The sequence below is a fragment of the Canis aureus genome, chromosome 29 (genome assembly GCF_053574225.1).
Source record: "Canis aureus isolate CA01 chromosome 29, VMU_Caureus_v.1.0, whole genome shotgun sequence".
NCBI lineage: Eukaryota > Metazoa > Chordata > Mammalia > Carnivora > Canidae > Canis > Canis aureus.
The window spans coordinates 28478550-28602012 of NC_135639.1; the positions used below are offsets into that span (position 1 = coordinate 28478550).

Here is a 123463-nt window from a genome sequence, read left to right on the forward strand (position 1 = left end):
TTCGGGCTCCCGGCGCATGGAGCCTGCTTCTCCCTCTGTCTGTGTCTCTGCCTCTCTGTCTCTCTGTGTGACTATCATGAATAAATAAATAAAATCTTAAAAAAAAAAAAAGAATTCCTTATTCCTCATTAAACCAGTTTCAAGCATCTGCAAATAGATAGGAAGAGAGAAAAGCCTGTAGGGAACACCATTTTAATATATAAGAAGAGCCCCGAAGATAAACATGATGGGTCTTTTCTTAGAACTCTGAAGTTTCCTTACAAGTTCTTTCTCTTCTGGGAAAAACAACCTGGGGATTGGCTTTATTCTTGTCCACTGGGATCTAGGCTTCAACGGAACCAAATGGCCTCTGATTTCTTATAGGAACTGGCCTTGCCCTAGCACTAGACACATGCCCTCTCTCCAGAATCCTCCCAACTGTTCCTCCAAGAGAGCACACCTCCCCAGCCCTTCCTTCCTCCATCCAAGCTGAGTCCTCTCCTTTCTATCCTACTGTATCCCAGCACCATTTTGATGAAAGATTAATAACATTTCCAAGTGAATGTTTCTTCCTTCTCTGACATCTTAGAATGCAAATCTGTGACTTTTATCATAAAGACATTAAAACATATCTTTGATGTGGGAAACAAAGGCAGAAGAGATGTTATTAAATTTCCTTACTACCTACAGCCCATGGACAAGTCCTTGAAACAGGTAGAGTGACATTCGTCTAGGGACTTAACTACCTTGATGTTAATACTTTGCTAAGGGCAAAAGGCAATCTTAGCCTGCCCCCCCCCCCCCATCCTGTAAATCTACTTTAACATACAAAAATTCCTTTGGAAACGTCCTCTATCTTTACCCCCCAAGATATGTATTGGCAATCATATGACCCACCTATATTCATCTGAAAGATATCAAGAGTGTCATGACTGAGTTTTTACTAAACAGTAATAAATGACTTTTTCCTAACAATAGCTAGCCCCCTCAGGATCCTGGAAACCTTGTTTTCAAAATATCTGGGAGGCTTCCACTCTCCCTGACCCCCTCTCAGCTTGAAAGTTTATAATGGGCCACTCCTCGTGACCCCAGTGCAAGCAGCTTTCGGCCCATGGATCCTGTAGTGTTTTAATAAAACCACCTTTTTGCACCAAAGACCTCTCAAGAATTCTTTCTTGGCTATCAGCTCAGGACCTCATCAACATTCAAAAACTACATCATCTTTAACAATAGAAATAGGAATATATTATTTTATCTGCACTTTTGTTTTTTTAGTGCTGGCCCCCTGGTTATTCAAAGACTGACAGATGACTCGCACCACGAGCGAGGCCAGCTTAGTTTCATTTCAGCAGTTTACTACTCTCATCAGCTTGCCATCACTAGCAACAGCTTGTGGCTGAGACATGATACATTCCAGAGGGAAGCCAGGGGGAGTTGGCTTTGATTTGGGGCCAAGCCATGCCAAACTGTTAGTGATGTCGCCCATCATAACAGTGACAGACACTTTAGATGCAGTATGTCCTGACAGGTCGAGTTTACATTTAGACATGAGAAATTAAAAAAAAACAACACACTAGGGGCGCCTGGGTGGCTCAGCCAGTTAAGTGTTTGACTCTATTTGGCTCAGCTTATGATCTCAGGGTAGTAAAGGCTAAGCCCTGTATCTGGCTCCTTGCTGGGCATGGACCCTGCTTAAGATTCTTTCTCCATAAAAAAAAAAAAAAAGATTCTTTCTCCCTCTCCCACTGCCCCTCCTCCCAAGCAAAACAAAACAAAACGACACAACTAAACAGTTTTGATCAATGAGATTAACCAAATAATCAGCAATTGAGCTATTCTGTTTTGACTTGTTGAGGATTATCCAGGAAAAAAGCCAGCCAAGCCTTTTCTTTTTATTTATTTATTTTTAAGATTTTATTTATTTGAGAGTGAGCCAGTGGACATGAGAAGGGGGAGGGGCAGAGGGAGAAGCAGGCTGCCCACTCAGCAGGGAGCCAAAGGGGGTGGGGGAAGGGGGTGGGGGGGAATAGGCGGTGGGTGGGTGAGGAGGGCCCTTGATCCCAGGACCCTGGATTCTCAACCTGAGCTGAAGGCAGATACATAACCGACTGAGCCACCCAGGCACCCCAGTCAAGCTTTTCCATTTTACTATACAAACAAAGAAGTTTCACACGCATTTGCCTCCATTGATCCTTTTCATTCCAGTCTCTTAAAATTTAGGATATTTTATAACGTATCAATATATTGACTGAAAATGAAATTTAAATTCTTTGCTAAGACCCACCAGGACAAGGATGATCTTCACCCCTGTCTGCTTTCCAGTTTCATGTCATAATACTTGCTCTCTGGCTGACACTGGCTTCTGTTCTGATTCTGAAACTTACCAAGTTGTTTTCTACTTCAAGGACTTTGCACCTTCTGTTTCTCCTACCAAAAGTCACTTCCTCAGCTCTTAAATATCTGATTCTTTCTCATCCTTGAGATCCCAAGCAAACATTACAACCCCAGGGACTTACCTGACCACTACTATATTCAGAGAAGCTTCCCACCGCTTACCTAGGACCTTATCAGACCAGATCCTCATCTAAACCACAGAACACAGAAATTATTTTCCCAATTCTCTCAAAAGCTGTATATAACTTACAGCACTCCATGCTGCACAGGAGAGAAGTTAATTCATTACAATTCAGTGACACTAGGGCACTAGGGACTAATTCTCTATGATTTAATCTATCACATCATCTGGTTTATTTCCTTCACAACACTCACCACACCCTGTCATTATTTGGTTTATCATTTATTTATGTATTGTCAATCTAGAAGGTGAGCTCCATGAGGGCAGGAGGCTTGTTGTCTGTCTTATTCAGGCTGAATCCCAAATATACAGTAAGTGCAATGTCTGTTGCGTCACAAATAAACAGTAAATCTTTGTCGATGACTGAAAAAATATTATTTTGCCCTTAATGATTTAGAATCTTTGCCATGCCCTGGAGCAGTGGTTCTTAAACTTCAGTGTACTCAGTAAGGAAGCTTCCTCCAAAGATTCAGATTTAGTCATCAGATCGTTTGGAAATTGACGTTTCAGGTAGAAGAAAAAAAGTTCAGGGCACCTGGGTCACTCCGTTAACTGTCTGCCTTTGGCTTAGGTGATGATTTCAGGGTCCTGGGATAGAGCCCTGTCCCCTGCCCCCCTGCCCCTTTGGGCTCCCTACTCAGCAGGAAGTCTGCTTCTCATCTCTTTGGCCCTCCCCACCAACCCCTCCCTCCCTGTTTCTGTTCTCTCTCTCTCTCAAATAAATAAAATCTTAAAAAAAAAAAAGTTCAGGGGCGCCTGGGGTGGCTCAGTTGGTTAAGCTTCTGTGTTGTAATCTCAGGGTCCTGGGATCGGGCCCCATGTCAGGCTTCCTGCTCCACCGGGAGCCTGCTTCTCCCTCTCCTTCCGGCTCGTGTTCTCTATCTCTGTTGTTATCTCTGTATCTCTCAAATAAATAAATAAATAAATAAATAAATAAATAAATAAAATATTAAAAAAAAAGTTCAGGTTGGGTTGGGTATATGTTCAGACATTCAAAATTGTCTTCTTTTTAAAATGAAATGCTTTGGGCATTTGGTGCAGCTGGTTGGGCTTCTGACCCTTGGTTTTTGCTCAGGTGGTGATCTAGGGTCCTGGGATCCAGCCCCCAGGCGGGCTTCAGGCTCCAGTTGGAGTCTATGTCAGACTCTCTCTCCCTTTCCCTCTGTCCATGCACTCTCTCTCTCTCTGTCTGGAATAATTAAATAAACCTAAAGAAAAGAAAAAGAAAGAAAAGAAAAGAAAAGAAAAGAAAAGAAAAGAAAAGAAAAGAAAAGAAAAGAAAAGAAAAGAAAAGAAAGAAAAGAAAAATGCTTGAGAGGCACCTGGGTAGCTTAGTCAGTTGAGGGACCAACTCTTGGATTCTGCTTGGGTCATGATCTTGGTGGTGAAATCAAGAGAAAGTCTGGTGAAATCTCGGTGGTGGTGAAATCTCAGAGTCTGCTCAAGGTTTTCTCTCCCCTTCCCTCCCCTGCTGCCTGTCCCCCTGCAGGCTCTCTCTCACTCTCAAATACATACATACATACATGCATGCATACATAAAATCTTTAAAATGAAATGCTCAATTTTTATTTAATTCTGAGTCCATATGATATGGTTGACTCTTTGTCCAGGCAACATTAGAAAGTACATCCGGAAAACACAAAATTGTGCTTAGCTGAATAGTAACAGTATCCTCAAAAATAAGGGCAATAAATTTGCAATGTTACTTATTCTTAGGAAGAAAAGTCACTGTTTTACAGACGAATGAAGCATTTGTTAACAATTTTGTCAAAGCCAGATCATTGATATTTTACTGGAGAGTCTGGTGCATGCAATGTTTGAAAAAGCAAAGGAGAATAGTATGGCCGTTCCTCAAAAAAAAAAAAAAAAAAAAGGAAACCTAGCATTACCACGTGGTGGAGCAGTCCTATTTGTGGGTATACACTCAAAAGAACCGAAGTCAAGGCTTCAAACAGGTATTTGTAATCCATGTTCATGGCAGCATGGGTCACACAAGAGTCAAAAGTGGAGGCAAACGTTGGATGGAACGAGAGCACCGACACACGAATGGGTAAACACAAGGCTGTATCATGCGAGGGAATAGTATTCTGACCTGCACACGGGGGCCTGGAAGACACGCTGAGTGAACACGCTAGTCCCCAAAGGACAAATACTGTGTGATTCCGCTAAGAGCAGGTATCCGGACCGTGGAATTCACGGAGACTGAGGTTGCCAGGGGCTGGGCGGGGAGAAACGAGGAGTTAGTGTTTGAGGACTAGGGTTGCAGTTTGGGAAGGTGACAAAGCAGTGGCACGGGTCGAGCGCTGGCTGCGCCGCAGTGTGAATGTTCTGAACGCCGCGGAATCACGCACTTAGCAGAGGTTAGAATGGCCCAGTTCACGTATATTTTACAAGGAAAGGAGAGAGGAGAAGGCGTGAGGAATTCTGACATGCGGCTTTCTCCGGGCATCCACTGCAAGAGGCGGCAAGTTCCCGCGACAGGCCAGCACGGGGCCTCCGTGGCCCCTAAGACACCGAGGGCAGCCTGCGGGGGCTCTGCACCGAGCCCGGGCCCTCTGCTGTGCTCGCGGCGGGCACGGCCTCGGGGCGCTGCTGAGACGCGTCCCCCGGAGAGCGCGGGGCCGACAGAGCGAAGCCAACACCGCGGGACGGCGGGCGCGCCTGGGCCGACAGCAGCGCGAGGGGCGCGGCGCAGGCCGGCGAGCCCGGGCCTCCTCCCCCACGACAGTCGCCCTTCTCCAGGCTGGAGGGCGGCGCGGGGCTGGCGCAGGGCCCAGCGCCCCGCGCGCGCCGCGGCCTCAGTTTCCCGGGCGGACGCGCTGGGAGCGCCAACCCTCCGGGCGGGCGGGCGGGGGCGCGCAGGGGGCCGGCAGGGGGCCGGCAGGGGGCGCGAGCGCGCGGCGGGCGCCGGGAGGTGGGCGCTCGGGGACCGGGGCGGCCCGGGGCCGCGCGGCCGCGAGAGGCGGAAGCCCGGGCGGGAGGCGGGAGGCGGGAGGCGGGGCGGCCGCGCTGAGTCACCCCGGGTCGGCCCGCCCGCCGCTTCCAGGGGCGGAGGGGACAGCGGCCCGGGACGGGCGGCCGCAGCTGCCCGCCGCGCCGAGGGACCGCGGGGCGGCGGAGGGCAGGTCAGGGGCCGCGCGGGGCGGGGCGGGGAGCTCGGGGCGCGGACGCGGGGCGGCGGGCGGAGGGGCCTGCGCCCCGGGGGCCGCGCCGCTCGGCGGGGCCTGCGCCCGCCCTTCCCCGCGGCGGCCGCTTCCCCGGCGGAGAGCCCGGGGCCGGGGGGACCGGGGGGACCGGGGCGCCGGCCCTCCGCGGAGCCCGGGTCGGGTCGGTCCGCGAGGCCCCCGCGTGGCACCGGCTGGGCGGTGGGCGGTGGGCGGCCGGCAGTCGGGGGATGCGGACGTGGGCTTTTCAACGGAGTCAAGCCCGGGGCTCCTTCCACTGTGCCGCCCTGGCCCGCGGGCGGAGAGGCGGAATCCGAGAGCTGGCACAGAGTTCAGCACTAGCCCAGCCCCCAGTTACAGTGAAGTCGTGCGGCTGGCCCCGAGGCCATCCACTTGGTCTGGGAGTGCGTGATTCTGCGGCCGGGAGGCAGGGAGGCAGGGAGGCTGGGAGGGCAGGGACGGAGGACTTCCGAAGCGGGGGTTAAGACCTCTTTGGCTAGAGATGCGAGTTTGGGTTTGCTGGAGTTTTGCTGTTACCCACGGACACCTGCATTCCGGCCGCGGGGACTGATGTCCACCAGGCATCAGTTTCTCGAAGCACTTCACCTGGAAGGAGGTGACGGTGCTGTCAGTTGTATAAAGGAATCTTGGGGATACACAGCGGTCAGGTCTCTGCAGAGGAGGCGCTGTGGGGAATGCTTGGGGTGTCGAGGTAATGTTTAAATGCAAAAAAACCCCAAAACCCTACTTTAAATGCAGCCTCATTATCCTGTATTGCCTGTCTCATTTATGCAATAATGCCGGGCTCTCCCAAATGGGTAACCTACCTATATTACAGTAACATGCACACCTTGTGTTGAGACACCTTCTTTTCCTAATTAGTGATGCTGTGATATGTGGCGAACAGTGGAAGGCTCAATATTTAGGGTTTGAGCATCGTTTAGCTCGGATTGTTTGCACAGCTGAGTTCCAGGAGTGGAGAGGAGGGTTGATTAATCCCTGGTTGTATGTGGCGACTGCGGTACCTGGCGGCACACAGGTGTGCTTTCTCAGTGCTGCACTTATTTTCCTCACAACAGGAATAGATTCCAGGTGATGTACAAGTTAGTTTATCCCTCAGCACCTATTCTCTAAATTATTGAATTAAAGGATCTCTACCCCCTTTTAAGCTCCTGATTTTACACGTTCATTTGAAACATGTCACTCACTGTGACAACGAAAAGTTTTAATAAAACGAGTCACATTATCAGCGTTGGCCTAACATAAGTGAAAAGCAATTTTCCTTTTTCTTTTTTCTTTTTTTTACTTTTTTTGAAAAGCAGTTTTTCAAATTACTTCAGGGTTAAATGCACTTAAATTCAGAGATTGGCATGGAGCGCTTTGTGAGAATAGCTAAAACCTGACCTGGGAATGGGTTGTGTGGGGTGCACAGATAACTTTGGCAATAAGCTGAGAACATTCTGCCTCAGGAAATGTGATAAGATGTCTTTTATATAGTGCTCATATTGTGTGTATATTCGGCTGAGATATAATAATAATCTTTATAGACAATCTGTTCAAATATGTATAAGTTATTTATTTTGTCTTGCAGCCCCAAAGCAGAGCCTTTCCCACTTCTTGTTTTCTTTTTCTTCTGCCTCTTTCTGAATGGCCCTCTTTCCTGCAGAGACCCTTTTCCGTTCCTCTTTCATCTACATTGCAATTCAGAGCCTCCTGCAAGCACTGACTGAGCTTACACTACTTTCTCTCCCCTTAGAGAATATGACTAGTCATAATGCTTTAGTCGTTGTTTAAGATCTAAAAACTAAGGGTGACTGTTCATTTTTGGAACATATGCAAGACTTCATGAGGCTCTGGTTCTGAAAAAGGGTTAAGTGGACTGCGCTTAGATTTTTATCGTGTGCATCCTTGGAGTCTCAATATAGGAAGGCTCCAGAGCCAGCAAACTCACTTATCTCTGCCTCAGAAGGAAATCCTTTCTGCAGGATGCATAGGGAATCTTCAAATGTGTTCTTGTTCTCAACCCTCCCACTTTACAGGGTGGGGCTAAAATAAGTGAAAAGCTGTTTTTTCAAATTTCATATACTTCAGTGATTTTTTAAGTTACAGATACTTTTTATATTGGGATTTTTTTTAAATGGTAAAAGCAACTGCAGTAGAATGCAAATGGAGACTTGCATACCTATTGCCCGGTATAAGGCCTGAATCATTTTCTAGGTTGTTTCTGAAGCCACGGTATTACATACAGCATAGCAATGTTACAGGATTATCTGCTTTGAAATTCTCAACCATGCTTGGTTTTTAGCTAAAGCATCCTGAAAATTCATTCAGGGTGGCATGAAAAGTTTAATTATTATGAAATTAATGTTAATTTGAAATAGTTTCTTATGCTCAACTTAGGAAAACATCTGGATAAACTAATTTGCAAGATTAGATAACAGAGTCTTGTGGGTCAGGTGTTAATTATGAGATATAAGGGACGCCTGGCTGGCTTGGTCCGTAGAGCATGCAATTCTTGATCTGAGGGATATGAGTTCAAGCCCCACGTTGGGTGTAGAGCTTACTTAAGAGAAATTATGAGATATCAGCCTCTCGCAGAAACCTAAAGTAATAGCCATAACATCAGATCACAGAACAGCTCTGTAATGAAAGAGCCTGTAGACAAACCAAAAGTGTTAGCTTTTGGTTGGGTGCTTTATCCTTGATGCTATGAAAGTCAGCCAGAGGAGATAAAATAAACATAGAGTAGCTAAAATATATTATTTTATTTTTAGATTTTAGAGTTTACCTGAGAACCCAATCACCAAGACCTGGAGCAGCACAGCAGAGCAAATATTTGGGCATTGTGCTAGGGGTCTGAAGTCTGCGCTTCTGATTTGTTCATTCACCACATAATCATGAAGCACCTGTGTCTACCAGGCACCATTCTGGGTGCTAGGGATACAGCTGTGAGCACAACAGACAAAGCCCTGACCGTGTGCAGTAGGATTGTAGTGGGGTGGAGGCAGATGTAAAAATGTGAATGGATCAACTGTCACATGATCAGAATGCTATGGAGAACTTTAAAGAGGTATAAGTTGGAAGGGGTAAGTATGCGTGCAGGGGTTGGGGGATTTACTTTGCACGGATTGGTGAGAGAAGGTCTCTGCCAAGGTCACTTTTGATCTAGGACTGGAACGATTTGAAACGGCAAAGGTGGGGGGGGGGGGGATAGAGGGATGAGCAAGTTCCAGGCCCTGATGCTAGCATGTTTGGCATGTGTGAGGGCTTACAAGGTCATAGCAGCCAGGCAGCTCCAAAGCGGGTGCGGGAAAAGTGGGCAGCAGATGAGAGGCGGTGGGAGTGGGAAGGGGCACATCACTGGAGGCCATTGTAAGGATTTGGCCTTTACTCTGAGTGAGGGGGAGAAGTCATTAGAGGGTTTTGAACAGAATTGCTCATGAGGACTTAAGTTTGACAGGATCACTCTGGCTGCTGGGTGAGAACAGAGAGGAACAGGGCAGAAAGTTGGGAAGACCTTCCCTGTGACCCTAAACTGTAACTCTTTTGGGGGCCTTAGTTTTCTTAACTGTAGAGTGACCAGGTCCCTTCTAGCTGTAGAATTTTTTTTTTTCCTTTAGGGATTTTATTTATTCATGAGAGACACAGAGAGGCAGAGACACGGGCAGGGGGAGAAGCAGGCTCCCTGTGGGGAGCTGGATGCGGACCCCAGGATCAGGACCTGAGCCAAAGGCAGATGCTCACCCTCTGAGTCACCAGGTGCCCCTAGCTCTAGAATTTTAAGATTCTAAGGAGTGTGGAATATTTCTACGGGGAGACCAGGGGATTGCATATGAAGAGGTTCCAAAAGTGAAGAGCTTCAGATGACCTTGAAAACTTGACTCCAACTCGCCTCTAGCTGAATCACTCCAAATCAAGAGGTAATCAGGTCTTTTCAGTTAGGTTGTCAGGTCATGGGAACAAAAACATTGTTTCGTGAATATTCTCTGCTGATCCCTTTAGTACTCTGCTGATCCCTGAATTTTCTCTTCCTGCTTGAAAAAGGATGAAGAGCTGTTACTCATCAACAGAGCTGGCAACCAAAGTAGCTTTTGTTGTTAGGAAAGTTGGAAACTTTGGGGAAGGAAGCAATTCTAATTTTGTATTTATCATGGATCATTTGAATTCTTTTTTAATGTGGAAGGAATCTGAAAGATTTGTTTTTAATTCCCTTATCCTCTGTGCGTTCACCTTATGTCCCATAGGTACTCGCTGTAATGCATGTAATGTGTTTCTTTTTGTGGGTATAGGGACTTGTTTTATATGTATTTTTAATTTAAAATACCATATTTCATTTTGCTTCTTTTTTCTCTAAATACTGTTTTGAAGATCCATCCGTTTCCCTGTATACATCTAATTCTTTGTTTTTGACTGAATCATTATACTCCATACTATGTGCTCAAACCACAGTTTATTGTGTTTTTTTATTTTTTTTTATTTATTTTTTTAATTTATGATAGTCACACAGAGAGAGAGAGAGAGAGAGGCGGAGACACAGGCAGAGGGAGAAGCAGGCTCCATGCACCGGGAGCCCGATGTGGGATTCGATCCCGGGTCTCCAGGATCGCGCCCTGGGCCAAAGGCAGGCGCCAAACCGCTGCGCCACCCAGGGATCCCTATTGTGTTTTTTTAAATTTTTTTTCTTCAAACCACAGTTTTATGTATCTGCTGTCCTTGTGATAGATATTCACATTGTCCCTACACCCTAACATAAATATTGCTGTAGTAAGTAATTTCATACCTGTCCACTTATAAAGCTGCACAGTATTTACTCAGAAGAGAATTTCTGGGTTATAGGCTGGCATATAATGAATTGATTAAATACCACCAGATTCCTCTCCACAATGGTTGCCCCAGTCTCTCTTCCCCCAGAAGTGTTGGAGGGTTCCCATACCCTCACGTCCTACCAATGCTCAGCTTTATCTAGATCTACATCTTTTTTTTTTTAATATTTTTTGTTTATTTATTCATGAGACACCCAGAGAGAGGTAGACCTAGGCAGAGGGAGAAGCAGGCTCTCTGTGGGGAGCCTGATGCAGGACTCAGTCCTAGGACCCCCGGATCATGACCTGAGCCAAAAGCAGATGCTCAACCACTAAGCCACGCAGGTGTCCCTCTACATCTTTTCTAATGTCATAAGTGCAAAGTGATTTCTTTTCATTTTGTTTCTTTGCTTATTAATGATTTCAGACATCTCCTGCATACAGCTCCTTCTGTAAATTGCTTATGCATATCTTTGCCTATTTTCTATTGAAGTTGCTATCTGCATTGTTCACATTTAGACTCTGCAGATGTCTTCTCTCTAGTCATCTGTTATTTTGTCTTTGTTGTCCTTAAAAAAAAAAAAAGATTTATTTATTTGAGAGAGAAAGAAAGTGTGTGTGTGGGCACCCGTGCAGGAGAGAGGCAGAGAGAATCTCCAGCACACTCCCTGCTGAGCACAGAGCGCAACCTGGGGTCGATCTCAGACCTCTGAGATCATGACCTCTGAGTGGAAATCAAGTCAGTCCCTTAACTGACTGAGCCACCCAGGTGCCCTTCTTTGTTGTCCTTTGATCAAGAAACATTCTTAATTTGATGTAATCAAATAAATTCTTTGACATGTTTTAATACTTGTGGAGTTTTAAGAAGCTCCTTTCAATCCCTGGGTCATAGCTATGTTTTTGATTTATCTAGAACCCACATTGTATGTAGTGTTAGGGATCCAATCTTATTATTCTTCATTTAATGAGGCTAATTTTCCAATAATATCTCCAAAAACATCCATGGTTTCCTCCATTGAATTGTGGTACCCTCTCTCTCATGGTTTCCATGGATATACTGATCTGTCTCTGAGCCTGTGTTCTGTTCCATTAGTCTGTCAGTCACTGCTCCATGTTTTCTTGCAATGGTTTTGTAATATGTTCTCTTTTTTTTTTTTTTTTTTTTAATTTTTATTTATTTACTTATGATAGTCACAGAGAGAGAGAGAGGCAGAGACACAGGCAGAGGGAGAAGCAGGCTCCATGCACCGGGAGCCTGACGTGGGATTCGATCCCGGGTCTCCAGGATCGCGCCCTGGGCCAAAGGCAGGCGCCAAACTGCTGCGCCACCCAGGGATCCCCTGTAATATGTTCTCTTGACTGGCACAGCAAGTGCCTCATCTCTGTTCTTCATTTTTAAGTTTCATTAGCTATTCCTGGACCATTATTTTTCCATATAAAGTTTGGAATTAAGTTTCTAAATTCCTCGAAAATTATTATTTTTAAAGAATTTTTATTTGGATTACAGTGAACTTATAAACTATTTGGGAGAGGCTTGACATCTTTTTGATATTAACTCATTTCCTCCAAGAGCATGTAATATGTCTCTCCATTTATTTCAGCCCTTTTTAAGAGAATTTTTGTTTTATTTGGAAATAATTTATTTATTTTTTATTTTTTGGAAATAATTTAAAACTAGCGAAAGAGTTCTAAGGTTAGTACAAAGAGCTCCTGTATATCTCTCATCTAGATTCACCAAATGTTAGCATTTTGCCATATTTGCCTTATTACTCCCTGTCTGCATTTCTCTGCATGTTTTTTTTTTTTCTGATGCATTTGAGTTAGTTGCAAATATCATGCCCTTTTGTTCCAAGTACTTCATCAGCTCATTTTTAAGTCTTTTATTAGAACTTTAAAGTTTTCTCCATAAAGGTTTAGGAATATATTTAAACTAATTTCTGAATATTTCATAGTTTTGTTGCTATTATGGATCATGTCTGTATTTTTTAGTTGACCATTGTTTAAGAAAAATAGTGTTGATTATTGTATGCTGATCTTGTATCTAACAGCCCTTCTTCCCCATTTGATTCAAATCATTGATTTCTGTTTTTTTTCCCCCTATAGTTAATCACATTCTTTGAAAATATTGATAGTTTTGTTGCTTCTTTCCCATCCTTATATTTCTTACTCTTTTATCTTTCCTCATATCGTTGGCCAGAACTTCCAGGTCTATGTCAACGCAGTTGCTATGCTAGTAGGCTTCTTTGTCTTGCTTTCAGTCTTAAAGAGAATGAGTCTAATGTTTTCCCATTTCATACACTGTTTGTTTTAGGTCTTATTTTTTTTTTTTTTTAAGATTTTTACTTATTTATTCATGAGAGACACGCAGAGAAATAGGCAGAAGGAGAAGCAGGCTCCATGCAGGAAGCCCGATGTGGGACTTGATCTTGGGACTCCAGGATCACGCCCTGGGGCGAAGGCAGGTGCTCAGCCATTGAGGCACTCAGGTGTCCCTTGTTTTAGGTTTTAGATGTACCTTTGTTAGGTTAGGGTGTTCTCTTCTATTCCTAGTTTGTTGAGAATTTTCACCATAGATAGTAAGCCTTATCAGATACTTTTTCAGGATTTGTCTCCAAAGAAGCAACATGGCAGCAGGAAGGGTGCATACCCAAATCCTAAGCCTATGCTAAGGTTAAGTTTTAAGCAAAAGATTAGTAAGAGTCTTCAATGCTTTTGGACCTTGCTTATGTAAATTTATAGTAAACGTTTCATGATTCCAGTAGAAGCTGATTTCACCATTAGATCAGCTCTTTTCTCCTGCTGTTAAGAGTCAGAATTTAAATAGCTGGTGTGAAAAATGAATGAGAGCCATATTCAGCATCACAACTGGGGTCGTCAGCATGATTGTAAATATAAGATATGTAAAATTATAGTTTGCTTACTCTGTGGATCAGTCTGTACTTCAGGTATAAATCTTATCCAAGTAGATCTCACAAAATCTTGAGATACTTCAGCAGGTAGCTCTTTAGCAACTATAGCTGCTTTGGTGTTGGGCAACTGATTCTCATTGCCATCTCTTTTGGTATATGATTTTTTAAACTATTTTTTACTAATTATTAAAATTATACATCTTCATTGTAGAAACCTTGCAAAAATATAGAAAGGCAGTTCTTTAATCTTGTATGTTAGCACCAGCCTATAAAAATGTTGATTATTTCTCTTTTTTTATTGGTTGGGGGGAGGGGGACATGCTCGTGGAGGAGGAGAATGCACTTGGGGTATGTATAATTGTATCCCCCTTCCTCTTTCAGGGTTAGGCCATCAACTCTGTTCTTCTTGCTTGATTGATCCTTTGAAAAAAAGCAAAGAGATGAATAACTTATAGGCACAGGGTAAATGAAGGCTGATTACTCAGAAATTGTGAACAGGCTATGTCTGTGGGAGCCACTATGCACAGACAGCCCAGCCTCCCAGAAAATGGGACAGTTGTAACCCAAATGCTACTAGACCAAAGACTAGCTTGGTGCAGGAAAAGGGGAGGAAAAGTCTATCTGAGATCACTTTGGTTCATTTAGTACTTTCCTTTTTTTTTTTTTTTTTTTTCCTTTTTTTTTTTTTTTTTAATTTTATTTATTCATGAGAGAGACAGAGAGAGGCAGAGACACAGGCAGAGGGAGAAGCAGGCTCCATGCAAGGAGCCCGACATGGGACTTGATCCCAGGTCTCCAGGATCACGCCCTGGGCTGAAGGCGGCACTAAACCGCTGAGCCACCGGGATGCCCAGTACTTTCCTTTTTGAGGTCGCTTTCAGAAAAGAAAAATATGGAGAAAATAATTGTTTATTTTCTTTTGACTCTGAAACCTAATACAATTGTCTTGTTTCCCTCTTCACTGGCTAGTGTGGTAAGTGGTGAGGGAGTGGTAATAAATAGCAGGAAATGAGAATTCCTAGGTTAACATTCCTCCCAGCTGGTAGATTGCGCATCTGACTGCCCTCCCCTTCTCATTGCCTATCCTTTCGCCCTGCATTTTTTTTTTTTTTTTTTTTTGTCTTAACACTGTCACTTCTTAAAATGCTGTTGTTTACCTTCCCCATCCCTCAAGGAGAAAGTTCTTCAGTGGCAGGAATCTTTGTTTTGTTCACTGATAAATCCCAAGCGGGTGCCTGGCACATAGTGTGTGCTCAACAAAATGGAAGCCATAAAATGAATCAATTGTAAAGAGTAGCTCTGTGGTACAGAGCAAGAAATCTCAGGGAGGGGTGAAGAAAGAAAGTTCTCTTGGCCTCCTTTAAATGCATGGGTTCAGCCATTTAGTAGAATCCTCATTTCCTCCTTGACCTTGTATGCTTCACTATCAACCCAACCACAGAGCTAATTTCTCCTCAGCTGTGTGAGCAGCTCCTGTGGAGTCTATGGTTCCTGAAAGTGGAGCATGAGTGTCTGTGTTGCTGACAAGCACATGGTGGGGTAGGGCCCCCGAGAGAATAATCACTGCTGACATTCTAGCCATGGGTTCTGGGCCCAGCACACACTCTGCATTGTTTTCATGAGGTGATTCTCTTAGGATAAATGATCTGCCCCATCAGCAGAAAAAGTTGCAGTGGATGTGTCGGGTTGTGCTGAACTCCCCAGCCTCACGTCCCGTGTCCTCCCACTTTCTAGTCTATTCTTTCGTCCCATCCCCAGTAATGTAGAAACCTTTTGGTGTTTCTGTCATTTCTGGATCCAGTTCAGGATTGTCATGATGAACAGTCATGGTGCGTATGCCTGGTTACTTTATTATAATGCAAGGCCTCAAATCATATTAATAGCACAATATAGGGTGATTAAAAAAAAAAAAAAGTTGCCGTAAATACACCAAAATGCTGCCCTGGAGGCCAATGCCACAGACCCAGTTTCTCTTGTACAGACTATTTTCTGACTCCTTATCCTGAAATACTGGCTTCATTTATGACTACTGTTCAACACTCCTGACATACTACTACTCCCAACAAACCTTAGACTCTGCTGCCTGGCTCTCTAGTGTGTTCCAAATCTACCTATACATATTAATTTGCTTTTATATTCCCACATTCTGCTCTCCTCAGACATTCGTCAGATGTTCTTTCCTACAATAGTAATGATAGCAGTAACTATATTGTTAGCCATAATTGTGACTATTTCATCTTTCATTTTTTATAAAGATTTTATTTATGAGAGAGGCAGAGACATAGGCAGAGGGAAAAGCAGGCTCCCTAAGGGGAGCCCGATGTGGGACTCGATCCCAGGATCGTGACCTGAGCCAAAGGCAGACACTCAACCACTGAGCCACCCAGGCGTCCCTCATATTTCACTTTACTGAGTTTCACTAACGGTCTAAATTCAAGTAAAAGGAAAGGAATATAAAATAACAGCAACAATACTAGTGTAGAATGGCAGCTGATATTTTAGCTAGTCACCATACTAATGCATTCTCATTTAACCTTCAGAATATGATTTTATAAGGAAGGTGCCAGTGTAATCCTCATCTTACATATGGAGAAATTAAGGTACAAATTGGTTGAGAGGGGTGTCTGGCTGGTCAGTTGGTAAAGTGCACAACTCTTAATCTCAGGGTCATGAGTTCAAGCCCCATATTGGGTGTGGAGTCCACTTTAAAAAGTGGGTGAGAAACTTGCCTGGAAATTATACTGCTGTTAAGTGGTAGAACTAGAGTTCAGACCCATATCAGTCTGTTTCCAAAGCCCATGCTCTTAACCAGCATGATGTACAGAGTAGGCCTCAGATAAGCAGGTAACTGATGACAAGGAGTGACAGAGTCACAGGGTCATTGAGGATTGGCCTTTCCTCAGGTATGCCACATTACTCACGGGTGCTCTGCATTGTGGAGAGCATGGGAGGATTTTGCCTGGTGCTGAAACCATTTGGTGGGGGGGCTCTTCTACAGATCCTGCATTGACTGCTGCATATGGACAGAGACAGTAACACCTCAGAAAAGGATGGGCTCTGGAACTATCCATCCACATAGCATGCTTTGACTTTTCAACCTTTCTCCTAATGAAGTACTTAAAATTTGCAAAAATGAATAAACATCTGTGTATCCAACACTCAAGTTATGTAAAACTGAGCTGGTTTCTGTATTCCACCTTCCTTTGTGTTTTTGTAGACCCTCTGGTTCTAATGACTTAAAAAGAATTCCTTTTTTACTTACCTATGACACAATACTGTTATTGTCACCTAAAAAAAGTAGTAATTCCTAAATAAAGAAGCTAGTCAAAAATTCCCCAGTTGTCTCGATTTTTTAAACAATTGATTTGTTTGGATCAGGACCCAAGAAATAGGCACACACTGCATTAAATTGTTTAAGTGGTCTTTAAATGATAAGTCCTCCTTTTTCATTTTCATGTTACAATTTATCTTCTTGAAGAAATTTATCTTCTAGTTTCCCACATTTGGGATTTTTTTTTTAAGGATTTGTTTATTTGAGAGAAAGAGTCTTTATTTTTTTAAAGATTTTATTTATTCATGAGAGACAGAGAGGCAGAGGGAGAAGGGGAAGCAGGCTCCCCTCGCCTGATGTGGGACTTGATCCAAGGTCTCTGGGATCCTGACCTGAGTGGAAGGCAGACGCTTAGCCACTTAGCCACTGAGGTGCCCAGAAAGAGAGACTCTTAAGCAGACTCCATGCTAAGCATAGAGCCCTACATGGGCCTTGATGTCAGGACTCTGAGATCCTGACCTGAGCCAAAACTAAGTCAGATGCATAATTGACTCCACCACCCAGGTGCCCTACATTCTGGATTTGTAAAATGGGTTTTGACTTAACTTCACTGACCTGTTGTGAGTTAAGTTGCCCTTCTAATCCATCAGTCACTATAGGAGGTTCCAAGTTCTTCAGCTTCCATAAATAGAAAGGATTGGCCTGTACAAGGTACACTGGCCTGTACCTTGCCTGGTCTGGCCGAGACGTAATTTCTGAGGAGTCTTCCAAAGCATCCCAGGTGACACTATCAACAGACTATCTGTATTTCAAAACATTTTGCCCCAGAAAGAATTCTATAACTTCTAATCGGCAAGGCATTTCTGTCCCCTGGAGTTAGTGGGGGGAGCAGAGAAGGGAGTGAGTAGTCTGGTTTTCTTCTTTTAGACAGTGTTTGTTGCTTTAAGGATTTCTGGGGCTCGGTGCCAGAACCTCCTTGGGATATTATTGTCTTACAGTTTAGATCTGCTTATCAGGAAACAGAATCCCTGAAGGGTCAGGTAAGAGGAGAATGAGTTTACATTAAAACCAGACCTTTGTTCGTGGCTGTTGGGGTCTGGTATTCTCGAGCAGCTAACTGGACTGTGGAGCATAATGCTCATATATATGTTTTTCAAACCATAGTTTTCATTACTCGTTCTTTTTGCCGCTGCTGTCTAGATGTTATTCAGTAATTATGATAGCTGGGACCTCTGTCGATGTGAGGAAGTCCAGTTTTGTCTTATTTTTCTTATAGTCTTGTTGCCTGGACCTGCTAGTCAGCTGGGATCGTTCTGCAGGGTAGTGAGTCAATATTAAAGTGAAGAATGAAAATTAAATGAAAATAGTGAAAATCATTGAAGTATGAAGTGATATGTGGATTTATGTATCCAGTGACTTGGAGAATATAAGAATACAGTATCTCAATATGAATATTTTCATCTATTTTTAAAGCCAAATGGTTAATCAAGGCTAAAAAATCTTAGCATAGAATGAGAAAGATGTGAATTTATTTGAAATATTTTAAATAATTTTATTATAAAACTACTTATTTTAAGTAAGAGGTTTGCTTTCAGGCATTGATAACAATAAAGGAATGAAATTTCTGTGTTGGCTTTTACCAGTATGTTCAGACTTGATTCTTATAATCTGTAGTTATGAGTCAGGCTTGGTCTGTGTTCTTTGCTGGTAACTCTGAACACTAACAAAGTAAAATATATTTATTCCCAAAGTGTTAGTGATTTGATAATGCCCTGATTGTTGTTTTTTTGAAGGGATCAATTAGCAATAAAAATAAGCACTTCACATTCACATCTGATTGTAGATAGCAACAACACCCACATGAGCTGATGTGTTTGAAAAGCAGGCTGTAGATTATTAGATCGTAACAATGCGTATTATAAATCTGTAGTGCCTTGCAGAGTGCTGCCAGCATTTTAGTGAGGCTTGAGTGCAGGGTGTAGGTGAAGAGTGTCTGGAAATGAGGCTGAACTTGAGAGAGCAGGGACCTGGTCACCATGAGCTTTGTACAATGTGCAGAGGGGTTTTAGATACTTCTGCGTGTGCTGGATGGGAACCCCTTGTGGAACTTGAAGCAGCAGAGAATGATGGGATTCGTATTTAAAAAGATAATCCTAGTTGCAGTGTGGAAAACAGAAGGCAAGGAGCCTGGTGGATAACCACATAGGAAGATGTTGCAGTAGTCCCAAAGGAAAAGTGCCAAGGGTCTAAAGTAGGGCAACAGTGATCTCAAATTTGTACATTCCAAGCCCGAAAAAACAATTTTTAGAAAGTTGATGCATTTGAAGGATTTAACAGTGTCAATGATTTCTCTAGAAGTTCAGGGTTTGTTTTTTTTTTTTTTTTTCCAAAAAGTAAATAAATTAATTTTATATCCCTCTTCTATCCCTGGAAGGCATTTGGCAAAGGTTTTCTTGGACTCATAAGCAGGGATCTTGTTTGTGAACTGCTGCCAAATACTCGTGGGTCTGTTGTGAATACACAGCTCCAGCTCATTTAGAGCTTAGAGTAGAGAGGGTGTCAATTGCTTTGTCCTTGTGACCAGTAACCACAGAATCACATTGCTCCCCCTTCCTCTCAAGAAGACTGTAGCAATTTTGGGCAGTGAACCCCACCCAGAAGTTGCTGCCTTATCTGTATTTTTTATGTTACAATTGGTTTGGGTGATAATGATAGTTCTCCTCCTCCATCACCATCATCATCATTCTCATAGCTGACATTTATGAAATCTAGGAGTGCTAGATTTCCTATTTGCTAGGAAGTGTATTAAACGTTTTATCTTCATGATCAAACTTAATCCTCCTAACACCCTGTAAATTACTATTACTATCTTCAGTTTTATAGATGAGGGAACTAAGGCTGAGAGGTATAAGTAACTTGTCCCATGTCATGTAGCTTGACAGGTGGTAGAGCCAGAAATGGAACCTAGTTCTTTTTTTTTTTTTTAAGATTTTATTTATTTTTTCATTCATGAGAGAGACACAGAGAGAGGGAGAGACACAGAGGGAAAAGCTCCCAAGGGGAGCCTGATGAGAGACTCGATCCCAGGACCCCGGGATCACACCCTGAGTCAAAGGCACTAAGCCACCCAGGTGCCCCTAATTTCTCTTTTGAAAATTGCTCTTTATTGTAGGTCTGCTCAGTAATGTCTATGTAGCCAAACACTGTTTACTTACTTTTCATCTGCAGCCCATAACAGGTATAAAACACAAGTATAGAACATTTTTAAAACATGTAGCACTGGGGCAGTGCCTGGGTGGCATGGTCCATTGAGTGTTTGGCTCTTGGTTTCAGTTCATGGCGAGATCGCAGAGTCATGAGCTCGAGCCCCATGGAGGGTTCCTCACTTAGCACGGAGTCTGCTTAAGACTCTCCTTCTCTTGTTGCCCCTCCCCACTCAAATAAATAAATCAGTCTTAGAAAAAAAAATGAAGCACAGGACAAACCATGGGGAAGGTGGTGCATGGCTAGAATAGGGAAGCTATTTAAATTTCTAGTTTTTTTTCAAGGTAGACTATTCATGTATGCCTTCACTGTTTTGCCTCAGTAGAGCAATTACTGAAATAGGAAAGACACACAATTTAAAAATTAGATCTTTTTCTCTATAGTATGGGTCACACTTTTGCTTCTCATATTTTACTTCTTTGTATCTTAGTAATTTTTATCGTGTACTAAATATTGTGGATGAAATGTACAAAGCCTAGATTATGTTGTTTTCCTTTAATGGGTGTTGGATTTTGGTTTGAGAAGCAGTTAAATTCATCTACTTAAAGTGTACAATTCAATGTATGTTAATATATTCCCACAGTTGTTCGACTTTCCCCACTATCAATTTTAGATATATGATGGCCCAGATAATGGATTTAGCACACAAGGAATTTAAAGCAGCTGATGCAAATGTATTCAGATATTTAAAAGAAGAGATGGACATAATGAATAGATGGGGAACATTAGCAGAGAAATGGAACTATTAAAAAGAGCCAAATGGAAATTCTAGGACGAAAACTACATTAGATTAGATGAATTGTGTCGTATGTGAATTATAACTTAATAAACCTGTTTTTAGAAATGATATGAACAGAACCAATCAGAATGATTTTTCTTAGAATACCTTTGTCTTCATCTGAAAAAAAATTACACTCCCCCACCCTTCTTCCCCCCTTTTATTTGGGGGTATTCAATCACTGTAGCTGATTTTGATTCTAAGGATCTGCTTGCCTACTCAAACATTTCAGATGCTTTCAAGTGCCTAAAAAATCAAAGCCCAACCCTCCCTAACCTGGAAGTGAGGCCTATGAGACTCCATATAGCTCTGTGGAAAAGAATAGCATGGTCATTGGGAATATCACTATATATTTTGATATATAACTTAAAGCAATTCAATGTATTCATTCATTCTGCACATATTTATGGAGGGCCTGCTATATACCAGGCAGTGCTCTAGGTGCTTGATATATGTCAGTAAAACAGACAGAATTTTTCTTTGTACTATAGAATGTGTAAGAGATAAGGCCTAATCCTATAGGCCTTCATAGAAGTACTATTTGAGTTGGATCTTAAAAGGTAATAGGAATTTATCCAGATGATAAGAGTTATGTGTGTTTGATGGAAGAGTGAGGTGCCCAGCTGGTCCAGTCAAAACATAGAGCATCTATATTGTATCCTTTTTTAAAAATTTTAGTTTTGACTGTGCAGCAGTCAATGGTTTAAAATGTCATTGGTTTACCCCAACAACCATTTACTTTCATCTTCTTGAGTCTGAAGTCTGGCTGTAGTTTGGCTGATATGGGCTGGGCTAGGTAGGTCTCAATAGGCTTTCATTTGAGTTCAAGTCTCTTTCCCTTTGTCTTCCTTCTGGGGCCCTGACTGAAGGGGCAGCAGCTTCCCAGGGCATGGTCTTCTCATGGTGGGTTATTAGAGCATAAGGGGACAGTTCAAATAATAAAATATGGCTTAAAACTTCTCCTTTCCTTTCCACTGACACTCCATTTGTCAAAGCAAGTCACACGGCCAAGTCCAACAAATGTAACAGGGAACTATATGCTCCGCCGACAGTGGGAGGCACTGCACATAGCAAAGGGTAAGGATCCACAATTCTATTATAAAGAAGGTGATAAATTTTGAATAGCAATTTGATCTACAAGAGTATATATTATAAACATAAGAAATAACTGAACAAGGCATGAACATAGAGGTGAATAGACATGGGTATAAAAATGACTGAAAGTTGTAAAGGTATATCAAAGATGTTAGAGGATTGGAACAGATTGTAGATTATAGTGCTCCACGGATTCACTGATTCTTGTTTTGGTTCTGTGTTGGTGGTATCAGTTTTACTTCACAGTACTGTGATGTAAAGACATTAAATATTTCTTTTTTTTATCTTGGTCATATTTTGTCTATTTTAAGTTCCCTCCTGCCTGGCTGTTGGAAAATTTAATTTTAGGCATCATTGGAGCCCTTCTTTCCCTGTACCCAGCAGTATCAGATTCCTGGATCCACATGGTAGAAAACTAGAGAAGGAGCTGTGCCTTTAGGCTATAGTGGTTGCCTCCCAATATGATGGGAAAACCTACTATTCACATATACAACATTCAGAGAGTTTAAAATTCAGAGTTAGAAAAAGATATTCTAATCTATGAACTGGAGAAGTTTAATACAAAACATTTGCAAATACAAAATGCCATGAAATCCTTCTCTCTTTGATGGAAAAACCAGTGTCAGACTTATATTCTCATGTAAACAACTATAAAACTGGGAACAACATGAGGCAGCTGTTTTCAGGCATTAAACAATAGGCAGCACAGGTCTGTGAGCCTTGAAAGGAAACACCATGTAACCATATATGCACCCTGGCTTTTGCCTGGGGACATTTTCCCAACTATAGCCTTGGGAACTGGACCTCAAGTGAGAATAGTGGTCTCACTGAATAGAGGAGGAAGAGATCAGAGTTTGGGGCTACTAAGAAGGCTGATTCATAGGACAGCATACAGGAGGAGAGGAAGCACCATATGGGTATAGGGGACAGGAATCTGCACGGGGATTTCCCTCAGTTTCTTGTCCAAGGGCCAGGCTGGGCATGCATAGGACAAGACTCTGTGAGCCCTGACACAGAGTGGTTGCTGTGGGGCTGAGAGGTGACCAAAGACTCCTGAGGGGGTTCAGTGCTCAGAAATGTTGGAGTTCTAGTCCAGCCAGACTGAGAGACCTTGATGAGCACTGAAGGCATTTGGGACCCCAGATGGGACAACTTTAGGAGTGGGAACAACATTCTAGAGTAAAGGATGCATCTTAAGACTAGGGACAAAACCAAAATGGACCCACCCAATGTGGCATAAAACCAAACCCAACAGAATCAAAAGGATCTTACAGTAGTTTAACTGCTTCTCAAACCAAAATCCAACACCCATTAAAGGAAAACAACATAATCTAGGCTTTGTACATTTCATCCACGATATTTAGTACATGATAAAAAATACTAAGATACAAAGAAGTAAAATATGAGAAGCAAAAGTGTGACCCATACTATAGAGAAAAAGATATATGATGGCCCAGATAATGGATTTAGCACACAAGGAATTTAAAGCAGCTGATGCAAATGTATTCAGATATTTAAAAGAAGGGATGGACATAATGAATAGATGGGGAACATTAGCAGAGAAATGGAACTATTTAAAAGAGCCAAATGGAAATTCTAGGACTGAAAACTACAAAGCTAAACTAAAGATTAACTGGTTGGACTTATGGGGTGCCAGGGTAGCTCAGCGGTTGATTGTCTGCCTTTGGCTCAGAGTGTGATCCTGGGGTCCTGGGCTCGAGTTCCACATTGGGCTCCCCTCAAGGAGTCTGCTTCTCCCTCTGCCTATGTCTCTGCCTCTCTCTGTGTCTCTCATGAATAAATAAAATCTTAAAAAAAAAACTGGATGGACTTATGAGAACAGGAGAGACATACAAAAGAAAGAAGCCAATGAGCTGGAAGGCAGATAAATTGAAGTTACTCAAACTGAAAAATCAAGAGCAAAAAGATTGAGGACAGGGGATAACGAAGCTATAGTGACTATGAGACATTATCAAGTAGTTTAACATATGTCTAATTGGAGTCCCATAAAAATAGGAGGAAAGACAAGAAATAATATTTGAAGAAGTAATCAAAATCTCCCCAAATTTAGTGACAAACATCCAACCTGCAATCCAAAAAACTCATTGAAACTCCTACAGTAAATATGCAGAGAACTATATTTGAGCCCATTGTACTCACCTGCTGAAAACCAAATTTTCAGTAGCCAGAGAAAAAAGATATGTAGAGAAAGAAATGAGAGTGAAAAATGAGAGAGAAATAAAAATATTTTCAGATAGGGGTGCCTGGATGGTGCAGTCAGTTGGTCATCTGACTCTTGGTTTTGGCTCAGGTCATGATTTCAGGATCATTAGATTAGCCCCGAGTCAGGCTCCCCACTTAGCTTCAAGTCTACTTGGGGTTCTCTCCCTCTGCCCCTCCCCCCACTCATGTGCAAAATAAAGAAATCTTTAAAAAATATTTTTAGATAAAAGCTGAGAGGAATTTTTTGCCAACAGACTTAGTACTGTAAGAAATGCTGAAGAATGTTCTTTAGGCTGAAGGGAAATGATAACAGAGGAAACTCAGATCTGTAGAAAGGAATAAAGAGCATTAGAAATGGTAATTATTTAGGCAAATGTGAAAGACTTTTCTTTCTTAATTTATTTAAAGAACAACTGTTTATAACAAAAATGGCATTGTATTATGGGGTGTATAGTATATTTTATCAGTTATTTATTGCTGTATAACAGATTATCTCCAAAGTTAATGGCTTAAACCAATAAATATTATCTTACAGTTTGTGTTGGTTGGGAATTAAAAGTAGGTTAACTGAGTAGTTCTGGCTCAGAGTCTGTCATGAGTTGCCATCAGAATGTTGTCTGGGGCTGCATTCATCTGAAGTATTGACTAGGTTCTATGATCTCCTAAGAGCTTACTCACATGACTGTTGACAGGAGGCCTCATTTTCACCATGTGGGGCTCTCCGTAAGGCTGCCTGAGTGTCCTCACAACCTAGTCTTGGATATCACACTATCACTACCACCACATTCTGTAGTTTATTATTATTTTTTTAAAGATTTTATTTATTCATGAGAGACACAGAGAGAGAGAGAGAGAGAGGCAGAGATACAGGCAGAGGGAGAAGCAGGCTCCATGCAGGGAGCCCGACGTGGGACTTGATTCAGGGTCTCCAGGATCACACCCTGGGCTGAAGGCGGCACTAAACCACTGAGCCACTGGGGCTGCCCCACATTCTGTAGTTTAGAAATGAGTCACTAGTAAAGCCCTCAATCAAGAGGAGGGGAATTAGGCTCCTCTCTTTGAAGGGAGCTGTATCTAAAAAGTTGTAGGCATACTTTAAGGCTACCACAAATACATAGAGGAAGTATATATGGCAAAAGTAACAGAAAGGACAGCATGGGATGGTAAATGAAACTAGACTGTCATATAGTTAATACATTGTATGTAAAGTGGTATAATATGAATTCTAAGTAAATGCATATTGTAATACCTAGAATAACCATTGAGAAATCCAGAGGTATAGCTAAGAAGCCAGTAGAGGAAGTGAAATGGAATACTAAAAACTATTTGACTAGCTTGAAATAAGGCAAGAAAGAAGGAACAAATGGGACAGGTAGGAAACAAATGCCTTATCAATAACATTAAATGTAAATGGTCTAAATATTTTAATTTAAAAGTATAAATGATCAGATTTAACAATTAGCTGTTTAAAGGAGAGGCATTTTATTTTTATTTTTTAAAGGATTTTATTTATTTATTCATGAGAGACAGAGAGAGAGAGAGGCAGAGACATAGGCAGAGGGAGAAGTATGCTCCGTGCAGGAAGCCTGATGTGAGACTTGATCCTGGGACTCCGGGATCATGCCCTGAGCCAAAGGCAGATGCTCAACCACTGAGCCACCCAGGCATCTCTAAAAGAGAGGCATTTTAGAAATAAGTCAGAGAAAGACAAATACTGTGTGAACTCATTTATATGTGGAATCTACAAAAAAGCCAGACTCATAGAAACAGAGTAGAATGGGCTAAGGGGTAGTACTAATGGATGGGTCAAACAGAACAAAGAGAACAAACTTCCAGTTATAAAATGAATAAGTTCTGGGGATATAATATACTATACAGCATGGTGACTATAGTTAACACTGTATTATATACTTGAAAATTGCTAAAAGGGTAGATTTTAAGTTTTCACTGCAAAAAAAGATTCTAATGTGATGGATAATCTTAACTAATCTTATTATGGTAACCATTTTGCTATATATACATGTATCAAAGCATCACATTGTGTACCTTAAACTTACATAATGTCATATGTCAATTATATCTTCATTAAGGTGAAGGAAAAAAAGAGATGTACTTTAAATATAAAGGCATAGATATGGTGAAAGTAAATAGCAAAAGATAAACCATGTAAACACTAAGGGAAAAGCTGGCATTGCTAAATTAATGTCAGAGAAAGTAGGCTTCAAGGTAAGGAGGGACATATTGTTATGATAAAAGTTAGTTCATCAAGATGATTGAAAAATTCTGTATATGCTAATAACAGCTTCAAAATACATGAAGCAAAACTAACAGAATTAAAGAGAAAAACAAGTTCCATTAAGAGTTGGGGGTTTAATACCCCTTTCTCAGTATTAACAGATCAAATAGAAAAAGTCAACAGGCTATGATCTGAATGCCAGCATCAACCACCTTAACGTAACTGACATTTTATAGAACGCTATTCTAAACAACTGCAGGAATGCACGTAACACTCAGAGAGACTGTGGAGCCATAAAACACCTCAATGAGTTTAAAATCATACAAAGTACGTTTTCTTTTCTTTTTTTTTTTTAAAAAGATTTTATTTATTTATTCATGAGACTCACAGAGAGAGGCAGAGACAGGCAGAGGGAGAAGCAGGCTCCACGCAGGGAGCTGGATATGGGACTTGATCCCTGGTCCCCAGGATCAGGCCCTGGGCTGAAGGCGGTGCTAAACCGCTGAGCCACCCGGGCTGCCCCAAAGTACATTTTCTGACCACAGAATTAAACTGGAAGTTAATAACAGAAAGATCTCCGGAAATATGAGTTATTTGGAAAGTAAACAGTGCACTTCCAAACATAGTTAAAAGAAGAAGTCATATGGGAAATTAAAAAATATTTTTGGTTGAATGGAAGTGAAAGCATCATATCAGAATCTATGAGAAGTAGCTAAAGCACTGTTTAGAGGGAAATTCAGAGCTTTAGATGCTTATATTAAAAAAGAGGAAGAATTTAAAATCTGTTGTCTAAGTTTTCACAGGAATGAGAAAAAGATGAACAAATTAAACCTAAGGTTGAAGCAGGGAAGTAACAAAGATAATAGAAAAAGAAATCAGTGTAATAGAAAACAAACAATAGAGACATTTAACAATGCCAAAAATTGATTCTTTGAAAAGATCCACAAAATTGATAACTTCCTAGAAAGACTACAAAAATGAGAGAAAACAAAAATTTCCAATATCATTACAGATTATACAGATATTAAAAGGTTAGTAAAGGAGGGATCCCTGGGTGGCGCAGCAGTTTAGCGCCTGCCTTTGGCCCAGGGCGTGATCCTGGAGACCCGGGATCGAATCCCACATCGGGCTCCCGGTGCATGGAGCCTGCTTCTCCCTCTGCCTGTGTCTCTGCCTCTCTCTCTCTCTCTCTGTGACTATCATAAATAAATAAAAATTAAAAAAAAAAAAGGTTAGTAAAGGAATATTATGAACAACTGTGTGCCAGCAAATTTGATAAGCTTGGATTACATGGACACATTTCTTGAAAAACACAATTTACTAAAACTGAGACAAGAAATGGAAAATTTGAATAACCCTATATCTTGAAAAAGTATTGACTATTTGACTAAAAACCTTTTCTTGAAATTCTGTAGGACCAGGTTATTTTACTGATGAATTCTATCAAATATTTAAGGTTAAAACAAAACCAGTCTAACATAGACTTTTTCCGAAAATAGAGGAGAAAGGAACACTTCGAGTTCTTCATGTGGCTAGCCTATCTCATATTCATAAATCTAACAAGGATATTTAAAGAAAAGAAGATTATAGTGGCAGCCGGTTAAGCATCTGCCTTTAGCTCAGGTCATGATCCCAGGGTTCTGGGATTGAGTCCTGCATTGGGCTTGACAGGGAGCCTGCTTCTTCCTCTCCCCTGCTTGTACTCTTGCTTGCTCGCTCTTTCTCTCTCTCTCTCTCAAATAAATCTTAAAAAAAAAAAAAAAATAAGATTGCAGACTAACATCCCTTGGAAAATAAGTGTAAAATCTTGAACAAAATAGTAGCAGGGGCACCTGGGTGGCTCAGTTGGTTAAGTGTCTACCTTTGGCTCAGGTCACGAACCTGGGGTCCTGGGATCAAGCCCCACATTGGGCTCCCTGCTTAGCAGGGAGTCTGCTTCTCTCTCTCCCTCTATCCCTCCCCCTGCTCCTTCTCTCTCTCTCTCTCTCAAATAAATAAAATCTTTAAAACAAACAAACAAACAAACAAACAAACAAACAACTCCCCAAACCCCCAAACAGTAGCAAATTGAAATTTGTACCATATAAAAAGAATAATAGGAGAGGCTGGCTCAGTTGAAGGAGGTGTGACTCTTGAGCTTGGGGTCGTGAGTTTGAGCCCCAGGTTGGGTGTAGAGATTACAAAAAACAAACAAAAACAAAAACAAAAAAACCAAAAAACTTAAACATAAGCAAATAGGGTTTATTCCAGGAATACAAGAGTAATTTAACATTTGAAAATCAATATAATTTGCCACATTAACAAAGGAGAAAAAAAACTTGATTCTCAGATTCAGAAAAAGCATTTGATAAAACTCATTTATTTATTTATTTTTTTTTTAAAAAGCAAACAAAACAGTATGCACAACTGAAGCAAGTCCTGAACTATGCCCTTCATTTCTTTTGGCAGGTATTACAATGATCAGAAATGCTAGCTGCCCAGAGGCCCAGCAAAAGACCCTGCACAATCTCTAGGACATAGTTAATTAATTACCCTGTGATTGTGTGCCTTTTCTATTTTAGCATTCCAGCTTATAGCAATTACCAGACACTATTATTAGCATCTGTAGCAATTTTGTAATCTTGTTATTAAAATGTCATCTTTGTTTTCTATCATGGCAGTCTATAATATAAATCTCCCACCTGTTTTGTTCTCCTTTTATCTTATCTCAGCCATTTTTTATAATATGTCACTCCCAGATTCAGGGTTTCCATATAGGTATATTATTTTCTTTACATATCCTACTTTTGCCCCCTCCTCTCCTGTCAGAGATCTTTTCACGTGAGATGAACCTTTCCATTGTTGAATTTTAGTTTTGACCATCCTGATTTAGAACATTAAATCCTCCTCATTGACACTGTCTAAGGAATCAGGCATTCACTGTGTTTGCACTCTCTTGGCTTTACTCTCCAGTTCATCTTAAGTAGGCAGTACCAGAAGATTCCATATATACATTTTTCTTTCAAGTATAGTGGCTCTAGTATTTATAAATGGCAAGTATTAGTTTTTGTTATTTGTTTGTATAAAGCTTTCAGTCCCTGTTTTCCATTGTGGTGGTGCTCTTTAAAATGAGCTAAAGCACCCACCTTGATAATGGTCTCAGCTATTTTTAACTCTGGTTGGACAGTTTCTTTCCTATTTTTCTTCCTCAGAATCTTTTGTTTTTAGAATTCCTTTTCTGATTCTTCCTCCTAAAAAACCAAGAATATTTTACAAAGTAGGCTGAGAAACTCCTCATGTCGTTTTAAATCTTTTTCTATAGCAAAAAATCTAGCTTGTACTTGAAACAGATAAGGAAAAGAAACAAGATGCCTACCTTGCAGATCTATGTAACAGTTCCTCACAGTTTGGAACACTGGGTTAATACATTTTCTTGGCGTTCCCTGGAAACTGTCCTAAAATGTCCTGTTTCCACACGTTCGTGGTGTTCCTTGGTATCTGCAGCCTCACCCAAAAGTTTCATCTTCATCTGCACTTCTGCAACTGCTATCAGGTGTGTTATCTGGGCATTTATTACATACACAGCAGAGTGGAGCTGTGAATTTTAATGTATTGCTCAGTTGCTTAGCTCAGACATGTCTAACATATTTACTTATGAGTCAGTAAGTCTTATATTTCCACCCATAATTGAGATTCATGCGCGGCTTAAGAAATGGGTACCTGAGAGAGCACTTAAGAAACTCTTAGGTTGACCCATCTAAAAATATTTTTTAATGGAAATATCTTCAAACTTGGTAGGTCCTGAAGTATAACCTTGGGACCTTCCTCCACCAGTGCAATTTTATCAAAAGACAAAATTGATGTAGAGATATATAAGCAGATTTTTTAAAAGTCGCTGCTACTTTGTTTTAGATGAGAAGTGTTTGGTTTAAATCCTGAAGTGGACCAAAGGACTGATGGACTGGAAGCCTGATCTATATCCTATCCTTCTGCCAAGGTTGCTGTCTTCCAATTTGGGACCAATTTGAAACAAGCAAAATGTGATGTAAATTGTAAGATAGTTTATGATAGCAGATTCTTTTTCTCCCTTCATTACCCTGATCACCCTAAGTCAGAGCAGGCTCTTCATTTTTTCCTAAGAGTCCAACATTCCATGTAGCTGTCTAACCAAAGTATATGTCGTGAGTCAGTGCTGTTGTCATCAGAAGAGCAGGAGGCAGAAGATTCTGTTGAGGGAGGACAGCATGGCCCAGACTGTGCTACTCAGCCTCATGGGGGATGCCATGATCAAGATGGGTTCTACTTTTTCCTCCTCATCATTGCTATTTCTCTGATAATCACCTGGCAGTGACTGTTGACCTTCTGTTCAAAGTGAACTCCAGGGATCCCTGGGTGGCGCAGCGGTTTAGCGCCTGCCTTTGGCCCAGGGCGCGATCCTGGAGACTCGGGATCGAATCCCACGTCGGGCTCCCTGCATGGAGCCTGCTTCTCCCTCTTCCTGTGTCTCTGCCTCTCTCTCTCTCTCTCTCTCTGTGACTATCATCAATAAATAAAAAATTAAAAAAAAAAAACAAAAAAAAAAAAAATAAAGTGAACTCCAGTGACAGAAACCAGAAGAGGAAATGCTATTTTCCTAGCTTCTCTCATTTCCTTCCTGAAACAGATTTAAGCTTCATTTTCTGACACTTCTGATCCTTTCACACAAAGCAAAGATACTATTCTTTTTAGCCCTGTTTTGTCAGGAATAAGAGAACTGCACAGTTGCTTTTTAAAGTGAAATATTTATCATGGCTAGGACTTGAAATTTTAAAAATGGATTTCCATTCCCAAAAGGTAATGTTTTCATGAAGGTCAATTTCAAGACCTAAAGAAATTTCTACATGCTCATAAAAGCATATTCCTTTGAAGGAACCTGTACTGGAGAGTCCCTACAACGAAGACCCTCTTCCCCACCTCCTGCCAGGTAGGCACAGATGTAGTTGTACGACTCCAGGGCTCCCCCTCTGCAGGAGTGAACAAGGAGAAAGAGCATTCATTTGTTAAGGAAACCCATTTGGAAATTTTGTTCTAGAATCCCAGAATTTAGACTTATACTATGAATTGGGAAATATTAGAATAAATATCAAAAGTGTCACCAGTGTTTTTTGAAGGAATCAATTTTCAAAACTCTTTTACATTGTATCCTACTTTCCTCGTAGTAAAATAGATGGCTCTGAGTTTTGAAACAAGAATTTAGAGTTTGGGTCCCATGCACCAAAATCTATCAAAAGTGAGGCTATTCTTTTAGTGGAGTAGTACATGCATCAATATTTTTTTTTGCATCAATATTTTTATAAGTATTTTTAAAGCCTTCAAAATTTATATCTCTAGCTCTTATCTCTCACCTGGCTTTACAATGGTAGATTTAGGAACTAATTTTTTAGTTTTCTGTATTCTTTGTCCTCATTTTTTTCATGCACAGTTCTCAGAAATCCTGAAAATCTCTTTGGGCATGTATCTATCAAAAATCTAGCAAAGTATGGAAGGCACTCTGAGGTTAGGTAAATTGAGGAGGTCCTACCTAGAACGGAATAGATATAGGTTTAGGGTATATTACTAGCAGGAGAGCCACCCCAGGCCTGAAGGGGCAGGGAACCTGGAGTCAACTGATAGCCCAGCAGGGAAGGAGCCAGGGAATAAATACTCCAACCTTACCATCCTTCTACCATAGCTGTTCTGCTATGCCTCCCGTTGGCTGAACCCAAATGGAAGCCAGAGGTAAGGGAGCACATTTATGGGTTCTTAAAGATCAGCTCTGAGAAGCAGAGTGCAGGGCGGAGGAAGGTGGAGGACAGGCCTAGAAGGGAAATGGAAGACGTCCAGCACATGCTTACTGTTCAGTGGCCTCAATCTGTACCAGGCTCAGCTCTTTTCTCAAAAGACTGCTTTGGAAATAACTCTTTAAGCTTTGTAATATCAGTGTCTATCAGGGTAAAAGTTTATAGCTTGTGATCTCAGGAGATCTTTCAGTAAGTATGTCCAGACTTGTAGATATATTGCTTATTAAAAATGACTGAAGTTCCCCAGGCCTTCCTTCACATCCTCTCACTTGTATGACATGCATTTTAAAAACTCTTTTGACTGCGGTAAATATATATATATATACACACACACACACACATATACACATACATATATACACACAAACACATATTTAACATAAAATATACCATTTAAACATTTTCAAGTGTACAGTTCTGTGGCATGCACTGTTGTGCAGCCATCACCACCATCCATCTCCAGAACTTTTCATCTCTTGGAACTGAAACCCTATACCCATTTTCTCCTCACCCCAGTCCCTGGGAACCACCATTCTACTTTCAGTTTCTTGGAGTGTGACTGTTCTTGATACATCATGTAAGTGAAATAACAGGATTTGTCTTTCTGTGACTTAGCATAATGTCTTCAAGTTTCATCCGTGTTCTAGTTGGTGTCAGACTGGCCTTCCTTTTTAAGGCTGTGATATTCCATTGTATGTACATACCACATTTCCCTGCCCCCCCCCCAAGTTTTTATTTAAATTCCAGCTTGTTAACGTACAGTGCAATATTAGTATCAGGTGTAGAATTTAGTGATTCATCAGTTACATACAACACCCAGTGCTCATCACAAATGCCTTCCTTAATCTGCATCATCCGTTTCACCATTCCCTTTCCTCCCCCCACCACCTCCCCTCCAGTAACCAACAATTTGTTTTCTATAGTTAAGAATCTGTTTCTTGGTTTGCGTCCACCCCCCTACTATGTCATTTGTTTTGTTTCTTAAATTCTATATATGAGTGAAATAAAATGGCCTTTGTCTCTGACTTATTTTGCTTAGTATAACACTGTCTAGTTCCATCCATGTCGTGGCAAGTGGAAAGATTTCACTCTTATGGCTGAATAATATTCCGTAGTATATATTACCCCATCTTCTTTACCATTCATTAGTCGATGGACATTTGGGCTCTTTCCATTATTTGGCTGTTGTAGATAATGCTACATTCAGTGTCATGGCTGTAACCTAAACGTGCGGTATGAGGTCTCAGAAATCTACAAGGTGATATAAGAGCAAGGGCTAGGGATCCCTGGGTGGCGCAGTGGTTTAGCGCCTGCCTTTGGCCCGGGGTGCGATCCTGGAGGCCCAGGATCGAATCCCACGTCGGGCTCCTGGTGCATGGAGCCTGCTTCTCCCTCTCTCTCTCTCTGTGTGACTATCATAAATAAATACAAATTAAAAAAAAAGAGCAAGGGCTATAGAAACTGAGACACTGAAGGTGGAAGTGAGCTTGAGGAGGAGAGGTAGAAGTGGAGAGTGGGGAGTCTTTAAATATGTGGACAGATGGGAACCTACAATGGAGAAAAGAAAACATGTAAACAAATGAAAAAAATCTGGACAGAAAATGCTTTATGGGAGCAGAGGGCATTTTGATTGAGTAGGACTACACTGAGGGCTACTTCTGAGTAACAGTAAGATGAGGCTTTTGAGTGTGCTGTGGGCAAAGTTAGAAAAGCTGGATTAAAACTGATTCTCGGCTGGATTGTCTCAGTCCTTAATATACTAGTATTTTGTGCCCCTCCTCTTTTTTTTTTTTTTTTAAGATCTTATTTATTTATTCATGAAAGACACAGAGAGAGGCAGAGACACAGGCAGAGGAAGAAGAGTCTTCCCTGTGGGGAGCCTGATGTGGGATTAGATCCCAGGATCACACCCTGAGCTAAAGGCAGACACTCCCAGGTGTCCCTTTTATGCCCCTCCTAAAGGGAAATATAGTCTATAGCCTTCTCCAAGTTTATAGTGACCATGGAGTTCTTGTATTAGAAGCTGATTAGTATCCTCAGAACATGTTTGGGCAAATGATGGCGACTAAGCTAAATTCCTTGGGGACAGGAACTATATCTTGAATGTTCTTTGTATATCATGGGAGTAAAACGGGATTAAGAGGTAGCTTCCATGGATATCAGTTGATAGAAAGTGTTAAAATATCCTTGAGTCACTAAAGAATTTCACTGTAGATTTAAGAATCTCTCTCTGTCTCTACCTCTACCTGAGAGATAAGCGTGTGTATCTCTTTCTGAGATTAATGGTCAAATTATCTGCAGGGCTTTATTTTTCCCTAGTTAGAGTCGATACTTTGGGATAGGAGTTGAGCTGTTTAGGATGATAGAGAGTCAAATGCTCCGGTCAACCACCAACAGGATTAGAGAATAAATACTTAATGAATATTGGGTTAAGCCTGTGTGGGAATTTGACTGAGTCCATTAGGTTTGATAAGTATTTGTTGAGTATGTGAATGAATTATAGAAAACAGGAAGACCTTGTGAATTTTTAAGCAACTGAACAATATATAAAAATCAACAATTCAAAAGATTAACCAGGTTCATTGACAGATTAGTGGGGAGAAATGAATTGTATCTTTGGCAGAGAAAAGAGGAAAATGACTCTTAAAACTAACAACAACCAAATGTTAACAGATAATGACCCTAGCTAAGATACATATATGCCAAAGTCTCAGAAGGGAAAGTCTATGGTTCATTTTGAAATGCATCAAAAATAAAATGAAAAATAAACATTTACAATGTGTCAAAAAGTAACTCGGACTGATATATGGATAAAGAGGGATGATAAGGTAAGTGCAGTAAGATGTGAATGGTAGAATGTAAGTGGCAGGTGTAAAATTCTTCCAACTTCGCTGTTTGAAAATCTTTACATGAAAATGTTGGGGAACCAAAGAGAGGAAAATGGAAGTCTAAGCGATTTCAAAGGAAGAACCAGTGAGATTTAAGAGAAGAGACGCTTGTAGTAAAAAGAACATGGGCACTGGAGTCAAATGGATCTGAATTCTGGTTCTGGCTAAGCTGTTTATTTGCTGGAGAGTTGAGATACCCTGCTCAGTGGTGGCACTGGGATTTGAACCCAAGCACCCTGGCTCTAGAGCCTGGCTGTCTATCTTGCAATGCAGTCATGATTCAAGCTTCTAGTTTAGTGTCTGGCACACACTAGCTTCTCAAGTGGTAGCTGTTGATGCTAGTGTACCGTCGGCTATAGAGGGTGAAGAAATCCACAGTACTGTTTGATCCGGAAGATTTATATGACACTGTTATACAAGCTGGAAGGTCAAAGTATTTATGGACTAGAGATCGTTAATTTTGTTTTAGATAAGTGGAAGTAGAGATTTTGAAATGAACAGTTTCATATATGTTTCTAAAGTTTTTTTTTTTTTTTTAAGATTTTATTTATTTATTCATGATAGAGAGAGAGAGGCAGAGACACAGGCAGAGGGAGACGCAGGCTCCATGCAGGGAGCCCAAGGTGGGACTCCATCCAGGGACTCCAGGATCGCGCCCTGGGCCAAAGGCAGGCGCTAAACTGCTGAGCCACCCAGGGATCCCCTGTTTCTAAAGTTTGATAAATGATTTGCTCCCTAAAAATTTAAAAGCATGTTATGTGCCGAGCACTGCTCTAGACTAGTGAGCAAACCAGACCAAAAATCTCTCCATTCACAGGGTTCTGTGTTCTAAAAGAGTCTCAAGAATTGAGGACCTTTAAGTCTCAGATGCCGAGCGGAAATGCAGGCATTCACCAGCAAGAGAAGAAGATGGTGTTTGCACAGCCGACTTTCCCCCTGTCCCTGACCTCCTGCTGTCTGGGCAGCCCTCTGCTCTGCTCGCTCTCAAGCCCAGCTGTGTTCTGATTTCCTCAGCAGCTCTTTTTACTTCCATCTGGAGTTGGTGAACAGCTTATATAAGCTATTTATGATTAAGTTTCAAAATATCTGTCCAGGCCTCTAAAATGGCCCAGACAGGAACAATAACTGTTGCTTTTCACGAGGGTAGCCAGGGCAGAGAAGACAGAGATGAAATTCATGATAGTCCACGTAAAACAGAGAGCACTAAGATCTCTGTTCTGGTCTCTCACACGCATCCTGTGCTGCAGCCGATGCAGCCGGGCTCTGACTCCAGCGCCCTCGCAGGGTGTGTGCTCCGCAGCGATTACGCACTCATTCCAACAGGGTAGGAGGTCAGTCAGTAAAAGTATTCATCGAGCCAGACCCTCCTCTCCTCTGAGTCATTTCTTGGTACAACAGAAAGGTTCTCAGGGAGAGGCTTTAACTCTTTCAGATCACCGACTTTACTCCTCAGTGCAATAGGATTTCTCTCACCCCCAACGGAGCTCATGTTCATTCTTTCTTTGACATTTCAGAGAATGAAGTATATATTTAGTCTGAGAGTGAGATGGAATGTGAGAAAATGGAGTTAGAAGGAGGGAAATAATATCCACCACAGCCCAACCTTGAGGAGTTGTGTTAATATATATAGATGGCTAAGAGGTTTGCAAAATATTATGCTTGTTTAAAAAAAATATTTATGACACCACCCTTACAGGGAAATCTGACATCTGGCAACTTTAGCTATTTGGAAGACAGCCAGAAAATAAGAAAGTGGCCTCAGAGCACATAAAAAAATAACTGTTGAAAAACTCTAGCTAGCTAACACATGTAGTTTACCACCACAGAAGAGTTAGCGTTTCCTGTGGAGCTTGTTTACTTTTTATTTATCTGGAAACTTCTGATAATTTGGGCGGGGTCTGTGTGGCCTTCTTTCCCCAGCAGAGTAGAAACAGCATTCTAGAAAGAGGATAGGAAAGCTGACAGAGGAGGCTACTGATAGCAAAGGAATGGCTGACCTCAAAAGAGAAAGACCCATACTGGTATTATCACAGTAGAGTAATGTATGGTCTTCATAATGAACTTGCATCCATCAGTGAAAGAGTAAATTAGGTTCAGTGTCTTTTCTATTGAAGAAGGCAGAGAGGTTAAAAAAAAAAAAAAAAGAAGGCAGAGAGGTATATAATGTCTTTTTATTTTTATTTTTATTATTTTTTTAATGTCTATTTTTAAACATGGTCAAAGCCAAACCAAGTTTTGACAAGTTGAAATGGTAAATTCTATGGTGTTTCTATCCTTGAAATAGCACATTCTCTGGTGATGATATATCAGTGAGACAGATTTGAGCTTGTAGCTGATTATGGAAATAATGTTAGGAATAGCTGCTAACATTTATTGAGCACCTCCTGTATCAGCCCTCTCCTAGTGCTTTCACACTATTAGCATACTGTCTCTTTGGAGCCAGTCAGATCTGGGTTTCCGTTTCCATTCCATCTGACTTACTGCATGCCCTTGGACAGATTATGTCACCTCCCTGAACCTGTGTCCTCATCTGCAAAATGGAAATCAATAATATACGAGAGGATTGTTGTGAGGACTCAATGAAGGAAGTACATAGTACATTGTGTGGCACATAGTAAGTGCTCTGTAAATACCAGGCATTGTTATAATGATTTTCATCATTATCATCATCCTCTTGATGATTATTATGAACGTCTTATTATCCCCATTTTTCTGAACAGGAAACTAGTCCAGAGAGTTTAAGGAGTGTGTCCAAAGTGAAATAACTAATAAACAGTGGAGCTGGCATTTGAACTTTGGTCTCTGATTCCAGACCCGTAATTACTTTGCATTCATATTCTGCCTCTTTAGCATGTGATTATAATTAGATTTTCATACTTAAAATACATGGCAGGAAAGGGCAGAGGATGTGGGGAATGTTACTGGCCACCTCTTTTTTCCACCATGGACCCAACTCATCTCATGAAAATGTTCTGGTCACACAAAGATAAGCTCCTTTTACTCAACAGTACAAATTAAATATGCAGTGTTGAATAGTGTTGCATAATCATCAAAATCTTAAAGGTACCCCACATCAATATACTCAATTATTTATTAGGTGCCTAACATGTTTGTCCTTATCACTGTTTCCTTAGATAATAAATTCAGTGGAGCTTTAACTATTTTTTAAATTAAGCATTTAGCACTCTTTGATGTCATCATAGTTATATATGAGATGAAAATTAGAAACCTCATCTCTAACAACATCAGCTAGATCCTTGAGGTAAATAAAGGAGAATAGACTTGAGGCCTGACACTATGGAGAGCGTCAGCTGCTCCATGTGAAAGATGTAGAAAGATTGCTAATCATGACTGAATGTTTACAGGTGAGCACATGCCCACTGGTTCCTCCCTTTCTGTTGCTTTAAATGCATACTTAGGCTCCCCAGGCACACATATCAAGGTAACAGACACATCAACTTAGCATAGCACAGACACAGTAACAGCATGAGGATACTATGCAGGCTTGGCCAGTGGGTGTCTTTGAGCTGGAAACACATTCTTGATCTGGTGTAGTGTATATACTAGATCTTGTATAGAGGTGTCACTTTTATATCTCCCTTGTTCTTTTCATGGATTCCTATTTTTCAGTATGTTTTAAATCTCTGTCTTTGAGGTATGATCCCACATCCTTTTTTTGCAGTAGGGAGGAGCCAGGATGCCCTGAGCCTGAATCCTGGCCTTGCTCCTATGAACTCTGAGCTCAGACAAATTAAGTTTTCCAACTTGCTGATCATAAATATTCTAATCTTTAAGATAATTCTGGGGAAATAAATGAAATGCCATGTTTAAAATCTCTGCTTTTGGGGCACCTGGGTGGCTCAGTGTTTGAGCATGTGCCTTTGGCTCAGGTTGTGATCCCAGGGTCCTGGGATTGAGCCCTGCATCAGTCTCCTCACAGGGAGCCTGCTTCTACCTGTGCCTATGTCTCTATCTGTGCCTATGCCTCTCTCTCTGTGTCTTTCATGAGTAAATAAAAAAATCTTTAAAAAATATAAAATCCCTGCTTTGTAAATACCTCATTTTAAAAGTACCATATTGCCTGTACTTGAAAAATGTGAATTTCCTTATTGCCTTCTTCAAGTATGTTGAGAAGTCTGCATTTACCAACTTGTACCTTTTCTGTCACTCCTAAAGATCACTTTTTTTTTCCCCAATTCCAGGATTGCCTTGAGAATCAAATGAAAAATATATGAGGAAATTATTATTTTTGTGAGATAGTACTTTAATTTCTTTAAAAGTATAAACTACAAACTTTGTATTTGCTTAGCTTTGACTTGATTCTGTCTTTTGATCTTAAGCGTTGTCCTTCTCAAGATATTGACCTATATCCCAATGTCTTAAATAGTTATGCTTTCCAATTTCTTTTGACCTATTTTTCCAGGTTATAAAACATGGAGGCTGGCTCAGTGGTTCGAGCCATCTTTGACTTCTGCCCCAGTGTATCAGAAGAACTACCGCTCTTTGTGGGAGATATTATTGAGGTGTTGGCAGTGGTGGATGAATTTTGGCTTCTAGGAAAGAAAGAGGATGTTACAGGTAAGGGGCCCCTAATTCCTTGGGTACAAAATAGAGCATAAGCCCTCCTTTCTTTCCATATTGAAAATAAAGATTAGGGATGCCTAGGTGGCTCAGCGGTTGAGGGTCTGCATTCAGCTCAGGGCATGATCCTGGAGTCCTGGGATCAAGTCCCATGTTGCACTCCCTTCAAGGAGCCTGCTTCTCCTTCTGCCTATGTTTCTGCCTCTCTCACTGTGTCTCTCATGAATAAATAAATAAAATCTTAAAATAAAAATAAAGGTTAAATGGGAAGCCCAAGTCAAATACACTTCAGAATCCTTTTGTGTTTTTTGTTATGTCTTTACTGTGGTTTCTGCCAGTGAGGAGAGAATGTTTGTTATCGTTCCATCTCTCCTTATCGGTTCCTTCCAAAGGTTGAGATGGTTCGATACCAGCTGCCCCCAGCCCAGTTTTCTATTCACATGTTTACCTAGGTCTTTCTCTTTTGTACTCAGAGCTGTTGCTTCCCTTCTGAAAATATGTGTTACTTCTTTATTCAGAACCCTGTTGTTTGCCATTACTTTTCACTACCAGTCTTTATCTCTGATTTATGGAACTTAAGTTCCTCCCCACCATGTTTTCTCTAGCCATCTATCTTCTTCCAACATTTTCTACCCTTTATTTCACTCTTCTCAAGGGAGCATGATGCACCCTGTTCACTCCTTCCTAGATCCATGGTTGGTCCAAATAGCTACCTTCCATTTCTTATGCACCTGGTTTCCTTTCTTCTATTCTTTAAAATATACATTAACACCCATTTCTTTCATTAATTAGCCTAGGGAAAGGTGGAAGTTTTTACCACACACTGTGCTCTTTTTTTTTTTTTTTATGATAGTCACACACACACACAGAGAGAGAGAGAGAGAGAGAGAGAGAGGCAGAGACACAGGCAGAGGGAGAAGCAGGCTCCATGCACTGGAGCCTGACGTGGGATTCGATCCCGGGTCTCCAGGATCGCGCCCTTGGCCAAAGGCAGGTGCCAAACCGATGTGCCACCCAAGGATCCCCACACACTGTGCTCTTGTGTTAAATCTAGTCCTTAACTTATATATATTTATGTAAGTTAGGGCTGAAGTTTGTTATATAATCCTTTGAACAGACACTTAACCCATATTTGGGAGATAGTAGATTATTCCCCAGTAGAAATGGTAGCTCAGCTAAGACAAACATGATGAGTAAGATTTAGCAAGGCAAAGAGGATAGATAGATAGAGCTGTTTATCCAAAGGCCCTGGAATGACCAAGAACATGGAGAGTCTGAGAAAATCTCAACATGGCATGCAGTGTGAAAGGTTGAGAAAAGCTCAACATGGCATGCAGCAGCAAATGGTGCTGGGGAAAGCCGCAGGAGCTAGATCGCAGAGGACAGAGTGTGCCATGATGAGGAGTTATGGAATGGGATACAATACAGGTGCTTTTTAAACTTCATCAGAGATGAAGTTTAGAAAACTCACTGCTACAGATTGGAAAATGATAAGAAAGGGCAAAACAAAGGATAGGGAGGCAGACTGGGAGTTGTTGAAATAACCTGGGTGAGACAAGCATGCTGGCTTGGACCAACATGGTAGGTCTGGAGATAAGTGGAGGATACAAGAGATATTTAGAAGGTGGAATCCATTCTGGTGCTTTCCAACTGACAGACTCTGTCTATCTACTACTACCCATAAAAACCCTACCGATCTTCAGATTCAGATGCAAGCTTTTTCAGTGAATTTTTAAAATTCTTCCTGAACAACTTTCTACCTTTTGTAACTTCCATAGTGATTTGTGCACCTTTAGTATGTCACTAGATTTCAGCATGGAATTATTGCTTGTGTCTGAATTAGATTTTAAGACCTTTGAGAGCCAATTCCATCTTACCCATTTTGCCCTCTGCAGGGTGCCCTGTGTAGAGTGGCAGCCAATTAATGCTGATTGGATCGAATTGCATTCTCTGGGCTCTACATGCATCAAACTTTGTGCACTGTACTTTTTTGACAGTAGATTCTCCAATTACGAGTACTCAGTTTTTAATTCATTGTCTATAAATGGACTCGGAAGTTATTTTGTCTTGGTACACAGACAGAAAATGAAATTTCAACATTGGAAATGTTTGCTTTTATTTTCAGGGCAGTTCCCCAGCAGTTTTGTGGAAATTGTGACCATTCCCAGTCTAAAAGAAGGAGAGAGGCTGTTTGTCTGTATCAGTGAATTTACGTCCCAAGAATTGAACAGTCTTCCCCTCCATCGAGGTAAGTTGGCCATTCAAGAGTAGACTTTTTTAAGAATTTTACTTATTTAGTTGAGATAGAAGGAAAGAGTGAGAGAGAGAGCATGAGCAGAGGGCAAAGAGGGGGAGAAGCAGACTCCCCGTTGAGCAGGAAACCCAATGTGGGGCTTGATTCCAGGACCCTTAGTTCATGTCCTGAGCCAAAGGTAGACACTTAACTGATTGAGCCATCCAGGCACCCCAGGAGTAGACTGTTTAAAATAAGATTAGTTGGGGCACCTGGGTAGCTAAATTGGTTAAGCATCTGACTCTTGATTTCGGCTCAGATTATGACCTCAGGCTTGTGAGATGGAGCCCCATGTCAGGCTCCATGCTCAGTGGGGAAACTGCTTGGGTTTCTTTTCCTCTTCTGCCCCTCCCCACTTGTGCACATGTGCTCTCTCTCTGTCTCTAAAAAAGTAAAAAATAAAAATAAACAGGATTAGTGGAGTTGACCCATTTTGACAACTAGATCTCTTTTTGAATGTTTTTAAGTGGCTAACCTCTGGAGATCTTAGTTATAGCAAGATTGTGCTGACAATAATAATGCCTTATATTTGCATAGCATTTTGTAATTTCCATTGTATTTTCTCACAAATACATTCTAATTTGATCCTCACCACAGTGCTGGGAGGTAGCCAAGTAGATATTATTAACTGCATTTAATAAATAATGAAAATGAGTTTCAAAGAATGTTACCTGCAGGTAAGAACTTTTGGTCTCAGGATATGAAGTTCATGTCACCTGATTATAAGTTCAGCATTCTCTTTCCACTGTATGAACTTCTAAAGATGGACTCTAAACCATTTCACCAGGGATGCCTGGGTGGATCAGTGGTTGAGTGTCTGCCTTGGGCTCACAACGTGATCCCGATCCCCGGATCAAGTCCCACATTGGGCTCTCCGTGGGGAGCCTGCTTCTCCTTCTGCCTGCGTCTCTGACTCTCTCTCTGTGTCTCTCATGAATAAATAAATCTTAAAAAAAAAAAAAAAAATGAACCATTTCACCAAATATATTTAAGTCCACACATTTCTGCATAAGCACAGAAACCAAGAATGTTTATGATCAGTGCAATTTTGTGATGAGTCAGGACAGCCAGCAAAATGGTAGAATTTGTTTGGCATGTTATCAATATTGTTACTTGTTCTTTTGAGTATGGCCCTAAAGGGATAGGCTTAATTTCTTAAACCATGTGCACATATGAGAGAGACAGATCAGAAGTGGGGAAAGACAGGACCTAGCAAACTTCCCTAATCTTTAGGAGAAGAAGGAATATCGGATTTGGATCTCAATCCTCAAATCTATTTTGAGAGTTTCTTACACTTCACTTTACACTGACCCTCTACCTCTTTTCTGAACAGCTCCTTGTTAATCAGTATTGGGAAGGCAGAAAGAAATAGATCAAGATGTTATAGCAGGGAATTTCTATCTGCCCCTACTCACAGCCCTCCCACTGGGGGGCGGGGGGTGGCTGTCATTCATGTCAGACCAGAGGGAATAAGGAGAAAAGTCCAGAGTACAGTGGCTTCGATCAGAGCTATGCAGAGGATATGGGTGGCATAGATTTGTCCTTTCCTATACCTGGCTCCTGGAGCAAATAGTGGGCATAAGAAAATACTCTATAGGAATATGCAAGGTCTATAACATTTGGGGAACTTGAGGATGTGGCTTCTAGAATTAGCTGTTTTGCTTCATAATCATATCTTGTGTCATCTAGTTTTAGATACTAAAAAGAAAGATTTTCTGCTGAATGCCTTCTCTGGGAGGACTGGTCTCATGGTTGTTCTGAACTTGTTTGGAGTTAAAATCCACCTCAGGAATCTCAGGGCCACCAAAGTGATTTCTCAGGAAGACCCTAGGCATGGACCTTTCAGCCATGAGCTTCCTGAACCAAGACTGACTCAAACTAAGGCTGGGTCCTGGAATCTGTAGATGTTATCTTGAGTAGGATGGGAAGGAAGGAAGAGGATGCAGCAGGGGCAATACATAGGAAGCAACTAGAAAGAGATAGGCTAACTGTCAGTGGTTTTATCATCTCTTCCCTGATGCTCTCCTGCCAATAAGAGCACTGACTGTTCAGCTCTCTTTCCTTCTGTTTTTACCTTTCTTTTATCTCCATGTCTTCTGATTTGAACAAATAAGCCTTTGAGAATGGGAAAGTTAGATGTACCTCTACAATTTGTTTCTTTCTGGGAAGTTTAGCATGAGACAAAGAAATGATACTAACTTCCCTAGTTTTCTGTTTGTGACAGTCCACATTAACAGATAATAGTTTTACTAGTTGGAAACAAAATCAGTACGAAATGAAAGTATTGTTTTATACCACACATAATTTGGAAGACTTGAGTCTAGGCTTTTCAATTTTCAAGTCTGGTGCTTGGAATGGCCCTTCTACTTCTTAGACTGAAAATTTTTTCCATTAGATCAGTATCTCAGCTCATGAGTAGCATATGTTCCTCGATCCCTGCTTTCTAGTACTATTAATCCTGTTTCCTGTTTCTTTAAATTAGTACCTTCAGTGTAGCAATGAAGCTCTCCTATTCTGTGTAAATAATATTTTTGGTGATTTAATATATGTCAGGAGGGGATTTGAAAACCTTAAGAGCATGTGGGATGAGGTTTGAGACTTGTTTTATTGAACCATGCTGCCTTTAGTTAATTGTTATCGACTTACCTTTCAGAAATATCATTGGGGTTAATAGAAAAGATGACATTTTAATTGAAAATTATATTATTAAAGAAATATATGTGGGGCACGTGGGTGGCTCAGTTGGTTGGGCATCTTCCTTAGGCTCAGATCATGATCCCAGAGTCCTGGGATTGAGCTCTTCCCTGGGCTTCCTGCTCAGTGGAGAGCCTGATGCTCCCTCTCTTTCTGCTATTCCCACAGCTTGTGCTCTCTCTCTCTGTCAAATAAATAAAAAAAATCTTAGAAAAAAATATATGGGTTTAGATATATTGAGAGCAGGCAATTTAAATTAGGAGATAAGAACTCTAGATGTAAATACAACTCCACAATTCCATCGCTGTGACTTTAGGTTAGTTACTTGCATTCTCTCAGCCTCAGTGGGATACTAATATCTAACTCAGGTAGTTGTGAAGGCTGCATGAGGTTATATATATAAAGCTTCTGGCACAAGGTAGGCACGCATTTAAGATGAGCTATCTTTATTATTCTTAACCTAGGATTCTTGGGCTTCATAGATAGGCTTTGGGGGGCTTGTTTCCTGATAATTACATGAAGGTTTGCGTATATGGACATTTTTCCAGGGAGATTATATCTGGAATTGGAATCACCAGTAGTTCTTCCAGCAGGTGTCACTCTTTCTCCTTTCCACAAAGCTCTCCAATTGTTTTGAACTGTTTTCTGTCGTTTGAGTTATATTTAAACTAAGAAACAAGGCTATCTTTGTATATCTTCTTTGGAAAAATACCTATTCAGACCATCTGCCCATGTTTTAATCGGATTGTTCTTTTTTTTGGTGTTGTGTTAAGTTCTTTATGTATTTTGGATATTAACCTCGTCATATCTTCTCCCATCCAGTAGCTTGCCTTTTTATTTCGTTGATGGTTTCCTTCACTGTACAAAAGTTTTTTATTTTGATGTACCAAAAGATATATGAAAAGAGGCTCAACATTACTAATCATCGGGGAAACACAATCAAAACCACAATGAGATAATACCTTATACCTGTCAGAATAGCTGAAATCAAAAAGACAAGAAATAACAAGTGTTGATGAGGATGTGGGAAGAAAAGGAACTCTTGGATACTGTTGATGGGAATGTAAATTCCCATCAGCCACTGTGGAAAACAGTGTAGAGCTTCCTCAAAAAGTTAAAAACTAGGGGCACCTGGGCGGCTCAGCTGGCCAAGCATCAGACTCTTGGTTGCAGCTCAGGTCATGATCTCAGGGTCATGCATCCTCTCCCTCTGCCTGCCACCACCCCCCACCTCTCTTCCCCACTTGCACTTGTATGCACACATGCATATGCTCTCTTTCTCTCAAAATGAAAAAACAAACATAGAAACACCCCATGATGCAATAATTCCAATAATTTACCTAAAGAAAGCAAAAACACTGAGCTGCCTGGGTGGCTCAGTCAGCTAAGCTTCCAGCTCTTAGTTTCAGGTCAGGTTGTGCTATCAGGGTTGTAGGATCGTGTGATCAAGCCCCACATGGGGATCCGTGCTCTTTGTGGAATCTGCTTGGGATTCTCTCTCTCCCTCTCCCTTCCCCTTTCCTCAATGTGCACATGTGAGCGTGTGCTCTCTATCTCTCAAATAAATAAGTAAATAAAATCTTTTTTAAAAAACCACTAACTTGAAAAGATATGTGCACCTATATGTTTATTGCAGCATTGTTTACAATAGCCAAGATATGGAAGCAACCTAAGTGTCTGTTGACAGATAAATGGATAAGGAACACGTGGTAAATATATACAATGGGATATTATGTGGCCATAAGAAAGAATGAGATTGTGCCATTTGTGGCAGCATGGATAGATCTAGAGAGTATTATGCTAAGTAAAATAAGTCAGACTGAGAAAGACAATACCAAATGAATTCACTCATATGTGGAATCCAAAGAAGCAAATGAATAAACAAAACAAAAAAGCAGAATCAAGCCTCTTAATACAGAGAACAAAGTGGTGGTTGCCAGAGTGGTGGAGTGGTAGAGGGATGGGCAAATTGCATGAAGGAAGTGGGAGGTACAGGCTTCCAGCTATAGAATGAAGAAGTCACAGGGATAAGAGGCACAGCATGAGGAATATGGTCAGTGGTACTGTGATAACCACATATGGTGACAGACGGTAGGTATGCTTGTAGTGAGCATAGCATAGCATGTAGAGAAGTTAAGTCACTATGCTGTACACGTGAAACTAATTTAACATAGTGTGTTAATTCTACTCAAATAGAAAAACTTTTTAAAGAGAGAAAAACAAGGTTTCCTCTTAGAAGGATCAGTGCAGTTGTCCAGGGCCACTGAATGTCTTAAAAATAAACAGGAGGAAAAAACAAAAAAACAAAAATGAAAGTATGACAAGGAAAATACAGAGAAAGGAGATAAAAAAGCTAGTGGGAGTGATGAAATACCATTAATCATTGCCTCATATAACACAGAATGCCTGTAACCTTGTTTCCAGGCCACCTCCCACCCTCAAAATAGACCAATTAGAAATAAATTCATAAATTTATTGTTATTTTTAAATTAAGTTTTAAATTTAATTCCAATATAGTTAACATACAGTGTTATATTAGTTTCAGGTGTACAATATGGTGATTCAGCGATTCTGTACATTACTCAGTGCTCATCATGATAAATGTGCTCCTCATCCCCATCACCTATTTCACCCATCCCCCCACCGCCCTCCCCTCTGATGACCATCAGTTTGTTCTCTGTATTTAAGAGTCTGTTTCTTGGTGTGTTTCTCTCTTTTTTAAAGGTCACGACCGGAGCCACCCAGGTGCCCCTCATTTGTTTTATTTCTTAAATTTCACATATGGGTGAGATCACATGGTAATTTTTTCTGACTGCCTTATTTCACTTAGCATTGTGCCCTCCATAGCTCTATCCATGTCATTGCAAATGGCAAGATTTCTTTCTTTTTTATGGCTGAATCTGAATAATATTCCATTGTGTGTATTATATCTTCATCCATTCATCTATCAATGGATATGGAGGCTGCTTCCATAATTTGACTATTGTAAATAATGCTGCAATAAACACAGGTGTGAATATATCCCTTTGAATTAGTGTTTTTGTATAGGGGGTAAGTACCCCAGTAGTGCGATTATTGGATCATAGGGTAGTTCTATTTTTAACTTTTTAAAGACTTGATTTATAAATAACCTGATAAATGATATAGCACCCGTGCCCTAAGTCTGTGATGCCATGCGTGTGACATAGGAGGGTAGGTTCTGTAATGGCTTATATGGAAATCTAAGTAACATGTGTGGTCAGTCTCCATAAAGCACATAGTATCCTGGGTATTATGATTAGGGTGGGAGGCACCTAATACTACAGAGTCAGACTATTTGTATTCAGATTCTAGGAAGACTTGCATTTGTTCTTACCATCTTATTCCTTTTTTTTTTTTAAGATTTTATTTATTTATTCATGAGAGACACACAGAGAGAGGCAGAGACATAGGCAGAGGGAGAAGCAGGCTCCCTACAGGGAGCTGGATGTGGGACTCCATCCCAGAACTCCAGGATCATGCCCTGAGCCAAAGGCAGACACTCAACTGCTGAGCCCCACCCAGGCGTCCCTTACCATCTTATTCCTAATGCATTTTAAAAAATATTTTATTTATTTATTCATGAGAGACTGAGAGAGAAAGGCAGAGACGCAGGCAGAGGGAGAAGCAGGATCCACGCAAGGAGCCTGATGCGGGGCTCAATCCAGGGCCACAGGATCATGCAATCACGCCTTGAGCCAAAGGCAGACTGACGCCCAATCACTGAGCCACCCAGGCATCCCTCCTAATGCATTTCTTGTTTGAGTAAAAAAATCCAACCAAGCAGCCTGTGGCTGGGATTAACTGCATGAGTGAAAGCCTCAGGTTGGCCCTAAGGGTCACCACACTTCCTATTTTTCTATTTTCAAAGTCTGGGCACTCTCTTCCAACAGTTCCTCATATTGTTGTTTCAGAAGTCTGGAAATGACCACTACGTAGCCTCCATCCCTCAGGAATCTAGGATGCCAAAGGAATAGCTGCATGACTCTTTCTGATAAAAATGAGAGATTTGTGCAAAAACCTCAGTGCTAGGGCAACCCCGGTGGCGCAGCGATTTAGCGCCGCCTGCAGCCTAGGGCGTGATCCTGGAGACCTGGGATCGAGTTCCACGTCAGGCTTCCTGAATGGAGCCTGCTTCTCCCTCTGCCTGTGTCTCTGCCTCTCTCTCTCTCTCTCTCTGAATAAATAAATAAATCTTAAAAACAAACAAACAAAAAAAAACAAAAAAAAAACCTCGGTACTCAGCGACAAAATAAAAGTGTTAAGCAAAATTCTCTCTCAGGTGCTTTTCAGGATCTAAACTGATTTTTTTTTTTAAATTCACGTTTTTATATAGAAGTAGCCAACAGTCTGCCAGGTAATAAAGCTTATCAAAACAATCGCCCAGCTGAAAATAGGAAAAGCAAGCCCTAGTATGGTGGTTTTCTGGAGATCTGGCAAAGCAAGGAAAATATTATAACCCTATAGCTTTAGGAAAGCCAGTTCATTTAAAAGCCAGTGAAGTGGAACTTGTGGCCACCTTTTATTCTTCTTCTTCACCAAAAGGCCTATCGTGCCTATTGTGTCTCCAATGAGTTCTGTCTCTGGTTCTGATGGAATAGCCTTAGAGTTAGTGGGTTGAAAAATCACTTGTATAATTCTCAGGACTCCAAGCTCTAACCAATCGCTATTGAGTCATAAATTAAAGGAATATAGAAACAGAGAATCAAGACCCTATTTTTCAAGAATATCTAAGCAAAACATATCAAATCAGTGAGAACATATTGGTTGCCTTCCACCAAGTGCAAAAGCTTACATTATGTGCTGTATAGTATATAAAAATACAAGTGCCAAAATTAATGACGTAAACGATCATTTCTTTAGTAGGCTACAGATGACCAAGATGAATGTGGATTTCCAAGGTGTCTTGGAGAGGTATGCTAGGGTTTCAGATGGACGGGCTTATGTAGGAGCTAATGAAAATGCCCTTGTGTGGAATAGGGTCTCATAGGTGAAATATTGGCTGGCTGGGGTGGGGGTGAGAGGTAGTGGACGCCAGGTTGCACTGAGGTAAAAACATTAAAAAAAAACATACCCAGGTTAGACTGATACTTAGTTACTAAACTAACTAAATCTCTTTAGAGAGTGTCTGGAGCAAACATATATTTCAGATAATAAGAATAGAATTTTTAGAGAAGAATCCTATAAGAGTAGGAAGAAGCTTTCATGCCTTGTGGGACAAGTTTGAGCAGGAGAGGGATGTGATAAGCTTGGTACATTGATCAGCTTAGTTTGGCATAAATCATTTGGAAGAGACTGGAAGAGACAAAGTCTGGGACAAGGTAAGAGAGTGAGATGATGGGGCACCTGGGTGGCTCAGTGGTTGAGCATCTACCTTTGGCTCAGGGCATGATCCCGGGGTCCTGGGATCAAGTTCTGCATCAGGCTCCCCACAGGGATCCTGCTTCTCCCTCTGCCTGTGTCTCTGCCTCTCTCTGTGTCTCTCGTGAATAAGTAAATAAAATCTTTAAAAAAAGAAAAGAAAAGAGAGTGAGATGATGATTGTTGGACTACGTGGTAGCAAGAGCAAGTAATGAGTGGAAACAATTTCTGCAAGAAGATATTAAAGGGAGAGGAAACGGGTGGCTCAGTCAGTTAAGTGTCTGCCTTGGGCACAAATCATGATCTTTGAGTCCTGGGATGAGCCCCAATTTGGGCTTCCTGCTCAGCAAGGGGTTCTTCTTCTCCCTCTCCCTCTGCACCCCTCTCTGCCCTGCTTGTGCTCGTGTGTGCTCTCTCTCTCTCCCTTGCTCATTCTCAAATAGATAAAATCTTTTTTTTTAAGGCATATAAGAAAATATTAAAGGGAAAGAGGAAGCTAGCAGCCTGGAGCCAGTTTTGGAGGGAAGATATGATTAATTTATTTGGGACTTGGAGTTGGAGAATCATTGTCGTTATCAAATGGACATGGAACACTTGCTATGTGAAAGGCATTGTATCCAAGTCAGGAAATACACGAGATAAGTGGTACCTGCCATTAAGTAATATGTGATTCACTTGGTGGGAAGATAGGACAGACTTGATTTGTTTATACATCAAGAGCATGCAAGTTAATACCCTAAACGATAATCCAATTTCAAAATATGCTTGACTATAAAAGGACTTACATGGCTTTATTAGGTGCTCTGCTGTCCTGGTCTTATTTTCCTTGGGCTGATTCCATTCCTTGATCACCTCTGCTGATGAAAGTGAAGTTGACTAGGTGTTGAGGAAGTTTAAAAAAGGTTAAAACTGATAATTCACAAAATGAACAATCCATCATCAGATAATTAAGCGTTTGTTATAAAACAATTTATTACAGAACTATAGAGTAGTTCCTTAAGTTGGGGGGAATCCTCTAAAACTGAGTTTTAACTTCATTTTCTTCCAGAATCACTGTGCCCTATCCTTCCTTTACCTTACTTCATTCAACAGTAATATAGATACTAACTGGTCAACTTACATTTTTGTGAAGTTAACCTGAAACATCGACATTGGAACTATTTTCTTTTTTTTTTTTTTTTTTTGGAACTATTTTCAAAAACAAAAGTACTGATTGCCAGAACATGCTTTTAGGATTTCATTATGATGTATCGTCAGGGTAAGGATAGTTCAAAACGGCTTCTGGAAGAAGTAAATGAAGAGCTTGTTGCCCACACCCTGTACTGCCATCAAAGAAACCATTCCTGAAGATTTCTTTCATTGTTTCGTATTTGCTACTGATAGCAGTTAGTATGAGAGAGCCGATGCATCTGTACAAAGAATTTTAGTGGACATGTGTATATTCTTTATCATTTATAAACTAATCCAATGGCATAGACTGTAAGAACATTGTTTATAGTGGCATTTTTCAAACTTCTTGGTCCTAGGAGCCTTTTATACTCTTAAAAGTTATTGAGGCACTAAAGAGCTCTTGCTTATGTGGGTCTGTTGATATTTGCAATGTGAGCTATTAAAACAGAAATTTTTAAAACATTTATCAATTCATTTTTTAAAACCTATTTTTTAAGAGTGTATTTATTCATGAGAGACACAGAGAGAGAGAGAGGCAGAGACATAGGCAGAGGGAGAAGGAAGCTCCCCACAGGGAGCCTGATGCGGGACTCCATCGCAGGAACCCAGGATCATGCCCTGAGCTAAAAGCAGATGCTCAGCCACTGAGCCACCCAGGCACCCCTAAAACCTATTATATACTAACATAAATAGCATATTTTTAATGAAAAACAATCAGTTTTCTAACAAAATATAGTGAGAAGAGTATCATTGGTTTACATTTTTGCAAATTTGGTTTAATAGAAGAGAGCTAGATTCTCATATTTGTATTTATATTCAATCTGCTATGATATATTGTTTTAACTGAAGTATATGTAAAATGTATGAAGAAAATATGATAGTTTTGACTTTCCAGACTCTCTGAAAGGATAAGTATTATGCCCTTAAAACTCCAGAGGTACATTTTCCTGAATCTGATAGATGTTTAAAATGATGAGTTGTTTTGGGATCCCTGGGTGGCGCAGCGGTTTAGCGCCTGCCTTTGGCCCAGGGCGCGATCCTGGAGACTCAGGATCAAATCCCACGTCAGGCTCCAGTGCATGGAGCCTGCTTCTCCCTCTGCCTATGTCTCTGCCTCTCTCTCTCTCTCTCTGTGTGACTATCATAAATAAATAAAAATTTAAAAAAAAATGATGAGTTGTTTTCTTAGTTACAGTAATGTTCTTCTCGGGAGATGACTTAGGTCATTATCTTTGCTTCTCTTTCTTCAGGTGATCTGGTGATTCTTGATGATGCTCCCACTGCCAGCTGGCTGCAGGGCCGAAGCTGCTGGGGCGCCCGCGGCTTCTTCCCATCCTCATGTGTGCGGGAGCTCTGCCTCTCCTCGCAGAGCCGGCGGTGGCACTCCCAGAGCGCCCTGCTCCAAATTCCAGAATACTCAATGGGACAAGCCCGGGCACTGATGGGGCTTTCAGCCCAGTTGGATGAGGAGCTGGACTTCAGAGAAGGGGATGTGATTACCATCATTGGAGTTCCTGAACCAGGCTGGTTTGAAGGGGAATTAGAGGGCCGAAGAGGCATTTTTCCAGAAGGGTTTGTAGAGCTTTTGGGGCCCCTTAGAACTGTGGATGAGTTGGTAAGTTCTGGAAATCACAATGACTGCATTATTAATGGTGAAGAAGAGACCCCTACAGGAGAAGAGGAGAGGGGGCCAGAGGAGGATGAGGAGCAGCCGGGGACCTATGGAATTGCCCTCTACAGATTCCAGGCCCTGGAGCCGAATGAGTTGGATTTTGAGGTAGGTGATAAAATCCGAATTCTGGGGACACTGGAAGATGGCTGGCTAGAAGGATCACTGAAGGGCAGGACAGGCATCTTTCCTTACCGATTTGTGAAGCTGTTTTCTAAAACAAGAGCAGAGGAGACCATGGACCTGCCAAAGGAAAGCAGCCCTACTGAAATCCCTGACACTTCCTTAGATTGTCGAGAGAACCCCTTAGTGGTGGAGGGAAGGCACAAATCTCCTGAATATAAAGCAGAGAAGTCCAACTGTGTCATTTCTGAAACATCTGCTTCTCCCCTGGAGCATCTGACTTCTGAGTGTGAAGTACACAAAAGCTCTCATCAGGATGAGGGCACCTCATGGGGGCCCCCAAGAAGCCCAGGCTGGGGCCATGAACAGCCTCTTGCCAGACACTCTCCTGCAGAGGATCCTTCAGAGACAATCAACGGGGTTTCCTCCCAATCTCAGGTACCTTTTCGTCCCAGATGGCAGCAAAACCAGTATTATTCTACAACAGGAAGGGGCCACCTAAGCACAGAGCAGTACTCTGACCCTCTTCCCTTAGAAGCCAAAGCGAAAGACTACTCTAGCCGGCCTCCCAGAGGAATGTACTCTCCACCAAAAACCTTTCAGAAGCCCGTGCCATCTCCTCACGGTAGCTCTTGTCCTTTGGCCCCTAGGGTGGTCAGACCTAGCCTGCTGAGCTCTCAGCTCCAGAGCATGGTTAGAGGTGCTAAAAAGTACCACACACCCAAAGAAAATGCCTCCAGTTTTTGTTCTGCATCAGAGAGATCAGAAGTGAAGGCCGGTCTACAAGACAGGGCGTTTACAGCAGACTTGATAGCACTGGGGCAGGGAGGAGGCCACACTGACCTGGATTCTAAGTTGACACAACAGTTGGTAGAGTTTGAAAAGAGCCTGTCAGGACCCGGTGCAGAACCAGAGGCAATCTTGCGCCACTTTTCAATCATGAACTTTAACTCTGAGAAGGACATTGTCCGAGGTTCCTCAAAGTCAATCACCCCACAGGAGCTGCCTGAGAGGAGAAGAGCCCTCAGGCCCCCGCCACCACGTCCCAGTACTCCAGCATCCACCTCCCCCCATGTGCTTCTTGACCAGAACCTGAAGCCGGAACCACCCTTGGCAATGCGACCCTCTCGCCCAGCTCCCCTGCCTCCCTCGGCACAGCACAGGGTGACTGCAGTCACCCCCGGGCTCTTGACCCCTGGGCTCTTCACCCATGAGAGCTGTGAGTCCCCAGAGAAGGAGGGCCCTGAGAACCTGGACCAGACTTTGGACCAGACTTCCCAGTGTCCACTCGTATTGGTGAGGATTCAGGAAATGGAACAAGACTTGGATATGTGTAGCCCAGCTCCAGAAGAGCCGAACTTAACACTGGAGGAGAAGCAGGATGAATCTCTAAGGGCTGAGACCCCTGAGGATCTTGAGTTCTATGAGAGCAACATTGAAAGTTTGAATATGGAACTCCAGCAACTCAGAGGTAAGTGACGAAGTACGAGGTACACATTCCTTGACATCCACAAGTCCACATAACAGCCTCCCCATGTTTTTCAGGGAGATGTTACCATCTTTGATTGACAAAGAATGAGTTGCTTTTTCATTACCTAATTTCTTACTCTGTCTCCCAATTCGACTGCTCTGTTTTGATATATCTTACGACTGTAGCCTCCTGACTTCACTTGCTGCTCAGATGGAGCAGCTGAGACCTCTGACATTTGTACCTCCTGTGGTGCTAAGGCCTCCGTAGCAGTCCTATATGTGGGAGGTCCTGAATATAATGACCTTCTTTAACCAGGCTCTAATAAGGATTAAAGACTTCTAGGCTAAGATTCATGAAAAAACTCCATCTTATGACTTTGTGGTTTAAGGATTAGGTTTCAATAGTAACTGTAAGAGTTAACAATTATTAACTTATTCATAATATGGACTTGTTACCATTTGCTTGCACAAATAATCCACAGCCACCCTAAATGTCTTGGGATAATGCATACAGCTGCTTGATAAATGAGGAAGATAAGATTTGTAGAGAGTGAGTAGCTTACCAAGGGAGCTGGGAGCTCCTGTTTTTACTATAGTTTTCTGCTTTCCATCTTGTGTGTTCAAAAATTTTCTGTCCCTTACCTGAGGGGTGACTCACCAGCCTCAGGGGACTCCATTCACGTTCACCAGATTCACATGAGAAATGATTTCTAGAGGAGGAAGAGGCAGAAAGCAAGGCAACATCAGCAGTCTAGGGCCCAAGGACGACATGGCCGTGTTACTTTGGGCAGGTATGCCAGAGAGCTCTGAGCCCATGTGTCATCAGGGCAGAAAACACTACAGACTAATCTGTGGACATAGGGCCTACAGGATACTAACGGGAAATAAAGGCGGGAGAATGGTGGGCCAGGTACACGGACTCCCTTCCCTCTACTTCAGACTGCTGAACGTGACTGAGAAAATAAGTTCCGAGGAGAAAGAATATTATGGGAAGGCCAGAAATTGAGTCATTTTCTGGAAGATGGAAAGCAGATGGTACTACAGAGAGGAGACTTCTATCTGAATATGCTCAGGAGAGGACTGCTCTACAAGGGAGCACAGGTCTGAGGGAGACCTGTGGCAGACTCAGAGGTGGGGCAGTAGGAGGGGGTCCTGGAGCAAATTTGGTGTGATGAGTTGGGGAAGAGCTAGGCCACTGAGCCCCCAGGTCACTGTGCTGATTGGGGGCGGGGATAGGGAGGTGGGGGCAGCAGCAATTACCCTCCAGGTGAAGCATGAGGAGGAGCGCTGGGGCAGGTCCTCAAAAGGTGAACATGTAGGGGCGCCTGGCCAGCTCAGCTCAGTTGGTAGAGCATGCAACTCTTGGTCTTGGGGTGGTGAGCTTGAGCCCCATGTTAGGGATAGATTTTACTTAAGAAAAGGAATAGGGGGGCAGCCTGGGTGGCTCAGCCGTTTAACACCACCTTCAACCCAGGGCCTGATCCTGGAGACCGGGGATCGAGTCCCATGTTGGGCTCCCTGCATGGAGCCTGCTTCTCTCTCTGCCTGTGTCTCTGCCTCTCTCTCTCTCTCTCTGTGTCTCTCTCATGAATAAATAAATAAAATCTTTAAAAATAAATAGAAAGAAAGAAAGAAAAGAAAGAAAAAGAGAAAGAGAGAAAGAAAGAAAGAAAGAAAGAAAGAAAGAAAGAAAGAAAGAAAGAAAGAAAGAAAGAAAGAAAGAAAGAAAGAAAGAAAGAAAGAAAAGGATAGGGACGCCTGGTTGACTCAGGGGTTGAGCATCTGCCTTCCACCTGGAGCGTGATCTTGGGTTCCTGGAATCAAGTCCCGCATCGGGCTCCCTGCAGCGAGCCTGCTTGTTCTTCTGCCTCTGTCTCTGCTTCTCATGAATAGATAAATAAAATCTTAAAAAAAGAGAGAAAGAAAGGTAGGTGGCATTAAAAAAAATGATCATTTAATATGAGTACCTGAAGTCCTGGGAGATTGCCAGATACTTGATGATTTCAGTGTGTCTGAAAAGGAATTCTAAGGGGATCTCGGATCAGTGCTACATCCCCAAAGCCATAGCAAGTTCCAGGATCTTTCATTGATTTCTGTACTTGTAATATTTGAGATATACTGGTAAACTATTCTTGAATGAGATATACAGGTGGCAGAACTAAAGTGTTTCAAATTCTAGGTAGTGGGAATTTCTCAATAATGATGCTTTTTAGAGGTGTCTGGCTGGCTTACAGTTGGTAAGGCATGTGACTCTTGATCTTGGGGTAATGAGTTTGAGCCCTGTATTAGGTTCCTCGCTCAGTGTGGAGTCTGCTTGAGATTCTCTCTGCCTCTCCACTTGTGCTCTCTCTCTCTCTCTCTCTCTAAAATAAATAAATCTTTAAAACATTTCTACTTATATATATAGATATATATTTATAATATAACTTATTTATTATAGAAAAGTTGCAAAAAATTAAAGTTCTCATATATCCTTCACTCAGCTTCCCCTTACCTTAACATCCTACATAATTATAGAATATTTGTCAAAATCCAAAATAAACATGACAGTAGACATTTGAAAATTTTAGAAGGGACCATTAACATAAAATAAAAGCTAAATAAAAATAATTTCAAACCTTTAAAATAATATCACAAATAATTAGTATTGAAAAATTATTATTATTTTTTTTTAAAGATTTTATTTATTTATTCATGAGACACAGAGAGAGAGGAGGTTGAGGCAGAGACACAGGCAGAGGGAGAAGCAGGCTCCATGCAGGAAACCCAACATGGGACTTGATCCCCGGACTCCAGGATCACGCCCTGGGCTGAAGGCAGTGCTAAACCGCTGAGCTACCCGGGCTGCCCGAAAAATTACTCTTAAAACAAGATTTTAAATACCCAAACTTTAGCTGCCCTGATAGTACTAATCTTTGTTTTGCTAATAGTCTAGGCATAGGAGAAGTTTCCATCTTGGATTGATGTTGGTTGAAATAAGAATATATCTAAAAGTATCTTTAGATGGGGCCATTAAGGTGCACGTTGCTTCATGTAAGCTCATTTTCTTTTTTAACAATGAAAATATTTTGTGTTCTTGTTCTGATTTTGACCCCGCCATTGAAATCAATATTGTTTTTGCTAATTCAAAATTTAGACAATAAATTTTTGACAGTATTCACATCTTAAAAATGTTTTATCGAGGTATAATTGATGTGCACCTGAAACTTATGTAATGTATGACATAATGATTCAATATTAATCATATTTTCTCTATAATCTTCTGTTACAATATTTTTAAAGAATTATAATCTATAGCAAATATTAAACCCTGGAGAACACTGGGCAAACACTTTTGGGTAGTATTCAAATAATGGAACATTATTCACCACTATGTGCAAGATTTAACACTACACAGAATCATTTGTCAGAATTGCCAATTTAAGGACTTATTTTGTTTCTAAAACTTGGGTATTTCTTGAACAGCACTTCAGAAGATTTGTATAAAATGTTCTGTACAAATAAGCTCATTAATATTTATTTTATTTGCCAGAGTGACTCACTGTTAGCAGCACACAGGGCCACGAACACAAACACTTATAAACACACTCACAGCATAGCAACAGCTACAAGCAAAACTAACTGATTAGATCCTGATCACTTCTCTCCAGTGTACTCTTATCCTGGTCAACCTTAACCTTTTACTCTGTGTCAGTATTTCCTGTTCTTGCTTTGACTTGACGTCGGTGAATACCTTTAAACCAGTAATGTGTCTACATTTATTACCAGGCTTTATTCTCACAGGAGAATTATAGTATTTTCTCTTGTTTTCCACATTTCTTGACTGATTTTTCTTAGGATCCAGAAAGGCATATAAATTTCCTAAGAAATGCTGAGAAGGAATTCCCACATGGAAGCACTACTCAGTCTCAGTTCAGTTACCTGAGACTAATTTCAAGGCTTAAAATTCTGTGGACAACCAGGATATTGGAACCCCAACTGTAATTTTGTAAGAGGGCTGGTCTATTTATGACTCACTCTCAGGAGTCCTTTGGAATCTTAGCTTTTTAAGATTCTTTAAAAAGAATCTTTTTAGACTTCTCTAAAAGGTCTCTTTTTAGACTTCTCACCTCGGATACTGTCTGGGCTTTGAGTTTTTGACCACTTCTCCCCAAAGGATCATTGAAACATAAGTTCTGTTTTGGGGGACTGGCAAAATGTCTTAGGGCAGTACCGTTTCTGTGGTTTTTTACCTGTCTGGATTCCAGTTTTCCTTTGGTTTTGGCCAGTGCACTACCAACTTCTCAGTGTATTGATAGTTTTAAGATTTTTAAAATATTTTCTCTGACTTTTTTTTTTTTAAAGATTATGTTTATTTATTCATGAGAGACACACAGAGAGAGGCAGAGACATAGACAGAGGGAGAAACAGGCTCCACACAGGGAGCCCGATGCTTCAATTAGTAGAAATAACAAAGGCCCAATAATTTTAGATAAGCCAGTATTTGGCCCTGAGAATTGGGGTTTTAAATTTGAAATTAGCACATAGAGTCAGGGTAGGATAGTAGGAGACGTCTCTGATCATAGCGTACTGGGCAATGAAATGCCGTCTTGCAGGCTGCAGGATGGTATTCAGTTCAGCCACTCATTCACCCAGCAAATGTTTGTTGAGCTTTTGCTTTGTGCCAGACGCTGTGCTAAGGACAGAGTAAAACACAGGTGTGAGAAAAAAACAAAAAACAAAAAACAAAACGCAGGTGTGCTCCCCTCCCTCAAAGAGCTTCTAGTCAAATAAGCTGCTGGTTAATAAGTTAAGGTCCATGTCTAAACACAGTACCTTCAAATCTGATAAAGAGGTTGACTTCTGGAGCAGTGGAAACATTTAAGGTTAATCCACAGACTTTCAGATTACCTGGTATATGCTACATTCATTCATTTATTTATATTTTATTTAAACTCAGGTTAGTTAACATATATAGTAAAATTGGTTTCAGATATAGAATTTAGTGGTTTATCGCTGACCTACAAACACCCAGTGCTCATCACAAGTGAGCTCCTTAATCCCCATCACTCATTCAGCCCATCACCCACCCACCTCCTTTCATCAACTCTCACTTTGTTTTCTGTAGTTAAGAGTCTCTTAGGGTTTGCTTCCCTCTCTCTCTTTTTCCCCTTTCCCATATGTTCATCTGTTTTGTTTCGTAAATTCCACATGTGAGTGAAATCATATGGTATTTGTCTTTCTCTGACTTACTTCACTTAGCATAATGCCCTCTAGCTCCATCCACGTTGTTGCAAATGATAAGATTTCATTCTATTCCATTGTGTGTGTGTGTATTAACAGTATGTGTCACTTTTTAGAACCCCTAGGACTATACCCTGTAGCCCTGAGAGAATTTTACTTTAGCATTTGATAGTTCTGTTCTGTCTCTAGGAGAGGCTCACATGCCTCAGAATGACAAGTACATTCATTTCTTTACTCAGTAAATATTTCTTGGGCACATACCACGAGGCAGGCACTGACTATCCATTGATTAATAAAAATGACACAGTCACAGTATCATTCATATTTGTGTATCTCTGAAACTCTAGTGGAGGTCAGAGTGATACTGACCTCTGTATTTAACCACACTGTGTCTTGCTGTCTGTGAATCATAGCTGTAGTTATTCCGGTGTGGCCTAGGACCCCACAGTTCTGAATCAGTGCAGTGGATGGTAAAGTGTAGAGTCAGCCTCTTCCACATCAGGAACCTTGCTCCTCAGCTTTTCTTTCCTTTAAGGTAATGTCAGAAGGAATATTGACCAGAGATTCTCAGGATAATTTTAAAAGACTGTTACAAATCAAATCAGAATGTGCTTTTTAGGAACAGAACATTTTTGGCAAGATATTGAGTGAGATCTGAGGCCCACTACAGAGAGCCATTCAATTAACAAGTTGGAAAATTACTGATATGGAACCAATAACATCTTTATACTGAAATGATATATAATACTCTAGACAGATGTTTTAAAATTTGAAAGTTATGGAAGCAATTTGTTATTTTGAAGATTCCTTGGAATGCCTTGGGTATTAAAAATTCATTCTCAAACTAGTAAAAAATATTAGAGTTAAATAGCCAAAACATTTTGTGGTCTTTCAAGACATAAAAGTTTATGTGAAAGAAATAATAATCTTTCTTTCTGGTTCTTCAGTACATAAGAAAAAAGAAAGTATCCTTGTGACATCTGGTTCAGGGTGTTGGCTCAGTAAAAATGAGCTCAGTACTTGTAATGGATTTTGGTATAAAACGGCAACCAGAGTCAGAAGGCATTAATAATCTATGTTAATTCAGGATGGAAACTAGCTTTTCCTTTTAGGATAGGTGTTTCAACACATGTCAAGAAATGTAGCTTGAAATGGTTAACTTAGAATTAACTTGTGAATCACTAATCTTAACTTTGTAGTATGACTTTGTGAACATTTTTTCACCCTTAGCTCCGGGCAGAGGGCTTGAGAGGCTGGAATAGATCCAGGGATTTTAAGTATCGGTGTCAGATTTCACTGAGGCTTTGCTGGACCCTGTAAAAAGACCTGTCTCCCTCTAGCTTGGAACTTCTAACCGTGAGCACTCCTGCCACCATCCCACTGCCTGAGTGCCCCATCTCCTACCCTTCACTTTAGCAAATGTAGCAAGACCCCAAAGACAAAAAACTCTATGGCAGTCATTTATTCAAGAACTATTGAGCTCCTGCCATATTTCAGGCAGTGTTCTGGAGTTACAGCAGTGATCTCTGCCCTCATGGTGAGAGACAAACAATAGTTAAGTAGAAATATGAGCATGTGTTAGAATGTAAAAGAAGCTATGGAATCAGGGAAGACCTCACTTGAAAAGCGACATTTGAGCAAAGATCTGAATGATTGTAGGGAGCCAGCAAAGCCAATTTTCGGGAGGGGGAATTGTCACCAGCAGATGGAACAGCTGGGGCAAGAGTGCTTGTAGTGGTTGAGGAATAGCAAGGAGGTCAGTTCAGCTAGAGTGAAGGTGTGGGTTTTATAGTTCGTTGTTAGGAATAAGACGAGAAGCCACAGAAAGATTTTGAACAGGTGAGCGGTAAGATCTGACTTACAACGTTACAGAGTCACTCTGGCTGCAGACAGACACAAGGGCAGGAGCACAGGGACTAGTTAGACTACTGCAATGATGCAAGCAAGAGGCCACGCAGCCTGGACCAGGATGGTAGACTGGAGATGATGCAGAGCGTGCAGTACTAGGTAGATTTTGAGTTTGAGCCCATAGGACTTGCTGGTGGATTGGGTGTGAGGTATAAGAAAACAAGAAGTTAAGGATACCACGAGGTGGAGCAACTGGAAGGACTGGAGTTGCCAGTAATTTCTCAATTAATAGTGAAGACTGCAGGAGATGCTGGCTGCTGGGGGAGGTGGGATGGGGTGGAAATCAGGAGCTCAGGTTTGGTCATGTTGACAAGCCCATGAGACATCCAGTAGAAAGTGTTGATTAGGCAGTTTGATATACAGCCCGGAGTTTAGGGGAGAGTTTAGGGCTGGGGACATATATTAGGGACAACTAAATTTGGCAGCACACAGACATTATTTAGAGCCACAGCATTTAATGAGATTACTTAAAAAAATTTTTTTAAAGGAAGTATAGGTAGAGAAAGAGGCGGCCCAGGCATTGACCCTTGCCATGAGCTGAAGGAACTGGAAAGGTAAGTGGTGACCGTAACTTTTTTTTTTTTTTTTTTTTTTTTAGATTTTATTTATTTATACATGAGAGACACAGAGAGGCAAAGACATAGGCAGAGGGAGAAGCAGGCTCTTTGGATCACGACCTGAGCAAAAGGCAGATGCTCAAACACTGAGCCACCCAGGTGCCCCTACCAGTGACCATAATTATAATTAATTGAGCACTTACTACCTGCTAAACAATGTGCTGGGTCTTTGGTTTGTTTGTTTGTTTGTTTTTTAAGATTTTATTTATTTATTCATGAGAGACACAGAGAGAGGCAGAAACATAGGCAAAGGGAGAAACAGGCTTCATGCAGAGAACCCGATGCGGGACTTGATCTCAGGACGCCAGGATCACACTCTGAGCCAAAGGCAGATGTTCAACCACTGAGCCACCCAGGTGTCCCCGTACTGGGTCTTTCAACACGTTTCTAATCCTCCACATTGTCCACATTTGACAGATGAGAAAGCTGAGGTTTGGCCCAGAGTGTCACAGTTGGTCAGTGGTGGGGCTGGGATTCAAATTCAAGTCAGTGTCATGGTCTAGTCTTTTGAGCTCTGTCGCTATGCCATACCACGAGGTCCGTGTGTCTCAACTTAAGGAAGGAGTGGTTGATCTCTGAGAGCTGGTGGTAGGAAGCTGCCCTTGAAAAACTAAAAAATACCAGTACTTATGGAGGAGGGATCCCAAATGACCCTTGCCAACTTCCAAAATAAATTATGCCAGGCATAACATTTTTTAGTAACCTCATCTGTTGAAGACTGTAAGAGTATATATGTATGTGTTGCTACACTTTGGAAAAATAGTTAACCTTCCCTCACAGATATACCTCTGACTGCTAGCTTATCAGTTACACAAGTTTCCAAAATGCTCACCTGTTCATGCTAGCAACTTCCCCAAGCTGCTCTCCATTCCAGTTTCTCTATTTGGACCCTCACCTAACTCATAACCTATTAAGTTCATCACCAGGTTTAAATTCTGAGACATCTTAAATGCTTCTTATAGCCCTATCCCATTGAGAGCATTCACATTCTTCAGAGCATATCAGATTGTTCCAAACACCTCTAATTTTCCTACATTCCTGTCTTTATTGCCTTTTACAGTGCTCCTTGACTCCAGCTTCTGCTTTTCCTTCTCCCAATTGTCTCTCTTCATTGGGGCTTCCTCTCTTCCTCTGAACGTGACTGAGAAAATAAGTTCCGAGGAGAAAGTATTATGGTAAGGCCAGAAATTGAGTCCCTTTCTGGAAGATGGAAAGCAGATGGTACTACAGAGAGGAGACTTCTATCTGAATATGCTCAGGAGAGGACTGCTCTACAAGGGAGCACAGGTCTGAGGGAGACCTGTGGCAGACTCAGAGGTGGGGCAGTAGGAGGGGGTCCTGGAGCAAATTTGGTGTGATGAGTTGGGGAAGAGCTAGGCCACTGAGCCCCCAGGTCACTGTGCTGATTGGGGGCGAGGGTGGGGAGGTGCGGGCAGCAGTGATTGATTACCCTCCAGGTGAAGTATGAGGAGGAGCGCTGGGGCAGGTCCTCAAAGGGTGAACATGTAGGGGCGCCTGGCCAGCTCAGCTCAGTTGGTAGAGCATGCAACTCTTGGTCTTGGGGTGGTGAGCTTGAGCCCCATGTTAGGGGTAGAGTTTTCTTAAGAAAAGGAATAGGGATGCCTGGGTGACTCAGGGGTTGAGCATCTGCCTTCCACCCGGAGCATGATCTTGGGTTCCTGGGATCGAGTCCCATGTCGGGCTCCCTGCAGCGAGCCTGCTTGTCCTTCTGCCTCTGTCTCTGCCTCTGTCTCTCTGTCTCTCATGAATAAATAAATAAAATCTTGAAAAAAAGAAAGAAGAAAAGAAAGATGGCATTAAAAAAAAAAAAAAAAGATCATTTAATAGGAGTACCCGAAGTCCTGGGGGACTGCCAGATATTGATGATTTCAGAGTGTCTGAAAAGGAATTCTAAGGGGATCTTGGTTCAGTGCTACATCCCCAAAGCCATAGCAAGTTCCAGGATCTTTCATTGATTTCCATACTTGTAAGATTTGAGATATACTGGTAAACTATTCTTGTATGAGATATACAGGTGGCAGAACAAAAATGTTTCAAATTCTAGGTAGTGGGAATTTCTCAATAATGATACTTTTTATAATTAATCATGTTCCACAGCAATGTCATGTCTTCTGTGCTTAAGATGAAAACATGACAAAACAGGCTTAGAGAGCCTCAGTAATTTCCCCAATTATGCAACTGGTGAGTGGCAAAGTTCAGATTCACACCCAGGGCTCGCAGAGCTGCACTCTTAACCTCTAAGCTATCCTGCCCTCTATCTGGCTGGCATCTAGCACATGCCCAATAAATGCTGCAAGCATTTGCTCATCAAACATGTCTGTACCTGCTGGGTACCCCATGTGCAGAGCTGTGTTGAAGACTGGGACATAAATTAGACATGGTTCTTCCCTGCAAGGAGCATTCAGTGTACTAAGTGGAGATAAACAAGTATAATAAAGTAACATGGGGGGATCCCTGGGTGGCGCAGCGGTTTGGCGCCTGCCTTTGGCCCAGGGCGTGATCCTGGAGACCCGGGATCGAATCCCACATCGGGCTCCTGGTGCATGGAGCCTGCTTCTCCCTCTGCCTGTGTCTCTGCCTCTCTCTCTCTCTCTCTCTCTCTCTCTCTCTGTGACTATCATAAATAAATAAAAATTTAAACAAAAAAAAAAATAAAGTAACATGGGTGAGATGAGAGAGAGATTTGCTTGGGGCTCTGGAAAATAATAAGAACCATAGGAATCAGAGAATGTCACTGCGGTACCAGTGACATTGAAAGCATCGGGCACCTGACCAGAGGGATGGTCTGCACAGTTAGAGATATCCACAAAAGTGTAGGGAGGCACATGTTCTTGCTGGTTCTTTTCCTGTCTCATCCCTCTTCCTTTACCTTTCCTGCACCTTCTCCCTTTATGTCTCCTTTCAAATTTTGCTGCCCGGCTTCCCTTCCAGCATTGTGTCCTACAGCATATCTGCCTACTGGGAGTAGAGAGGGGATACGGATGGTCACTACAGCTGATTGCCCACCCTCTGGTGATAAACAGAAAATGTGGGGGGTGGTGGGGGGGAAGTGCTACTTTAGGGCTTTGTGAAAAGCCACTGGGATGTTACTGTTGTGTTCCATGACAGGGAGAGCCACAGACAGGGATACCCTTTGAAGGGTTGAATTTTGCCAGTAATACCAGGATTGAGAAAAGTAGAAAAGTTGTCTTCCTCTTTCCCTCAGGCCACACGTCTTTGTACAGAGATTTATCACATGAAAAAAGCTCCTGGTTCTCAGCTTCTGATTAGTTCTAGGTCATAGCAATAAGGAGGTGAAGCTGAGGCAGTTGCATCTTTATGCGAACAATGTCTTTAACCCCCTGAAGACAATAGGACTTAGGAAGGGTGGAGTGGAATGGGGTGGGAGTGAGGAATCTCCACTATAACCCACTATGCACTCTCTTATTCAAAGATCAATTCTTTTAGCTTCACCTAACCTCTTCCAGTGGGTCATTTTATAACCAGTATCCTTCATACCTGTAATTTATCCTCTTTTATCTCTTCTCTCTGTTGATGTACTAGGTGTGTTTCTTATTTATCCTGCTAGCTTTATCAAAGATATGAAGTTGCTGAAGGGAACTTTGTTTTCTATAACATGTTGTTAGGGGAAGCTTAACCTTTACTTTCTACATTTAAAAGTGTGCCCAGTTTATTTTATGTGCCAGTCTAGGCACATACTGTGGTTGAGTGGCTGGGGACAAGCCTGTGGCCATAGAGGGTGGAGGGACACGTGGGCAGGGGACTGGAAGACATAGAGGGAATGGCGGGGGGCGGTGGGGGGTGACAGTGTGAGAACATACTTGCCTCAGAAGTAGCCTGCTTCTGACTTAGGCCGTGATAGAGTTTCTTTGTTTGTATGCTTAGTTTGAGAGAAATTAAAGTGTTACTACATTTTTGAGGTACCCTCTGTTATTGTGTCACAAAGTCAAACACAACCGAGTTTGGGTTGTGGCCCTACCTTGTACCAGCTTATGTGACCAAGTTATTCAAACTCCAAGACTCTTTTTTTTTTTTTTTTTAATTTATTTATGATAGTCACACGGGGGGAGAGAGAGAGAGAGAGAGGCAGAGACACAGGCAGAGGGAGAAGCAGGCTCCATGCACCGGGAGCCCGACGTGGGATTCGATCCCAGGCCTCCAGGATCACGCTCTGGGCCAAAGGCAGGCGCCAAACCGCTGCGCCACCCAGGGATCCCTCCAAGACTCTTTATCTGCAGTAAAGTAAGGATAATACTGAAGATTTAAAAAAAAAAAAAAAAAGGTATCAACTTGCTAGCCCTCATCATGATCATATCACATCTTCGCACTGAAAACCCAGAAGCTGCCAGGGCAGCTGCTGCTTCAGCTGTGCATTTGGAAAGTGAGAGGGCACAGAACAAACAGAAACCTTTGTGTGAAAATCAGAAGATTTGACAATCCAGAGGTTGATTTGATAACTATTAGTAGAGAATCCAGGGCAGCCTGGGTGGCTCAGCAGTTTAGCGCTGCCTTCAGCCTACAGGTGATCCTGGAGACCTGGGATCAAGTCCCGTGTTGGGCTCCCTGCATGGAGCCTGCTTCTCCCTCTGCCTGTGTCTCTGTCTCTCTTTCTCTCTGTGTCTCTCATGAATAAATAAATAAATTAAATAAAAAATAAATTTAAAAAAGAGAATCCAAAAGCACATTAGGTAGTTGAAGAAAGGAAAAAGAAAACAGATCCCTTGGGATTTGCCCAATCTACCCCTCCAGCCTTATCTCCTATTACTTTTTCTACTCATTCTATCTTTCAAACTGTTCCCCATTTCCTACTTTTCCATATCTAGAAAGTCTGTAGAGATTCTGCTTATGCTTTGAAAGCACTGTTCAAATGCCACCACTTCCATGAAACCTCCAGTTGCTCTGCCAGGGACTCTGCTTTGTTGTCATTGCCATTTGTGTTTGTTATAGAACTTGTCACATTTGATTTTTCTTTATAGTGGGTTTATTAAAAAAATTTTTTAAATTTATTTATTCATGAGAGATACAGAGAAAGTGAGGCAGAGACATAGGCAGAGAGAGAAGCAGGTTTCCTGCAAGGAGCCCGATGTGGGACTCAATCCCTGGACCCCAGGATCACACACTGAGCTGATGAAGGCAGGCAGACACTCAACCACTGAGCCACCCAGGTGTCCCTCCTTTATAGTGTTGCTCCTGCATTGCAGGAGGCAGAGACAAACTTGTCCACTTTTTTCTCTCTTCCACAATACCTCACCTATAATAGGTGCCCATCTAATGTTTGCTGATTCAAGTAGGTATCTTTATATGCACCTGATTTCTAACCTTATTCCCCAGTTCCTAAATATGCTGGATGAAAGAGAGATTTAGGAAATGGTCTTCATGCTTCTCTGGCATGGCAAGTATCAAGGAAAGTGTGAAAGCATACATAACTACATTCTTCTAGGGGACAGTTTTAAAATTACCCATACACTAGATCAGAGTAAAAAGGAAATCCTTTTTCTTCCTCCACTGGGATGTCCCCATGTGTCTGCCGGTGGGAGTTGAAACCATTTGTGGTTTGAGTGCACACCAGCTGGTAACCTGACTGCCGTAGAATCAGACTCTCAGAGGGAGAGTTCTGGCTCTCACTGAGGGAAGGGAGTCCCACAGAGTTTCAGATGTTCCAACGATTAGAAAGCTGAACTTAGGGGATGGGGAATGTCCACACGTTTCATGTGTTGAGCTGCACACACGAAAACATTCTTTATACCGCTGGTGGTTCTTTATACCACTGGTTGATTACTGAAATATCTCAAGAGACAGATGAGTTCTACTACCTTAACCTGGGCTTTGAAAGGGGCTGGTCTTGCTCACTCTGCTTTTTGTACAAAACCTTTGGAACCGCAGAATACTTCTGCCTTCAGCACAGAAAGCAGCCAAGCCAGTTTGACCAGCTTGAGGGAAACCATGAACAGAGCTGCCAACTCCAATCACATGAACACTAGTTACTAATTATCCCCTGGCCTCTGTGGGGAAAGAGAGCAGCTCACTGATTGGATGCTGAAGTGGAAATAACTCCACATCTCTCTGCGCCCCAGCCAGAGGAGCAAGGAGAGCGTCTTGGGCACTTGGGGAGACATTTTCAGGAGGACGGACACCGCCTTAGGCTAAAGTGCACCTGTCCACATTTCAGCCCCACCCAGGCCCATGGAAGAAGGAAGTAAAACTCATGTCTTTAAGCACACAGAACATGTGTGAAACCTACAGAGTTAGAGAGGAAAGAGAAGTGGAGAAGAAAGGGCGCTGGGGCTCCAGCTGGGAGTATGAAGATTGCGGGAGTCTGCAGAAGAGGGACCTCACCATGCTGGATGGACTTTACCTAGAAGGCACCTTGGATTCCAGAGATTGGAGCTCGGGCCAGAGTCGGGGGCAGAATCGGCCCTACAGGAAAAGACATTGTGGCTACTGGGCTTTTGAGCAGAGTGAACCAAGCTACTCAGACCCTGAGGAAGCAGAAGAAAATGGAGAGGACTATATGGACTATGGAAGAGCGGCTCGAGGTTGTGATGGTTACAAGAACTCAGAAAATGTGGATTATTGGAATCCAAGCCCAGGGACTGAGGATAATCAGCACACAGGCAGCCCAGAAAGCCAGAGAGCTGGAAGGAATGGGGAAATGAAAGGCCACACAGAGGGTCGGGGTCTGCATTATGATCCTGAGGATTCTAAAGAAACTGGATGGTGCACTCACCACAGTGGTTTGGATGATTCTGTGGGGAATTGTGGTCAACCTGAAAAGTGGCACACGGACCACAGGAATTTTAATTATAACCTTGAGGATTGTAAAAAAGCTAATTTTCATTATAGAAACCGCAACAATTTATGTCAGGTTCCTGAGAATTACACTAATGGTCGGTTGGTGGACTTCCCAGATTTGAATGGTGTCAGTGAAGGTAAAGAATTTGTCAAATACTACGAAAGGGACAGAAAAGTTTGTCAAAATGATAAAATCTGTCCTAAAGCAAAGACTCTTCCCCTGGATCAGAGTGACTTTGTTGCAGAAAATAAAGGCTATGATACTCTATTTACAAACTATGAGTCTAAATTTCAGAATTACAGAGGAACAGATTCTGTTCATCACATGAAGAATTTGGAGGATAATGGCTTTGACCGAACAGGAATGATGGCACTTGGGAGCAGAGGGATCTTCTCGGATAGTTTGTGGGATCAGTGGACAGGAGGGGAGCCGGGAGAACATTGTTGTGGCATTCCCCAGGGCCCTTCAGTAGGGAAGAATACTTACCATTTAGGGGAAGAGAAAAAAGGAAATGGCCTGGAGACTTGGAAAAGGAATAGTCGTTTCCGCCGCACAGCACCCAGCAGCCTGAGACGCTCCGAATTTGTGCAAAACAGGAAGAAAACTCAAGGTATGAACTCAGCTAGCCTTTTAAGAAGGATAAAACATGAAAATAGTAAAAGGGGTGGTTATACCAGGTACTAGAAACACTCATGCACTGAACCTTAGAGATTTAATCCCTTTGGGAGGCACTTCACAGAGCAAGAACATATATAGTGCTATAAATATGCACTGTGGCCTCCAGAATAAGACCACGTTCTCATGGGAACTTTCTTTACCATTTTTGGTTTTGCCAGGTATCTCTAATCCCAAATATCTTTTCATTCATACTGTAATATTTTTTGTTCATTGTATGGGGATGGCTAGTTCATTATTAAGGCACCAAGACAAAGTTCATTTTCTCTCAATCCCTACACTTTAGACATTAGGGAAAAGATTTAACTTGTTTTGTATAGTGTTCATGTCTCTGACATTCAGGAATCTTAAGTAAATAATAAGCACTACAACTCTTCTGGAAACCAGAAGATTAGATTCTTCATGATGCTTTGTTCCTGTACATGATGCTTTGTATATTCAAATTACTTCATCTCATTTAGCCTTAACCAAGTTATCTGTAACATGAGTGTTAGTTGAGAATCTTTTATAATATAAAGATTATTTCTTTCTTGCCATTTTGTCTTCTCCAGTTCTCTGAATGAACTATGTTTATTGCATTTTATTTTGTTGTTGTTTTTTAGAATTACTGGACTTAATGTTAAACCTTTTTTTTTTTTTTTTTTTTTTTTTTTAATGTATATGCTCTTCTCCTGCCAACCCAACTTTCTGGTTTGAACCAACTTGGGGGAGTGTAGCTAATGAAAAGAGGATAAAGGTTAGAGTCAGAAAATGTGAAATCCATCTCACACCTTCCTCCCAAGTAGAAAGTCTCAATCTTCAGAATAGGTTCCCTATTGGTGGGGGCATGACAAGTCCCTGATATGATCCCAGAACTGCCAGTGGTTTATCCTGTGGTTTTCCAACCCAGGCTTGACCAAACCAGAATTTCCAGGGCATTGTTTTGGATAAGTCAGGCTCTCCACTTGCATTGACAAAGATAAAAATGAAACCAAACGCAGCCTTATTAGGTGGGAGGCGGAGGTATTTAGCAGCTAGCCATTTTTCTTGTAGGTGCATTTTTGCTCAGAGATGATAGGGATTGAATGACCTCTAAATTCCTTCTAGCTCAAAAACCACAGGGCACACAAGTGATTCTGATTCCTTATATTGGTTTTTGTATTGCTCCCCTTCCGTTTCCCTACACCTGTTCCTTAGACGAACTTTGTTTCCTGTCTTTAGTTCCTTATTGTATTAAGCTCCTAAGTGTAATCAAAGTGTGTTTACTCTGTCTTAACAAGAGTCAAGCCCTTCTCTCCGGAGTGGTGCAATTTGCCCTATGATCTCTCTAACACCAGCTCAGTCCCACCTTCTGTCATGTCCAGTTTTATAACTCTCTTTTTTTTAGCCAAGCACTTAAGTTTTGATGGTGTATTCACATTTAGCTCAATTGACACCCCTCTTTTGTACCTCTAGGATCCTCCTTGACCTGTAACCAAATCTTGGGCCACCTTAAAACCCTTTTGCTTTCTAACATTCTCTGCTGGCTCTCTTTGAGCACACGCACCACTGCCCATCCTGAATGTTGCAGTTACGTGTAATTACAGAAGGAAACAAGTGTCGGAGTCTGTGTTCTGCCCTGCATTCACATCTTAGCCCCATCATTTACTAATAGTGTAACTTTAGGTGAATTACCTAACCTCTTGGAGCTCTAGATTCCTTATTTATAAAATGAAGATAATAATACCTGTGTCAGTGAGACAGCATAAGTAAAACACCCAATACACGTCTGGAACGTAGTATAGGTGCTCATAAATTATGATTTATCTCCTGTTGGCCCACCTCCCTTCCCCCTTATCACTTGCTTCACCAGCCTGTCACTGCATGGTCCCCTTTCTCCTGAGATCCAGTCTGAGCCCCATCTTCGTCGAACATCAGCCCTCAGACCCCAGACATCTGCCCTCAGACCCCCGTGTCTGCAGGTGTGATTGTCCTGCAGATTGATTGTGTGATTGTGATGAGGGAGCACCTCATCCTTCCCTCCTCTCTTCCCCCCACTCCCCAACTCTCTTTGAGAAATAGAGCTCTACTTAATGGCTGCTCCCAGCTTCTACCAGGATATGTCCTTTCCCTCACCTGCCTTATCTGTCATTTTCCTAGGGAGGCCTGTCTTAGATGTTGGTAGGGCAGGTCTGTTATGGTTTGCCCTTGGTCCAAGGGTATGGCCCCTTATCCTGGGAGGTGGGGAGCCTGGAGGCTCTTTTGAGGTTTCAGTTGAAAACCACAGTGTTTATTGAACCTCATAACTTGGAGCAACTCAAATTCTAGAAAGTGTCTTCTCAGCCCCAGACAGTTGTATCTGCCAGGCTCTTCTGCCTCCAGCTGTTACTGCTTTCTGCTGGTTTCCTGGAGTCTCATCACCTGAATGCATAGTTCAAGGATTTGAGGGGAATTTCTGCACAGGTTTTGGGCTGCTATCTCTGTGGCTCCCTTTTTTCCAGGATTTCTCTCAAAATATCTACACACTTCACAACCATAGATGTGAGCCTTTGACTCTTCAGCCCAAGAAGATTGCCAGTTGTTGACTTTCCATTTTTGCTTAATTTCCCCCACATTCTGGATTGTGGGAGATTGACTTCAGGGGTTAAGAATTGAGTAAATAGGGCAGCAAGGGTGGCTCAGCGGTGGCGCTGCCTTGGGCCCAGGGCCTGATCCCGGAGACCCGGGATGGAGTCCCATGTCGGGGTCCCTGCATGGAACCTGCTTCTCCCTCTGCCTGTGTTTCTGCCTCTCTCTGTGTGTGTGTCTCTCATGAATAAGTAAATAAAATCTTTAAAAATAAATTTATGAAAAAAAAAGAATTGAGTAAATATGGATCTTACCTAGCCTGTTTCCCTTGAGTCCTATCCCCTCTAGCTTCGGCCTGCTTATGGTTGTTCTCCAATGCCTTCACATAGTTACTTTTAAAAATCCTTATCCAGATTTGCTAATAATTTATCAATACGGTGGTTGGTCCAATGTAAATTGCTCTCCAACTGCTAGACCAAAAGTCAGGCACGAAGATTTTACACTTGCTAATAACATATAAGCAGTTGTGATGGGGAAAGGACCTGGTGCTTCAGATTCCATGGTAACTGAGTTATGTGATATTAGGATATCTAAATGAAGAGCTCTTACAGAGAGAAATAGGACGCTGGGATTCAGGTGAGAGTCAAGGCTTGGAGGTTCAAGGTCAGAGGGCTGTGGATCCCCTATCACTATACAGCATAAGTTCAGTGTTTTATAGATTGGGTCTTCAGGTCTATTCAGTGGGTTACAACTAGCATTTTTTAAAATAAAAGTGAATAGAACTTCATAGCATAGCTGATGTGGTAGGAGTATGCATGTATAAAGTATGGGGGTCACAGAAAAGAAAAGGTTCGAAAAACACTTAAATCTGATCCACCGTTTTTTTTTTTTTTTTTTAAGATTTTATTTATTTATTCATGAGAGACACAAAGAGAGAGGCAGAGACACAGACACAGAGGTAGAGAGAGGCAGAGACACAAAAAGAGAGGCAGACACAGAGGGAAAAGCAGGCTCCTCGCAGGGAGTCCGATGTGGGACTCGATCCAGGTCTCCAGGATCACGCCCTGGACAGAAGGCAGACACTCAGCCAGCCGCTGAGCCACTCAGGTTGCCTGATCCACTGTTTTTGTAACCAGAGAGATGGAGCTCAGAGAAATTGAAACGTGTGTCTAAAACCAATCCTTGGATCAGGAGTTGAATCAAGGTCTCCTGATGCCCAGACCAGTGCTTTCATAAGAGCTGGAGTCAGAAGCACAACTATGAGTTTCTTCTACATAAATGAACTTAGAAAAGCAGAAAAGTTTTGTGTTGTGTTGTGTTAGGGATGTCAGAGGATGGGGGACCTCAGATGGAGGCGGACGTGGCTGTGTTACACACAGCAGAGGTATGGGAGGCTTGTGGACCAAGGAAAGACCTTGCATTTGGCGGCTGGGGTGAGGAAGAGGAGCAACCAAGCTACAGAGCGCATTATAAGGAGTTTAGGAGGGAAGTGGTGATGAAGATATAGAAGCAATTTTTTTTTCAAAGATTTAATTTATTTATTCATGAGAGACACACGGGGGGTGGGTGGGGCAGAGACACAGGCAGAGAGAGAAGTAGGCTCCATGCAGGGAACCCGACGTGGGACTCGATCCTGGGTCTCTAGGATTGTGCCCTGGGCCAAAGGTGGTGCTAAACCACTGAGCCACCCGGGCTGCCCGATATAGAAGCAGTTGCTCGAAAGTTTGGGCAGTAAATGCAGTGGAACAACAGAATCCAGGAAAATCTTGTTTTGTTTTCTCCCAAGATGAGAAAAACCAGCATGGATGTGAAGGCACTTTTGCCAGTGTTACAGATAGCTCAGATTTTAGGACTCTGTTGGTCAAGGTTTCTTTTCATCGCAAGTATGTGAACATGATCTCTTTGTAGCAACAGACTGTATTCACGCTATTGGAGTAAAATGTCTGCCAGTCATTCCAAGACGGTAGCTTTTCATCCTGGCTGATTTCATACACTGATTACAAGCCATGAGTGTGGCAGATGCCAAGAGGCCTCTGCCACTCTGGAGACAAGGGGCATGCCCATAACAAGTAACCGGGCAGTAACAAATGACCAGCTAGACAGCCCGTGGAGCTTCTGTCTCAGCAACACTAGTAGTGGTGCCAGTACCATGTTAATTTACACGTCTAACAGTTCTCAGAGCACCTTGTGTAGCTTCCTCTCATTTCATCCTGTTACAATAACAGGATGAGCCACTCATCCATTTTTATCTAACAGAGTTGTATTGAGTACCAAACACTGTATCTCATTCTAGTTAGACCTAGATTACCTCAAGATCCTGAGGAGGGTTGGAGCTACTGCTCCCAATACCAGTGGGCTGAAACCAGGTGTCCTTGGGACCAGCTGTTCCCCTTCTTTCTCTCTCTCCTTCAGGGACCATCTTTCTCTTGGTGTTTTTGCTCTTCCCTGAACTTCTGCTTGGTCTCCTCTTACTGCAGACCCACACTGGTCATTTACTCGTAGTTTACTCCCTCTTCACTTTAGATTACACATAACCATACTCGTCCCACCACTGCCTTGAGGCATTGTTACAGCTTCAATTTCTGTTCCTGTCTGATCCGCCTGATATCATAACTCAGATTCCCAGAAGAGTGAGTATAAGTGACTCAACCTGTGTTTTTCAGTTAGTCATCGTCCTATAAACGATTTATTGATTAGGTACAAATCCATGGTCAAAATGGTAGAGATGAAGTCCAGGATGGGGGTCACCTGGTTTAAATGACAGCTACAGGACACCGATGGTGCTGATTTGGGATGTAGTGGGTTCTGGAGGTGGCAGGCATTCTGAGGCTTGCCTGGCCCAGACCAACTGGGCTGGAGATGTCTTTGGCTGTCACAGTGTTAGGGTGCAGGGGACTACTTGCATTTAGAAGGAAAGGACCAGGAACACTAAATGTTTTCAGTGTGTAGACCCATCCTACACAATGAAGAATTGTCCTGCCCAAAATGCCAGTTGTGTCTCTATTGAGACATTGGAGAAGATGGGTAAGACTTGGGCCTGCCTTTAGGAACTTTCCAACAGAAAACAGCATAGAAACAGATAATTAAACACAATTTTTTAAGTCCTTTATAGGGAGGGAACTATTAGATCCCATCCCCCACTTGGCCCTACTACCTTGTATAAAATATTTAATTTCTCTATGCCACAGTTTCTTCGTCAGTAAAACCAGATGACAGTATTATGAGGATTAAATGAGTTTATCGATATCGAAGTACCTAGGATAGTGTAGGAGAGCCTGGTGCATAAAGTAATGCTAAATAAACATGAGCTCCCACCATCATTTCACCAGCACAGAGATCCCACATCCCCCTTGAATACAGTTCAACAGGATTTAGTAACCAGTACTTGTACTTAGCACTGTAACAAGCATCGGGGGTATCCAAAGAAGGATGCCTGCCCCACTCTCAACACACACAGGAGTTTAGAGATCAGCTGAAGAGGTAGAGAGTATAAAAACATGAATAACATAATAATACACAAGTGTGTAGTCTAGACAGTGAGTGCTATGGACAACCAGAAGGGGGAAAGCTCAGTCCTTACTTGAGTTATGGGAAAAGACTTTAGGGTGTTTGAACTTGAGCTAAAGCTGAAGAGAGTGAATGGGGGTTGACTTGGGCAGAGAGAAGCAGGGGGAACATTCCTTTGGGAAAACATTATGAGCGAGGGTTCATACTTGTGGTGACAAAGAGGAACACAGTGTGGGGAGCATGGGAGTACCGAAATCTTAGAAACTAGATGGCGGTTTGGACCAGAGCTTGAGGAAAAAGGTAAGCGAGGCCTACGTGCGGTGAGTCACCCTCTCAGAAACTATGGGAAGATGCCTTCCCCGAGGCAAGGAGTGACTGAGGAGAAGCGCAGGTGTCTAAGAAGTGAGCCACAATGTGGGGGCAGGTGGAGGAGGGATAGGGCGAGATCATTGCAGAAATCAGGAGAAAACCAGAGAATTTAAAGTAAGAGAGAATGGCCAATGCTTTGAAGTGCCCTAGGGAGATCAAGGATAATGCCACCCGATTTGTCAAGGAGGTTATTGGTTGACTGAAAAGACAATATTGCTGGAACAGTGATGATTCAGAATTACTTGCAAAGGACTTATATGGGGGATGAGATCATAGGAGGAGGGCATGAAGACCACTCTTTCGGGATCCCTGGGTGGCGCAGCGGTTTGGCGCCTGCCTTTGGCCCGGGGCACGATCCTGGAGACCCGGGATCGAATCCTACATCGGGCTCCCTGCATGGAGCCTGCTTCTCCCTCTGCCTGTGTCTCTGCCTGTGTCTCTGCCTGTGTCTCTGCCTCTCTGTCTCTCTCTGTGTGACTATCATGAATAAATAAATAAAATCTTTAAAAAAAAAAAATAAGACCACTCTTTCAAGACCTTTCACAAAAAGAATCAAAGACCCCTGATTGTAGCTTAGAGGGCACAGAGTTGGACAAAACTTTCCTGTGCTTATTTTTTAAAACCAGGGTGTTGTTGCTTGTTGGAGGATAGATGGATAGGCAGAAGGTAAAGGAGAAGGAAAGGGTAAATGTGTGGAGGCCAAAGGAAATATGTGTAGGGCCATATTTCCCCAAGGGTTGGGAGATGATTGAAGCTTGAAAAGAAATAAGGCCCTCCTGAGGTTGGAGTGACCCAGTCTGGCAGACTCCCACCCAACCCGGAGACCTTGCCCTGGCACCGGGAGTTGTATTCTCAAGCCAGGTTGGTAGTTTTCTCCACAAGCAATTACCTGAATTGTTTTTGTATAATGTTTCTTCAACAACTTAGGAATACTGGCCTGGGAAGATTGCAGGTCTCTGTAACAGCAAGAAATATCAAGGAAAGGCAAGATATTGAGCGTGGATAGGAAGAAGTACTTTTTTATTTTTTAAGATTTTATTTATTTATTCATGAGAGACACAGAGAGAGAAGCAGAGACACAGGCAGAGGGAGAAGCAGGCTCCATGCAGGGAGCCCAATGCGGGACTCGATCCCGGGATTCCAGGATCACACCCTGGGCCAAAGGCAGGTACTCAACCACTGAGCCACCTAGTCGTCCCTTTTTATTAAAGGCATTAATTAATTAATTAATTCATTCATTCATTTTTAATTTTTTTAAAAAGATTTTGTTTATTCATGAGACATACAGAGAGAGAGGGGGTGGGGGCAGAAACACAGGCAGAGGGAGAAGCAGGCTCCATGCAGGGAGCCTGACGTGGGACTCGATTCCGGGTCTCCAGGATCAGGCCCTGGGCTGAAGGTGGCACTAAACCACTGAGCCATGTGGGCTGCCCTTAAGAATTGTATTTATTTACTCATGAGAGACACACGGAGAGAGGCAGAGACATAGGCAGAGGGAGATGCAGGCTCCCTGCAAGGAGCCCAATGTGGGACTTGACCCTGAACCCCGGGATCATGCCCTGAGCCAAAGGCATATGCTCAACCACTGAGCCACCCAAGCATCCCGGAAGAGGTACTCTTATGGAGCATTTTCTTTCATTTGGATCAGAGGATATTAGAGGGTGCAGTGGGAGGAAGGGTGAATCAAAGCAGCTAACTTGCAAAACCATGGCAGGTCTTAAATGAGATGTCAAAGTGGGAACTCAGAACCTTGACATACCCACAGAGTGGGTGCCCCAGAGTTTTCCAATTTGATATTTCCTGAGAAACCATGAAGTGCCCACATTGGGCATGACCATCAGGCTGTCAAGCCACGGTGGTGGGAGAGTGCCCGCACACAGTGATTTCTGGTGGGAAGGTACGCGTTTGTATACACAGTGGACCTCATTCCACTCTATCAAGAAACCCCTTTCTTCTAATAGTAAATTGAGAGGAGATAGATGGAATATATTACATTTTATTGAATCTAAACACCATCTATTCTAAGACCTTGAATAAGTTTAGGTGCCATTAAAAAGAAGACTTCTAACTAAATGTTAACATGCTATTACTTGGAAAACACATTTTGCTTTTAGAGATGTTAAAATGTTTTAAAAAAATGCACATCTTGGCATCTACTGAAATGTGGAGATGCTTCTACTTAGTGGTGACTCACAGCAATACTTAGCAAATATGGTTGAATTCCTCTAGCTCTTTCCTCAGTGATTTGGAGATAGGGAATTCGATTTTCTTGCTCTCCAGTCTCTGCCCTGCTTAGAGGAAAATTGAAACCTGATTTATCCTCAGTGTCCTATGTCCTAAATTTTAACTAAAATTTTCATCAAAGTTAGGATAGTTCGGGATCCCTGGGTGGCGCAGCGGTTTGGCGCCTGCTTTTGGCCCAGGGCACGATCCTGGAGACCCGGGATCGAATCCCACGTCGGGCTCCCGGTGCATGGAGCCTGCTTCTCCCTCTGCCTGTGTCTCTGCCTCTCTCTCTCTCTCTCACTGCGTGCCTATCATTAAAAAAAAAAAAAAAAAAAGTTAGGATAGTTCCTGATTTTTAAAGATCTTTGGGTAGTCTTTTATCCCAATTGTAGCAGAGTAATGCTTAAGGCACTTTAAATTATAATAATTGTTGCCATTTATTAAGTGCCAGTTGCTAAATCCTATGGATTAGGTATACATTAGGTATGCACAAAAGTCCAGTAGCATCTAAGTTTTGTGATGGTGGTAAAGATAATGTTTCCAGAACCTAATAACTTGACATAGGCTCAGTCAATGTGTGTTGTCAAATGAAATATTCTATTTTGGGACACAGCATATGACATCAAAAGATAAGTATCCTAGGGTTTTATTTTTTTAAAGATTTTATTTATTTATTCATGAGAGACAGAGAAAGAGAGAGAGAGAGGCAGAGACACAGGCAGAGGGAGAAGCAGGCTCCATGCAGGGAGCCTGATGTGGGACTCGGTCCCAGGACTCCAGGATCACGCCCTGCCAAAGGCGGGTGATAAACCGCTGAGCCACCCAGGGATCCCCACCCTAGGGTTTTAATACATGTTCTGTTCCAAGTTGAGATAGCTCCACTCTACTCCTAGTTTTCTGATATTTATTATAATAAGTGGATGTTGGATTTTTTTCAGATACAGTTTTTTCTCTATCAGTTGACCTGGTTATATTATTTTTCTTCTTTTGCCTGTTGATGTGGTGAATTACATTATTTGATTTTCAAAAGTTGAACCGGCATCACACACCTAGAATAAGTGTGACTTGGCTGTGTTAAAAACAACAACAACAAAAAGACAAAATAGTACATATTTTTTTGTATTGCTGCTTGAGAAGAGAAATTTGGGAAAAGACCAATCCAGAGACTAGAGAGGCCTTCATCTGGCTGGGCTTAAAGGTGAGCAGAAAGGCAGAGAGACAAGCTGGGCTTGTCATGTTCAATGATGAAGAAAACAAATACTGGAAGTACACTGAGCTAGCCCTGTCCTCAGGGCTCGCTGAGAGGAAGTGGCTAACTGCTTAGGTGAGTCCAAAGAGGCCTTACATACCAAGTGACACTCCTTGTGGGACTAGTTAGAAGTTGATGTGGTTACTCCAAACTGAGGAGTAAGTGAAGTAACAGAGTGGGAAGTCATGTAAGATTTTAAATCTTGGAAGTGACCAACGGGCCCAACCCCTTTGTTATAGATAGATGGGAACAACAGCCCAGACAGGTCACACAGGTAGGAGGGGAGGCAGGACTAGATTCCAAGGGTTTTTTTGAGTATTCACTATACCCACTGCCCTCTCAAGATCTTGGAAGCAGCTTCTCTTACAGCCCAGAAGTGGAAGCCAGGGGAGATATGGGGTATGGGGTGACTGCTGGATGCCTCAACCTTATTTAAACCAACTTGGCACTTACGACTGGGGTCCCAGGAAAAACCTGATTTATATTTCCCTTGTATTGAGGTTTTATTTTTTTCCCCATGTTTCAGCCAGAAAATTAGATAATAGTATATAATGACACCCTAAGATACCCTAAGTTTAATGAGGTTTTACCATCAAAATATCAGATCACACTAGGAAAGAATCTTTGAGATTGGGTTCATTCAAATAAATATAACCAAAGCCCTTAATGCTTAATTTGTTTCTATTTTACATTATTCTTTTGTTGCATAAGCTTATGTTTTGCCCGTTCAACTAGATTCATTAAGTCAAATGAGAAAAATTTAAAGGCCATCCAGTTTAATCCTACTGCATTTGCTCTTCCTGAACACAGGCCAGATGACATGGCTTTCCTGATGAGACTAAAGAAAGCTTTTGAGGGCATTTCAACTTTTTCTACTTGCCCCATGGCCTAAGACTCTGCTCAGTAGCTCTCTATTAAATATTCATTCAGTTTTATAGTTAGAACTTGAACAGGATTATAATTCAGATGAATTGATTTGTGGGGTATACGTGATAAAAGATACATAGAATATTATGAAGGCAAGTGGAAGGAATCAAAGTAAACTACCTCATAGAAACTGAAGAAAGTTTAATTTTATAGACTAGCACAGAGAAGTAGCCAGAGGGGCACGGACATGAGCAAATTTTGAAACATCACTATAGTATCATTATTAAAATTGAAAATATAAAGCCAGAAATGGCCACATGCATACGGAGAAGACATAATCCACAACAGGCCTTGACCTTTCACAGAAAGCACTGGCCTTGGACGCTGGTTTTGAATATGCAGCTTTCTCAGCCCTGTGGTCAGAGGTCACAGGTCACAGGCCAGCCATGTCATTGTTTTGTGCCCATTTCCTCATTCGTAAAATGAGAGTAATAATAACTTCCCTCAAGAGACTTGGTAAATATAGCATCAGATATGTGTGTGTTAGGAAAATAAAGCTTTTCATATAGAGTTTTTTGGCTGACTATAATAAAAATCTGCTTACTCAAACTGATCATTTATTCCTAGAGAACTATTTGATGAAAACTGTCTTTGCCCTCTTGATAATTTCACTTCTGCTACCTAAAGATTAGATAACAATAATAATGTCCCACCAATAGCACACCCCTCTAGGATTTCTGTGTCTTTGGTGAGGGTTCAAAAATGGTGTTTGAGTTGGTGCTAGAATTAAACTGACCATACTGGCAGTATAAGAAATTGCAGACTCTAGTACTTTGAGCCCTTGACTCATTTGATTTTCTGAGGGCCCAGAGAGGGCCTGGAAAAGGAAAGGGGAAATGAGAAGTTTTGAGCTGAGTTTCCCCCATCCCCACTCCTCATTCCTGCCCCAGGGGTGGAAACCCTCCCAGCAGGGATTGTGCTAGAGGTTACTTGCCAAAGCTGGTGGGAAGTTCCAGAGCAAAAGCCACAGGGAAGGTTTTTTTTAGTTCTGGTTGAGATTTTGGACCTGAATGTTATTGATTCCTCTCTGAAGTTGGGTGGCTATGAGCTCTGCAGAAAAGCCAGTGACCACAGTGCCAGAATTGTACGTTGAGCAAACCTTTTCCACATTGTGAGGCTTGTAGGTGCTAAAGTAAAGACAGGGTGGGGGCTGGGTGGCCCAGCTGGAGGGATGTGGAAAGGCGGAAAACTGGGATTTCTGATTCCTCTGTTTGGGCCTGGGGCGAAAATGAGTAATATTTACAAAGACAGCTTTCTCTCAGGGTTTTCTAAAGGATAGCTAAACAGGCACTGGTGGATTTGCTTTTCTTAGGAGACTGGCTAATCGTGACTTCAGCCCTGTTTCCTGACCTACGGTCTTCAGCAGTCTACAGGGATCGGGTCAGGAAAGAGACCTTAGCTCATTAAAAAGTGAAGAAAAAATTTGAAATGGATTAGCAGAAATGGAGAACTGTTGGTATTAGAATATTCTCATTTTACAGAAAATTTCTTCCATTTTATTGCTCTTTGTTGTATCAACGTTACGTGTTCACTCTAGAAATATTAGAAGATACGGTCAAAGCAAGGAAAAAAATATCGGAATTTCCATCCTGTCAAGATTTTCTCATTTTCAAATATATGCACCAAAAGTATTTTCCCTTTTTAACAAAATGGCTATTCGTTCATAGACTATTTTGTAATATACTTTTTTCAACTAACCACACAGAGACAGCATTCTGTGTTAGTAAGTATAAATCTCAACAGCTATGATACTATTCTGTTCTGTAGATATGCCGAAACTTATTTAACCAGGCCCCTTTGGGGAAAAAGATTGCTTCTGAGTTTTTGTACACATCGGAGAACATCCCCATATGTACATCTTGTGCATTTGTCCAATGATTTACATATAATAAATTTCTAAAAGTAGACTCCTGAGTTAGAAGTTTTGACTTTTTTTTATTTTAAGAAGTAGAGAAAGTATTACAAGTTTTTACCTGCTGCCCTATCCCTTGGGGTGGCACATCTGTCAAGGTCACAAGAAAGAGCTGAGGTTTCTTGAAGGGGGCTCTCCCCTTACCTGAGGAAGATGGCTAATATGTAAGTCGGAAAGCCATCAGAAGATAGGATAAAAGAAGCCTTTTCCTTTGTTTCACGTGTGTTCTGCCATAAATTATCCAGAATACTATTGGATATTTACTGTGTGTGACACTACATTGGATTCTGAGGGATTACTTACATTCTACTAAATGGGGTTTTATACATATCATCACGTGAACATACGCAGATATGCTTAAAGATATATTGTTCACTTAATGGTGGGGGGGTCGAGGCTCCCACAGAGGTTAAGTTGTGCTTTAGGGCCACTCTGTCTTATTATTAGCTACCTGGTGGCCACCAAACCCCACAGGTAGAATTCAGATCCCAAGTTGCACGGATTTGCCCGCAGAGGGAGTAGCTACAGGTCAGGGGCCCAGAGGCGGGAGCCTGCTCGGCCCCTATCCCAGGCCTGCGCTCCGCAGCCAGTTCACTCAACTTCTCGTCGTCGTTCCTCAACTGTACAACGGGGAGGATGTGGTAGGGTGGTTGGGAGGATTAGAAACACCAATGTTCGTAAAGTGCTTAGAACAGTGCTTGACACTCCCAGTAAGTGCCCTGTAAGTAGTTGTTCAAATGCAACGTTAAGAGGAGTTGCGCTAGCGGGTGGAGGGAAGCGGCTGCAGGGAAGCGGCTGCGTGGGGCTCCGCCTGGGCCTGCGGCCTGGGCCTGCCGGGTGAGCCTCCCAGAGCGGGTGCGACTCTAGACGGGGCGGGAAGGCCTCTTCGCCAGAAGCTGCCATCTCTGAGATGGCCCCAGATTTCACCAATAGAGACGTTTCTTAGTTAGCATTAGTTTATTTTCAATTACTGGCGCTACCACAACAGATTCTTATGAGATTAGGAAGCGCAACACCCACCCACCCCTCACCCCCCTTGAGCCTTCGGCCCTAAATCCAGCTCCCACCCTGAGGCCCGGGGCCAACTGATGAAGGGGGGTGCCTTCTTCCTGTCCTTTTTCCTTGCACTGCCATATTATATCCATTATGGAAACACGTAGTGGTTTTTGCAGGTTTTCTTTTTCTTTCTGTTTTGTTTTTGTTTTTTTACAAAGATGGCTTCTTTTTCTGCAGCTTTTGTTTCCTTGGTTTCTTTCAAAGTGTAAATGCTTGGGAGCTGTGAGCAGGGTTCCCGGTTCCGTGAATTACTCTGTGCACTTCTTGCCAAGCGGGGCCCAGCCCACTGAGATCTGCATTCTGATGGCTGTAGGGTAAGGTCCCCAAAGTAGGAGGCCCAGGTCCCTAGGCAAAGCCCGGGCCTGGAGAGGGCTGGCCTGGGCCAGAGAGGGGGACCTGCAGAAAGCCAGGTCCCCAGGCAGACAGTAGACCAATGCCACCTACTTCACAGTGCGGCCTCTTAAGTGAGAGATGGATGGGCCTTCAGATTCTTCCCTAAAGAGACACCCCCCTCCCCCCCCATAAAGCTTAGTAGGGACAGGCAAAGTGAGAGTAATACCCTTCGATGAAAACTCCAGAAGTGAGAACCGGGAAGGGAATGCAGGAGGGGAAGGTGCCGAAGCCCGAAGCCCGAGCGAAGGCGGGCCGCAGCCTGCAGCTCGTTCCCCTCGGAAGGATTCCAGCTCCATCCTTTAGAACCGGCCCTGCCCTGATAGCCTGGGGGACTCGGCGATTCATATGTAAATGTGGGAAAGCCTGGGGGAAATGCCTACCCTATTCAAAGGATTTGGGGGTTGCGGAGCATTCCAGCGCTCTGGGAAGATTCTGCTCTGCCCGTTAGCCTGGGACCCACCCACCCGTCCGGCAGCAGCCACTGGGCGCCGCAGGTGCGGGGGAGCCGGGGTGCGGGGTGCGGCGGGGCAGGAGCCCGCGGCGGCAGGTGGCGCAGCCCGGGTGCCCGGGACCTGCCGGCAGGTCAGAGATTTCCCCGCCAGACGCAGAGCCGGCCTTGCGGAGGGGAGAAGTGAGTGGCTCTTTCTGTGACTGTGCTCTCAAGTGTGGCTTGTGGAGTTGCGCGAAGCTCGGGCTCCCGGGACGCCTTCCTTACGCCCTGGAGGGAGCCTGGGGGCGCCCACTAGCCTGGGGGTGGGCACCTCTTGAGGGGAGGGGAATCGGGACTTGGGGGGGGCGGGGAGCTGGGAAAGGGAACAAAAGGAAAAAACTACCCCGTACGCATTGTTTTACCAGAGAGAATAAATTTGTGCAGCCAGCTCTGGCTCCAGCTCCTCAATTCCTCCAGGACCTTCGGGGAAGAAGGTGGGAGCTGGTCTGCGCACGGCCGCTGGAGGCTGGTCCTGGCCGCAGCCTCCTCCATGTGCTTCCTCAGCTTTTATTGTTCTTAGAGAAGAGCAGAGTGTTCCAGGAATTGGACAGAGCCCTTCTACTTGGGGCACCTTACCTTAATTTGCTACAGACAGCATTTTCTGGCCCTCTGTGGGAAAAGAACTAACTTGTGTCCATTTATTCCCTTGTTTATTCCCTCAACAGCTTGGCAAAGCAGGCATTATTACTCATTTTACAGGTGAGGACATTGAGGCCTACAGGGAAATGTGACCTTTGCCCAGTTCCCCAGGGTTCCCGGCCAGAGCAGGGAAGAGCAAGATTCAAAGCCCCTCTCTCTACTGCAGCTAGCTGAGCCAGGAGGCCACCTTCTCCTGCTTGGTCGTCCCAGATACTAAAATTTTAGATCAGACTTTCCTTAGGATGTATTTGGGATAATGGAAAAGGGGTTTTACGTTTGGAGTCATTTCAAGCCAGATAGTTCTAGTTTGACTTAATCTTGAGCACTGATATGTGTAGACCTTGAGGGTGACCTATGTCTTCAGAAACATGTAGAATTTTGTCAAAATTGCAGATACATTCCACAGGGATTTAAAATCATGCTAAAGTTCTTGGTATTTTAAAGGCAGTCCAAGAATTTATAAATGCACCTGCAAAAATAAATAAATAAATAAATAAATAAATAAATAAATAAATAAATAACTAGCTAGCTTCATGCCAGTAGGTCAAAGGAATTGTTACCATTTCTTTTTTCTCTTTTATTAAAAATCCGAGTTATCCCCGGGTGGCTCAGTAGTTTAGCGCCTGCCTTCGTGATCCTGGGATCCAGTCCTGTGTCAGGCTCCCTGCATGGAGCCTGCTTTTCCCTCTGTGTCTCTGCCTCTCTCTCTCTCTCTCTCTCTGTCTCTCATGAATAAATAAAATCTTTAAAAACAATAATAATAATAATAGAAATCCGAGTTTCTTACTGTAGGTTGCTGGCTTTTGATTGATGAGTACTTGATGGTATTTTAAACTTTCAACTATTATAATTAATAGAGTTTTGATTCCTGAGATAGAATATTTTCCGGGTAATTTTCAAGATTTGAAGCAAATAAACCCCTGACCTTTTCTAGTTGAGATTCCAGGCCAGGGAGGCAAAATGGTACAGGATTAAGCGATAGGATTTGGATTGAAATATATTTAGATTCAAATTCCAGAACTGCCATTTGCTCGCTACATAAGCTCTGACAAGTTGGTCAGCCTCTCAAAACCCAGGTATTCTATTAAATCAAGTAATAATACAACTTCAGAGTTTTGACATGAATATTAAATGAGTTCAGGGACATAATCAAATATATAAAGTGTATTGCCTATGGTGGGAATTCAACAAGTGTTCTCCCTTTCAGAACTTTTTAGTCATATTAAAAATGGGTGTCTTCTAAAAATAATATATGCCTGAAGGGAATATAGTGTTATATGTCAATTATACCCAAATAAAGAAGATAATACATTTTAAAAATGAGTTTCTCTTAACTTGCCACTGGAGAGACCATATTTGGGATTGAGATCCTGTTGCTTGAAATTGCAAAGAAAACTCTAAACAAGCCTATTAAAAATAAGTTTTACATATGCCGCAATTAATTTAGGATTATGATTTAGCACTCTAGTCAAATAGGATTATGCGGGCAGCCCAGGTGGCTCAGCGGTTTAGCGCTGCCTTCAGCCCAGGGCCTGGTCCTGGAGACCCAGGATCGAGTCCCAAGTCAGGCCTCCTGTGTGGAGCCTGCTTCTCCCTCTGCCTGTGTCTCTGCATCTCTCTCTCTCTCTCTCTCTGTGCCTCTCATAAATAAATAAATAAATAAATAAATAAATAAATAAATAAATAAATAAATAAATAAAATCTTTTAAAAAAAGAAACCAAATAGGATTATGCTTGAAATTTTGTCATGCTACCAAAAAAAGTTCAAGAAAGATATTTTTCCATTATATCTTTTTAAACTTTATTTTGAATGATAAAAAATGTACAGATTATTGCAGTAGTACAAAGAATCTCCTGCATAGCCTTTATTCACATCCACCAGTGTTTAGCATTTTGCTGGGTTTTTCTGTTCATTCTCTCTCTCCACACACCCACACACACACTTTTTTCTGACTGAGTGTAGGTTGGACATATCATGTCCTTTCATAAGCTTCCATGTGTATTTTGTATGAACCATGGATGTCATACATAACCACATAGATTTGCCATTTGAGGGAATTTTTCTCTGACTTAATCATTTATCTACAGTATGTATTACAACTTTACCAGTTGCCCTAGTAATGTAATGTCTTTTGTAGCAGCTTTTTCCCTAGATCAGGACCCAGCTCAGAATCACACGTGGCATTTATTTGCCATCTCCTCAGTCATCTTTGAGAATTCTCGGGCTTCCTTGTCTTTCTTTTCTTTTTTATAAGTAAACTGTACACCCTGAGACCCCAAGATCAAGAGTCACATGTTCCACTGACTTAGCCAGAGGCCCTCTTTGTCTTTCATAACATGACATTTTGAAGAATACAAACCATCAGTTTGCAGTTGTCTGATGTTTACTCAAGATTTGTTTCAGATGATGCGTTTTTGACTGGGATATCACATATGGGATATTGTATTGTTTCCAGATATGACAAATGGAAAAACATATGGTCTTTCTGCCCCTTATTGATGATGCGAATTCTGATTACTCAGTGATCATATTTTCCTTTTCTCCACTATATATAGTCACTATTTTTCATTTCTGTAATTAATAAGTAATTTGTCATAACTAACTCAAAACTGGGCGTATATCCTGATCATCAGACCTCACCACCACCATCAGAATCATCCACTGATGATTTGTGCTTGGGCCACATTTTATGCTAATCATTGCAAAATGCTGATTTTCTAATTCCCATAATTTCTTCTATATTTATTAGTTGACATTATATATAAGAAAAAACTGTCTTCTTCCCCATTCATGTACTTGCATGTTATCAATATGAATTCATGGATTCTTTAGTCAGTGGATTATAGTCCATTGCTGTACTTATTTACTTTGTTACTCAAACGGTACCAGATTTAGCCAATGGGAGCTCCTTCGAGCCAGCTCCATGCCTTTTGGAAATACCTCCATCATTTTGTTGAGCACTTTCTTATTTTCTGCCATTAGATGTTTCTGGTTCACCTATACTCTCCTTGCCTCAGTCTTGGAATTAGCTATTTCTCTAAAGAACTCTGCTTTCTTTGAGTGGAGAGTAGTTCTCAGAAACCAGAATCTGGGCACATCCTCTTTTAAACATTGGAATTCCTAAGTCCTTAGAGAAGAGTCCTTAGAGATTTTTGAAGACTAAAATCTGATGTGAAAGCCTAGTTTTCCATAAGTAGTGTAAACAGGAGTGTTTTTGCTTCTTACATCTGCTAAAAATATTCTTGTGATCACACTTAAATTAGTATATTTACTTAATAAATTTGTAGGATTTTTTTTTTATTTTTTTTTATTTATTTATGATAGTCACACAGAGAGAGAGAGAGAGAGAGAGAGAGAGGCAGAGGGAGAAGCAGGCTCCATGCACCGGGAGCCCGACGTGGGATTCGATCCCGGGTCTCCAGAATCGCGCCCTGGGCCAAAGGCAGGCGCCAAACCACTGCGCCACCCAGGGATCCCGGATTTTTTTTTTAAAGTGGATCTTAAGGAATTTGAAATAAACTGAGCAGAGATTGCTGCATTGGAATTTTTTTCAATTATTTATTTTGGTGTTTAATGTTTATTTTAAATGAACAAATGCCATACTGTCCCATCTTTATAAATAACTCTCATCATGTCGATTTCCTGGGTAAAAGCAAATGACAAGGTACATACTGGTTTTCACTTTTAAATCATGCGATGTGGTTCTATAGAGGTTCTTTGGACTGAAAATACCATTAAAAAGAACTTCATCTTTCTAGTACCTTTGTATCTTCTAGGATATTTGAAGTAACAAGGTGCCAGAGTCTTTATTAAAGTTTCGATAGGGGAAAGAAAAAAAAAAAGTTTCGATAGGGAGAATCTAAATAATTTTTGTGTATTTCATTGTATATGTTAATCCTCTGTTACAATGACTGGAACACAATAGGCCCTATAGTCACCTAGTTCTCAGACATGTAATTCCTCTCTAACTCTTCTTAGTTGGCATTGTGATATTCCCAATAATATTTAATGTGCTATATCAATGTTTTTGATTTCCAATTTGGTATTTCTGCTGCTGACCTCATGCACTGGGTCTTATACTTAATTAAGTGAAAGCAATTCTTTATAAGAAAAGCACCTCTCTCAACCTCTTTCTCAAGAGGTTGTGGACACTGATTTGTCCTCCTAAAATGGGCCAGCTTTTCCTTTTTTAGGGCAAATTCTAGAAATGCTATCACACAGATGAGAGAAGTTCTCTGCAGAAATGAGTTTCTCAGCCCTTCATCTGTTCATAATTAGAACTGATGTGTGATTGGATTTCCTGGTGGTTGATAGCAGTGAGACTTTGGTTCGCAAGGAATGTGTTCTTTTCAGCCTAAACTATTGAAGAGTCGTGCTTCCACACTCAGAGCTGCTGACGAGTTCTCTCTTCCCCTTCTAGAAATGACCCTCCTCTCCTCCCAGTCTTCATCACCGGTGGCCCCACCTGGGTCCATGTACACTGAAAACCCAGAGCAGAGGATGCTGGAGAAGAGAGCCAAGGTGATAGAAGAACTTCTCCAGACGGAAAGAGACTATGTTCGGGATCTGGAAATGTGCATCGAACACATCATGGCACCCCTGCAGCAGACGCAGGTGGGAGCTGTGGAGAAAGCTCGCTTTACCCTGAATGTGATGTGATTCTCCAAGCCATTAGGTTATGGGCGCTTTCACCACAAGGGTTACTGGATTTGAAGTAAAGGCTGTGGTTGCTGCTGCTCTTAATACAAGGGTCCTGACATGAATGTGTCATCAACTTAGTTTTTAGCGTCCTGTCACTTCTTGTCCACTGTTAACTTATCAGACTTACTGCAGGACATGTCCCAGCCACTTCCTGCTCTGTGGCTCCTAAAGACACTCCCAGCTAGTCTGGATTATCACTGCATTGGGAAGGTTGTATAATAATGAAGTCTGGGGATGATGGGTTTGGTGGCTCCGGCACCTGACAGTACAGTGTTTACCCAGGAAACCCTAACTGTCTTGTGTGTGCCAGGTACTTGTCTAGATGCTGAAGGTAGGGGAAAAAAAGGTAACAGCATCCTGGGGATTTACTGTCCTTATTGCTTGTTACTTGACCATCTGGGCCTGGCTTGGGTTTGTACTTCTGGAACATTCACTCCAAAGAACTTGTATAGGAAGTGGGCACTGCCATCAGACTTTGGGTGGGACTTTGTATCCCAATGTAATTCTAGACCAAATTGATAACATAGTCTTTTTACTAAGGTAATGGGAGATGGGGTCAAGCAGAGTGTGATCAAGGACAAAGAGTGACACCAAAGATAATGTTGGCACACTTCTGTTCTGGAATCTTTGTGACAGTGAGTGCAGATGACTTTGAACAGTTTTGTATCATCCTTGAAGAGATGTTCCTAACATGAAAATGATATGCCATTAATTTCATTTCAATGCATCTTTTCATTTTGTCTCCCTTTCTCAGATACCAAACATTGACTTTGAAGGACTTTTTGGAAATATGCAGATGGTGATTAAGGTCTCAAAGCAGTTATTGGCGGATCTGGAAATCAGCGACGCTGTGGGTATGAGCTCCTGCCATTACTTCAGAAGCAGCCCCCCCCCCCAACCTTTTGTTAAATTTCATGCATCAAAAGTAAAGGGTGAAGCAACCTTGCTGGTACTAAGTAGAAAAATGAAGTTCTAGCTACTTAGTTCAGAGATCACCAGGCCCTCTCCTCTCCTTCTCCTCTATAGCCTACTTTGAGGTGCCACAGGATGTTAGCAATAGACGAGATTTTAGATGTCGTTGTCCAAATTGACAGTTGCAGCCTGTTGATGGATCATGAGATCACTAGAGCAAGTTGTACCCAGTATATATTTTTTTCAATAAAATAGAAAATTTCAGAATGTACTCTAAATAATAAACACAGCTATAGTTTTTGGACACTTTCAATTCTACATATAAGTATACTGAGTCATTTAAAATGTTTTGTGGGTCATTGTCAAAAATGTTTGAAAAACAGTCATCTGTTTTTTTTTTTTCTTTTTTTTTTTTAGTCATCTGTTTTTAATAAACAAAGAAACTATTATCTATTGCTGTGAAACAAATTATACCAAAACTTTGCAGCTTTAAATAAGAAACTATCCCCAGTGCTTGTGGCTGAGGAATCCAGGAGTGACTTAGTTGGGCACTTCTGGCTCAGGATCTCTCATTAGGTTGGAGTCAAGCTGTTGGCTTGGACTGCCGTCCTCTGGGGCTCAGAGATCCTCTTCAAGGAAGCTCCCTCAGCTCTTCAGGCCCTCCTTCCTTGCCTTGTGAGCCTCTCCATGGACTGTCCTCAGGACATGGCAGCTGGCTTTTCCCAGTGCGTGATCCAAGAGGGAGAAAAGGCTCAAGATTGGAGTCCCACAGTGTCTTCTCTAACTGAGCCCCAATGTGACATACCATTATTTCTGCCATATTCTGTTGGTCACACAGACCAGCTCTGATACAGCGTGGGAAGGGACATCCTATCATAGAACCACACAGTTCAAATCATCCCACCACACATATGACAACATCAGCAGAAGGGAAAAGTAACCCTGTGTCATTTAAGAGTGAGCAAACCTTGCTTAGTGCTCTCCTATCAGATTTCTCTTTATTTCTCATTGGCCACAACTGTGTCATATGCATATGCCTGAGCACTAGAAAGGAGAATGGGATCATGATGTTGGCTTAAACTAGGCAGTGTTTACCTGACTCACCTGGGAGAGAAAAGGACACAATAACAGAATCAGGGCAAATGAAAGCTTTGGTGAGCCACTTGCAAAGGGCAGATTGACATGAATTGCAAAAGCAATTTTGGGGGAGGTTAAGTTTATTAAGTTTATTTAATATATTTCTTTGTTTTTTATTTTACTATATTTTTAATTTAACTTTTTTTTTAGATTTTATTTATTTATTTATTTATTCATGAGACACAGAGAGAGAAGCAGAGACATAGCCCAAGGGAGAAGCAGGCTCCTCACAGGGAGCCCGATGCAGGACTCGATCCCAGGATCTGGGATCATGTCCTGAGCTGAAGGTAGACACGCTCAACCACTGAGCCACCCAGGCTGCCAACTTATTTTTAATATATTCACATGGTACATAAAGTTACAAAGAGCTATTTAATAAAAAGTCTCTTATCCATTCCTTAGCCATCAGCTCTTCAAACTAAAAGCACCCAGTGTTACTAAGTTTTCTTCGGTTGCCTACCAGAGAGTTTGTCATATACCAGCAATTACATATGTATCTTCTCTATCCTGGACCCCATCCCCCATTTTTTAAAAATCCCACAAGTGGGGGACACCTGGGTGGCTCAGCAGTTGAGCGTCTGCCTTAGCTCAGGGCGTGATCACGGAGTCCCAGGATTGAGTCCCACGTCGGGCTTCCTGCAGGGAGCCTGCTTCTCCCTCTGCCTATGTCTCTGCCTCTTTCTCTCTGTGTCTCTCATGAATAAATAAAATCTTTTTTTTTTTTAATAAATAAAATCTTAAAAATATCACACAAGTGGTAGTGAATTATTCAAACTGTTCTGCACTAAGCCTTCCCCTCACCCCCTCAACAGTGTACCTTTCGAGCAGTTCTATGATCCAGGAAGAGAAATGGAAAAAGTGTACAGAGAGGGGGATAACTCAGCAAAAAAAAAATCAAGGTAATGCAGGATGCTGGTGAAAGCAGCGTTAAGTTAGTGTTACTAGTCTGACCAAGGAAAGATTCTGATACAGCCAGGACAAGATTTAGTGAGGAAGGAAAGGATAGGACATGCTCAGGTCTTGGCTGATTAAGACGAGCAGGTCAAGATGAGAAAAAAGCGTCAGGAGACTCTGGGTGTGTAGTAATGTGTAAGGGACTGGTTTTTAGATCATTTTAAACATGTCTCATAGAAAGAAATCTATTTTACATAATGACCCAAGTCTGATTATCCACTCTCTATTGAGGCTACTGAGAAGAAAGTTACTAAAAACACTATGTTTACGTATATTCCAAAGGGCCTGTGTTTCTCGATCACCGGGATGAGCTTGAGGGAACATACAAGGTTTACTGCCAGAATCATGATGAGGCCATTTCACTGCTGGAAATCTATGAGAAGGATGAGAAGATCCAGAAGCATCTTCAGGACTCATTGGCAGATCTCAAGTAAGAGTTTTGATCCCATTGCACTTCCATCATAATTCTTTAGTTCTGCCTTTGAGAAGTCTGTCCGCACATCTAGATTTCTTATGACCTATCTTATTTTAATCATAAATGATACGTTATTACAGGTCCTGTATGTAACTTGCCCTTCTCTCATTGTATTGCCTTTTCCCTTGAAAATCTTCAATGGCTTCCCGCTTTGTAGATACAGAGTATTAAATTAGCATATCAGGTAAGAAGCAGCCAGGAAGATAGTTTGGTCTAAATAAACAAGACTATAGGTACGAAGACCCAGTTCACTTATTCTTGACCTTCAGATGAGATTCTCCTGCACTTAGGTAGGTTATAAGAATATAATGTATGCCTAAGTAGACCAAAGTGAAGTTAGGGGCTTACTAACTTTTTAATGGACTAGATATGCCTCCATAGATACTCATAATTTCCCTTTATCCCATGTCATTTTTTTTTTTTGTCTGCCCAACTGATAAGCATTAGTTGAACTAAGACATTCTAGGAAGAATGTGAAAATCGGCATTAGCTTTACCTCTAAGCAGCTGTCTGTTTTCTTTTCATGCTTGCTGCCCTGTAGAAGCCTGTACACCGAATGGTAAGTCCCTTGTCTTTGATGCACAAGCTCATTTCTATATTTTCTTCCTTTATAGACCAACCTAGAAGTAGACTTCCTTTGCTATATTTTACTCCATAGCACTTAACCACCAAATGGCACTTCCTACAATGTTTGTTGCCTGTCTCCTTCCACCAGGACAGGTCACTACTAAGTCTCCAGCACCCACAACAGTACCTGGTATTTATTAGGTGCCCAGAAAATATTTGCTGAATGAATGAAATTGGAAAGGACAGTGAGAGCACAGAGCTATATTTAAGAATCCCAAACATTACCAATAGGCCTTGTATTATTTTTTAAATTTTTCTTATTTAAATTCAGTTTGCCAACACATAGTATAACACCCAGTGCTCATCTCATCATGTGCTCTCCTTAATGCCCATCACCCGGTTACCCTTTCCCTTACCCACTTCCCCTTCGGCAACCCTCTATTTGTTTCCAGAGTTAGTAGGAGTCTCTCATGGTTTGTCTTCCTCTCTAATTTTTCCCCACTCAGTTTCCCTCCTTTCCCTTATAATCCCTTTCACTATTTCTTAATATTCCACATATGAATATGAGTGAAACCATATGATGGTTGTCCTTCTCTAAGCGACTTATTTCACTTAGCATAATACCCTCCATTTCCATTCTTGTCAAAGCAAATGGTAGGTATTTGTCCTTTCTGATGGCTGAGTAATATTCCATTGGTGTGTGTATGTATGCCACATCTTCTTTATCCATTCATCTGTCGAAGGATATCATGGCTCCTTCCACAGTTTGGCTATTGTGGACATTGCTGCTATAAACATCAAGGTGCAGGTGTCCCAGCATTTCACTACATCTATATCTTTGTGGTAAATAGTGCAATTGCTGGGTCATAGGACATCTCAATTTTTAACTTCTTGAGGAACCTCCACACTATTTTCCAGAGTGGCTGTACCAGCTTGCATTCCCACCAATAGTGCAAGAGGGTTCCCCTTTCTCCACATCCTTGCCAACATTTGTTGTTACTTACCTTGTTAATTTTACCCATTCTGACTGGTGTGAGGTGGTATCTCATTGTGGTTTTGATTTTTATTTCCCTGATTAGGCCCTGTATTTTGACATTTGATTTAAAGTCTCTTTTTCCTCTTCTATTAGGGGATGTACAAATTATATTAACCTGGGCTCCTTCCTCATCAAACCGGTCCAGAGAGTAATGCGCTACCCACTGCTGCTCATGGAGTTGCTGAATTCCACCCCAGAATCCCACCCTGATAAAGCGCCCTTAACCAGCGCAGTCCTTGCAGTCAAGGAGATCAACGTTAACATTAATGAATACAAACGGCGGAAGGACCTGGGTAAGAAAAGCATAGTTGCTGAAAAGGAGATACACCCTTGACAATGCTCTTCTCAAAAGAATTATTCCGTCACCAGAGATGGGCAAGGCAGAGGGTGGGCAATGGGGCTGTGTTGAAGAAACAGCGGCAGAATGGGGGGAAACTGTGGGGTGCCTGGGTGACTCAGTCAGTTAAGCGTCTGCCTTCTGGTTGTGATCATAGGCTCCTGAGATGGAGCCCCACATCAGGTCCCTGTTCCATGGGGAGCCTGCCTCTCCCTCTCCCTTTGCCTACTGGTCCCTCTGCTTTTGCGCTAGTGCGTGTGCATATGCGCTTCCGTGCTGACGCGCTCTCCCTCTCTGTTAAACAAAGAAAATCTTATTAAAAAAAATAGGAAAATGGGGTATGAAAAAGAAAGCAATAAAATAATGAAAGTACAACCGTGGAATATTGGAAGTAAGGCATCTGTGATCAAACTTGTAGCAATGAGTGTCTTTCCCAAGGATATGGAGAGTGGCTCATTCAGGCGTTGGCGTTTGCTTTCTCTGCTCATGGAAGGGCAAGCGTTTTCAACCCATGCTTTGACTTGTTTTCCTGCATGTCCTGTAGGATGTTTTACTACCTCCATTTAAGTTAGGACTTTGCCTCTTCAGAAAACCCCAGTTTACCTAGTCTCTGGGTCACGTGACTCCTCTCTGGTCTGAGCCCCGCCCCCCCAAGCAGTGTGTAGTCAGTTGCAAACCACCCAGCACTTTCTTATAATATGGAAGGAACTAAACCATTTCTTTTCTTTTTCATCAAACCTCTTGTGGGGCTCTAATTTGAACCCTCGATGAGTACAGCATTGTGACCATGATAAATTGATTTGATAGTCATATCCTTAAAGAATCCATAATATAGTATAACCTCTTTCTCTACCTTCTACTTCCACCACATCGCTCACATTGGTTATACAATGTTGACTGTGCCTTTAAAGCTCTCAGGCCATCTAGCCCTTTGTCTTGATTCATACCTCCTTTTTAAAAAAAATTAAATTCAATTGGTTAAATACAGTGTATTATTAGTTTCAGAGGTAGAGGTCAGTGATTCATCAGTAATTTTTTTTTAAGATTTTATTTATTTATTCATGAGAGACACAGAGAGAAGCAGAGACATAGGCAGAGGGAGAAGCAGGCTGCCTGTGGGGAGCCTGATATGGGACATGATCCCAGGACCCCAGGTCACCACCTTAAGGCAGACGCTCAACCACTGAGCTACCTTAGCTACCCTAGCTAAGGCAGAGCTACCTACACTGAGCTCTATTATACCCAGTGCTCATTCTATCACATGCCCTCCTTAATGCCCATCACCTAGTTACCCCATCCTCCCACCCCCACCCCTCCAGCAACCCTGTTTGCTTCCTATGATTAAGAGTCTCTTAATGGTATGCCCCCGCCCCCCCTTGGCTCGTATCCACTAATGTAATGTCTTCATCTCCTACAATAAAATGTGCCTCTGTAGTGCCACGCAGTCTTCTCCTTGTGACCCTTCTGATGTCTCTAGACTTTTCTGGAGATTGTGCCTAAGGTATGACACAGTAGTAAATTCCATGACTCCTGTATAGCATTTTAATATATGAGACAATTGGACATAAATATCTTGTTTGTACTGAGACCATTTAAGATGGTCTTATAAAGCAAGTAGTGTTCTTTTCTATACTATATTGGAGAAGAAAACGAGGCTCAGAGGAGTTAAGTGACTTCTGGAAGGACACATCTTGTTGAAATGACAGACCCAGGCATTGAGCTCAGAGGTTTCCTGGACTCCAAATCTTAGACTCTTCTCCTGAGCCCTCTGCACTCTTTCCTCCTAACCACCTCCAGTCTGTGCCGTCTCTGCTTCGTCAACTATTCTGTACATCCATATGGTGACTTACATTCATGTTTTGTCTCTATTCAATTATAAGCTCATTGAAAACAAGCACCAGCTCTTGTTTAGGTTGTTGGTCTCATTTTGTGGCTCGTTTTGTAGCCTGTCCATGCTCAGAGAAGGGCTTTCTTGATTCACTCCCTAGTTCTCAAGTATCGAAAGGGTGATGAAGATAGCCTCATGGAGAAAATTTCCAAACTGAACATCCATTCCATCATCAAGAAATCCAACCGAGTTAGCAGTCACCTGAAGCACCTCACTGGCTTTGCTCCACAGGTGAGATTCCCAAGCTTGAAGATTTGGCAAATCTTTGGCAACTTTGGGGGTTCCACAGGGCAGCCTGCATGGTGTTGATTGGCACGATTCCCCTCTTAGTACCTCTTTGGTGTTTGCCACCTGGTGAATACAGGACCCTGCAGCTACTGTGTATGTGAATCCACCCACCCAACCCTCCACGTGCCTTGGTGAGCTGCATACCATGTATACGAGGACAAACTGGTCACTGTATAATAGTTACTGTGGTTTTAGACACCCATGAAGAGCTTATTATGTATTTGGTGAGACAAAATTGTAGACAGGAAGCTAGAAGGGATTTAAGAGATCACTATAGTTCAACACAACATGTCACAAATTAAAAAAAAAACATAAAGTCTGGTTATTTGAAGACATTCGGCCACATTGCTGAGAGTGGATCTGAAGTCATGAGGCTTCATTCTACTGAGCATATACACCTCCCGCAGTTAGTAGGAAACGACAGTCAGAAAACAATCAGTTGCTAAGTTTCACAGGTTGAGCTCTGTGTGCCGTAGTACTTAAGAAAATAGGAATTGCATGAGAGTAAGCTTCATGTTGACAGGAGATTTAATCTCAGCCTCAAAGAAAGGGGGTGTTTGGGAGGAACAGGGGAGGGCCTACCAGGCAAGGTGATAGCTCAAGCCAAGGCACCAGGGTGAACAAATATGGACACCGGGATCAGGAAGAGAGAGCATCCTGACCAGAGCAGAGCATGTCTCCCCATCAGGAGCAGAGGAAGTAAAGCGTGAAGGCAGGAGGGCCCGGGTATGTTTTGGAGGTCTTTCAAGGTGAAGTCTTTAAATTCAATTCAGTATTATCTGGGGAAACATCAAAGGCTTAAAATTTAGACAAAAGATATGTTTAAGAAAGATACTTTTGCCAATTAGATCTATTGAGGGGGAATCCAAATCTGCTAACAGCACTGTTTGTTTTGAACAGATAAAAGATGAAGCATTCGAAGAAACAGAAAAGAACTTCCGAATGCAAGAAAGATTGATCAAATCTTTTATCCGAGACCTGTCTCTCTACCTCCAGCATATCCGGGTGAGTGAAGACAGCACCCTGCTTAGAGTCAGAGAGGGTATAATTCTGTTTTCCTGCTCATCAGCATGTTGTGGAGTGTGTGCTGAATAATCTGGACTCAAACGACCACTGTGCCCCACTATACTTATTCCTGGGAGTCCTGTAGATTATTTAAGAGGTGACAGCATTTGGATGATGAGCATGCTGAGCTAGTTCTGGAGTGGCCAGCGTTTTCCTCCCACTCTCGGTCACCATCCTCCCCACCAACTTTTTTTTTTTTTTTTTTTTTTTTTTAAATTTTTTTTTAAATTTTATTTATGATAGTCACAGAGAGAGAGAGAGAGAGAGGCAGAGACACAGGCAGAGGGAGAAGCAGGCTCCATGCACCGGGAGCCTGACGTGGGATTCGATCCCGGGTCTCCAGGATCGCGCCCTGGGCCAAAGGCAGACGCCAAACCGCTGCGCCACCCAGGGATCCCCCCACCAACCTTTTTCTTACTCTCTTCCTCTGGCCAGGTATTTGTGAAGCAACTTGTCACAGTCCATTTTGTCAAGATCATTTCAAAGCTTGAATAATTCGAGAATGGTTGGTACATGGAGGCACATTTTCTCATAATAATATTAATTTCCTGATGTAATTGCTATCCACAAGACCTCTAAAGTTAGAACCGTGAACAGATGCAGAGAGGTGGAGGAGCTGAGGAAGTCAGGTGGTGGTTGCTTTTAGGACTAGACTCCTTTCTGTTTGCGTCTCTCCTTCCCTTGTAAGCTTCATAGAATGACATTTATATAAGCCTGTCGTGTACCCCTGTCCCTCACATATGACCATCTCTTCCTTAAAAAGAGATCCTCTGCTTTCTAAAAAAATTCATTTTTTAATTTAAGGAAAATGGTACAAATTCAAAAGATACCGAAGGGATAAGTAAAAAGTAAAAATCATTCTCCAACCCATCTCCTAGGCACCTTTTATTTTTTTATTTTTTAAATTTTTTAAAAAGATTTTATTTATTTATTCATGAGAGACACGGAGAGAGAGAAAGGCAGAGACACAGGCAGAGGGAGAAGCAGGCTCCATGCAGGGAGCCCGATGTGGGACTGGATCCCTGGTCTCCAGGATCACGCCCTAGGCTGAAGGTGGCGCTAAACCCACTGAGCCACCCAGGGATCCCTCCTAGGCACCTTTTAGAAACAAGTCTGCGTTTGTCAGATTCTGCTCTCATTAGAGATGATTGTGTGTGTATATGTGTGTGTGATACACACTGTTGAGCATCTTGAGTTTTGCACGCATTATTTGGAAGTTATTCTACACCTATGCACACAGAACTGCACTTTTTTAAAACAACTCCACAATGGTTTGTTATATGGATGTGCCATAACGTATTTAAACTTGTCCCCTGTTGATGGACATTTTTTTTTTAAAGATTTTATTTATTTATTTATTCATGCGAACACACAGAGAGAGAGGCAGAGACACAGGCAGAGGGAGAAGCAGGCTCCGTGCAGGGAGAGCCAGACGTGGGACTCGATCCTGGGTCTCCAGGATCACGCCCTGGGCTGAAGGCGGCACTAAACCACTGAGCCACCCGGGCTTCCTCTGTTGATGGACATTTAAACTATTTGTAGTGGCAGACAATTACACATATTGGTACAAGGAATATCCTTGTATATGCATCATTTTCTGATCTGAGAATATATCTGGAGACCAGAGTACTAGATTTGCTGAGCCAAATCATATAGCAGTGTAAATTTGCTATTATTAAATTTTATAGACATTGTACCAGTGAAAATTCCCTCTCAGTAGTGTATGAAATGGTTTCCCCATCCCTTGCTAACATCACACAGTGTTACCAAAATCAAAATGTTTTTCTTTACAAGACAGGTTAAAAATGCTACTTCCTTATAGTTTTATTTTGCATTCCTTATGAATGAAGTTGAGGATATTTTCCTATCTTTAAGTCATTTTATTCCTTTTTCTGTTGATATGTCTATATTTTGAGGCACTTATTTATTGATCTGATGGTCTTTTATCGATTTCTCATAGGAATACTTAGTTCTGACTGCTAGATTTTTGAAACCTTTGTGCCATTTTAGATGCAAACAAATCATGGAAGATTGCTTATTGTGTGGTACCTTTTTTTAATAACATTTTTTTTTCTTCAGTCTCTTGAGAACATTGTAGGCTGAATTTTAAAACTTAACAGTTTACTTTGGGGGAATGGAACCTCCCTTTATCTTTTAAGCTAGAATTCTCAGATTTTTTTAGACATCACAGCTCGTTAGATCTGTTCCTGTCACCCTAACTTGGCATGAGTGGGTTGAGTTCATCCTTCTGCTGCAGTGTTCCGAGCATGGCTGAAGCATTAAAAACTTAATTATAATGTTTAGTACCTTATAGAGCAAAATTAATGGAAAGCATTTGGCTGAATCTAAAGACCCACAGTCAAATTCTTCAATGTGGTTTACCCAACCTGGAGTAGTGGTACACACCTTAAATCATTCAATGAATAAATCATTTAAAAAACCGAGAAAAAAAAAAAAAAAGGCCGCTGGGCACACCCTAATCGGAAATCGGCTCATAACACTGTGACCCTGCCTTGTGCCCGCCAAAACTGCGCCCGATTCTGACCAAAGTAATAGGCCAGCTCAAGTGGATACTATAGGGTAAGATGTAATTCAATCGGCCACCTGCGTGTGGACCGACATGACTGTGCATCTTTCTGCATATCCCATGGGCCACTGGCCCCTATAAAGCTGCTACGCCTCTTAGTCTCGGGGTCCAAGTCCCTGCTCCGCTGTGTCGGGGGCACTTGGACCCAAGCCCGGGCTTGTAAATAAACCCTCGTGTGTTTGCATCGGGGGAAAAAAAAAAAAAGCCCGTGCTGGAGGAGGAGCCCCGGAGTACTTCTGTATATGTTGAAGAAAATAGAACAGCCCTGCATGTAAGATGATGGTTTACAACTATTTCTCTCAGTCTGTTGACTTTTGAGTTTGCTTAAATGTTTTCTCCATGTAGAAATTTTTAGTTTTGCATGGTCTGAACTCTTATGGCTTCCTAGGTCTATGTCATACTTGAAAAGGTCTTTCCTCTTCCAAGATAATAAATATCTCCCAGGTTTTAGGTTTTTCATTATTTCATTTCCTAAAGTTAAAGTCATTGAGTAGCTGGAATTTAGTGTATAAGGTTGAGGTAGGGATCCAGTGTGACTTTTTTTTTTTTTTTTTTTTACCTGCTTTTCCAATTGTCATCATTTATTAAATAAATAATTCCCATGACTTAAAATGCCCCCTACATTTCTTCTAAAGAGCAAATTCTCTTTTTGGCTTCTGAAAAGCAAACTCTCCCTTCACATACACAATCAGATAAAGATTAGGGTTTATAAAACTTTTTTTTTTAAGATTTTATTTATTTATTCATGAGAGAGAGAAAGAGAGAGAGGCAGAGACACAGGCAGAGGGAGAAGCAGGCTCCATGCAGGAAGCCTGATGTGGGACTTGATCCCGGGTCTCCAGGATCAGGCCCTGGACTGAAGGCGGCGCTAAACCGCTGAGCCACCCGGGCTGCCCAAACTTTTTAAGAGCATATAGGCTTTAAGTAAGAAATTTGGCAAAAAGCACCGTTGATACACAATTCCCAAGTGTGTTCCCTGGCCTAGGACTTTCCCTTACAATTCCTCTACTTTCGATGCCTCCCTGTTGGGGGTTTTCTCCCACTTGTTTTCTAAATGTGTAGCAAGCATATACCTGAGTTCCCAACTCTTAAGAGACTTATCTCCATAGCAGTGGAAGGAGGACATAATGTTGACATAACTGACAGCCATTTGATGGGCAGGTCATTTTGGTTCTGACAGCTAACTAGAAATGAAGGTAGAAAATGTTGGACAGTTTCATCACCAACATAAAATGAAAAGCCCTGCCAAATAAAATTAGTTGGATCAACTGAGAGAGCTGGCAAGAACAGAAGCTGAGAGACATTACTTTACTCTGGTATCTGCAATGGCATGTGGACTACTATTTTGAGACTTCATGACATTTTTTTTTAAAGAATATAAGAGAACGTCATGTTTCATTTTCATTCTCCCACTCAGGAGGAATTAGGAAGATTACGCAATTTATCCTTCTGACAAAACACTATGTCTGCACATACAGACGTGGGACTTAAAGAGGTCTGCAAATGTCATAAAATACAAGGTCGTAAAATCAAACTGATACTTGAGGCACAGATGTTTTTTGCTTAGGAACTTCATTTGTCCTTGAAATATAATAATGGAGTTTTGGGTACATTTAAATTTTATTTGGGTTAGTATCGAAATAATAGGCATTCCCTTAACTTAAACTTAACTTAAAGAAGGTGAGAAGGCATTCCCTTAACTTAAAGAAGGTGAGAACCCAGCGTTGTTTAAGTAGCCAGAGAAAACAGCCTGGGGTTTAAAAACTGTCAGGACCAGTCAGGAAGAGTTTACTGTGCATTCACTTATATATTCATTTATTCAGCAAATGATCATTGAGTCAGTGAACAAAACAGACAAAAATCCCTTGCCTCATGGAGCTTACATGTGATTAGGGGGTTGTGCGAGGGAAACAGAGACAATAAACAACATTAGTAAATTATATTGTCTGTGAGAAGCCCTCACATTGGGAACATGAAGCATTGTTAAAGAGCGGATAAAAACCATCACCATTTTTTCTGTAAGTAAGAGTCTGAGTCTTTTTTCTGGTCTCATAAATCATCATTTATGAGAGTGTGCTTATTTCAAAGCTAAAATAATGCACTAGAGAGAAAATTTTTAATCACAGACTCCTTTTTGCCCCATTCTGCTATCCAGGATGAATGGCGAAGGCTAAATAGTTCTGTTTGCCTTACTGCATTTGTTTCTCACTGGCTCCAGGAATCGGCATGTGTGAAAGTGGTGGCTGCTGTGAGCATGTGGGATGTGTGTATGGAGAAGGGACACAGAGACTTGGAGCAGTTCGAGAAGGTGCATCGCTACATCAGTGATCAGCTCTTCACAAATTTTGTAAGTGATTCTTTCTTCAATCCTCTTTTCATAGAATGGCTTTCTTCTTGGGGTTCTTAAACATCCAGCTTATGGAAAAGTTAATTCCACAGAGACATACTGTATCAGGAATACCATTCTCTACCTATATTCATATTGGGGTTTTATATTTAGAGCAATGGCTTTTAATTAGTTAAAAGGACAAGTTGGGCTTCTGTTATTCAAAGAGATTCTTTTTATAGTTTGTGATGAGTCTAGTTTGAAGAGACAAAGGAAAACTAGGAAATTTAATCTCCTATCACTATTGAGAACTGAACAAAGAAAACTATAGGAGTACTAATTTAGGAATATTTAGGAATAGTATTTAGAAGTTAACCAATGGATCTTTGAGATGGCAAGTGCTTCCTTATAAAGACAGTACTGAAGGCCAAATTGCTCAGGCAATTCTAAATATAGATGTGAGATTATTTGATCCTGAGTAGGAAGAGATGAATGGGGTTCTAACAGGTGTTCTAACAACAGTAGCATCTTATTAAAAGTAAAGTACTAAGTACCTATTTATGTTCTTCACTTGGGAATATACTGCCTCTCAATGTCTGTCTCTCTAGAACAAATTCAAGGGAAAAATCTTTTGAAAAGTGGAAACAAGTGTTAATAAGTAGTTATGATTAGAAAAGCTATTATGGGTATGTGAATGCTTCTCTACCCCAGATTTATGGAGCAGCTACATCTTCAGTTAAATTCAAGCTATGTAGATGATACACATGAGAAGTGATACCAGACAGGTTGTGATGCAAGTTTCACATTGATGTGTGTAATTGAGCATTTGTTATCAACTATGGCGTGAAGGCTGGATTAGCATATTTCACAGACTCTTCGGCATGTGCAAAAGGTTGATGAAGGTTATACATTGAGAAGTTTTGTAAAATGCGTGAGTCCATCTGGTGTTGGTTAAGTAGAACACTGGTGGATCTGCATGGGTTTAGCTGGTGTGCTAGGAGCAAAGAAGCACAGGTATATAACAGGTGGTACAGGATATAACAAATCAGCCTGAAGGGTATTTCAGAGAATGACAAATATACACGGTCATGGATGTTAACTGGCATGTGGTGATTGTTCTGCAATATATACAAATATTGACTCATTCTGTTGTACACCTGAAACTGATATTCCATCAGTTATTTCTTAATTAAAAAACATAAACTTGGGGTACTGAACAACTGAGCAATCTGATTTTCCTGTCCTTACAGAAGGAACGGACCGAGCGGCTTGTCATCTCTCCCCTTAATCAGTTACTGAGCATGTTCACAGGGCCCCACAAGCTGGTGCAGAAACGCTTCGATAAGCTTCTGGACTTCTACAACTGCACAGAACGGGCAGAGAAGTTAAAGGACAAGAAGACTCTGGAGGAGCTGCAATCAGCCCGGAACAACTACGAGGCCCTGAATGCGCAGCTGCTGGACGAGCTGCCCAAGTTCCACCAGTACGCCCAGGGGCTCTTCACCAACTGCATCCATGGCTATGCAGAGGCCCACTGCGACTTCGTGCGCCAGGCGCTGGAGCAGCTGAAGCCGCTGCTCTCGGTGGGTGTGCGGCGGCTGTCTGTCTGTCCTGTCCCATCTCCCTCTCCTCCCCCCACACACTTTGGAGAAGTCTCTGAGGTTCTCCTGGTGTTTTTCTGGGAATGCACACTGGGGCTGCTTGAGAAATTATTCAAACTAGAGAGATTAAATAGGCCATTAGGTCAAGTCCTTGCTGGTGCCTGGGCCTCCAAACGGCTCCTTCCTCCCTGAGATCCCAGAAGAGCCGGGCAGCCGGGCCTGCGGGCGGTGGGCAGAAACTGAGCCGGAGCTGCCACTCAGGCCTGGGGGCTCTCAGCCACGGTCCCTTCTTTCTCTCTCTCTGCCCACCCCCCCCCACGGACTCCAGTTACTCAAAGTGGCCGGCAGAGAGGGAAACCTTATCGCCATCTTCCACGAAGAGCACAGCAGAGTCCTGCAGCAGCTCCAGGTTTTCACCTTCTTCCCAGAGTCGCTTCCGGCTGCCAGGAAGCCCTTTGAGAGGAAAACCCTGGACCGCCAGTCGGCCCGGAAGCCACTCCTGGGCCTGGTGAGTGGGGCGTCGGGGAGAGTGGGAAGTGCAGAGGGTTCGGCCCGACACCGATGGGGACTCCCCACGCCCCGGGGCAGGTCCTCAGCCTCCTCCTGGTCTACGAGGCCCCGGGGATTATACTCACAGCATTGAGTTACGAGGCTCAAATGAGTTCATATGGATAAAGCCCCTAGAAATTGCCTGGCCCATAGTAGGCACTGTACAGATGAGCTGTCATCGTTAGTATTCATGGACTCGGCTCTGTGCACAGAGGAGCAGTTTCATAGGAGTTTAAATCTCTCTTCGTAACAGAGAATAAAGGCCATTGAGCTCTCTTGTCTGTCGTGGGCTCCTTCATTTCTTATTCCTGAGCACCGCTGCTGGTGCTGGCTACTGACTGCCAGTAGCTTTTTCACACTTGTTATGTACGTCAGAACACCCTCTGAAAAGCATTCTCAGATCTTAGTCTATATAGTGAATGGAGTTTGTAAAGGATTAATATTAATACTTTTGACCAATTAAGGAAACTGATTTAAGGGTATGTTAACTTTGCAGGCTTCCCTGTGTTTGATCATGTAATTACCTGTTTGAACAGGTAATTATCTGATTCATGGCCAAAACATTAATGGCTGACTTTTTTTTTTTTTAATCTGGATTTATATTCTTTTAGAACTCAATTTTTCCATATTTTGTAAAGTAGGATAAGATACACTAGATTATATGGGGCCATATTCGAAAAGATTATTGATCTCTTTTTACAGCATTTTTCTCCATGTAATCTCATAGACATTGATTTATATTTCCTTAAAAGGAGAATCAAATTTATTATTACTTTTACTTTTTCTGATTTTATTAATAATAATTGTTTTCATAGATGGGGGAGTCAAGATAAGGGAAGTCTCTTGTTTAAATTCATATAGCAAAACAGAAGATCTTGTAATATTACTTAGATATTTTGATCTTTTGGTGGCACTTTTTTTTCATTTAAGATTTTATTTTTAAGTAATCTCTATACCCTATGTCGGGCTCGAATTCACAACCCCGAGATCAAGAGTCACACACTCTACCGACTGAGCCACTCAGGCACCCCAAGTGGTACTTTTTAAATTTATTTTTTAAATTTTATTTATTTTTTGAGAGAGCAATAGAGCCAGAGGGCACAAGCCGGGGGAGGGGGGAGCAGCGGAGAGGGAGAAGCCGTCTCCCCGCTGAGCAGGGTGCCCTATGTGGGGCTCATTCCCAGGACCTCCAGGATCATGACCTGAGCCAAAGGCAGAAGCTTAACGATTGAGCCACCCAGGTACCCCTCCAAAGTGGCACTTTAATCACATTTTTTGGTCACAAGATAAACATGTGAAACTAAGTGTATGTTAAATTTCCTTCATAGCTAAAAGGCACTAACACATAAACTAAGACATCATGATTTTTTCCCAGCCACACGGACTGACTCAGGCACAAAAACATCTGGTGGGAGTAGCGAGTGGCAGGCTATCCTCACCCTCATTTCTGAGACTCGGACTGTGAGCTGGGATTACATATGGCCACTTGGATGGTGGCCAGGGTGGGCTTTTGTTGATCATATCTCTTGTGTTGCCTTTCAGCCAAGTTACATGCTACAGTCGGAAGAACTCCGAGCCTCCCTCCTGACGAGGTATCCCCCTGAAAAACTCTTCCAAGCAGAACGGAATTTCAATGCCGCTCAAGACTTGGATGTCTCGCTTCTGGAAGGTGACCTGGTGGGCGTGATCAAGAAAAAGGACCCCATGGGCAGTCAGAACCGCTGGCTGATTGACAACGGAGGTAAAGAATGTTAGATCTCAGATTACTGTAACTCTCAATGAGGAAAAAGTTATTTTTGGCTGTACCTGAATCCTATGCGGGCCAGAAAAAAGTAAGAGTCTTTGATTAAAGGGGAAAAATAACCTTATAAGTTCCCATCCATCCATAATGTCCAAGTCATTACCAAAACAAAACCTGTCTTTGGTTTTGTTTTTGTTTTTACAAATTCCAGAGAGGGCTCCATTACTTACCTTGCACCTTGTGGGACCTTGCCATGTTTTATGGCTCTTCAGGCAGCACTTACCTCCCACTGGGGCCCGAGCCCTCTCAACCTGTTCTAAATGAACCACGAAATAAAATAAGCTGCCCTCTTCTAAGTTCTGTAAATGGGTTTTGTGAGTGTGTGAATGAATTTAAAACCCGTAGGAAAGGATTCTTTGTTTGATTTTTGAGTTTTTTGTCCCATAACAGTTTTACCTCATGACTAGGGAATGGCTTTCAAAACAACTTACAGCTTTTTTCTGGCGGGGGTGGTGGCAAGGGTGGTGGGAGAGTTGTCAGGTATAGAATTTAAAGACAAGTTAAAAAGAATAAAACTGATCCATATTGTTTGTCCACAATTCCAAGAATCCAAAAAGCTTTGAAAAACAAAGTTTTTTCCCCCCCAAATTCATTTGCCACAACTGTCCCTGATCTGAACTTACTTGGTAGCAAAATCCAAGCAAGGTGTTGTGAGGCTTATAATTGTTAACTCATCTCTTTTAAGTCATACGTTATAGAAACATTAATGGGTTTAGTTATGAGGTGGTGACCCAGACCCTGCTGGGGATGTCATGCCATAGACAGTATATGTACTTGATTACTTTTCCCAAATTCAAAGTCTGAATTCCAAAACACATCTGGCCCTCAGCATTTTAAATAAGGACTGTGGGCCTGTATAATAAACATCCATGTTCACACCACTGAAGTGGAAAATAGTGACATTCTTAGTTTGAAAGTACTTTGTGGATTTTCCTGTTTGTCCCTTCCTACTTACCCAAAAGAATGGAGATTGGAAGTGGGAAAGGAAGACAAGGTGGAGGGTGATAGGCAGGGGAAGCCACTGATGGGTTCGTGGAAGGACTCCTAGTAAAGATCCAAGCTGTCAAGAAGCTGCTCCACCCTTGAGGCTTTGATCTACTCCATCCTGATGAGTGGTGGCAGAAAGCCTGATAATACTGTGTTAGGATCAGCTCGTAGACCCTCTAGCCCTCATCGTCTGCGCAGGGGACTTCTCATCATTCAGCAGAGGTAACAAAACACATTCAAGATGAAGACAGAGATGGCCCTTGCTCACCTGAGGTTACGTACTCTGGGTCCCTGCCTTAACAGATACTTTCTTAATATTAAAAAATGTTCCTGTAGATCAAGGATTTTAGTCTTTCATGTTTAAAAGTTTTAGCTGAGGGCCCTCTTTGTCATCATCTTAGGTAATTTATTCAAGTGAACATGTGCTGTGCATGTGTTGTGTACATACTAACGCCTATAAATCACTTCCTACCTTAGGCTCTTCTCACAGTATGTCCACCACGTTCCCACACCAGTGCTCCAGATGGGAAAAGGCCCGGCAGCTGTATCTGAGGGGCTCTGGCACTATGAGGATGGTTTTAAAATCCCCTTTTCTATACTCAGAGTGTCTGAACACATCCTTTAGATAAGTCTCTCCAAGCCTTTGTTTCCATGATGTAGACATCCTGTTAAATTTTCTTCATATGCTCATTCTCAAAAATGTGGTCATTTTTATCAATGTCCTCTTGAATCTCTTCGAAGGCTCCTGTCACTCACCTGTTGTGAGGCTGTAGCAAGAACACACCGGCAGGTAGCTGCAGAGCCACATTGTCTCCTGGGATCAAATGTCTCATTTTACTTCATGTCTCTCACTATTGACCTAGGTTTTTTTTGTTTTTGTTTTTGTTTTTTAAGATTTTATTTATTTGTTCACGAAAGGCACAGAGAGCGGCAGAGACATAGGCAGAGGGAGAAGCAGGCTCCCTGTGGGGAGCCTGATGCAGAACTTGATCCCAGGACCCCAGGATCACGACCTGAGCCAAAGGCAGAGGCTCAACCACTAAGCCACCCAGGCACCTTTGACCTAGCTTTCTATTCTTTTTTTTTTTTTTTTTTTAAAGATTTTATTTATTTTCTCATGAGAGACACAGAGAGGGAGGCAGAGACACAGGCAGAGGGAGAAGCAGGCTCCATGCAGAAGCCCAGTGTGGGACTCGATCTGGGTCTCCGGGATCACGCCCTGGGTTGAAGGCAGCGCTAAACCGCTGCGCCACTGGGCTGCCCCGACCTAGCTTTTAACCATAGTTTTTTCCCTGTGGACTCCGCCCACCCCCCCTTCCATTAAAAGCTCTTTGTGTTGGTTTTTCCTCCCCGTAGTCAGCCAAGGCTTTGTGTACAGCTCCTTCCTGAAGCCCTACAACGCCCGCCGCAGCCACTCAGACGTCTCTGTTGGCAGCCACTCCTCCACTGAGTCGGAGCAGAGCAGCTCCTCTCCCAGGTTCCCACGGCAGAACAGCAGCGGCACCTTGACCTTCAACCCCGGCAGCATGGCTGTGTCCTTTACCTCAGGATCTTGCCAGAAACAGCCTCAAGATGCAACTTCACCAAAGGAACTGGGCCAAGAAATTCTCAGTGCTTCCTCAAACTTGGGTTGTTCTGAGAGCAGTCCTTCCAGATGCCCTTCAGACCCAGACTCCAGCCCCCAGCCCCGGTCTTGGGACTCTCCAGAGGCAGCCAGAGACATTAGCCAGCCCGCCCCTGCCCTCAGGGGCTACCGAAACTCCAGGCATCCAGAAATAGGTGGTTACTCCCTACCAGGGCGAAATGGGCAGGGGAAAGACCTCACAAAAGGATGTGCAAGAACAACCCAGGCTCTAGAAGACAAAAATGAAGAGCCAGAAAGCAGGGAGGCAGAAGGCAACCAGGTAGGTGCTCCTTGTCACCATGTGGGACATGTGGCAGCAGTGTTGTGTCAGCGGTGTAGGAGTGGGGGTATCTGAGGCGTGCCCGGGGCCTGCGTGGTGATCTGGGCTGAGCTCAGGGACAAATCTAATGACGCACACATGGAAACTCGTTCTAAGAGCGAGCACCTCCACACCTGCTGGGCATCTTCTTTTTTGACACTTCGGGGCTGTTTCTGGGCCCCTTCTGCCCTATTGTCGGGTGTTTACAAGGCATTACAATGAAAAGCTTTTCCACTCTGCCAACCCATGATTCCTCATTGTATAAAGTCTGCCATGTATCCTATCTATTTAGCTTTTTATTCAAATGGCTATATTTTTTCCCCTGGAATTTAGAAATAACATTCTGACTCCATTTCACTTTTGCCTATTCTTTTTATAATGGCCTATTTTTGTCTTAGGAATTGGAACATACCTTTTGTATCTTGAATGTTTTAAACCTGCATATTTTTTTTGTTTTTTGTTTTTAATATTTTATTTATTCATTCATGAGACACACACTGAGAAGCAGAGACACAGGCAGAGGGAGAAGCAGGCTCCATGCAGGAAGCCTGATGGGGGACTCGATCCCAGGACTCCAGGATCACAACCTGAGCTGAAGGCAGATGCTCAACCGCTGAGCCACCCAGGCGCCCCTAAAACTGTGTATTTGAAAGTCACTTTCACATTCACGGCTGAGGAATCCCTGGTTCGCCCACTTGTTGCCTTCGCCCCCTCTTGTAGCAGGGAGTTTCCATGTGTACAACATCTGTCTGTGAGCTCATCTCCATCAGGGTTGCTTTTGAGAGACTCAGACATGTGCTGATTTGTGGAGGTATTTGCCAAGTGCTGGATTCCAAAAGACCAGCTTTCATACGAGCTTCTGAGCTCTGTCCTTCTATGCCACGTTGCTCAGTGCTACAGATGAGCGAAGGGCATGTCCTTTCTCTGGTGACTCTGTTACTACCCACTGCCCAGGACAGAAATCCACATTCTGGGCCCATCAGTGGACACTCTTTCTAGACATGTGGAAGAGAAGATGGCCCTTTTTTATATTTGGATTTTGTTTAAAAAGCTCACTTCTAGCTTCATGGACTCCTCCAGGTCCTAAGAGTGTGTTTGCATCCTTGTGCACCCGTGGGCCTCACGGCTTCCCCTCCTGATCACTGAGCACCACCCACATGCCATATTGACTGAAGGTTCCTTCTTCCACTCTTTAAGGCAACTCTGAAAGAGTAAAAGGATATGAATTTTGGTTTTCTTTGAATCTGCCGTGTCTGTTTAGGGTAGCCACCAACCCTATGTCACTATTTAAATTTAAGCTAGTTAAAATGAAATAAAACTTAAAATTAAGTGCCTTGGTCTTACTGGCCATACTTGAAGTGCTTGATAGCCATGTGTGGCTAGAGGCTGCCATACTGGAAAAGGCAGGTGTAGAACATTCCTATCACTGCAGGAAGTTCTGTTGGACAGTACTGCTCCAAGCAGTTTCCCATTTCCTGATAACTCACTTTTTTCTCCCTCTCATAGGTCTATTTTGCAGTCTATACCTTCAAGGCACGGAACCCAAATGAGCTGAGTGTGTCAGCCAATCAGAGACTCAAGATCCTGGAGTTTAAAGATGTTACAGGAAATACAGAGTGGTGGTTGGCCGAAGTTAATGGGAAGAAGGGCTACGTTCCATCCAATTATATCCGCAAAGCTGAATATACCTGAGCCTGTTCTCCTTCCCACTCAATCTGCTGCCTTTACCTTCCTTCTGTGGAAGGGTTCTGGTGGCCCCTGAGAGGGCACCTGCTCCTGGGACACAGGCCCTGTCTGCATTGTTTAACCATGGCACAGTGCTGCAGGGCACGAGATGAGTCTTGTTTTGTGCCATTGGATTGTCAACTTTGATGCTCTCTAGACTTTCTAGAATTTGAAATGGACCCTGGGGCTTATGAATGATTCAGTGACCACGAGAAGGCACGTCTTAGGTCAGCCTTTGGAAATGAGACATTTCCAGTCGGAAGACCAGTATCATATGTATGTGCTCCGGCAATAGAAGATGTTTGCATTGGTTGTATCATACTGAGTTTGGGGTGGTCCCATGCTCCACGAACAGATGACCAGAAACTGACTTGGATGAAGAGGACTCTCTGGGAGCCCTTTTAGATTGTGCCTCTGCATGTGGCAAGAAGTTTGTTAGATTGTACCAAACCTGGTGTTCCAGTGCTTCAGTGTTTAGCACACATTCACACATCACACCTACTCCTAATTTCTAAAAGTCCCTAAAATCCTACCGTCTGTAATCTTATTTATTTCAAATACTGCATTTCCAGGTTGGCCATGCAAAATTCCATTGTTTTCTCTTTTTAAAAAGCGTTTAGGGTCTCTATTTCCCTTCAACCTCTCTATGAAAGGTTCTCTTTCCTTTTAGGTCTACAGCCATCTGCCCTTTTCTGTCACTTCTGCTTTATTGAGTCTGTGTAATGTCTCCTGGCTTTATACCCGCAACCCAGTAACTGATAGATTTCCCTAGGAGAACAAGATCAGAGCTCTGGCCGCCCCATGGAAAGTTTGTCCTACAGTGAGCTGAAATCAGTCTGGCCTGATGGCAGACTGGGTGCCTTTCTCCTTCATCCACACTACTATCCACAGATGCAGAAAGCATAATACACGTGTATTATATGAATTAGGATAAGCAGTCCCCAGAGGTAGCTTATCCAAAACTTGGAAATAAGCATTTTCTGTTTCACCACTAACCTCCATGCTCAGAGACTAGTCTAAGCCAAACAGATTCTAAAGTGCCTAATTGTACCTCCCTCTGGCCTCAGGAAGATCTTTGCTAATCTTTACAACAAGACTGTCCCCTGAAAATTCTGTTTTAGCAGGGCTCTTATTCTTAAGTTCTGCCCCAGATATGAAGTCTACCTTGGAATAGAAAACTATGAATTTTGTCTTAAGGGAATTAAGAACACCTCATAGTCCCTGCTCCTTTATAGTGCACCTTTGGCCTTAAAATCCTGATGAATTGGGAGATACCTGTGGACCCCTTAGCTCTGCGGGTCAGTCAGAAGGCAGCAATGCGAGTCTCTTGTGAATAGTGTTTATATTTAGAGATGTTTATATTTAAGTAGGTATTTTATAAATAAAAGCATTTCTAAGGGCCATGAGTATGTTTTCTTGATTTCCCTCCATGTATTTAGCCTGAACCTTATTGGATTTCTGAGGGTACCTTTTTGACTATTCAAAACAATGGCAAGATTCCAGAAAATGAGAGAGGCTAACTGAAGAAATTCAAGTCAAAAATTCACCTTGTCAAATATAATTTCAACAGTTACTGTACCCTCAAAAGATAGCCCTGCTGCAGACAACTGCCTGTTTATTTTAAGCTGCTTTTGTACTATAAAACCCTAGCAGAACAGAAGAGCCGAAATTCTCTAAACTGGAATCCCTACAAGAAGGTAAGTAGAGGTGGAAACTGATGCGGTGGAGATTAAATAACAAGAGACGGAGTAGCAGCTGGGCGAGGCTGGGGACGGAAGGGGAAGAAGCAGCAGGAGCACTGGTGAAGGGCTGACAATGTGTGGGTAACCATGAAGCCTGATATTAAGGACTAGAAAATATGGTTGAATAGGTGGACTCTGGAAAAGAAACTAATAGGTCAGCTAGGCCAACTCTTATTTTACGGACCAGGAAAATGGGATCTAGTGACGTTGCAATTTCCCCAAGTCCCACATCAAGTTTTTGATGGATCCTGAATTTAAACTTGGGTCTCGGGTTCTCTAGCTGAGTCTTTACACCTTGTTCTGGAGCCAGACTGTCTGGCTTCAGTTACTTAAGAGCTTTGTGACTTTGGCAACTCCCCCAGCACATGCTTCAGCTTTCTCATCTAAAGTAGATGGTTATACTATCCGCATCATGGGTTGTTGTAAGGATCGAATGAGTTGGTACATGGAGAGTGCTACAACACTGCCTGATGCATAGTAATAAATTGGAGAGTCATGAGGTTCCCAATCAGAGAATTTAGTTTTGAGTCTGATAAACTGGTAGGTTCTTAGGTAGATTACCTATTTTAGGAAAGCTAAATGGTAACAGGATGATGAAGGAGGACAGATCAAAGGCAAGAAAATCTAATTAGTTGGAAAAAAGTTAACTACTTTGGGCATAAAATTGAGAGTAGACAAAAAGCATCCTGTAAAGACTGAAATCGAAGAAATGATGGAATCACTGGCAAAAGGGAAACTGCTGGGATGGGAGCAGGTTTCTGAAAAGAGGAGTTTTGTTTTAAACACGAGATGTCTGCTTGTCTTGCTCCTGCAAGTGTGGCCTTCAGCCCAGTGGCATCACTATAACCTGGGGGCTGCTGGAAATGCAGGCCCCTCCTGAGTGTACCAACTCAAGATGATTTGTATGCACATCAAAGTTTGAGAACCATCTATCTCAAGGCAATTTTTTTAATGGACCTTTGTACTGTCAGAAAAGTTGAGAGTTACAAAAACCATGGAAGGAAAGGGTGTCAGATGTTTCAGATACAACAGAAGGAAATGTTATTGAAAATTTCTAAATCCTGCTTGCCTGCTTTCTTCCTCTCATGAATTTTCTCCCTTTCCTGTCTGGAAGTAGCTCTTCAGTTGTGCTTTTATCCAGGAGTCCTAGGAGAAGGGAGCAGTGGTGGCAGTTGCCACCTATAAAGGCCAGATTTCTGGCCTTCATCTCAGATTATTGACCTAACATCTCGAGGTTATTGTGAGAACCAAATAAGATGTATGTAAATTTTTGTGCAATGTGAGCTCTAGGAGTACATGGTTCTTATAAGGAATTAAGTTTTGTGCCACCTTGTTTTAATTAGTTGTGAAGCCAGGACTCTGTTTATGTGGGTGTTGTTTCGGGATTAGGAATACAAACCGGCCCTAGGAGAACACACTTGTTTCACTTGGAGGATCTGAGACCTGAGGACCCAGAAACCGCAAGGTGTATACACATCATCCTAAACGCTCTCTCTCTAGCTGCCACATACAACTTGGGGTTTTAAACTCTTCTCCCTATCAATACATTATATTGGTGGAGTTTTTACTGTAAAACCTTTGTTAGGTGCAGCAGAGCCCTGCTGTCTCACCCAGTCCACTGGAATTTTCTTGCAATGGTTACTGAAGATCAGTGTTGTATTTTGCATGTATCAAGAAGGGAGTGTTCAACAACAAACTGGGGGCCTTGCAAGCTGCGTAGGACTATCTGTTCCTTCATATGACTCAGAAGTGACTCTCAAAGAGAAAGGAGCCAATTAAGTGTCTTCCCAGAGGTAAATTCTGGTGGTGTGGTGGGAGGGAGAGAATGTTCTGGTTAGACCAACAGCAGGGTGTCCATTCAGGCAACACCCATTGGGAACAGGCAGACACATGGGAAGCCACTGCAGAGCAGGGATGTCACCAAGGCACCGCCTGTGTACCGCCACATTTGGCCTAGGTGTCCCTGAGACACCTAGAGGGGTCGAGCTCCCAACCCTTCCCATGGCAGCCACTCCTTAGGTCCGGGGTCAGGGAAGCTGAGAGACAGCTGATCTATCCTAACCTCCTCTTGTCCTTGGAATCTCCATGTCTCACTTTAACAAGGGATCTTCCTACAGCCTCCAGAAAATGATGACACAGAATAAGATCTTTGCAGTTTGATAGAAGGGGTGACAGGCATGAGCATTGAAACCCATTTTCAGCAGGGATGTCACATAGTCCTCTACAAATTCGAAGAACAGGATTCACTGAAGACCATAAATTTTAAGTCAACTTCAGTTGGACAGTATTGGCAATTCTTTCAGAGCTTCTTGGACTTAATGGTGTTATATTGGTTTCTCAACACTGCTATAACCAATTACTACAATTTGTGGCCTAACACAAATGTATTATCTTACAATTCTGGGGGTCAAAGTTTCAAAATCAGTCTCACTCGTGGGCTAGAGTCACCATGTCAGGAGAGTTCATTCCTTCTGGAGGCTCCAGGGGAAAATCTGTTTCCTTGCTTTTCCAAGCTGCCTGCATTGGCTTATGGCGCCCTTCTCTGGCATCAAAACCAGCAGCATAGTGTCTTCCAATGTCTCCCCCATCACATCATCATTCTCTGACCCTCCTGCCTCTTCTAGGGATCCTTTTAATTACACTGAGCTCAAGTGGATAAGGTCATCTCTATATACTTAATCATATCTGCAAAGTCCCTTTTACTATGTAAGGTAAATAAATCCTCATGGGTTTTGAAGATTAGGACATGAATATCTTTGGGGACCATTATTCTATCTGCTGCAGGTATGAAGCCACATCATATTTTTGAGGCAAATTATCTTTTTGAAAATGGAAACATGATCCAGTTCAGGATACACTAGTGATTCTGGAATAGGGGTCAGCAAACCTTTTCTGTAAAAGGCCAAATACAGTCTGTCACAACTCCTCAACTCTGCCATTGTAACCCAAAAGCAGGCATAGATAACACAGAAACAAGTGAGGATGGCTGTGTTTCAATAAATATTCATTTACAAAAACAGCCAGCCAGATATGGCTCTTGAGCCATACCCCTACTCTAGGTCTGGCTAAAAAGGATTTTGGTCAACCACTAACAGTGAAGTTAATGCAGGAAAATTAGGTCTTTTGGTGAAGGAAAATGAAAAGCTAGCAAAGGTGTAATTGGAACTAATAGTGTTATCAGCCAGGAAGATATCTATGGGGCTAGGAGGTGTCTTTATGATACCAGAATGTAAACCCGGACAAACCAGATCACAGTTAACCCGCAGATGGGTGCTAACAACAAAAGAGCCAGCAGGCAGTGGTGTTTGCACCAGGTTTTGGGAGAGAAAGCTGTTCTAGACATACAACCAGTGGATAACTTGACATGCTCTCCAGAAGGATTCCAACAAAGTTGTTTCCCAGAGAGGAGTGAGTGGCTGTGAGCTTAAGCAGCAAATATCCCGAAGATCGCTGCTGCAACAGAGCCTGTCCTTCACAGTGGAAGCCGGGAAGATGGTAAGTGGATCTGAACTCAGTGACAGTGGTTATCAGTAAGAATAACCAGAGGCTATCTCAGCAAGGACCAAGGCCTTGATTGAAGACAGGAGTTCTTATATTAGTTCATTTTTTTTAAGTTCAGTAAAAACCAAACTAGTCTTCCTGAAACTTTATTTTTCTGCTCATTTTTACCTAAAAGAAATTCTGCCTCACATATACGTTTTTTTTTTCTTTTTTCTACTTCTTCCGTATGTAGTTGCTTTTTACACTGCAGCACTTAAATTCTACAGCATAATCTGTTATTTGCCTATGAAGTAAAAAGGAATGCTATGGAAATGGAGTGCTTCTTACAGCCAATTCTTTTAGGCATTTTAATAATCTTTTACTTTAATATCTTCAAGCATCATAAAGGCTTCTTATTTTTTTTCATTCCGGTGTAGTTAACATAGAGTGTTGTAATAGTTTCATGTGTACACTCTAGTGATTCAACAGTTCTGTACGTGACTCGGTGATCATCATGGTACACGCGCTCTTACTCCCCTTCATCTGTTTCACCCACCCATCTGTATGTCGTCTTTGGAGAAATGTCTGTTCGTGTATTCTTCCCATTTTTACTTGGGTTATTTGGATTTATTTTATTTATTTTATTTTTATTTTTTTATATTGGGTTTATTTTAAATGTTGAGTTGTACTTTATAAAGAATATATATGGAATTGTATATATTGAATATATATACACAATACATTGAATATATATATATACATATACAATATATATAAAGAATTTTCTTTATATATTTTGGATACTAATCTGTCATTGGATATGTCATATCCAGTATCTTCTCCCATTCATTAAGTTGCCTTTCAGTTCTGTTGATTGTTTCCTTTGCTACATAGAAGCTTTTTATTTTGGTGTAGTCTCAATAGTTTGTAGTTTGCTTTTTTTCCCTCTTGCCTCAGGAGACATATATAGAAGAATGTTGGCTGCAGCTGATTCCAGAGGAATTACTGCTTGTGTCCTCTTCTAGGATTTTTATGGTTTCAGGTGTCACATTTATATCTTTAATCCATTTTTACTTTATTTTTGTGTATGTGTGAGAAAGTGGTCCAGTTTTCTCAACACTATTTGTTGAACGGACTTTATCCCATTGTGTATTCTTTCCTCCTTTGTCCAAGATTAATAGAGCATATAATCATGGATTTATTTCTGGGCTCTCTGTTCTATTCTATTGATCTTGTGTCTGATTTGGTGCCAGTACCATACTGTTCTGCTTACTACAGCTTTGTAGTATATCTTGAAATCTGGGATTATGGTACCTCCATTTTTGTTCTTTTTCAAAACCGCTTTGGCTATTTGGGGTCTTTTGTGTTTCCACACAAATTTTAGGATTGTTTTTTCTAGTTCTGTTTAAAATGCTGTTGGTATTTTGATAAGGGATTGTATTAAATCTGTAGATTGTTTTTGGTAGTATGGAACTTAACAATATGAGCATGGAATATCTCTCATTTGTTTATGTCATCTTCAATTTCTTTCACCAGTGTTTTATGGTTTTCAGAGTACAATTCTTTTCTTCCTTGGTTAAGTTTATTTGTAGGTATTTTATTATTTTTGATGTAATTGTGAATGGGACTCTTTTTGCATTTTTTCTTGTTTTATTTTTAAAATTTAAATTCAATTAATTAGCATATAGTGTATTATTAGTTTCAAGGGTAGAATTTAGTGATTCATCAGTTGCATATAACACCCATTGTTCACTGCATCAAGTACCCTCCTTAATGCCCATCACCCAGTTATCCCATCCCCGACCATCTCCCCTCCAGCAACCCTGTTTGTTCCCTATAGTTGAGTCCTTTATAGTTTGTCTTCCTCTCTGATTTTGTTTTATTTTATTTTTTCCTCCCTTTCGCTATGCTTTCTTAAATTCCATGTATAAGTAAAAATCATATGGTATGTCTTTATCTGACTTACTTCACTTAGCACAATATCCTCTAGTTCCATCCATATCATTGCAAATGGTAAGATTTCATTTTTTGATTGAATAATATTCCATTGTAAACATATACCACATCTTCTTTATCCATACATCAGTCAGTACACATCTGGGCTCTTTCCATAGTTTGGCTATTGTGGAAATTGCTGCTATAAACGCTGGGATGCAGGTGCCCCTTCAAATCACTATGTTTGTATCCTTTGGGTAAATATCTAGTAGTGCAATTGCTAGATCATAGGGTAGTTCTATTTTTAGCTTTTTGAGAAACCTCCATATTGTTTTCCAGAGTGGCTGCACTAGTTTGTATTCCCACTAGCTGTGTAAGAGGGTTCCCCTCTTTCCAATTCTTGCCAACATCTGTTGTTTCCTGAGTTGTTAATTTTAGCCATTCTGACTGATGTGAGGTAATATCTCATTGTGGGTTTTTAAAAAATATTTATTCATGAGAGACACAGAGAGAGAAGTGGAAACACAGACAGAGGAAGAAGCCGGCTCCTCAAGGGGAGCCCAATGTGGACCCAATCCCAGGACCCCTGGATCACACCCTGAGCCAAAGGCAGATGGTCAACCACTGAGCCACCCAGGCATCCTCATTGTGGTTTTACTCTGTGTTTCCCTGATGCCAAGTGTTATTGAGCATTTTTTCACATGTCTGTTGGCCATTTGTATGTCTTTGGAGAAATGTCTGTTCATGTCTTCTGCCCATTCCTTGACTGGATTATTTGTTTTTTGGGTGTTAGATTGGATTGTTTCTTTAATTTCTCTTTTTGCTACTTCATTATTAGTATATAGAAATGCAATGGATTTCTGTATATTGATTTTGTATCCTTCAACTTTTCTGAATTCATTTATCAGTAGTAGTAGTAGTGGTGTTTTTTTTTTTTTTTAAAGATTTTATTTATTTATTTGACAGAGAGAGCCAGAGAGCTCAAGCATGGGGAACAGCAGAGGGGGAGGGAGAAGCAGGCTCCCCACCGAGCAGGGAGTCCAGTGTGGGGCTTGATCCCATAACCCTGGGATCATGACCTGAGCCAAAGGCAGACACTTAACTGACCGAGTCACCCAGGTGCCCCAGGATTTTCTATGTATGTTATCTGAAAGTATTGAAAATTTTCCTTCTTCCTTTGGATGCCTTTTATTTCTTTTTGTGGTCTGATTGCTGTGGCCAGGACTTCCAGTACTATGTTGAATAAAAGTGATGAGAGTGCACATACTTGTCTTATTCCTGACCTTAGGGGAAAAGCTCTGTTTTTCCCCATTGAGTATGTTTGTGGTGGGTTTTTCATATATTGCCTTTATTATGTTGAAGTATGTTCCCTTTAAACCTACTTTGTTGAGGGTTTTTATCATGAATGGATGTTGTACTTTGTCAAATACTTTTTCTGCATCTATTGAAATGATCCTATGGTTTTTATCCTTTCTTTTGTTGATGTGATGTATCACATTGATTTGTGAATATTGAATCATCCTTGTATCCCACCTCATCATAGTGAATGATTTTTTAAATGTATTGTTGGATTTGGTTTGCTAATATTCTGTTAACAATTTTGGCATTTACGTTCATCAGAGTTATTGGCCTGTAGTTCTCTTCTTTGTGGAATCTTTTTCTGGTTTTGGTATCAGGGTAATGTTGGCTTCATAGAATGAATGTGGAAGCTTCCCTTTATCTTCTGTTTTTTGAAATAATTTGAGAAGAATAGGTATTAACTCTACTTTAAATGCTTGGTATAATTCTTTTTTTTTTTTTTTTTAAGATTTTATTTATTTATTCATGAGAGACACAGGGAGAGGGGCAGAGACACAGGCAGAGGGAGAAGCAGGCTCCCTGCAGGGATCCCAATGTGGGACTCAATCCCGGGACTCCAGGATCAGGCCCTGGGCTGAAGGCAGCGCTAAACCACTGAGCCACCCAGGCTGCCCTATGCTTGGTATAATTCACTTGTGAAACCATCTGGTCCTGGATTTTTGTTCCTTGGGAGTTTTTTTTTTTTTTCAAGATTTTATTTATTTATTCATGAGAGATACAGAGAGAGAGGAGAGACATGGGCAGACAGAGAAGCAGGCTCCATGCAGGGAGCCTGATGTGAGACTCGATCCTGAGACTCCAGGATCATGCCCTGAGCTGAAGGCAGACACGCTTAACCACTGAGCCACCCACGCATCCCCCATTGAGTTTTTAATGAAGAGTTTTTGAACATTGGAAACTCTGGACATACAAAAAATAAGAAATTATTCCTCGTAGGAATAGGCTCATAGTTTAGTAGGGAGACCCAAACAAAATAATAAATTATCTGGGAAATATTTTTAATTGTCCCAAATTCTGGTAAACTTAAGCAGAAAGAAAGTTTTCAAATGATAACAGCTCACTACTCTCTGGGAGATGAAGAAAGCCCTATTTGAGTCTTTGAACCCAGGAATGGTGCTCAATATCACGCAACATCACTAGCCCCTGGTGCTAGAGCCCCCACCAATGGAGAATAGCTGTGACTGTCACAACTGCCATCACCAGAACAGATGTCTCTGCCTCTGTGTCCCTAGCATCTGAATCAAAATCTGGTGTTGATGTATCTGATTAATGGAAAGACTTTTATAGGCAGAAAGGAATGGGACAAGGAAGTTATACTAGCAAAAAGCAGATTGATTGTGGCAGAGTCACCTTCCTTTAGGGGATACAAGGGTCTGACAGGCAGATTACCTCAGTAATGTTGATCAGAGAATTCCTGATTGACTGCTTTAAGATTCGATTCCTGGGAAAGGCTGAAACTATAAAGTAGGTATTAAGTCTCAGCTTGGTGGCATGAGGCATAGTATAAATGACCCCATTTGAGGCTTTTTGTCTCTTTTTTTTAACAGCTATTAGAGGAAATGTGATTGGACCAGATGTTTGAGCGCTTTGTTTTACCATATTCAGGATTTTAACTTTACTCTGGATTGCCACTGAATGAAGGATTTAAACAGACGAGTAACCTGGTCAGTTTTGCATATTTGATCCCCCTGATAGCCATGGGTGGATATACTTAAGAAAAATAACACAGGAAGCAGGGATACTTATGCCATTAGATTTATGAGATAAGGGATGAGGGTAAAGAAATAAAACCTGAAGGGCCTGGTGGCGGATGTAGTCTGAGAAGAAAAGGAAAAGTTGAATGATGCCCAGAGTTTTCATTTGGTAGGACTGAGTGGATAATGAGGTCATCACTGGAGGAGGTAGGAAAGAGGAAAAATCTTTTGAGTAGAGGGAGTAGAAGTGTCTGCCAAAGTAGAGTGAATTGAGTGTCAGATGCCTGAAGGATATCCAGGTGAGACTATCTATAGGCAGTTGAGAATCATAGAGAAACTGGAAGGTCAGGAACCCAAACGTAGGATTATTTTAATCCTTCAGGGGCAAGTGAAAGTAGGAAAGAACATTCATAATATAAGTGTCCCAGAGTGGGGATTCAGTTAGCCAGGGTCTGGGCCAACAAGATTTGGAATGGGAGGAGTCACCACCAAAGTTTTGAATCCAGGCTGGTTCTGGTTCCCACCACCTTCACTGGATGTTAGTCATCACTTCTGAGAAAAGAATGACCTTTACCTTCTCTTTATCTGCATCAGTAGGAGTAGTTAGGTCAAAAACCCTCTCCCATTAAAAGAAAAATCATTGGACCAAATCAGCAAATTGTTTTCTGGTTCTGGCTCTGCCAGAAATATCCATGTTTTGACTTGGATATTATAATTTTTCTTAGGCATGTGCTTATCTGAAAAATAAGAGACTTTAATTGGATGATCTCCAAGGGTTCTATCAGTTGGGTTAGTCAGGAGACAGAAACCATACATTATTTTAATAGTATCACATAAAGAATTAAGTGGGCATTGAAGAAAGGGCCAGAGGAAAATAAGTATCAGAGCTAGCACCTTCCAGAAGTAACTGTCACCATTAGGGCTAAAGAGAACAAAGAGAGAGAGAGAGAGAGAGAGAGAGTTCTGCATTTCAACAAAACATAGGAGGTGCCCCACAGAGCTAAAACCCAGGCTTCTGGGAAGGTGTGCTGCTAGTGTCTCTGAGGAGCATGATGACCCTGGTTTCAGGAACACTGTACAAACAGAGATCCGTGCTGCTGCCTGTAGGACCTTTGCTGGAGACAACTTTCTTAGGGTGATGCTGATGGGAACAGAGCAAATAGGAAAAATCCCTTCCTCATCCAGTCTTGCAGCTATTATATGCTTCCTGCAGGAAGTTTCAGCCTCTGAGCATCTAATAGCTAAAAAGATGAATATAATAAATATAATAAAATATATATTATACAATATATAAATATAATTTCATCACTGAAATGGAAGTAAATACTGAACCCAAAGTAATGTGAAACAAAAAACTTGGAAAATGATTATCAAAGCTTAGGGTCACTTCTGAAACCTGAAGACTTTGACCTTTGTTGACAATACAGGATGCCAAGATAAGAGATAAAGCCAATGCCTGTCAGGATGGACAGTATAATAGG

General features: G+C 42.0%; 1 protein-coding gene, 1 long non-coding RNA gene and 1 pseudogene across 4 annotated transcripts; 2 read left to right on the forward strand and 1 right to left on the reverse strand.

Annotated features, from left to right (window-relative positions):
* LOC144300848 (uncharacterized) overlaps window positions 1-128 on the forward strand; it is a 2622-nt pseudogene extending 2494 nt beyond the window's left edge.
* A 5421-nt stretch (window positions 129-5549) lies between these two features.
* On the forward strand, window positions 5550-113173 carry DNMBP (dynamin binding protein). Of its 3 annotated transcripts, XM_077878015.1 has the most exons (17): window positions 5550-5679; window positions 39406-39560; window positions 41689-41811; window positions 52350-54362; window positions 89314-89507; window positions 90349-90448; window positions 92880-93027; window positions 93614-93631; window positions 94769-94968; window positions 97001-97131; window positions 98089-98193; window positions 103059-103187; window positions 104417-104749; window positions 105096-105275; window positions 106859-107057; window positions 109461-110008; window positions 111554-113173. In XM_077878015.1, the coding sequence occupies exons 2-17, from the start codon at window positions 39416-39418 to the stop codon at window positions 111737-111739; spliced, it is 4752 nt and encodes a 1583-aa protein (XP_077734141.1). In that variant the 5' UTR covers window positions 5550-5679; window positions 39406-39415; the 3' UTR covers window positions 111740-113173. The 3 variants fall into 3 exon arrangements, with proteins under 3 accessions (XP_077734141.1, XP_077734142.1, XP_077734143.1); XM_077878016.1 differs by lacking the exons at window positions 5550-5679; window positions 39406-39560; window positions 41689-41811; window positions 52350-54362 and adding an exon at window positions 68185-69533; XM_077878017.1 differs by lacking the exons at window positions 5550-5679; window positions 39406-39560; window positions 41689-41811; window positions 52350-54362 and adding an exon at window positions 84302-84394.
* On the reverse strand, window positions 44543-58328 carry LOC144301263 (uncharacterized). Its single transcript, XR_013368076.1, has 3 exons — window positions 58127-58328; window positions 50715-50805; window positions 44543-44734 (listed from the first exon to the last, which is right to left on the reverse strand). It is a non-coding gene; the product is annotated as an uncharacterized LOC144301263 (long non-coding RNA).
* Window positions 113174-123463: the final 10290 nt, after the last annotated feature.

Coding starts and splice junctions, on each gene's coding strand:
- DNMBP (XM_077878015.1), top strand. CDS start 39,416: ATGGAGGCTGGCTCAGTGGTTCGAGCCATCTTTGACTTCTGCCCCAGT. Junction 39,561..41,688: donor AAAGAAAGAGGATGTTACAG/GTAAGGGGCCCC, acceptor TTTTATTTTCAG/GGCAGTTCCCCAGCAGTTTT. Junction 104,750..105,095: donor AGCTGAAGCCGCTGCTCTCG/GTGGGTGTGCGG, acceptor CACGGACTCCAG/TTACTCAAAGTGGCCGGCAG.